At 45.8% G+C, this 144179-nt stretch overlaps 1 protein-coding gene across 1 annotated transcript; it reads left to right on the top strand.

Annotated features, from left to right (window-relative positions):
- The first annotated feature begins 47298 nt into the window (after nt 1–47298).
- ABHD17A (abhydrolase domain containing 17A, depalmitoylase) lies at nt 47299–102154 on the top strand. Its single transcript, XM_069218047.1, has 4 exons — nt 47299–49100; nt 86329–86523; nt 97231–97410; nt 100667–102154. The coding sequence occupies exons 1-4, from the start codon at nt 48772–48774 to the stop codon at nt 100881–100883; spliced, it is 921 nt and encodes a 306-aa protein (XP_069074148.1). The 5' UTR covers nt 47299–48771; the 3' UTR covers nt 100884–102154.
- The last annotated feature ends 42025 nt before the right edge of the window (nt 102155–144179 follow it).

Below are 144179 nucleotides of genomic sequence, written 5' to 3'. Positions count from 1 at the left end.
ATGACCCCCTTTATCTTATACATTTTATTTCCTAGGTACTACACCTTTTTATGATCCGTAAACAGGATTTATTACTTGAATAAGGTATATATTTTTAATTTTGCTTCTGGTGAGTCACAGGAAGTTATGACTGATGGAGAGTTCCTAAGATTCAAACACAAGAGCTGTGTGGGATACTTGAGAGATTCGAGCTGGTTTCCTCCCCCTACTTGGACCATTAACAGTGAAGGAAGTGGAGCCTTCCTTCAAAGGTTGCTGAAAACAGGAGATTGGCAAGTCCTGGAGCAGGAAGACTGCTCCATTGAGGTCCAACGAAAACAGGGCTCTCAAAGTAGGCCTGAGGTTCTACAATAGTAGGCACCTTTGCCCTTCCTCTTTGTGGCAGGTTCACGCAGACTTCAGGAGGTCAATGTACACAGTCCTATCTCACAGATAAAAATAACACATTGGGAAATGTTTCACTGGCATTAATAATCCTGAATCCATTTCTCAGTGACAATTTCCTCCCTAATGACGCACCCGATGCTCCCAAACTGAAGATGAGGAGTAGTGTGAGAGGATTCATGCAGTTATACCTCATGTTTTACTGGCAGAGTTCCCTTGTAGCCTGCATGTGTAATGTGCTGCCCACCCGAGACTAATGCCATTGGTCCCACAACCCTTATTCCACAGATCTCTCCATCCTCAGTGCCTGTGTGAAATCTACACACCAAGACTCAACTAGCCGAGCGCTGCACTGTGTAGTGCTTGGAATCCACTTGGTTTGGACCTTCCTCCAGGTACTGTTCTCAAGGTTACGAAGGGATCTCCTTCAAGGGGTGATGGATGTTTCCGTCCAGGGATGCCAGGCATGGCGGTGTAAAGGCCATGCAGAGGGCATGTTAATGGGCAGCACCACCTGCCCTCAGAAACCAGTTGTCAACTAACAAAGTAACAGTAAGTTTCCACCCAGAATAAGCACGTGCCCACATAAGTGGTCAGTCAGACCAGACTGTCTCTTTCAATCATCCTGGAATCCATGACCTCATCGCTACTAGCACCATCTTTCCTTTCCTGAAGGAGTTAAGTCAGCTTCCTCCCTCATCTCTAAACATGTTTTTTTTACCCTATGTTCAGCCGGGCCTGTTAAAATCACACAGCTCTATGCACGCAGGCTCAACAACTGAGCTGTGTGACTTTAACAGGCGCAGTGTCCACAATAATAGGGGCTTTAAAAAGAAAGAGGGGCAGAGGGGTAACACTTTGATTTCTTACTGGTAATCCCATTGTTAAGGACTGTAACACGAAAGAAGGACTTAGAAGTATGGCTTGGATCATCTACTGGTAATCCCCATTGGTAAAGACTATAACTGGAAAGAGGGACCTAGAAGTACATCTTTAATCGTTTACTGGTAATGACCATTAGTAAGCACTGTAACAGGAAAGAGGGACCTGCTGAGCATCTGTGTTTAACTTTTGATTTTGTAAAGTTTTGCAAAAACAACAAGCGTACAAGGAGAAGCAGAAGGCGAAAGAGACTGACTCATGATGTGTGGTGTTATCATGGCACCGCTTGCCGACTCCTGCGTGCGCGGATCAGTCCCTGCCTGTATCAGCACGCGGGGCCTTTGGCGCCACCTTGTCCTGTTCCATGGTCTCCGCCTTCTCATCCCAGGTCTGGGGCCGCCGAAGTCACAGGAGGCGGCGCCCCTGACTCAACTCCCAGACCATGTTCTTCCCTCAAACCTTCCGCCCTCAGCATAGTCAGGAGAGGCAAGGCAGTGGCGGGGGGATGCTCGAGTCCCTGCAAGCTGCATTGAAAGTGTATTTTTTTCCACCACATACCAGTACGTGGGCAGCAGTGGCTCGTGCTAATAAGTAGAAAATAAACATTTCTAAAACAAAACAGCACTTTATTGAAACAGTTCCTCCTTCTTCCATTTAAGCAGGGCTCAAGTCAGGGGTACACGCGGGTGGACAGTGGCCACCCACTATTTTCACAGGTTGGACGCCGCCCCCAGTGTCGAGGAGTTGGGCCTCAGCATAATATGTAATTGTCATGGTGTGATTTTCCAACTGAGACACACAGCAGTGCCTGCACGTTGTCTGTTTTCCTTTCATAGCAGCAACCTGCAGGGGTGAGGGAGGCTGCTTTCGTGTTCCAGCTGGACCCAAAACAAAGACCGAATTTAATGGGCCATCAGCTCTCCTGTTGTTTCAGAGCGATACTGGCTGGGAGAATTCTGAGTCTCACACATAGGTTCCATCGCAGTGTAGAGAAAACAAAAGCAAAGGCTATCTTTTCACAAGTACTTAAAAGAAGCTACAATTTGGAGGCAAGGTTTTGACTTTCTTCAATTGCTGTGCGTATGCATTCACATAAAGAATGTCAGATGTGTTGGTCTGGACAAGGATTTACACATACACACAGATTTAAATACTACTATTTTTTTTTATTAATTCTTTTATAGTGCTGCTCATTCCAAGTATGGTGTCTGAGTGCTTTACATCACACACACGTTTAAAATTGACAATAAATCGTATAAGCGTGTAAATCAATGTACAGGATTGTAATTGTATTTATATAGTGCTTACTACCCTGACAAGGCATCAAAGTGCTTTTCAGCGGGTAGCACGCTACTCCGGAACCCAAAAAGGATTAGAGGTGGAGTAGTACAGGAAAATATGAGGGTCTGTTACAGATAGCGATGATTACAAATTGTAGGAGTCACATGCCCTTCATAGATCACTGTGCTATATTAGATGAGTTGCAATTTATGAACTGCAAGTAACAAAAGGATCGGTGTTAAAAGCAGTAATCCACTTACCTTTCTACAAAAATAAAAATCAGCCACCTGCATTTACAAGGTGTGCTTTGCAGAAAACACATTAATCCTCTATGCCACTTTGAGTCAAAACTGGAACTAGACTAAACTGTGATCTCTCCAGCAAGTGCATTAACCACCAGAGTTATCTTAATATTACTATTTTTCCATGAGATCTACTGGACAGACAGAGATCTCTGCAGCAGGTGCCTTAACCCCAATAACTCATTTTAAAATGTAGTGTTTGCAACCAATTAAACTAGAACAGATTTACTGTCATGTTTGTTCTTGTTGGCATTTATTTGTAGCAGATTTTACTTTTAAAAATGTACAAGTTGACTGTCGGACTGCTTTCTATGACTCCACTGTTTATGAATCTAACCCCTTTCTATTGCCACACCTTGACCTCAAAATTGTGGGCTCCCAAAGTAAAAAATGTCCAACTCCAGCACTGCTACTAGGATTACACACACAGTAGTAGCAAAGCTGTGAAACCATTTCGCTCCTGGGACATAGCTTCAGGAGGTGGGGGAGATGGGGTCGGACATCTCCTTAATCATTTTTAGTCAGGTCTTGGCCTGATAGTGAAAGTCAGATCCACCGTCTGCAGCAACAGTGACAACAATGACATTAATCATTGCAGACTGAGTATTGATGGGTGAGCCACTATATCAACAGGGAGAGCTGAGAAAGGGTCGGGCTTGGCTTTAGGAGCCCTGCAGGAGCAGAGCCATGAAAATATTTGCTATGTAAATAAAGCTACCTAAAATAAGATAAAGTTGCTTCAAAAATTTTAAGAAATTAATTTTTGTAACATGTGGAAGCTTTTCACCTTAGTACTTCAGATTACATCACTGCATTTCTTAAAAAGTAATAGTTTGAAAATATAAACTTAGAAATACTGAGACCCCCTAATGCTGATAATTCCACTTGTGAAATCACATTGAAGTATACGAAAAAGTGATGGTTGGAACGTTTGTGGGTATTCTCGTGGTACTGTTTACAGGGAGAGCTATCAGTTGATTAGACTGGTGAATATGAGGTTGGTTTAGACAAAGTTATGCCAAGAATAAGAACATGTGAGCTATTTGCTGCTAAATGTGGGTGACAACATTTTGGGGGCAGTGTATGTTCTGAGCTTGTAGCACTTAGTGGTTTATCTAATGTAGTTAGTGAGACACCAAACTTCATCAACATTTGGGCAGTTAAGTCCTTTAGACAGTGAACTCAAGTAACAGGCTTAAGTAATGATTAACTTTCATTTGTTACATCTTGTAAAGTGTTCAAATGTACTCATGATAGACCTGCTAAACATATGTGTGAGGTCTGTAGATCTGATGTCACTTCTTATGATGTCACCTCCTGTGACGTCTTTGGGTCTTGAGGCCACCTTCTGTAATGTCATGCGTAATATCACGTGCTGTGATGTGACTTGCACATTGTCTTACTTGGTTAGTCCCCCCACTTCCGTTTTTTAAGACTTGTGCCCAGCATTTAAGTATGGAAAACTCGGGCGCACCCCCTCGGCCTGGAACGACTTGTGGTGGCCCACCGCCCTGGGCCCCCCACCCACCCCAGCCAGCCATGCACGAAATCTCGGCTTCATCCTCGATTCCACCCTCACCATGTCCAAACAGGTCAACGCAGTCTCATCCTCCTGTTTTAACACCCTCCGAATGCTCCGCAGGATCTTCAAGTGGATTCCAACAGGAACCAGAAAGACAGTGACCCAAGCCCTTGTCAGTAGCAGACTCGACTACGGCAACGCACTCTACACAGGCATCCCAACAAAAGACATCAAACGACTCCAACGCATCCAGAACGCATCCGCCCGCCTGATCCTCGACATACCCCGCCGATGTCACATCTCCCCTCACCTGAAGGACCTCCACTGGCTCCCCGTGGACAAGAGGATCACCTTTAAACTCCTCACCCACGCACACAAGGCTCTACACGACACCGGACCCGCCTACCTTAACACCAAACTCAACTTCTACGTTCCCTCACGTCAACTACGCTCTGCCAACCTTGCCCTCGCCATCGTCCCCCGAATCCAGAGCAAGACCTCTGGCGGCAGATACTTCTCCTACCTCGCCGCCAAAACCTGGAACTCACTCCCGACCTCACTGCGCCAGACCCAGCAGGACCTCCTCACCTTCAGGAGACTCCTCAAGACATGGCTCTTCGAACGATAGCAGCACCCCCCCCCCCCCAGCGCCTCGAAACCCTAATGGGTACATAGCGCGCTTTATAAATTATTGATTGATTGATTGATTGAAAGCTCCCCTCTTTAATATGGGAGTCTTTCATCACGCTTTAATTCTTACATCAATTGGGAATAAGGGACTAGAATTTGTGATACTGCGCTGTGTCTCTGAGACAATGGGGATTGTAAATTGTTTTCTCAGAAAGGGGATCCAAATGCAAGACCGGTAATTCCAGGTCCAATTCTGCCTGTGTTGCGCCCTCCAGGGTAAATTATGGGCCTTAATTCACAAACATTCACCACCACCATCGAGCTGGTAGTAATTACAGCAGGGTCTTCTTCTCCTGCCAGTGGGTGGGCAAAAGCGGTTCAGCAGGGATGGTATCATTTTACTTCAGCTGGGGGGGCTACTTCTTGTCACCCCATGCTGAAATTTGCTGACAGGAGTAAAGTGGATACAGACCGTGCCTGGTGCACCCACAACTGTGCAAACACCTCTGGATGCGGTTCCCCCGAGCCCAGTGGCATAACACAACATGATGAGGCCTCTATGCAGAATGTGATGAATGGCCCTGGAGTCTCTCATATCCAGGGCCACTAGAATTATGTGATTTTGCGGCGATTTTTGCATAGTTATAGATTTGCCGCATTTGCCACATAATCCATCATCTGCTGCATAATCTGCAGATTTTAACAAAAACATTGTTTCTAGCTCAAATGGTTCAAAAGTTACTAAATATGCAATAACACTTACTGCCGCACAGTGGGAGGGCCTTTGCAAGCTGGACTGGTCAACTTTCTGTTGCTTACTGCTAATTTTTTAAGCATTAAATTGGTACGGAAGTGCAATCAGTCCACAGATGGTGTTATCAAGTTTTAAAAAAACGACAAAATAAAAAAGTAATATTATTACAAAATGTGCGGCATAGTTTGCCTTTTCCTACCGCATAATTTACTCAACCCTGCTGCATAATTTGGACCTCTCCTGCTGCAAAATTCCAGTGGCCCTGCTCATATCTCACAAATAGTCAGTCATTGGCCTTGGGCTGAATGGGAAGGCTCCAAAAAGGTTTGAGGCCCCTAAAGGTTAAAGGTGCCCCCTACGACCCTGGGGCTGCAGAGGCCTTTATGGGCCCCAAAACTTCACTATGCCCCTGCCCTGGTCTGTAATTTTGTAATTCTCTAATTTTGAGAACTCAATAATTAATGGCCTGGAGATCCCAGAAATCTTGTAGTTGCCAGCAGAGGTATCTGTTTGTGGATACCGCTCCAGGCAACTCACACCAGGCTATAAGACTCCGGCCCCCTGTACCGATTCTCGCTTACATCTATGACCTGGGGCCTGCTCCCGTCTGTCATTTCTTTCGGATACATCAGGCACACAGCAGTCCACGTCAGCTGCTGAGCCTGGACACGAATGTCTGCGCCTGCGCAACACTCTCCCGAAGCGGAAGGATTCCAGGAACTCCCTGTGGCAAACACAATCTGGTCAAATTGTAGCCTGCGCTGTTGGCTACGAGGACGACCCTGTCTGATCTATTTCTGGCACTTGTTTAGTTTTTATAGCAAGCGGGAAGTGGGTAAATGCTGATCCTGTGGGAGAAGAAAGCTCTGCTTCTTGTTCTGTTTCCGGTCTAGGGGTGACTTTCTGTTTTGTGCTTGCATCTGACACTTCCGGCTGAGGTCTATTAATTTATTTATAAGAGAGACTGCAGATCTCTCCCAGGTGTGATGTGTAGAGCTCCTTCCATAGCTGGAAGGCGGGCTAGTCTCATAGGTGATACCTTCAGCTAGTTGAGGCTTCATTCATCTGTTAATCTCATACCACACATCACCTTCCAAGAGCACACATGGAGCCAGCACTCTGAGCATAGCGCCCCCTGAATATGCAACTACCCGGCTATTAAGGCATCCCACAAAATATTTACTACTGTCAGCTACACACTGTACTTTGAAAGAGCACTCGATCCCTTCCCCCAAAATAGTCTCAAGATTACTAATATAGAACATAAAGAGGAAAGGTCACATCTCCTTGCCTCAAAATCTTTGCAACACTTGCTCCGCCTACTGAGCTAGCTTCCGAAGCTTGCAATCAGAAATGCGCTTTGTGTGGACGAAGCCTGGTTTGCGAGGATGTCCAGCTCCTTTTAAAGAGCAGGGGCTTACACGTGCCACGAGCTGTGTCTCAGGTACTTCCGGTTTATTAGCATGTTCAGGATTGTAGAAACGTACATATAATGGGAAAGGTGGAACTACAAGTCCCAGCATCCCACTTGTTGACTGGGAAACCTGGGCTACAGCTATAATAACAGAAGAGGCGGCTCCTCCGCAATGGCTTAGGAGCGTTCGCCACCTGGCCAAGAGCCAGGAGATGAAAAATAAAACAATAGTTGACTATCGTTTCATTTTTCATCTGCTGGCTCAGCAAGCAGTGCAGAGAGGGGTGGAGCTGGGTCACAGGAGGTGGGAGGAGAAGAGACTGCACCTAAGTGCACATGTGTGTTTGGCCAACAGTCTCAGGCCGGCCAAACACACATGCACACTTAGGTTTCTCCAGCCCGGCTGTGTTGAACTGCCAGGCTGGAGAAACTGCACGTACCCCAGGGTTGTGTCTGATCGGCAGTCCGAGCTGCTCAGACCAATCCTGATGCTGCTTTCACGCTATGTTTAGCATGAAAGCAGACCCAGGATGGCTGGGGAGCCTGTTCTGGTGTCCCAGCAAATGCTGGGACACCAAACATCAGGAGCAGAGGAATAAGACAGTAGAAGTCCGCGGGAACGGTGGAAAAGGCACGTTTTATTTATTAATCTTTTTTTTAAATTGTTTCTCCCGTCCACGTCGTGCCTCCCCACCCCGCCTCGACATTTGTGGCCACCGCTGCTTCTGAAGGCAGAACCAGTTTACAAAGCATGAAATGCTATGGTAGCTGAAATCAGCTGCCCGGACTTCCTGGATGCAGACAGAATGGTACCCATTCCTAGAGGTGGGTGAGCCAACAAATTAACATGGAGAGCTCAGCCAGAGCCGAGCCAAGCGTCTGGCTCGGCTCTTAGAGCCCATGCAGGAGTCAAGCTCTGAAAACATGCGCTATGTTAATCACACAACAAACAACATAAAATACTATAAAGCCTCTTCAGAACATTTTTTAAAAATGTATTTTTTTAGCATGTGGAAGCTTTGACAATAATACGTCACATTTTAGCATTGTGCTGAGAAGCGCTTATTAAAAATGTTAGTTTTTAAACATGACCCATTAGTGAACTAAGAGGCAAGACAGTTGTCTTATAAATCCAGTGAGTTGCCTAAATTATTATTCTTGATCAACATTATTATCCCTCGAATCAAACATAATAGGTTTTTGTACACCTTATAGCCTGAACTCACATATTTCAAAGTGCTTGCATGCGCAATAATGAAGAAAATGGACTTTGGTGAAATAAAATATTTGCCTAAGATTATGTGGGTTTTCTGATTTCACGTGTAATAATCAGCTGCTAAATGGGTACATATTTGCCTTTCCTCTTACGTATTTGTGCATTTTTCTACAGCTTTTATATAGGGCACACTCGACCCGAAGGTAATGGAGCGCTTTAAATTAGTTGCATTACCCAAGGTCATATTCATTGTTTATAAGCATGGGGAGATTAAGGCCCTCATTACAACCCTGGCGGTCGGTGTTAAAGTGGCGTTAATACCGCCAACAGGCTGGTGGTAAAAAAAATGGGAATATGACCCTGGCGGTAACCGCCATCCAAGACCGCCACTTTAACACACCGACCGCCAGGGTGGTAACGGCCGCTGGGCTGGAGACTTCGGTCTCCAGCCCGGCAGCCGCCACAATCCCACCCTCAGGATTATGACCCGGCCTACCGCCATGGTTTTCGTGCCAAACTTAGCGCCACGAAAACCATGGCGGTAGGCACTATCAGTGCCAGGGAATCCCTTCCCTGGCACTGATAGGGGTTTCCCCTGCCCGCTCTCCAGAGTTCTCCCCCACCCTCCCCCTCCCCCTCCCTCTCCTGCCCCGCACATATACACACCCAGATGCGCTCCCATATACCCACATGCACACATACATACCCACACACCGCAACACACACCAACATACCTTGTCACACACATGCATTCACAACACAAAACACTCACAATCATTCATTCACGCATGCATCCAAAGTGACTCACACCCGCATGCATGCATACCAAAACATACACACATACCCCCCATACACACAACACCACCCACCCCCCTCTCCTGTCGGAGAACCCGACTTACCCACTTGCAGGAGGTCCTCCGGCTGGAGACGGTCCGCGGCGCTGCTTTCAGCAGCAGCCTTCACCAGCAAAATACCGCCAGGCCGTATCATTGGTCATGATACGGTCAGCGGTGTTTTGCTGGCGTGGCGGTGCTGCTGTCAGCAGCGCCGCCTTACCCCACCCGCCGGCATGACCGTTGGCGGTGTTCCGCCAGCATTCCGGCGGTATACCGTCGGCGGTCATGATACACGTAGACGGCTGGTAGCCACGGCGGCAGTATGTTGGCAGCCGTCGCCATGGCAGTAGGCCGTAGTTACCACCAATGTTTTAATGAGGGCCTAAGTGATTTGCCCAAAATCACAGGATGTTGAGCTGACCCAAGAATTAGACATGTTTCACCAGTTCTAAAGTTGGTAGCTTTGACCAAAACACCACATCCTGGGTAGAGTGAGGGTGGCAGCTAGAAAACACGTAAAATATCATCTCATTATGGGTTGCAAGAGGACCTTGAGCTGAGCCAAAGCCAAGCGTCAGACTCCAGCCTGGCTCCAGCTTTCAGTGGCTCGGTCACCTCTAACCATACCTCGGGAAATGTTAAACTCAGCAGCTCAAGGACTTGGGTGTGGTTGACAGCTCCAAGGAGAGTGAAATTAAGGCTTTTACTGTTCTTAAAACCACAAGGGCTTGGCTGAGGAGACAACTACTGCCTTCGACAGGCTGGCGTGCTTTCTACAGACAACAGTAAAGCTCAAGAGATTGACTTCCTGCTGCGAAGCTTAGTGTGTGGATCTTGCACGTCTCAGGTCCTATTCATGGCAGAAGCCTCTTACCCGTTCAACATTCAGAGGACGATAACAGAAACATCATTTATTTATTTGGGAGTTTTTTGTAGCGCCAATAAGTGCTGCCTCCAATCACTGTCAACCAACTCTATACCACATGCATGGATGTCAGCCAGTCCTTGTTATTCAGCTACCTGTAGGAAGCATGCTGGGACTAGTAGTTTCACTTTTCCTTTTAGAAGGTTGGGTCTACAAGTCCCAGCATGCTTAGCGTTATTGTCTGAGAAACCAGTACAGGCTGCAAGGTACTCGCAGGATGCTGCTGGATGACTGCTGTGTGGTTGGATAAGCCTTCTACAATGGTTGTTTGATGATGATGTCAACTGGGGCTTTGAGACCTACTGTGACATCATTCATTGGATGCCCCCTTTAACGCTGCAAATGCAGGGGGGCTAATACAGTGCATGGAATGTTAAACACCTTTGTATTTTTTCTAGTTTGGCATGGACAGTGCTCTAGCTTACCCCAGACCTAGGCCCTCATTACAAGTCTAGTGGTCCTGGGACCGCCAGACTTGCGGTGGAGGTCGCACCGCTGCCAAAGCAGCGGTCTGGCCTCCACATTAAGACCCTGGCGAAGCCGCCACGGTCCGACCACCAGGTTGCCGCCAGTCGACAGCCTGGTGGTGCCGGCTGTCTTACCTGCCAGGGCAGTGCTGCAAGCAGTCCTCTCTCCGCCAGCTTTTGCATGGTGGTCCCACCGCCATGCAAAGGCTGGCAGAGACAAGGTGTCAGCAGACCCATGGAGTTCCCTGTACTGCCCATGCACTTGGCATGGGCAGTGCTGGGGCCCCTATGGACAGGTCCATCGTGCTTTTCACTGCCCGAATTACGGGCAGTGAAAAGTGCGACAGGTGCACCACAACATTGCCGCCAGCTCGATTACAAGCTAGCGTCAATGTTGTGTTGAGTTTTCTGCTTGGCCAGCAGCCGTAAACGCTGTTTCCGTCCGCTAGCGTAGCAGAAAACTGATAATAGGGCCGGAGGGTGGAAAACCAAAGTGGCGTTTTTCCATCCTAAAGAGTTTGGCTGATGACATCTGCCGCCCACCAAACTCAAAATAAGGCCCTTAATGTTTTTGCTGGAAAATTGCGGAAGTCTTAGCTCCTTTTCTAGCTCAGTATGTGGATGGCAGATGGATTCATTCAGTACTTAAGAAGGCTACAAGAAAAATCGAGGTCCAAAGCAGGCAGTTTCAGTGCTTAGTTGGTGTAGTAGATGCATTTGCAAGAAATATCACCTCTCCCCCTAAAAACAGAGAAGTGATGTCCCGTCAACAAAAAATAAGTTACTTGTGCAGGGTGACCAAGAACCTGATATCATGGCAACTTCTTTCAAGTTCCAGACAACTCCCATCTGACAGAGAGAACAGAGCAGGTTTTAACTTGGAAATTCTGCGACTAGCACAAATCCTACTCTGCTCACACACCTGCCCCACTAACACACACAACACTCCATCATTCAATCACACAAACACAAGCAACAACACAAACCCATACATCTACCCAGAGTTTTCATAGCCTGCGTTGCATAGTTTACGTGGCATATTGTGTTTGCAGGCCTGTGGTTGTCGCTTAAAATAAACCACCCCCAACCACCCCCCATTCTGAATGAAGGTATATTTGTCTAATGAGCTTTTCTAGCTGGGCAGGGATAGTATTACACCTGATCCTGTGCTTGCAGTTTCCTGCTTTATTGTTCATAATTAGTGAATACCAGTGGGTATTTTTCAGTGTTTTCTCAGCTGCTGAAACACTAAAATGTGCAGAGGACCAGAGGACGGTGTTCTTCCAGTTTTTCACATTGTACGTACGTATGTATGTTATGGTTGTATAGTGCCAAACTAGCCAAAAGGCAGTAAAGCATCCTAAGTGTTGGACGGTTATCTGTATTCTAAGAGTGGTGGTGGACTGTAACCTCCTACTTTAAAGAGGGGGGTCTTCAGCTCTTCTCCAACGTGGAGCGGGAAATCATGATCAGTACAGGGAACTTGTTCTACATGATGATCCGGATTCTGATGCATAAATGGAGGAGGGATGTAGCATTGTTTTGGGGTTTTTTTGGCACATTTTCATCTGCTGTGTGATAATGTCCTGGCTATGGATATGCTGAGAGCCACTAGTGGTTGGGAGTTTTGCAGCCAGATAGGCGGGGTTGCTGATAGTGATGGCTTTGAAAATTATATAGCTGACTCTGAAGATAGTGAGGGCCAGCAAGGGGCTCCGATGGACTTCAATCAGGACAGAGGTGATATGATTATATTTCTTCAGGTCCTGGATGAGATGTGCTTTGGTTTGGCAAATGATTGTCACATAGTTGCACATTCACTAGGGTCTAGTAGGAGTTTATATAGGATTGTGGTGACCTTGCCTGCCTTGATCTGGGAAGCGGTCGAGTGATGCAGTGGTAAGTAGGGGAGAGAGAGCTTCTTAGTAGAGGTCTTTGATGAGGGTAAAGCATCATCATCCTAGGAGATGACTTGGAAGAAGTTGAGGATGTCTACAAGGTCTGTGCGAGGCATGGGCTTCAAAGTTGACCTTTGTGTGAGGCAGCATGAAGCGGTGGTTCTAAGAGGAGAAGCGGGCTTGGTGAGGTTGATGAGCTGATTCTCCTGAGTATTTTATCACTGAAGAGGGAGTTGATGGCAATGCACATGTCTATAGAGGGTGGTAGTGGAAGGTTTGACGGGTTGGTGCAGTGCTTGAGTGTCTTGAAGAGTGTTATGTTTCTATTGGCAGATTCATTTATGGTGTTGGTATAGTATTTTTCTTTGCCTATGTAATGAATTGTCTGTATGTTATGGGAAGTCAGTAGTGTGCGGTCATCGATGTTACAATTTTCTTTTTTGTTTTTCTGTCTGTGGATGGAGCGTTGGTTTTTGGAGAAGAGTATCGTGGTGCCAAAGGATTTAGCTTGCATATTGCAGTTGGTCCATGGGTGTTCACATGATTTTCCAAAAAATGCACTGAGGTAATGTAGAAGGTTAGTGACATTTGATGGGATGATAGAAGGACAAGAGAAGAGTGTAAGACTTAGATTGTTGCTGGAGAGCCTTTGTATCTGACTCTTACAATTTCAGTTGAACTGTGAGTAATATATGCAATGGCAGATAGAAAACGCCCATTTTAAAATCTTTAGGTCGAGTCTAGGCAGTGCGCATGTGCTGTCTCTTGACATGCAGTAATCCACCTCTGTGGGCTTTCACCACGCCCAACACTTTCATTCATTCCTTGGCCTGCCTTCCAAAATTCCTTTGGTTTCTTTGGTAAATGCTTTACCTTTGTCCCGCCTTTTATCTGTCTTGTGCCCACCCTGGAGACTGACCCTTTTACATGGATAATTGCATTTTTGAGACGGACAAGCCCGTTTTATTAACAATAGTGCAAGTGGCACCTCACCAATATAGAATGTACCACACTATGCTGCATAATTTGCCTTTTCTTACTGCATTAATTAGTCAAACCAAGCTCATAATTTGATCCTCCCCGATGCATATTTTCAGTGGCCCTGCTCATACATACGCGCCAATGTAAATGCCGCAGTCCTGTCACCGCACCACCTGTTATGCACTCCTGAGCTGCATCACAACCCATTACACTTTTTTATTTACATTTATCAACATGCTTCACAGCAGACACAATACTGTACAACATAGCTTACAAACATTGGCAAGAGTATAGCTAACATTTATAAGGTCCCAAAGGCGACAGCACTCAAAGCCCAGGAGGCGAGACAACTCCAGGAGTGGTAAGACGAGAAGGTGGCATGTCCCACCCCGATTCAACATACAATGGAGATGCAAGAGGCGGCATGCGCCCCTACCCCCACTTTTGAGGACCCCAAGCAATGGAGACGTGGCACCCTTGGAGGTGGGAAACATACAGGCTGTATGCCCCACACCCCCACCATCATGCAGACCTGCTGTTACCCCCAACCTGGAAGGTATGACACACCTGGGGTTGTAAAGACAAGAGAGTGACATGCCCTCACACTACACTTAACAGTTAGACCTGCCAGGACCCAAGGCTCAGCAGGCATGACAGCCATGTTATCTTTCTGCAGTGGAGATTTTATTCCTTACTAATATAGGGTCAAACATTTAATCTTTGCCAGTTCTGTACTAAATCCTTGATCGCTTGTTCCATCTGATAAAATCCGTCTTTTGGTTGCAACATGTTGAATAAATGTGGAATCTCTATTGTAAAAATAAACTCACCAAGAAGCAGCTTGTAATTTGTGTAAACATTGTGATATATGTCGTTATCAGTAACAACTTTGTGACTCAGAATGTGTGGTAGGTAAGCAGCAGACTGAGGGCCTCACTACGAGTTCGGCAGATGGGATAACCCATCCGCCGAACTTCCGACGGGCAGGTTGCCGCCATGCTGGCTAACTCCCCGCTGGGCCCATTACGATTTTCCTGCTGGGCAATGGGAGGAAACCAAGATTTCTGCCTGTCAGCCCAGCGGGAAAGTGGCAGCAGAATTGTCGCCGGCTTGTAATCGAGCCAGCCGCAATGCTACTGCCGCAGGGTGCACCAGCACCCTCGCAATGCTCACTGTCTGCAAAGCAGACAGTGAGCGTTGCAAGAGTGTTGGGCAGGGGGACCCGAGCACATGGGCAGTGCAGGGGCCCACCTGTGCCCCCCTGCACCTGTTCTCTACCAGCCTTTTCATAGCGATGATACTGACATGAAAAGGCCGGTGGAGAACCAAGTCATAATCAGCTGGGCGGCACTGCATGAAACGCCGCCCTGCCTGATTCCGACCTCCGCCACCGCCAGCCCGTCCGGATCACAGATTCCGGTAGGGACGGCAGTACCCTGGTGGGCTGACCGCCAGGGTTATAGTGTGGCAGTTGGACTGCCACAGCACCGGCGGTCCTGACCGCCACCGCAAGGCTAGAAGTCTCAAGACCGCCAGCCTCGTAATCAGGCCCGAGTCTGGTACTACGCAACAGGTGTGGTGCAATAAATAAACTTACTATCATAAATACCTCCTAACAAGCAAGGGATGCATTTTTGAGGAAAAAAAGTAATAAAACAAAAAGCAGCTCTAGCTTTTAAAAGTTTAACTACAAGTTCTGTGGGAAGCTGCATTTCACGCTGTCTGCTGGCAGCAGACATTGTGAAGTCACAACTAGGGACGTGCAGTCATACTTTTGTTGGATAAGTCTTGGAAGTTTCTATACTTACCCACTTCTTGAAGCGTGCAAACCGCCCCGGCTTACCTTTATCCGTGATTTGACTTTATGACCAAAGCAGGATAATTTTCGCTTAGTAAATAGACTACTTGCATCTCAGCAAGCTCAGATGAGCTGGGGAGCATATGCAGATTTTTTTTTCTCTGCATTTTTTTGTCTTTGCGGATCTCTTCTCTGCACAATCGCACTGCAGAGCAGCACTAATGCCTCCATTACAAGATTCCCGTTAATTCCATGTTGCCTGGTATTGGGCATTGCAGGAAAGTAATAAGAGCGAAGAGATATCACAATCAGATTAAATTAGAAATTTGGAGACTGTGTTTTATACATGGATAGGCTCCTGGTCGTGTTTCCAGATCCCTTATCTGGACTTTTCAGACGACTCCAAGTGCAGCAGGCGCTGTGTCACAGTGAACATGCTGTCAAATATTCTGCGTTCTTTCCACGGAGGCGGCCTCGCAGGGACATGCTCGCATATTTTCTTTAACGAGTCTTCCGTCCAGACACTTTGGAGATCTGACAGCCGCCTAACGCCTGAAATAAAGCCTCACATCAGCTGCTTGAGCAAGTCCCCCATTCCACCCGCACACTACTGCTGCCAGACCCTAATCACTGCAGATCAAGATAACTTTTATCAGTGGCTCAGGGACATTAATGGCTAGGTTAGGCCTTCTTCGCCAACATTCCAATGTTTGTCTTTCTGTTTCTCCTTTCTCAATTTAAAACACTCTGGGGGTCATTCTAATTCTGGCGGGAGGCGGAGGCCGCCCGCCAGAGTTCCCCCCTCCGAAATACCGCACCGCGGTCAGTAGACCGCGGAGGGTATTCTAAGTTTTTCCCTGGGCTGTCGGGCGGTCGCCAAAAGACCGCCCGCCAGCCCAGGGAAAAACTCCCTTCCCACGAGGATGCCGGCTCGTAATCGAGCCGGCGGAGTGGGAAGGTGCGACGGGTGCTGTTGCACCCGTCGCGTATTTCACTGTCTGCCATGTCGGACCGCCGGGAACTGGATGGCGGTAGGGGGGGTCGGAATCCCCTCGGCGGCGCAGCTAGCTGCGCCGCCTTGGAGGATTCCAAAGGGCGGCGGTACACTGGCGGGAGACCGCCAGTGTTGCCGGTCCGACCGCGGCTTTACCGCCGCGGTCAGAATGCCCTGCGGGGCACCGCCGGCCTGTCGGCGGTGCTCCCGCCGACCCTGGCCCCGGCGGTCTTAGACCGCCGGGGTCAGAATGACCCCCTCTGTGTTGCAATAGAATTATAGCTATTCGGCCGCAGGCTGTCCTACAGCCCGCTGTCGAGGGCTATACTAGTTGTTAAAGGCCCTGAACCCGAATTATGGGTCCAAGCTCCAGCCAAGGGCCTATAACGAGTATGAGGGCCTCTAACAACGGTATGGCCGCGGGCTATTAGAGCATACGCCCACTGAGGGTGGAATGCTGTAAATTAGAAAGACAAACACTGGAATGCTGGAGCACACAGCTTTTACCAGTCATATTTAGCCCTGAGCCACTTCACTATGGTCAGTGGAGCTCTCACCATTCCAATGTTCTAATAGATGTTCAAAGCCCACACCCTGGTCATAGGCCGTCGCCTGCGGCTCAGTGTGTAATTCGGGTTTAGGGCCTTTAAAAACTGGCATAACCCTCAGCAGGCAGCTATAGTGATATAGTAAAGTAAACTTAAGTGCCTGAAGGGAATTCTTTTCACAGTGCTCTAATATCAACGTGAATCAACGTATGAGCAGTAATATAATGTTATGTAAAATGTATTAGTAGAATGCGCTGTTACCAAAAAGGTGTCCTGCACAAATGCTAAGAATAATATGAGTAAACAACCAAGCACACAGTTGGAAAATGGCCAAGGGTTTAATGCATTAGTAACGGACAACAGATTGTTGATATGATGAAGGCGGGTGCAAGAGAATTCCAGGACCTGGGCGCCATGACTGAGAAAGCTCTGTCGTGTATCCGAGACCCGCGTATCCTATGGGAGGCCAAATGAGGTGATTGCGAAGATCATAAGTTTATATCAGGAATGATGATGGAATTTTTTTCTGCAAATCAATAGAACCAAAATGATGATAAGCTCTAAAAACCGTACACACTGCTTTGAAAAACCACTAAGAGACCATGTTTACATCTATGCCTAGGAAAGGCATGTCAAATGGAAGTGTAAAGTTCTTATGATGTCCGTTCCAAAGTATCTATTCTCAAATAGACAGTAGTATGATAGCTACCTAGCACACTTTGGAACAATGGATCAGGTTTTGAATACTGGCTTTGCACTTGACCCATCTGTGTGCCCCTGAGTATGACTGCGTTTTCCTAGCAACCTACATATCCAGAATACATATCATACATAGCATGGCTAAAGACTGAAATATTTTTAAAAAAAATATTTTGGAGCAACAATATTGTGTCAAAAATATTGTCAAGTATCAAGGAACACGACGAAGAATGTAAGAATTTTGGGGGTGATTTTGAGTCTGGCGGGCGGCGGAGGCCGCCCGCCAGACTTCCCCCACCAAAATACCGCTCTGCGGTCGAAAGACCGCTGAGGGTATTTTGGGATTTGCCCTGGGCTGGCGGGCGACCGCCAAAAGGCCGCCCGCCAGCCCAGGGCAAATCATCCTTCCCACGAGGACGCCGGCTCAGAATTGAGCCGGCGGAGTGGGAAGGTGCGACGGGTGCAGTGGCACCCGTCGCGTATTTCAGTGTCTGCATAGCAGACACTGAAATACAAAGTGGGGCCCTCTTACGGGGGCCCCTGCAGTGCCCATGCCATTGGCATGGGCACTGCAGGGGACCCCAGGGGCCCCGCGGCACCCCCTACCGCCATCCTGTTCCTGGCGGGAGACCCGCCAGGAACAGGATGGCGGTAGGGGGTGTCAGAATCCCCATGGCGGCGGAGCGCGCTCCGCCGCCATGGAGGATTCACAAGGGCAGCGGAAAACCGGCGGGAGACCGCCGGTTTTCCGCATCTGACCGCGGCCGAACCGCCGCGGTCAGAATGCCCTGCGGGGCACCGCCGGCCTGTCGGCGGTGCTCCCGCCGACCCTGGCCCCGGCGGTCAGAATGACCCCCTTTGTCTTTTATGTATATATCAGTTTTTAGGTTGTTGTAATCTCTCTATGGGCTTTTAGCCATGCCCATCACTATCACTTGTTAGTGGGCTTTGCCTTTAAAAAGTCCTTTGTTATCATTGATAAATGCTTTACATTTGTCCCTCTTTGGGGCGGTTTAGTTACGCCTTGAACACCGACCCTGTTACATGGATAATTGCACAATTGCCGATATGTTTGACTGCGAGCTAACTTCTTTTTCCTTCTGTGTCTCTCCTTCACGCTCATGCTCATATGCGTCTGTGTCTCTTTGAATTGGCTCGCTTATGTCAACCTTTTTACTTTTCATTTTCAATGTATGTGGCAAGATTAGTCCAGTTAGAAATTTACAGCGCTAATAGCTCTAACTCGAGCAAACGTGAGACCCACTGGATTGCAAATGCCTGTTTAAATATTGTCATTTATAATATTGTTTACTTTAATATAATTGCAATAAATGTTGTTTTTAAATTAGTTTAATATATGTCAGTTATATTATTTTTAGGTCTGAATTTTATCACAATAACTGTTACTTAGTATAGTTTTCAAGTTTTAATATGTAATGAAATGGTTTTACTTATAATCAATAATTTATAATTCAGTAGTAGGTTGTTGGGATTGTAGAGGAATATGGTGGGAAGTTATTTAAGTGATATATATATATATATATATGTATATTTTAAATGTTTATGTTAATTAAATATGTAATTGGTAATTAATGTGTTATTTGAAATGTGTTGTATTTTAAATAATAGCACACAAACTCATTGACAAATGTATTAAATATACACTTTAAAAAAAAAAATATTCATTATGTTATATTTGTATTATTTTATTACTATTGTAAAGTTATGTTCTTATGTATATTTTATTTAATTTTTTGTTCTTTTTGATAGTAGGGAGGGTATTTATTTTACTTTACATTTGTTACACTATTTTTGTTTATTTAAATTTAACCTTTTCAATTAAATTAAATTTTGTTTATTTATAATGCATATATTTCTTATTTTATATATGTTTTCGTATTTTTATTTTATTAGGTATTTCATGGTTTTCTGAAAAAAACATTACAGAAAGGAATAATATATTTAACCCTTCCAAAGTCTAACACTTTCCCTGCTTTTGCTTTTGTCTGAGTAGGAATACTAAATTTACCCCCTCTGTAAGTTAATAAGATAGGTGAGTCGGTTAAGTGGTGTAAGTGCCCATTCCTTCATGGCTCTTTTTTCTTCTCATCCTTGGGATAGTAAAAGGAGTACCTCTCAGATGGCTATTAATCACTCCTGTTATTAATCTTTACAGGGTATTTAACTTTGTGGCCTGCTATGTATATACTAATTAGAGCCATTTGCTCAGTTCTGCTGAATCAAATACATCTGGCTGTTACATTGCTTGGCAATCATTTTTAGAGTATCCAAAGTCATGGTGGGTATCCAAGGTCATGGTGAGTCAACATGAATGCCAACATATTTGTGTGGGTCACTGTTCACATCATCAACGCATGGGTTTGTAATCACCTTCTTTGCCCAGCAACTTCGCATTACCTGTCTCTAACTTCCCTCTCCTCATGCCTTAATTGTTCATTCTGATTTTGGAACCACCAATTACCTGAAAAGCAGAGTTCAGCTGGTAGCAGGAGGGCAAATACAGAACTGAAGGCCATGTTGCAAAAGACAACTAAAATGACAGTTTTGATGGGCCTTATAGGTCTTGCGTTGGCTAAGACCTTTCGATTTTAATAAAATTTGATAATTACTTTCAGCCAGCTCTCTTCAACCATTGGTTTATTAGTGTGTCATTAACACGTTTGTTCCGCCCACCACAACATACACCATGAGCTGGATAGTCAGCTATTCAGCCATTGCTTACCCCTCTGAGTGTAATGGCATTCTGACCCTGCATAATGTGCACTTGCACATAACAAGCAGTCCACCTGTATAGTTTTACAAAAGACATTCACAAACTTCAGTGAAGCCAAAAGTAGACAGCCAACACCAGACCTATTGGCTTCGTCAATTATGATGATTTTTACTTGCCATTACTGGGTACTTTCTTTGTCTGTGTTTCCATTCTTTTGCCCTGCTTTCCTGCTTTCTCTACTTTATTTTTGCCATGCCAGTGCGAAATTACCTCTCACCAGCTAACTTCTCACAAAGGAATAGTTGTGTAGCAAGCCGGGGAACCCTGGAAATCAGACTCTCTGACTCCTGAGAGAAGACAGGTTCACAATGTCCTATAGATGCATTAATGCATTCATTTCTTAATGTGCTGCTGCTCTTCATCTAGCAAAGAAACAAGTGAGTAAAGTATGTGGCCACCAAATACCCGCTTTTCCTTCTTCCGCTTCCTTTTCCTAATCGTTCCCCTTCCCCGCAAGTTGCTCAGGCTTACCCGATAAAGAGCCAGCATTTCACAGTATGAACCTTTCTATTTCCTGCTGCTTGGGGTGTTGAGGGCATAGAGCGATGGGAGATGTACTGCTCCCAAAAAGCACAACTGATGGTTAATTTAGAGTCCGATAAAAAACTGTGGGCAGTACTTCTAAGTACTGTCACTCCTGTACGATGGCTGATGGGCATTTGGATCTGGAATCAGAACCATTGCTTTTGCCTTCATCACCATATTAAACAAAGAGAAAATGTACCCCTGCACCCTTTCTCCAGCCTGCATGTATAAACTTATAGGCTTTGGTAATAGAAAGTAACCAAACCCTTGCTGCCAGCGCGAAAAACACACTTTATTTACACCACACATCTCATTGGAGCTAATATGTTTTTTATTACAATCCATTATGGCATATGGCATTAATTTTTGCAACACGATACACTTCTAGAGATAGATACATTCAGCAATACACAATACGATTTCATCCAATATGCATGTAACATGGCCCTCAGTTTTGAATGAGTAGATCTTCAGCTACCTGTAAGTAGTTCTGATGCAGGGGAGTTCCTTTATAGAGGCGTGGGGGTGTTGACCCCCTTCTGGAAGTCCCCACACTTGAGAAACACTCATTATTTCCTCCTAATTCCCTTCTATCGTACTGCCGTTCATTTTTGCCCTTTAGGGGCGGGGCTACTGCGCTCTTTCTGCCGGATTGATTGTGACAACCAGGAGCAGTTAACTGAACTGTGCATGTCAGTTTGGCCGGTGTTTCTGCTCTGGCCTGCCTAACATGCGCAGTTCAGGCTTCTGAAATAATGTTATCAGGGAGTTTGAATGGGGCATCGGTCTCCGATGGAGCGCTGTGTTTGCCTGACCTAGCCAATCCTGTCCTGCTCCTATGCTGTTTACCATTGTGAGCAGCGTTTAAGCAGTGCTTGGATTGGCTGGTATGCCTTGGAGCTTTCTGTACGACCAGCATGATCATGTCTAGAGCCAGACAGCGTTATGCAGGAGAATGTGACCTCGGCTTCACTGGTTTGCAGTTGCAAGCTGAAGGTGTGGTGATTCTAGATGTCCAGGTAAGATCATGCTTATTTTTGCCAGTATATCAGATGGTAAATGCCTTATAAAGTGAATGTGCCCTGGTCACCTCTGCATTGCAGAATTCAATTCGTAACGCAGAGGCGATCGAGCACATTCTATTTATAAAACATTTACTATCCATTATAAGCATTTTTAAAATTTATGTGTGTGCCCCACCACTTTAAAAAATCACAAGTCACCACTGGCTCTCATGTTTGCAGCCCAACACAGCTTCAAAATTAGAAGCTTGTGCTTGTTGAATATATGTATACCAAAACTGAAAAGTGTGTATTTGAGACAACAATGTGTGAATTTTCAGAACTCGTAAGCTGATGTTTGGAGAAAAATGGGTGAATTTCGAAATATGTTTAAAATAGATGTTTGAGGGATAAATCACACACCACTGGGAGAACTATTAATAATATTAACTTGGTGCCAGGAGCATTGCGGCTAGGGCCGTTTTGTATTGCCCATATAAAGGCTTTCCACATTGAAAAGGCATTTTTGCATTGCTGCTTGCAACCATGCCCGATGCACTGAGGTGATCACTGCTGGTAATCTTGCACACAGTAGCCACTAATGTAATGTTGCCTTATGTGGTCAATGTTACAAATCTAAAAATAATATGATGGTTTTCACTGAAAATAAGCAGCTCTTATTACAGAAATGGTTGGAGACCCCTGCCTTAGAAACTCGTGCTTTCAGTTTGTTTTCTCCAACTTCATGTAGATAAAACATCCCTCGTAAGCATGAGTCGAGATGTAGCAACATACATGGCATTCCTGAATGTATGTACAAGTAGTCATGTACTACACAATCCTAGGCTATGGAATATTTCTCATTAAATAATAAAGTTATGTTTATAAGCTCTAAATGTTTACCCTAAGTAGGTCAGTCAAAAAAACATGTTTTAATACTTTTCTCAAATGTCAGATGGTCTCATTCAGTGCAGATGATTAGTGGTAGGCTATTTCAGGCTTCAATACCACAGATACACAAGGACCTGCCTCCTATTCTGATCTTCTGGAACTTGGGTGGCACCAGTAAGAATTTTGAGGCAGACTTAAGAGTGCGAGAAGGTTGCTAAACTCTAAAACAAGATTTGATTTGAGATGAACCCTTATTTAATAAACCTCTATGACAAATGCACAGAACCTTAAATAGAGATCTCTTTCGAACTGGTAACCAATGTAACTCTTTCAAATGTCTATATATGGTTTGCTGAGGAAGGACATTCAGTAGCACTGTGGCGGCCAGGTTTTGTATTAATTGTAATCTTTTGCTAAGACTAAAGTGTAGTACAACATAGAGAGCATTACAGTAGTCCAGCTTCGAAAAAACATTGCCTGCAGTTTTCCAATGATCCAGAGGTAGAAAAGGGAAGATCTTTCACCAAAGATGAGACTTAAATAATCAAGTAAAGCTAACCTTATATATCTGTCTGTAGAAAAAAATAGCTTGAAGTCTAACATTGTTGAACCTGGCCCTGTTTGCACGGTTATCCCCAAACGTTTTGCCTTCCTCCTCCTATTTTTTCTGACCCTCTTTTTGTTGGCTTTAGGACTCTGAGCACTTTAATCATTGCTGATCAGTGCTAAAGTGCATGTGCTCTCCCTTCTAAACTTGGTATGATTGACTTACACCTGATTGGCACATTTAATTTACTTGTAAGTCCCTTGTAATGTGTTATCCCCTATACCCAGGGCCTGTAAATTAAATGCAACTAGTGGGCCTGCAGCGCAGATTGCGCTACCCACAGAAGTAGCCTTTCAAGCTTGTCTCAGGCCTGCTACTGCAGAGCCCGAGTGCGCAGTTTACTGCCACACTGACTTGGGAAGTCAAACTACTTGCCAAAGCCTAAGCTCCCTTTTTGCTCACCTAAGTCACCCTTAAGGTTGGACCTGGATAACCCTATGGGCAGTGTGCTGTGTTTGTAAAAGGTAGAACATATATCTTTATGTCTCACATGTCCTAGTAGTGACAAACAGACTAGATTCTCACTAATGTGAGTGCTGCTCCTGTCATAGGACAGGAGCGGAAATGCCCTGACATGTCTGAGTGGTATCGCCTGATCTATGAGGAATGGCATGGGCATGTTTAGTATGTTTGGAATGGTAGTGAAAAATTCTGCTTATTGGCGTAGGTGGAGTTTTTATTACTGTGGTAGAAATGCCACTTTTAGAAAGCGAGCATTAATCTGTGCTTATAACTGTAGGGCTTTCTTTCTCCAATCCACGTCTGAGGCAAAGTGACAGCTCCACTTGGTGCATACTTTCCAGACAGCCATAACACAGGAGGGGCTGGGTGCAACAGAAGAGGCATCTGCATACTGATACTTGTCCTGGACTGGGGAGAGGGAGGGTTGTTCACACCTTACATGTGAATAGCCTGTGTCCTGCCCTCACACAATGGACTGATTACCCACTACTGATGTCTGGTAACAAGGCTGGGTTGAAAGGGTGTTGTGCACTTCTAAAGGTCCTTTGAAGTACCCCCAGAGATCAAAGACAAAATGAGTACAAGGATAGGGGTTGTTCCCCATGTTTGGACACACTGCATGGACCTGAAACCAGATGCTGCTGCAAGTAATCAAGTAAAGCTAACCTTATATATCTGTTTGTTAAAAAAAAAACTGGTTGATTGTGTTGACCTATGTGCTGAGCCACCAGGAGGATAACCACTTCACCTGCAGGGACCCTGATGTGCTGCCTGCTGCTTGCCCCTGCCTGGCATTCCACCATTGTCTCCAGGGACTGGGTGGTGTACCCTCTTTCCCCTTGTTTTTATTTGGAAAAGCGGGAGGGAAGCACTGTATTCTTGGCTTCAGCGCACAGTGAGCGCTCTCTGTAAACTTTCATTTCCTGAGGTGGTGATCGCCACTAGGAGGAGGTAACTGCATGTACGGGTTCCCCCCTGCGTGCGGAGAGAAGTCCCAGGGCAAGAAAACTGTAGCAGCGGCCGCTGGCAGCCCCCAAGGCGAGTGGATGAGCCGCGCTCTGTGAGGTGCCCCCGGGGCATAAGCAGGCACTTATTCCTGCTGCTGGAGACCAAAATATGAGGTGCTCAAAGCAGCTGTTGTGGCCTGTGTTGTGTTGTGGGAGACTGACACCGCTAGGCCCAGGAGTGACCAAGAAACGCTGCCAGCCGTGACCGACCGGGCCGCACTGCAGTTGCCCCCATCTGGGGGGGCATGAGTCCGGCAGCTATTCCACCTGGACGTGGACGGCTGCCTGGGAGGATTGCCGGAGTGAGCTTGTGGGCCTCCCTGGATGCAGGCGAACCCAGGCGCAGTGTTGGGCCGGCCCGGCAGAGACCAGGCGAATTCCGGTCTTTGTGCTCAGCGGCCCGTAGAGATGCGGATCCGCAGCAGCTGTGCCCAGGAGCCACGGGGGCAATCCGGCTTGCCAGTGGCTGCGTGCCTCTTCTTGGGTGGCCAACCGAACTCGAAGGAGGCACAGGAGAAGACCCCATGAGGTCTCCCTGCAGATTTCTGTATAGGGTGGCCTCCCCCCCTCAGATTAGTGGCATACCTTGAGGGGGAGCTTTTCTTAGGGATTCACTGGCAGGATGGGGAGGAATCCTCATCGGAGGCTCCGATCCTGCCAGTTCAATGTGAGCATTACCGTAGTGGCTGTGGGAGGCACTCAGATGTCTCAGTGCCCCGCAGTCACCCTGAAGTGACATAAATCATTATAGAAGGCATGCAGGGAACCCTGCATCCTCTGGCTAATGGACATTACCACACCTTATATACCAGAGGTGCAGGAGCACTGGATCGGTGGGTTTATGCAGAGAACCTGCACCTCTGAGAAAACTGATGGTGTGTAATGATCACAGTAATGAGTTGTGCACAACAGGAATGATAATCTATGTGCTTTTCTAACTATCTGTATTTTTGCTGCATCTCCTGGCCTGATTTTATGTTATATGTTGTTCTTGCCCTTTTGGGGCAACGTGTATGTTTTCGGGGTCTGCCTCACATGCAGAGGGAGGGTGTGTTTATTATGATCTGCACAGCGTAGGAACATTTTCTGCTATGTGCACTCATGATCATGATCTGTCAACTGCTTGCTTAGCAGATTATTACTGATTTATGTCGTTTTGGTCCAATGTTTTATGCAGTACGTTTATTTTTATATAACTTGTTGTGGAGTTTTCTTTGTGGTGTATTTATTGTGTCACTGTGTTGTGCAAACGATTTACACATTGCCTCTGGGATAAGCCAGACTGCTTGTGCCAAGCTAACAAGGGGGTGAGCAGGGGTTATCTTAGGCGTGTAGCTCCCTTGCCCTGACTAGAGTAGGGGTTACTGCCTGGTTTAGGTGCCTACCCCAGCCAACCAGGAACCCCATTTCTAACAACCATGACTCGGCTTACCTTAAACAAGCACAGGGCCTCAGTCATGTCAATGCTTCAGACGTAAGTCCAATTGTCTATCCCTCTAGGTGAGGACTCTAAAAAGGAATGAAGAGAATCAACATGAAATGTCACATAAACAAAAGCCAGGCTATCCAAATTACGAAAGGTCCTGCTATTACTGTATAGCAGTTTGTAAAAGGAAATAGCTAAATAAACATAAGAACATTTACAATTATAGAGTAATCAAAAACCTGGAAGGTGTCCACATTAGCAGGAAATGGGTCTGTCATTCATGAATGAGATCTGAGATCCCGAGTGCAGTGGTGGTGAGGCCAACGAGTATAGAGGCAAAGCCGCAGCACAGCTAAAAGCAACAAAATGTTCTGCAACTATTTTGTAGGACTTTCACCTTCAGGTAGATGCATATAAAATACAACACACACACCTTAAAGGAAAATCGAATACCAGTTAAAGTAATCAGTGGGAAATGCACTCTTTTAGGTTATGAAAATTGAACTGGGTAATGTGATCTCTGCAGATGCCTGTTCTGTGTGTGACTAGACAGTCATAGTATGACTCCCTGTTGGGGTAATGGGAGACAGTGACATATACTTGTGTAGTGCCACAAGGTCCCAAACAAACTGAAGCTGAAAACACTGTCAGTGTGCAAGTTACCATTTTAAATCGTTTCACACACAAAATGCATAGGTTGCCGCAAGGTTTGGTGTTCAAAATAAAACAAGGCCATTCAAAATGTACGTTTTTAGTGTTCATAGGGCTATTTGCGCATGCAAGTTTGACTGATGTGAAAACAGTCAGAAATAACTTTTGAAATTCACTAAGGTCGTTTTGTATCCATAAATGGATTTACTCACATGGAGGCTTCTGAATAAGTTATTTTCCTTTGGGCCGGTAGCGGAGGTTCTAGGGCAGGAGTACCCTGGGACCTTGTGGGTATCCACGAGAATGCACATTTGTAGTTATTCACAAGCTCCTCCAAGCAGTATCCAACCTGGAAACGGTGAGAGATGTAATCCTGAACATGGCGGGAGGGATTGCCTTTCCAAGGTGAGATAGGGGAGGGAAAACTGTACAAATTGGAGGGGGTTTAGAGGAAGAGATTTTTCCATTCTCAAACACATTTTTAACAAAAAGATGGAAAAAAACAAAAATGTTAGCAATTTAATTTGCACTTAGCCTGTTCTTTTCCTCGTAGCAGAAAATACACCTGTTAATTTTCACTTTGGAAGACTGAAGACACGACACCTTTCTAGGATTACGCCTGGGAAGCTGAAATAGCTTTAGGTTCCTCAAGGAACCTGGAGGTAGGATGGTAATTCCAAAAAGTCACAAATCTGCACCTAGGGGAGGTAGTAAACTTGAGGGTGAGGATATAAAACTTTGTCTGTGAACCAGACCCAGTATATTTATCAATTCCGTGTCGGTTTCCTGTGTGGTGTTCATTGTCCAGGGACTGCACACGGAATCTCTACCACCCTCCTCTCCCTGATAAGGAGGATCCTTCCCTTTTTATTGTCTTAGAGGCCTCGGCCTTACTTCCTGGCAGGCTGTCTGTGGTTTGAGTTTCCTCTTTCCTGCCTTAGTTTCCTGTTTGCTCCTAATAATTCCAGTCTGCTTGCTGCCATTACTGTTCGATTAATTCTCCTATTTGGGGACAATTACCTTGTGATTTACTTCCCAATGCTAAGAAGGATCCCTTCTGCCGTTTCATCTTCAGTCTCTGTTACTAAACAACAGCTGCGCTTTAGTGCTTTCGAGAGTAACTGTTTTACGTGCACTTTCTACCTATTGGTACACAGACAGACGCCCATTTTTAGACACAAAAGCGGGGGACCAAATCCAAAAAAGTATTTAAATGAAGACTTATTAAAGGCATTTATTCTTCATAGCAAAAGCTGCATGTGCAGCACAAAACAGAAAACACAGCCAATCAGAAATTGTCTTGCATGCAAATTCATTAAACCCTCCTCAAATAAATCATGTATGAAGGAGTGAGGCAAAGCAGTCAAAGCATGTATCCATTCACGATACAAAGAAAAAAACAAGCATTTTCAATGCAACGGGTCTCACATTTGTTCGAGTTAGAGCTATTAGCATTGTAATGCAAAAAAAAAACGCAGCACGATCACGCTATGTAAAATGCAGCGCGATCGCGGTGCGTGTAAAATAAACAGATAAAGTAGTCCGGACTCCAGGCTGAAAACATCAAGCTTTGTATGTTTTTGGTACTTTACTGGTGCTGTGTAGGTGGGCTAAACACCGGAAAAGGCATGACATATGCATGCTTTTCACAAATGAAAGCAAGCACATTTTAAAAGGCAAGCCCACGAACCAATGTAAGTGACTGACGTGGCATGGGCGTTGTTTAAAGCCCAAAGAGAGATTACAGAATGGACGGAGCGCTTTGTGCTCGCCCATAATGATGCAAGGAGTACGCAGGCAGAGATGGTGTGACGTACTCCTGGAAATTAGGGAGAAGGTCTGTGTTAGAAATGGTTTTTTTGGTTGGCAGTCAGGTTGCCCTCTGTCCAAGCAAGAACCCTCACTCTAGTCAGGGTAAGTCACACACAATCCAAAATCAGCCTGTGCCCACCCTCTGGTAGCTTGGCACGAGCAGTCAGGCTTAACTTAGAAGGCAATGTGTAAAGCATTTGTGCAATAAATCATACAACACCATAGCATAACACCACAAAAATACACCACACAGTGTTTAGAAAAATATATAATATTTATCTGGGTATCTTCAGGTCAATACGATCAAAGTTGCAATATGAATTTGTAAAGATATCACTGAAAAGTGATATAAAGTGTCTTAAGTCTTTAGAAAGTAAACAAAGTCTCTTTCAAACATAAAGTACCTGGTTTCTGGTGGAAAATCTCCTCAGAGGGCCACAGGAGAAGAGGTACGTGGAAAACTGGTGTGTGTGTCGATTTCTCCTCAGCACACACGCGTCGTTATTTTGCCACATGGGGAGTCGTGCGTCGTTTTCCGGCACGCGGACAGTCTCTTTCTGTGATTCGCGGGGAGTACCAGATGTCCCGCATCTGTGCGTGGATTTTCCTGCTTGTTTTCCGGCTGCGCGTCGTTCTGCGGGGCTGCGCGTCGAAGTTTCGATCTCACGGCAGGCGTCGCATCGATTTCTCCTGGGGAGTCGGGCGGCGTTGTCCTTGCGAGGCCGTGCATCAAAGTTTCGATCTCACGGCAGGCGTCGCGTCGATTTCTCCCGGGAAGTCGGGCGGCGTTGTCCTTGCGAGGCCGTGCGTCAAAGTTTCGGTCGTCCCGAAGGCGTCGCGTCGATCAGCGTCAGTGTGCGGCGTTTTTCTTGCCGCGGAACAAGCTGTGCGTCGAAAATTTCGGCACACGGAGCGTCCAAGAGGAAGAGACAAGTCTTTTTGGTTCTGAGACTTCAGGGAACAGGAGGCAAGCTCTATCCAAGCCCTTGGAGAGCACTTTTACAGCCAGACAAGAGTTCAGCAAGGCAGCAGGCCAACAGCAAGGCAGCAGTCCTTTGTAGAAAAGCAGACAGGTGAGTCCTTTGAGCAGCCAGGCAGTTCTTCTTGGCAGGATGTAGTTCCTGGTTCAGGTTTCTTCTCCAGCAAGTGTCTGATGAGGTAGGGCGGAGGCCCTGTTTTATACTAAGTTGTGCCTTTGAAGTGGGGGTGACTTCAAAGACTGTCTAAGAAATGCACCAAGCCCCCTTTCAGTTCAATCCTGTCTGCCAGAGTCCCAGTAGGGGGTGTGGCAGTCCTTTGTGTGAGGGCAGGCCCTCCACCCTCCCTGCCCAGGAAGACCCATTCAAAATGCAGATGTATGCAAGTGAGGCTGAGTACCCTGTGTTTGGGGTGTGTCTGAGTGAATGCACAAGGAGCTGTCAACTAAACCTAGCCAGACGTGGATTGAAGGGCACAACAAGATTTTAGTGCAAAGAAATGCTCACTTTCTAAAAGTGGCATTTCTAGAATAGTAATATTAAATCTGACTTCACCAGTCAGCAGGACTTTATATTACCATTCTGGCCATACTAAATATGACCTTCCTGCTCCTTTCAGATCAGCAGCTGCCACTTCAACAGTGTATGAGGGCAGCCCCAATGTTAGCCTATGAAGGGAGCATGCCTCACAGTAGTGTAAAAACGAATTTAGGAGTTTTACACTACCAGGACATATAACTACACAGGTACATGTCCTGCCTTTTACCTACACAGCACCCTGCTCTAGGGGATACCTAGGGCACACATTAAGGATGACTTATATGTAGAAAAAGGGGAGTTCTAGGCTTGGCAAGTACTTTTAAATGCCAAGTCGAAGTGGCAGTGGGACTGCACACACAGGCCTTGCAATGGCAGGCCTGAGACAAGGTTAAGGGGCTACTGAAGTGGGTGGCACAACCAGTGCTGCAGGCCCACTAGCAGCATTTAATCTACAGGCCCTAGGCACATATAGTGCACTCTACTAGGGACTTATAAGTAAATTAAATAGCCAATCATGGATAAACCAATCAATAGTATTATTTACACAGAGAGCATATGCACTTTAGCACTGGTTAGCAGTGGTAAGGTGCCCAGAGGTTAAAAGCCAACAACAACAGGTCAGAAAAAATAGGAGGAAGGAGGCAAAAAGTTTGGGGATGACCCTGTCAAAAAGCCAGGTCCAACAGTCTGGCTTAAGTCGATCATAACACAGATCCACTCACAAAAGAGCTTTGCCAATTGGGCCCAAGGTTTTTTTTTTATGCCTTATGTACTGTTAATTGTTTGTACACACTTTATGCATCAATACTCCACTGCAGAGTCCAATGATGTATTGAGATGAGTTGGAGACACTTATATGCAACACAGAAAACAAGCAAAACTCAGATGTGCAAAACAACAAATATGTCAGCAGTGGTGATCCATTAGCAGAACTAAATCTCAAATGTAATTCATAATTAACATGCATTCGCAAACACATAAGCCTGACATTTCGCTTTGGTTGTTGCAAAATGTTATTGTTGGGGAAGCTGAAAAACACACTGACTAAAACAAAAAATATCTTGTATCAAAAAGAGCACATTTCCATAGCAGTCCCTGTCGCTGAAGGGAACTACTATGTGTGTGTATTTGTTCATTGTGAAAGAGCGGAACACTGTCACTCTCAGTAAAGTAAGGCAATGAATTAAGTGGGCCCACCCATCTCCCTTTGCTGTACTGGAGTGGGCGGAAGAAAAATGTGCATGATACACTAACAGACCAATGGATGGAGGAGGCAGGCTGAAAGCCCACATAACTAAATAAGTTACACATAAAAGTTTAGTAAAATCACAAGGACTTGGCTAATACCAGATGTACAAAATCAGGAAAACATATAACACTGCTTGTTAATTAGAGGCAAGATGGAAGGCAGAAAGATGCAGAATTCTGTAAGTAAAAATTTGAGTAAGGCGTGAAATACACTGAATATATTTAAGGTTATGTGTTAAATAGAAGTGATACAATATGAGTCAAGCTAAAATAGAACTATATAGTACTATGCAGCATTTACAGTAGGCAGAATCAGCTTCTGAATAGGAGGGTACGACAAGCAAACATCAGTTAGTTTGACCTTGGTAGGGGTGGTTGTACTTCAGGAAACTACCTTGTTGTCCACAAATGTTTGAGTTTATGTTTCAAACTATTAATATTAAGTTGTTTTTTTTCGTGGCAGAGTACTAAAGAGTTCTAGCACTTTGGAGCCACTCCGAAAAATTACTTTTTCCATGTTTCAGAGTTTTAGGAACCCTCACTGGACACCAGTGTGCATCCTGAATATCGACCCCAGAGTATCGATGGTACACAATATCAAGGTTAAAATTTAAGGAAAAAAATCACAGGTGTAGGAAGCTGGCTCCTTATATACCATACCAAAATGAGGTATAGTGTGCACAGAGTCCAGTGGGCCCCCAGAGGCTTAACAGAGGCTAAGGTAGATAACACCAATGCTCTCTTTTGTGGTAGTGTGGTCGAGCAGTTAGGCTTATCAGAGAGTAGTGCAAAGCATTTGTTGTACACACACAGTCAAGAAATCAGGCACACACTCAATGACTAACTACAGGCCAATGTTTCATATAGAAAAATATACTTTGTTACTTTATTTCTAGAAGGATCTTTGTTGCAGGTAAGTACAGTTGTAAGTTTGTATCAATCTTATATATCAAATATACTCTGTTTAAGTTTTGCAGATAAAACAATTTACAAGTAACACTTTTAAATTCAAAAAGTACACACAGTGCAATTTCTCATAGGAAGCAATGTAGTCCTAGGAGAGGAAAAGTGTTAAAACAGTTTACAGGTAAGTACTAGACTTACGATCCCAGTCTTCGGGGGTTAGGATGTCCACAGGTCAAGGTTCAAGTTGACCCCAAAAGTGCACCACCAGCAATAAAGGGTCAGCTGGGTGCAGACATCAAAGTTGGTGTCGGATTTTAATGGACTCCTATGGAGACTGGGGTTACTCGGAAAGAAACAGGTTGCACGTAAGTACCCACAACTTCAGGGCTCAGACCCGGGGTTTTAGATGAGCACCGGGGAGGGGGCGCAGGTCACCACCAAACACACACTCTCAGTGGCAAAGGGGCAGCCGGGTGCAGGGTGCAAAAACAGCATCAGGCACCCAATGCTTTTCAATTGGGGGAAACCCAGGGGTCATAAAGATGCTGCAGGCTGGGTCCAGGGAGTCGGTTGCGAAAAAAACAAAGGTTGGACAGGTAAGAGAGGAGCCCACTGGACGTTGTTGGACCATTGGTCGGATTCTCCCAAGGCCAGGGGGCTCCGGATGCAGGGTTACCTTTGGGCATTGGGAATCTTAGTCAGATTCTGTCGCGGTCAGGGGGGTCCTCTGGATTTAGGCTGCAGGCATTGTTGTGTTAGTCAGGAGGGCTCAGCCCCGGGTGGACTCGAGGTCGGAATCTCCTGGGGACCGCTTCAGGTCTGGTGGGCCACCTGGACATGGCCCGTGGGTGTCGGTGCAGAGTGGGCAGGACTCGCGGATCCGGGGTGGCTCCGGAGTCCTTTTGGAAGGTTTCTGGGGCCAAGTCAGTTGTCATATAGAGTCTTCACTGCTAGAGTTGGCTCTTCAGTCTTTCTTCTTCCTCTTCTTGAGGTCACCAGGAATCTGAAGAGCAAGGTTCAGGGGTGCCCTTTAATACTAGATTTAGGGGTGTTACAAGGGTCCGAGAACAGTAGCCACTGGCAAATGTCCCAGAGTGTGACTACACCCTTCATGTACCCACTCCCTTTGGGGAGGGGTACACATCCTTATCCCTATTGGCTACTCTCCTCCAAAGCAAGATGGAGGATTCTGCAAAGAGGGGGGTCACTTCAGCTGTAGACACCCTAGGGGTGGTCCATCTGAAGCGGTCACTCCTCCTTGTTTTACCTAATTTTCCTGCTGGACCTGCCACAAAAAGTGGGACTTGGTCCTGGAGGCGGGCATCTCCACTAGCAGCTGGAGTGCCCTGGGGTAGTGTAGCAACTGGCAGGAACCCTTTGAGGCTCACCGCCAAGTGTTGCCGTTCCTGGAGGGGGGAGGTGTGAAGCACCTCTATCTACCCAGAGCAGGCTTTGTTTCTGTCCGAAAGAGCACAAAGACTCTTAACCCATGGGTCAGAAAGTTGTCTGTTTGTGGCAGGCTCTCACAGACCGGTCAGCCACACACTAGATAGGTAGGTAAAATACAGGGGGCAACTCTAAGATGCCCTCCGTGTGCATTGTTTAATAAATCTAACACTGGAATCAGTGTGGGTATATTGAGCTGAGAAGTTTGATACCAAACTTCCCAGTCTTCAGTGAAGCCATCATGGAGCTGTGGAGTTCATAATCACAAACTCCCAGCCCATGTACTTAATATGGCCACATTGCACCTAAAATGTCTAAGAATGGACTTAGACACCTTGGAGGCATATTGTTCATGCAGCTATGCCCCCACCTGGGGTATAGTGCACCCTGCCTTAGGGCTGTAAGGCCTGATATAGGGGTGACTTACCTATGCCACAGGCAGTGGGTTGTGGGCATTGCACCCAGAGATGCCATGTCGACTTTACCCTTTTCTCCCCACCAGCACACACAAGCTGCAATGGCAGTCTGCATGTGTTTGGTGAGGGGTCCCTTACGGTGGCACAATACAGGTTGAAGCCCTTAGGGACCGTCCCTGGCCACAGGGCCCCTGGTACCTTTTATAGGGAACTTAGCTGTGTGTCAGGGGTGTGCCAATTGGGAAAGCAATGGTACAGTTTAGGGAAGAAACACAGGTGTTGGGGACTGGTTAGCACACACTCAGTCAAGTTAGCATCAGATATCAGGCAAAAAATGTGTGCGAGGGTGTTGGGGGGGTAACCATGCCAGAAGGGGCACTTTTCTACAACAGGTAAGTAAATCTAGATTTTGTGTAGCTCGCTCCACATCTGTTTACATAGCGGTGCATATATCTTCAAGGTACAAATGTGGAGTTAGGAATAGTAAATTTATAGTTCCCAATATGTGCTTACCTTTTGATATTTTGTTCCCTCAAAATCCTCGCACGATATTCTGGGAATTGCTATTCCGTACTACAATCCTGGACACAAAGGTTTGACCAACCACCGGTGCAGTTAAAAGTCCTGCATAATCTAGTTGAGACAAAGCCATACCAGTTACACATGCTTGTAAACACCCCCTATTCCTACTCATTTTGTCCCTCTACTGGCAGCACAGTACTTCATCTTTGTATCTTATTGTACCACCGGTCTCTCTGAAGCACGCCACTTGCCCATGGGTTTGTTGTTCAGGCTACAAACTTCTCATGAATACACAAATGATCACTCTGACGGAGGGATGGACAAGTTATTAGCATATGAACCAGAGCTGTTAAAAGTAAGGAGTGCCTTTTTAGCACAGATGATGAATCAGTGACTGCTAGTCAGGGCATGTAGAGCAAGGAATGCTGTGAAGCAGAGGCAGCAGCACCTGCGAAGAGTCTCACAACTACACCTTGGAATGCACTATCACTTGAAGAGCATCCTATTGCCAAATGTTAGGTGGGGGTTTACAATGGGTGTTGATTAGGAGGAGCCAGGTGTAGAGACTGCTACCCTGGCTTCCCGCTGCGTATCCATGGCCCTGGCCTTGCTTCTCTGGGCCTTGGGAGTCACAAAAAGGGGAGCCTGCCATGCTTACTGTACCTTCCACTCACTCCTCTAGGATATCAGAAGTAAATACGGAAGTGCTGAGGGTCAAGGACATAGAAAGCATGATGTCTCATCCTCAACCGCTGGCATTTTGATGAATCAATGTCTGCGCCATTTTAAGTCTTGCATCCATTAGGTGGTACCGCATCCAGGCCCTCCATAGCAGGCTTTCCTTCCCACTGACTATACCCTTGCTGTTACTCATCTACAGTTCACATACTCAGCACGCCATTTCAGCTGGGCCGTAAACGCATCCATTTTGTTTCATGCCACTGTTTTGCCTTCCTTGGAACATTGTTTTTGTTTTTTGCACCCTTTTCGTCTCCGAGTCTCGCCACACAACCTTCTCTGTAGCAACTTCAGTGAGTCCCCGGCGGCTGTGACCTCAAATAGAACCTCTGAGGAGCAGAGCCAGCGTGCTAATGAAATAAGTTCTATAATAAGATAACTTCCAGGGGCAAAGGTGCAGACTTCCTTTTTAAGTGTGTGTTATGATGAGGGGAGTCACTGCACCGGGTCTGCTTTCCTAAGAAACAAGGGCCATATGTACCAACACATTTTCCCATAGACACAGAATAGGTAAAACCCTTTGCTACATCTGGCCCCAAGAGTGCTGGAAGGATAAGTGGAGCGCCTGGTGAAATAACATTTTGCTACACCACTTCCTAACCCAAAGGCCATATTTCGGCTTTCAGTTCCAATCAGGTGCTCCCTTTAGGCGGTATCCTAAGATAGGAGCATACTACTGCCTTAATTTAACACTGGCTCTGCTAGTACCAGTGACAGTCGGTTCTAGTACCTGGGAGAGGGCCCAAGGGATTGGATTAGGGCCTAGGAGTCTTTAAAATGGGATCGCAGGGTAAAGCCCATCTCTCACCCCTACATATAAATGAATCACACATTCACTAACACAGAAACAGGAAGAACAAAATGACTTTATAGGCACAGGCAAAAATTATATCAGACGTTTGGGTGAAATAAGTACGCAACTTTATTTCTTGGTAAATGCAAAAAACACCTAACCAGTGACCTCTGCCATCACTGGAGTGATGTGGTATCCCAGACGCCACACCCTTCTTGTGCTGACTGCACCCGTCCAGATCTCCAGACTAATCTCCGGATTTATCAGATCTGCTGGCAAAATCTGTGTCCCATCTCTACCCGCTGGACCTGTACTATCCCTGGTCTTCGGGCAGGCCTGGTTGGACCAGGTAAGATGGTGTCACCAGGTGACAAATATGGCCCTGCCCTACCTACCCTGTCCTGTGTTACGTTGAGAGCATTTGTGCAAATCATTTATGACATCTGTGAGGTCCTGTAGTGCTTTCCAAGGCTGGGACCCCATTACTGTTCATGGATTATCACTGACTGGGGTCAGGGGCGTCTGTGGACCTGTGCTTGGTTGTGATTAGTAATAATTCATACATCAGAGTGGCCAGCTGGGTCCTGTCAGTGAAGCATGTGCGACTACGCTGGTTATTACAAAACAACACAAGTACCCCCTCCACTTAAATAAGTCTTACCCAGCACAAACCCCCTTAACCCGAATTCAGCTGGCAAAAATCTAGTACCACTTCTTCTTTCTCTAGGTGGTGGAAAACAAGGAGGGAAGCAGGGCCATGTTTCAGAGACACTGGAGTCAACTCTCAGAAACACAGGGGCCATGTTTGGGAAAAGCAGGAGTCGTGTATGGGAAACAGAGGAGCCATGTCACAGAAGCACGTTAGACATGTGCCTGCAACACGGGAGCAATGTCTGGGAAACACAAGAGCCATGTCTCAGTGACACAGTGCCCTGTCCCTCAGACACAGCTGCCAAGTCTCTGGAAACACAGGAGCCATGCCTGAAAGAAACAGAGGCCATATCTCAGAGACGCACTAGCCACGCCTGAGACACAAGAGCCATGTTTCACAAATACAGAAGCCATGAAACACAGTGATGCAAGAGCCATGCCTCAGAGTCAAAGGAGCAATGTTCAAGAGACACAGGAGCTATGTCTCAAACACACGGAAGTCAAGTTTCAGAGACAGTTGTGTAAAGTTTGGGCTCCACACTGCTTCCGGACAGAAGGAAACTCTCTAGGGTGGTATATTTTACATTTTTTCACAGTATTGTTCTAGTAATCGGGCTGGAACTACGTACAAGGTGATATAACTGTGTAAACATTATTTACAATGAGTAATCCAACACTGAATGTCATGCATGACTTCTAATGAGGGCAGATAAATATGTCACACGTTGTCGCAGTGGTATTATAAGCGCACCAGCCGAGGAATGCATCTCATGCCAACCTACGGGTGTGGGCTAATTAGAATGAAATGCACACCTGCCTGTGCCTAAACGGTTAATTAATACTGATGGTATGACTGAGTAATCTGATATTATGACGGGCGCCTGCCGGCTTGCTTTCGCCGGCGCTGCTGAGGCCGAGACTAGCCCTATCTTGCAGGAACTTTCACCCAGTCTCTGCGGTGCTGTTTGCACCGTTGGGTAACCTTTGCTGCAGGGTGCAGAGGGCTGACGTGGGCACCTGCCCGCCACTCCCTTTGCACCTAGGAAGGCTTCAGGCCCAGTGATGTGGCAACGGGTGCGCGCGGGCGCCGCGAGGCCTTCGACCAGTTTTACGACAGCGTTGAACTTTGGGAGTTCTGCCAAATGTCAGTGAAGCGAGAAAGAGGTCACGGCGTGGGTGTATTGACGTTGAATACTGAACTAAGGTGCCAGCGGCTTGAAATAAGATGGCGGCCCTTGTGACTTGACTATTAATATGTGTAACCCTGTGTAGAAAAACTTCACCCCAACGACTCTGCAGAATATCATTTTTTTTGGAGCAAGAGTACAGGCACATATTGTCTGGGTCTTAGATGGAGACAGGGCCGGCCTTCAGCATGGGTGAGCTGGGCCCCGGCCCAGGGCGCAATATCCTGAGGGGCGCATGGAGCTGCGTGCATTAAGGTTATGACTACAGCAGCGGTCTTCTCATCTTGCTCCGGCCTTGTCCTGTCCCTGTCTGTTCGTTTCTGCTTGATTTGCCAGTTTTAAGTGGTGTTAGTCCTTCATTATCATAATGCGGGCAATGTTTTTAACACTCCTTGCCCTCCCCTCACGCTCCTGCTGACGCACATCAACAAAACCATCATCTGCGTGAGGCAGCTAAGCTATCTGTGATTTAGATGAGCGGGGGGGGCAGGTACCTGCCTCATTTAATTCACTACCATCAGCAAGGGCACCAAATTTCTCTCCGTCCATGCCGCCATCTTAGCAAGGGCCGGCTCTGGATGTAGACATTCAATTTATGAATGAAAAGTTCATATGTGGGGGGGGGGGATGGTGGCGCTAGGGTGACCACCTTGCTCCAGATCATTAAGCAGCGTTGTCTTTGGGATTTTAGGGGCCCTGGGTGAGACGTATTTTGAGGGCCTCTGTTCGAAACAACTTTGCATTTTGTTACTCATTTTCTCTTAACTGAAGAACTGAATGAGGCCAAACAAACTCGTAAATGGGGCCACACAAAAGCTATCTCTATGGGGCCCCCAACATTGTTAAGACGACACTGGACCGCGAGAAACAGGGTCAAAGTTAGAGATAAGCAAAGAAGAGAGAGGCTGAAGTATAGAAATAGAAGTGAAATAGAAAAAGTTCACTTTCTCAGGGGTCCTTTGGGCAATTGCCCACTCTGCCCACACCTTAAAAAGTCTCTGTCATTATGGACAGTTTCTCCAATCCTGGACTTTTGTGTGATATTCTAATGAATTCTGTCTAACTGTAGTTTCTTGCGTCCATCGAACTATTTACACTAGCACTCCTGAAGTCAGTGATTTTTAGGTGGAAAGTTCAGGGCAGGCAATGGTGTTCTTATGGACTATGGAGCTAGGTCACCTCACCATGGTGCCAAATATTTTTTTTTAATGAAATTCATACGTATACATCTGTGACACATCTGGTATGATGGTATAGCAATCTAGATTCACTTGGTAGTGGAGATTCATACACTGCTGGAGGAGTGCCATATTTTGTCTTGATTTAATACAACAATTAAATCAACAGCACACGGGGCAATCTCTTGGCATCTCACTGGTTCACATTTGGTAATTAATGCCAGTTTATATACACTAATCAACTATGCCTTCCGCATAGCTGAAACATATAAATTATTAAGGAAAAGACTCACTCTTAGTCACACATTTGAGCCCTGACTGGACCATCTATGTGGCAGTGTAGTGTACCTCCACTTCCTCAAAGTTTCAGTAGGGTGCAAACAGCCATTGAGAGCTAGTTTGAAGAAACACCCCTTCTGCGTTCCATAGAAATCCACTGATCTAGTTGGCAAAGCCCGAATTCCTGGCAGGGACATACTTCATACACTTACTCTTCTTACATTTGATAAGGTTGCCGCTATACAAACTTTTAACTGGTTAAGCTGATTGGTGATATGATGTTTTTAAAACCACATCTCAAAAGATATTGCCATAGTATACGTGATTATACTGCACTCTTCTTTGTTTCTTTATAGTATCGCCTGAATTATTATACTGTGCCATGGACCACAGTTGAAGTAGGAACCATCACCGGGAACCCTGGGTTAGGGCTTCATTTAAGCCCTGCTTCATCTATTGGGAAAACTGGAATCGGTGTGGCTCACCACCATGCCTCAGTGCAGGAGTTGAAAGGTCTGCGTTGTCATCTAAGGCTGATGTGGGGATATGAACTTAGGAAAACTTCCAGGCATCAACTAGCAACTGGATCGAACCAACCCAGTGCTAGTCCGCCCAGACCTTGGGATCCCTGGGAAGGTTGTTCTCCCCGGAGGAGTCTATTCTCAGGCTAAGGTAGCTTCTCTGGTTGTGCACTTGGCCTGTCTTGGTGGCTTTTCTGCCTTTTACATGCTACATGCTGTCCTGATTCCTGTGATGGCCATGCTTGTTTTTCTGGGGATGTCCACGTTCATCGAAGACTGATTTCTACAGCTGTGTTAGTGAAAACTGCTGTTCTAGTCATGTAAAGGTCGATGTTCCAAGTCCTCTTGTGTGCTGGTTCCAGGTTCCTGTGAGTACTGTCCAGCCGAAGGTGAGCCTATGAACTTCTTACCATTCCCGTACCTTCAAGGACTAGAGGAGGTCTCCGTTATGTTTTGTCTATTTATTTCCTTAAAATACCCTGTGGCGTTTCTCTTTTGCTACTGAGCAAGTGGTCCTCGGTTTGCAGTGACAATCTTGGAATTCAGACGCTTTCCCAAGACTTAACACAATGATGCTGTTTAGAAAGCATGAGCACAAGTCTTGCCCAGTGCCTGCTAAGCACTTTCATCCCCAGTAATTCCGGCAGGCAAAGGATTCTCAAATCCAAAGCACGTCTCAGGTGATGTGCTATGAATTTGAGGGGGCTACGTTGCCATAACAAAGCATAAATAGTGAACGGCATGTGTTTGAATCATAATTGTAATGTACTTTCACAGTGTTTGTAAAAGCCATTATTTCCCACCCATTCTATTCTTTGGAACCGGAAGCCTTGTGGGTCATCCACTTCAAGGGAATTGTTTCCCCTGAGATTATTTAGCATGGAGAGACAGCAGGGAAACACAACATAGTTATTCTTTGCCCACTGTTTTAAGTCCTGCACAAGAATGTCAGAATTGGGGACAAGGGAGAGAAAACAAATAAAAAAAATTCAAGATGTATTCATAGTGTGGCTGCACTTTTACACACCTAAGTCAGTGATGAGGACAATGCACCTGAAGTGATTAAGCAGAGTTTGAGGGCACACAGACGCCCCTGCATGCCTGACACAATTAAAGAAAAACAAAAAAATCAAATGGACACGGTCCTACTTGTGAATTGGTCTTGGGCTGGCTAACGGACGCCCCATTCCCCTTCTGATAGTTGTAGCAGACCTTCTGCACTCATAGCCCTATACTTCTCTAGCTTTTGCTCCGGTCTTGTCATATTGTTTGCCCATTTTCAGCACGTCTGATATAAGTGCTTCAAAAAGCTGGAACACAAAGCAAGCCTGCTGTGGACGTTGCCTGTGATATAACTGTTCTGTGTCGGTGAAGGAAGCTTGCACCCTAACAGACAGTTCTGTGCTTGTAATGGAAACTATAAGATCCTGCTGCGTCTAATGTGACTGTTGGAAATTGCGTTACTGGTTGACTGGAGTGTGAGCCCTGGTCAAGCAGCAACCACAATCCTAGTCAGGGTAAGGCATAAGCAAACCCCAAATTAACCTGTGCGCAACCCCCTGGTAGCTTGGCATAGGGCAGCCAGACTTAACTTACAGGCAATGTGTGAAAGTATTTGTGCAACAGTTCAAACAGTAAAACAGTCCTAACACCACACAAAAATATCCCACACCAAGTTAGAAAAGCTTATTTAATAAATACAATAAACCAAAACAACACAAATCCAATCAGTAGAACCGAAGTTTTGAATTTTTAAAGAATAAACTCCAATATAACACCTTAAAGCATAGGGCGCCAACTTTAGCTATCTGGTTGCCTTGGACCAGATGAAAGTCAAAAGTTCAGGCTGACCACAATGGAAAACGGGACAGATGCAGTCCCAAATTAGTACCGCTGAAGTTTTTTCCTTCTCAAGTTTTGTGCCAAGAGTTCCATTCTGGTTGAAGAGGGTCACAAAGAAGAAGGAGAGCACAGCAGGTGGCAGTTAGCATGTTGCAAAGAGCAGGCCGAGCGTTGTGGATGCACAGGTTGGAGCTTTGGGATGGCAGTTCTCGGCGGGCTGTCAATGCCGCTGTGTGAAGAGATGGGCTGTAGGAGGCCTGTGTTGCTTTTCAGTGCAAGTATTGCAGTTCCCATGCAAATGGGACCGTTCGCACTTGTGAAGAGCCCAAAGCTTGATTTAAAGAGCCCATGAGCCACACTAAGGGTCCAGGACCTGAGAGGCACCACTTGGGCATCAGGAACTCATTGAAGATGGGTCCAGGGGCTGCTGGGGAGCCTTTCCTGTCCCTGAGGCTCAGATCAGGAGGCCAGCAGACTAGCCCTTTAAATCACTCTGGGGTCCTGGGATCAAGATGAGGTTGCAGGTCCAGTATTCTTCCCCAGGCAAGAGGACAGCAGGGCAGCAGTTCCTTTAGAGGAGCAGTACAGCAAAGTGGCAGCCCTTGTAGCAGCACAGCAGTCCTTCTTTCTAACAGAGTATCCACAGGTCCAGAAGTGTACTGAAGTGGTGGTGTCTGAGGTCCTTCTTTTATGCACAGTTGTGCCTTTAAAGTGAGAAGAAACATCTAAAGGCATGCCTTTGAAGTGCGCAGATGACCCGCCTTCCCTGCCTTGGCTCCAGCCTTAATACAGGGGGCAGGCAGCTCTTTGTGCAGAGACGGGACACTGTCTATTCAGGTTTATGTGAGGATTGCCCCAACCCATCCCTCCCATCCTATCAGTGATGGCCCATCCAGTCACACCTATGCTCCCATTGTGTGTAGCTACCTAGGAGGAATACACATGGCCCAACTGTCAACGACACCCTGTCATGTGACCAGAGATAAGGAGCAGGCACCAAATGGCAACTTTCTAAAAGTGTAATTTTCAGAATTGTAATGCAAAATCCGACTTCACCATAAATTGGGATTTTAAATTAGGACTCCAGAGACACCAAACCTGAACCAGGCATATCTTCCTATTTGAAAATTAAACGTATATAAAATGTAGTAAGGCAACTCCAATGTTATCCTATGGGAGAAATAGGCCATGCTGTAGTGAAAAACGAATTTAAGAGTTGTTCACTACCTGAACATGCAAAACTTAAAAGTATATGTCCAACTTTTTAAACACATTGTATCCTGCTCTCCTGGATGTCCAGGGTCTGCCCTAGGGATGACGTAAATTTATTAAAAATGAAGGTTTGGACCTGGCAATAGGTTTATTTTGCCAGGTTGAAATGGCAGTTTAAAACTGCACTCACATGTTCTGCAATGGCAGGCTTGATACATGTTTAAAGGGCTACTTAAGTGGGTTGCACAATCAGTGCTGCAGGCCTGCTAGTAGCATTTGCAGGCCCTGGACAGATCTAGTGCACTTTACTAGGGATTTATAAACATATTAAATCTGCCAATTGGGTATAAGCCAGTGTTACTGTGTCTTGAGCTGAGAGCACAAGCACTTTAACACTGGTTAGCAGTGCTAAAGTGCACAGAGTCCTAAGGCCAACAAAAACGAATTCAGCAAAAAGTAAGAAGAGGAAGGCAAAAAGTTTGGGTATAATCCCACAGAAAGGGCCAGATCCAACATTGGCTTTTCTACATTTGTGAGGAATGCTTGAACTGTTGTGGGTTCATTGCAACTTGTGTATATCTTTGCTATGTGTGTTCCATGTGCTTACATGATGGACAGAGTGCTGAACAATGCAAACACTCACCCCAAGTCACAGATCTGGGTTTAATCCATTGTTCTTCTGCTCACCATGCCACCCCAGTTTGGACCCAGCCATATGAAAATCAGTCTTGACCCTGTTCCTCATGGGAACAGTCCAGCCTAAACTGCCAAGCCAGGTCCTCACTGGACCAGAAATAAGCATCATGGGACCGGTTTCAGGGTTTCACCCTTCATCAGCCAGGCTAGCTTGAATCCAGTGGCATAGTGAGCAAGGGGCCTACGTCTGGGCATACCCTTCCCACTTAGGGCCACTTTAGCAACACAAAAGAATGATGGCCGGAGTGCTGAACAATGCAAACACTCACCCCCAGTCACAGATCTGGGTTTAATCCATCGTTGCAAATCAGTCTTGACCCTGTTCCTCATGGGAACAATCCAGCCTGAACTGCCAAGCCAGGTCCTCACTGGACCAGAAACAATCATCATGAGACCGGTGTCAGGGTTTCACCCTTCATCAGCCAGGCTAGCTTGAATCCAGTGGCATAGTGAGCAAGCAAAAAAACTGATGGATTAAACCCAGGTCTGTGACTGGGGTGAATGTTTGATTTGTTCTGCATTCCATCCATCATCTGTTGTTTTTCCATGTGCTTACAGAAGCATGCACTACTGCTGCCCCTGCTGATAACGTCAGATACTCTGTAAAACCATTTCAGTATACAAAAATCCCAAACTATTAGCTTTGCTATTGTTTTCTACAGCCCTGTGATCTTGCATTAAGTAGGATGCTCTGACATATGCCATTCCGATGCTGCGTTTCATGTTTGCCTCTAAGAATCAGATGGGTGTCAGGTAGGTTCTAGGTGTGTGACTGTCACTGTTATCACCTCTGCATAAGGAATTCTGTACAAGGCCTGGCAGCAGTATAATTAGTGTTGTGGTGCCATGGATGCTGGATGGGTTATATTCTGGGCCACTGGAATTATGCAATTCCTTGGTTGCTGCATTATCTGTATTAATTATGGAGTTGTAGCATTTGCGGTCACCTGCTGCATTTTTTGCAGATTGTACAAACAAAAATGGCTTCTAGCTTCAACAGATGAAAGGTTATAAAAAACATGGCTACAAGTGTACCTGTGCATTGGAAGGATCTTCGTGAAGGTTAACTTGTAATCTTTCAGTTGTTTATTGGTGTATTTAGTTGTTAAACTGGTACAAATGAGATGAAATATTTGCCAGACAGTGTTACAATGTGAATAATGACAAAATAAGTAAGTAATTCCATCACAAAAACTTGCTGCAAAATGTGACTTTTTTGCCACTTAGTTTAGTCAACACTTCCACTTAATTTGGATTTATATAGCGCATGATTCCAGTGACCCGGATTATATTGGAAGACTGGAATGTCACATGATTAGAATGGGTTCTCGACAGTTAAATGACACATGCTTTTAACGTCCCCTCTCTCCTGGGCATCACTGAACCACTCAAGGATTCATTTTCCTCCATTTTGAAATGGGATCTCACCGGTAGTCACCACAGCTTCACATAAAAGTTGACTATCGCTCCACCCACACTAGACTATGCTCTCAATCGCCACCCCTCCCCGCCTGATGTGTATGCCCCCCTTACACCTATGCCCTTGTTATAGTACTCTGAGGCTTTCACCGGATGATGTTCAATGCTTATCAAATGTCCCATATCAAATAAATACTATTATAAAGATAAGTATCAGACATCAAACCCTGTCGTGCGCACTTAGTTGATTCTCAGCCTCCAGAGGCAGGCCTCTTTCCTCAAGGGGCTCAGTGCGGTGTACTCCTCCTGAGTTCCTTCTCTGCTCCCAGTGACAGGTCCTTAAAGGGAATATAGGCTCCCCCCACAGGCCACTTGTGCGTCCTCAGCTACTTCTCTGTCCTTTACCTGACTGGCCGGGGGGGGGGAAGGGGGAGAGAGACCCAGTTTGGCTCCAGTGGTATGTACTCATCTTTTACTCGCCCTTGGTGGTAGGTCGCCTCAGAGGGACAACGTATTCCTTCCTGACCTCTCTTATCACACGGCTCCAGTCCAGCGACTTCCAAACTTTACTCAGGCCTCCAGGCCTCGGAGTCTAAGTAGGCTTTGCACACTCACTGATCTTATACAATGCTGCCCTGGCTTTGATGCCTCCCTGCTCTCTGTGGCAGTCTCAGGGGGGATTACGTGTTAAGCCTACTGACCCGGGGTCATCGTGCTTTCTCAGCTGCTTCCCAGCCTCCAGTGAAAGGCCTGGTCAGGGCACTCTTCCTCTGCTCCCTCCCTGGACTGATGGCAGCTCTCAGCTTCTTTGGTGACTGGCCCTGCAGAGGCCCTATCCCCTCACAGAGCTTCAGCGCACTGGCCTCAGAGGAGACCCTGCCCCCTCACAGAGCTTCAGCGCACTGGCCTCCCATGAACGACTGTTCCCTCACAGAGATCCAGGAGAGTGGCCTTCTAGAAGTCCCTGCCTCCTCTCTCAGGGCCCCAGTGCAGTAGATTAAAGTTCATGCCCGTCGCCTGGATGCAATTTCACAGCATCCTAGGAGTCCATCTCCGCTTTTGGAGCCCCAGCGCAGTATAGTATTCATCTGCTCATTCTGGACGACTGGCATCGGGGAGGCCCTGTCCCGTCGCACAGCTTCAGTGCACTAACCCCAGAGGACATCCTGTCCCCTCATACAGCTTCAGTACAGTGACCCCTGAGGAACCTGACCCATCACATAGCTTCAGTGCACTGACCCCAGAGGACACCCTGTTCCCTCACACTGCTTCAGTACAGTGACCCCAGAGGAACCTTCCCTTCACACAGTTTCAGTGCACTAACCCCAGAGGACACCCTGTTCCTTTACACTGCTTCAGTACAGTGACCCCAGAGGAACCCTCCCTTCAAACAGCTTCAGTGAACTGACCCCAGAGGACATTCTGCTCCCTTACACAGCTTCATTGCACTAACCCCAGAGGACAACTGTCCCCTTTCACAGGTTCAGTGTACGAACCCCAGAGTATACTCTGTCCCCTTACACAGCTTCAGCGGCCCCTGGGGATACTCTGTCCCCTCACACGGATTCAGCAACCCCTGGGGAGACGGTCCCCTCACACAGCTTCAGTGCAGGGGTCTCATAAGTCCCCTCGCAGGCCTCCAGTTCAACGGCCTGAGAGAGGAGACCGTGTCCGCTCTCTAGTGCGGCGGCTCCCTGCGGTCCGTGCCCCTCTCATGCCCCCGGTGGGTGTCTGCTCGCGGGGCTTCGGAGGAGGCCCCCCCGGTGTCACCGCCCCCCAGGGGCTCCCTCGCCGTGCCTCCGTGCCGTGTCCAGGCCTCAGAGTCCGCTCCCTCCCCCGGGTATTCCCAGCGCTTCCTCGGCTCTCCTTCCTTCCTCCGCAGGTGCCCTCCTCCCGTGGAGGGGGCGGTGTCCTGGCGGGGGAGGGAGGGGGATGTGGCCGCGCTCGGGAGCTCGCGCTCCTGGGAGGGGGGGAAGGCGGGAGCGTCATTTCCAGGCCGGGCTCTGCGGTCACATCCGGCGCTCGGAGGCTCCAGGAGAGCGGAGGGGAGAGGAGGAGGAGGGAGCGCGGGGCCGACACGCAGCCAGGGCCGGAGAGCGAGAGAGACGGGCTGCCCCGGAGCCCCTGCCCTGACCGGGATCGCCGCGGCCTGCTCCCCTCCCCGGTACGAGCCCCCTGCCCCGCGGCTCCGGGCTGGACCCGGGGCTCGCCTGCCCCCCCCGGAGCAGTGTTTTAGCTGATACGGTTCGTCCCAGGACTCGGTTCGGGGCCCTCAGCCGGGCCTGGGCTGCCTGCTACCCCGGTTCCGGGGACCTGGTCCTCGCACCCGCCTGGCTCCTCTCTGAATCTCCCAGTCCTGCCCTCTCTACTGTAGTGATGTTAGTATGTATGTATATTAATCATATACATCTACTCCCTAATTCATTTCGGTGTCCCCTGCTTTTAATTTTGCTCTGCCCTTTCCACCTGCTTCCAATTTCTGGTTCTTGGTTCTGATCCGTCTGTTTTCTAGTTCGGCCTTTGCTTTGTTATTTTCATTTCCTGGTCCACCCGATTCGATTCTTTCCATTTCTGTTTGCTGGTTTACTTTCCTCTCCTTTCGTTGTCTCTGTGTTACCTGCTCCTGACATCTCCACTTTCTTTTCCTTACCTATTCCCTTATCCTGTCGCCGCCTCAAATTCCCTGCCTCTCTGATACCTTCTGCCTGTTTCAGGGAATTTTGAAAGGATTATCACCTGCGCTTGGAAAAAGGCTGAAGGTGTCTCCCTGCAGGCCTTGAATTCGCCTTTTTTGCGTGTACTACATTTTGACAGCCCAACCCCAGACCTGCTTGCCTCACCTATATATATTCTGTGAAGTGAACCACCAAAACCAGACTGGCACCAGCAAATCAGATTTTTGAAGATCTTGTCCTCTCCCTCTTAATCTGCTAGCATCTTCTTCAGGAGCAAGCACGGCTTACCTTTATGAAGAGAAATTTCCTCATTTTGTATGTTTACATTTCAAGGTAGCATTTAACTGATTAGTTTCAATAGGTCGCAGTTCGGGGACAGATCACATTAACTTAAATTAAGTTTAAATATATTGTCCATGTCTGCTACACCCATTTTAAACTTTTGAAACAGAACTTTGTTTTTTTCTGCCTCAATTAAAACAGTCCAAATTTGCAGAACTAGTTAATTTTTCTTCTTGAGTAAATGCCTTTTTGCTATTGTTTGAGTCTAAATCTAATTGTCTGGGGATCTGAACTTTGTTAAATTTTCATCTACCCCAATGACCACTTTTGATTAGCCGATCTAAAGCAAAAATGGCAGTTTTAAATTTTGCAAACCTTCCAGTTAAATGGAGACGTTTAGTTGCTCCTTGTTGAAGATCAGAAGCTATCGAATTTGATTTTTTCAGATCTATTTCCTTATTGTTTTGCACTTGTCCCCTTTTGGCAACTGCAATTTATTTGTTTTTTGTTGTTGTTGTTAAATCTAAAAATTCGTCATGAACGGGCTATCGCTCAACGAGTGGTGCTGTATCTTCTGCTGTCCACCGTGCCCTGGAAGTGTGGCAGCCAAGCTGGCCTTCCTCCCTCCGGCGGCCACCTACTCCATCGTCCCTGAGCCAGAGCCTGCCGGGGCACCCACCAGTGTCAGCACGGGCTCCTTACGAGGTGGCAGTGGTGTCATGGCCCGCTGGAAGCTACACCTGACAGACCGGGCAGACTTCCAATACACGCAGCGGGAGCTGGACACCATGGAAGTCTTCATGACCAAGAGCAGCCGAGGGAACCGCATCGGCTGCATGTACATTCGCTGTGTCCCCGGGGCCAGGTAAGGAGAGCAGCTGATCTGAATGTTGTACCCTGCAGTGTATTTAGTGTTGATCTGCCTACGTTGCATGGTGTTGCCCTTTGGGGCATATTTCAGGGTTGATTGATGGACATAAGGGAGGCATAAGGTGCACGCTAAAACACCTTGGGAGACTTTACAAGATTAAACTTCAGAGCCTTCTTGAAAGCTTGCAAAACAAGTTATAGGTGATCAGGAGTGGCATTCAAAGGAGCGGGCTAAGATTACGGAACCTGCAGTTTTGTCACCATTTATCTCTGACAACCTGTGCCTCCCTAGGGCATGGTCTGCCACATTATTGTCGCCACACTCCCTTCAGTTCTGTTTAGTAGCAGGCTCCTGTACCTAAGATCAATCTTGTCAACCCTGCCATCCTGGGCTGAGACCCCCTCACCACTCTTGGTGCACCTCAGCCCTCACCTGCAGCCTCATGGTCCTTTCCAGCACCATGCACCCACACAGCCTTGTCCACTGTCAATGCCTTACTTAGTGCATATCCCACCGAGTGTCAAAGTTAGGCATTTGTAGCGGCCACTGCCATGCCCACTGCAACACCTCCAGTTGCTTTAACCCCTTACATCACCCTAATTTGCACCCCTGCACTCTCATGCCCTTATGTCATGACTTTCAACCCCTTATTCAAACCCATTTCAAGACTCTGCCATCTCTCTTCCATGCCACTCTGTTTTAGCATTTGTGAGATCACTAAATCCAATGCCACCCACCTTTTAACACTGCCTAGGCAATTCTACTCCCATGCCACCAGAATTGAGCTTCTCTGCAATTCCTTATCTGCATTCTGCCCATTTTGCCTGTGCTCCATTCCACCTCGTTGGTTGACAAATGTCTCCACCCATGACCTTTTGCTTACTGTGACAAGTCCAGATCTGTCACCGTTAAACCAGTTGGAGTAGCAAGGCCTGGACACACCTACCCTTCTACTCAGTGTGAAATGCTGTTTCCTCGTTAGTTCTATGGAGTTCAGTCTCCCCAGGTATTTGCTGGCGGAAGTGGCCATCCAGCTCAGAGATCGAGTCACTTTTCTGTCTAAAACTTGTGGTCGACTTAGAACTGCACCAACAACAAAATATCAAGCTTTGTGTATCAGACGCGTGTTTTGCCTCAAATAAATATCTATGGTAACCGTAAGTTCCACCCACTTACATTTTTTGACATCTCTAATTTGTTCAAAGTACAGTTGATAGTGATAACTGAACAGCAAGAAACTGCAGATTTGTTCTGGAAGCATTGATGTGACACCCATGGCAGAAATGGCAATCAGCTGAAAATGCAAGCACTACCTGTTAACCTGGCACAAATGCAGCCTGTGACTGCACGGTCGCAGGCCTGACACAAATGCTGCATTGTTGCAGCAGCCTCTGGCTGCACTGTGGCAGGCCTGACACTCGCACAGCCTCTGGCTGCACTGTGGCAGGCCTGACACTCGCACAGCCTCTGGCTGCACTGTGGCAGGCCTGACGCTCGCACAGCCTCTGGCTGCACTGTGGCAGGCCTGACACTTGTGCAGACCTCATACAAATGCAGCTTCTGGCTGCACTGTGGCAACCCTGACACAAATGCAGTCTCTGGGTGTATCGTTGCAGCAGCCTCTGGCTGCACCGTGGCAGGCCTGACACTCGCACAGCCTCTGGCTGCACTGTGGCAGGCCTCACACTCGCGCGGCCCTCATACAAATGCAGCTTCTGGCTGCACTGTGGGAACCCTGACACAAATACAGCCTCTGGCTGTATAGTTGGAACCCTGACGCAAATGCAGCCTCTGGCAGCACCGTGGCACATGTATCTTCTGGCTGCACCATCACAGGCCTGACACAATCAGAGCTTTCAGCACAAAATCGGCCTCTGGTTGCACCATTCCAGACCTGTCACAGATCCAGCCTGTCACAGCAGTGTCGCATGCCTGCTACCAGACTAGCCTGTGGCTGCACAGTCAAGGCCTCCCCACAAATGTAGCATGTGACTGCACCATTGCAGGCATGCTACAAGTCTGGACTCTCACAGCAGCATCACACCCCTGCAACAAGGCCACCCTGTTGCTGCAGCATCGCAGGTCTGTCTCCAGATCAACCTGTCCAAGGAGCCTCCAAGGCTGGCAACAGGTTCAGCATGAATAAGTGTCACTGCAGGCCACACACAAGCCCAGACTGCTGCAGCATCGTCTCAAGCTGGCGACAAGTCCAACCTTTCACAGCAGCACCGCAGGCCGGTCACAAGTCCAGCTTGTCGTAGTAGCTTTGCAGGCCGACCAGAAGTTCAGCATGACACAGTAGTGTCACAGGTGAGCCATACAGCATGTCTGTCGCAGTCCTGCCATTCGTCAAACCTGTGCTCCGACATTGCATGCTTGCCTCTAGTCCAACCTATCAAACAAGTGTAGCCTCTGTATCCAGACGCCACTTCACAGCCATCTTAAATAGCCTGTCTTAAGTAATCTAATACACATGAGTAATACAGTCCATACAGAATATTAATACTTCTTCGGTAGGGGAGCTGGGATGAAAAGCAGAGCGATGGTGCAAGCACGAAGACAAATGAATATCTTCTTATTGAATGAATTCACCAAATTGGGCTCTCTATCTCAGCAGGGCCCAGTGTATATGGAGAGCTGAATCCCACCCTTTCAGGATAGCACACAATAGAAGTTTACATTCAATTATTGTAAATGGAACTGATTGACAGCGGTTACTCCGAAGATCTGCACGAATCCGACCATTCTGAAACTACATTGGACTCTCTGCTATAGATAGTTTTTAGATGTATTTTCTGTCTCCTTGTTCTTCCTTCAAATGAAGGATTTAAACCCAAGCACAAGAGTGCGCATTTTTAAGGATCCACTTTCACAGGAACTTATCACCTCGAAGTTCCAGCCTTGCAGATGTATACCGGGTGACGCTACTAAGGCATCAGGCTCTTAAGGCCACCTGTTGCTTCTGTCAACCAAGCTACACCCTGATACAGAGCGAGTCGGTGTGCAAAAACGACCACTTCATGGATCAGCAGTTGATTAATGGAGAAGTAGTGGGAGTTGTAGAACTTTCTATGTTCCTCGCATACAGGAAGATTATCCTTGTTGCACCTATTTTTGTAAACGAATGGCTGCAGAGTTCTCTTTGAAGCCTAAAGCAATGGTAACATTCAGAGGCAGAGTGGTGGGGAGTAGGGTTCCTGGGTCTGAGAAGGGAGATTCATTATTTGCTGTGCTGCTCCGCAAAGAAGTGGGCCTTCCACTTGCCTACATTGCAGAAGAGCAAGAGCAAATCTGCTGGATACAGGGATGCCGGGCCTAGGAACATCATAGTGTTCTCTTGTGTCTAAGACGGACGCACTCAGTGCTTTTGTTTTTTGTTTTTTAGATTTTAGATTTCATCATATTATGGAGGATGATTTATGTTTCCCCAAATTGTCTGTGCTGCTTTGGTTGTCGCAGAATAATCCTCTGCAGTTTTGTTGCCTCAAGTGCTGCAAGACTTCCCTCGTTGACCCAGATGCTGTATATGATCCACAGGGTTAAGGACCAACAGTTTATAAGGCAAGGCAGAAACCTGAAGCCACTTTATTGAAATAAAGCCACAATATGGCTTTTTATTTAAGTGTAAAGGAAGGGCATTGTTCCTGCCGGTGTTGCTCCAGATAGAGTTCCCTGCCATTTTGCCCCAGCAACCATTCAACCGATTTTGACCCCAATTGTAATTCACTTCTGGTTGGCCTCAGGAGACACAGGATTTTGCAAGCTATCTATGGTGCACCTCTCCGAAGTGTTGCCCCATGAGCTGCTGGTTCATCCGTGTTGTCATGGGTGCTGCATGGCTGTCCATCTTGCCTTAGTTATCACGGGGCTGTTGATTTTCCACCTGGTGTCTTAGGATCGCACAGGTTGTTAGCCTGTTTGGGGTCAAATGACTCCTGCGGTTTCATGTGCTCTGAAAAAAAATAATATATATATATATATCTTTTTTTGTTGTTGTCTCGGGTGCAACCCGTACCTCTAGGGCTGTATTATCCCAAGACCCCTTTCGTGCCCTCAGATTGTACAGGTTACCCTAGGACTGTCTTGTCTCATCTCATGAGGAACAGGAGCATCAGGTGCAAAACAGTAGTCCTTGTGTTATGGTCTGGTTTGACAGTGCACCTGTTCCTAGACAATTATTTGAGAAGACCAGGAGAGGGGCTTTGACTCTGTCCATATGGTGATAGCCAGTAGTACATGCTTTGATTGGGCAGAAGTTGTGTGCTTCCACAAAAAAGTGCTTTTCTCCACACAGCTGTGATCATTTTATTTATTCAGTTGACTGAGGGTGAAAGTTCAGGGGTATAATAACATTGTAATGCTATTAAATTGTGGTAGATAACCAGATAATTTATGGTGTTTTTTTCTGGCAGTAGCACAGATTAAAGGAGGGCAGCCATTAACCTACATAGATTTTTAGGTATGGCTTGCCAGTGCCACTGTCACCTGACCTTTTTACCCTACACCAATATTACTCTGCAGTTCTTTGCTTCCACACAGATACAAATCCACTCCCATGATAGCTCTTTGCAATGCTTTTAATTACCATAAAGCATTATTTTAAGCCAAACCTAGTGGCATTGCCAGTGCTTGTTTTGCTTCAGATGCAGCTGTGTCCCACTTTGCCCCATGTGCTCCAGATTTGTAAATGTTCTGCAAAGCAGCTTTCCGCTGTGCTGCCCTTGGTACTAAGGGTTCTTATGTATTGTTCCAGGGCAAGACTTTGCGCTGTGCTGCCCAAGGTATTGTAAACTTTTGCCTGATGTTCCAGAAATCTGCTCTTAGTCGTGCTGCACCAGATGTTGTGGGAATGCCTGAATTGTTGCATAGTGCAGAATCCCATCAGCCATGTGTGTTGTCACATGCTACAGCTCTTTTTCTATGCTGTAGGACAGTACATGTTGTTCCGGTGTGCGGCTCCGCCTTGCTGCCCAGGTGAAGCAAGGGACCAGTGGTGTCCATGGACATAGCTCTATCATGTTGGCAAGAGTTTCTAAAGGATGATTCAAATCACCCTGGTGCAGCTCTGTGATTGTAGACCTGGGGTGCCGTTAGGTTGCCTGTGGAGTCACAAGTCGCTCAAGAATGTCGACAGATTTGCTGATGCAGCTATCTGGGGGTTGCCATAAAACCTGTAGGATTCTCCATGATTACTGACCATGAGATTATAACACAGGAGGTACTATCTGCGTTTTTTTGCCCTGGGTGTTGTAAAATCACCTCCTTGTTGCTCCAGTTGGCATAGAATGTTGGTGTCGCCCCAGTTGTAGCTCTATGCAGTGTTGGCTTGGATGCCATAAGACAGTGGTCCCCAAACTTTTTTTGACCCATGGCTCCCTTGACCTATTGGCTGTTCGCTGCGCCTCCTCATTATGTCACTTTTTGTGATGGGTGGAGGGATGTAAGCCATGCCTCGGAAGCATTTCAATTTTTCTCCCTGAAAATAATTGGGAGGAAGCTGATGAAGGTATTATAATCCTATTTTTAACAAAATACGAATATAACAGTTGTTTAATAAAAAACTTTTATTGGTAGGACATCACGCGCTGGCCCAAGCCCTTAGACGCTGACTGGCGCAGCTTCCATAACTCTTCCACATGGCCTCGCCTCATGAGTTACTCGGGGCCCACAAATGCACATTACAAAAACGTAACATGTTTGATTGTTTGCACTACGATTCCTTCTTTTTCATACCACCGTACAGTTCTGTTCTAAAGACATGTTACAGATGTAACGTGTTTAGAGTTCTAAGAACTCTAAGCCACTACCCTGCTATGAGGGATATTCTTACACAAAGGCTATCCCCCCCAAATGGGCCTCAGCTGTCTACAGATATTCCGGATGTGGGTGGGAGTTCAGCGAGACCCCAGCAGATTTGCTATTTTAGTTTAGATTTTTCTTTCAAGAGTCAAACTGCCTAAGTCTTCAGATCAGCCATAACTTATTTCACCATGTCTGAGGTGGCTACATAGCTCAATGGACTAATAAGCCAGCTGCAGATATATGTGCCTCTTGAAGGTGGCATGTATGACAAGTTTACAAAACCTACTCGGCCATTTATCCTCCTTAGGCCCACGAAATAATTGTGCAATGGTAGTCCTTGCTGTATAAACAATTATGTATGGTATGCAGCATATCTAACAGTGTATCCGTTAAGCCGAGCATGGACGAGTGTGTCCTATTTGACTTGCACATAGCAAATCTAGCTGCAAAGTGCTGCAGATATCGCAACCTAACCCAAGACTGCCATTGCATAAAAATGAACCACTTTAATTGAGCGCACAATCCTTTTTTTTAGACACGGGCCCCTGGGGAGATCAAATGATTTGCTGTGAATTGCAGGACTGAGCGATGCCAGGATTCAAACCCAATTCTCGCCTAGTTCCAAAGTCTGCAGCTCTGGCCACTATAATACATGCAAATAAAGCTTTCCCTTCAGCTTAGCGTGCAGGCAGGGATTTAAACCTGTGACCTGCTGATTACACACCGATAGCATTGGTTAGAACCAACCATAAACCGCCAGGCAAAATGGCAACATAAATAAACTACAAACGCTCAAATTCCTGAGCTAGTGTGTATGAAAAAAAAATAAAAAAATGTTGTGGGTCCATTCTGGGTACGCAGTGCATCCCTTACAGAAGAATTCTAAACTCATGTTAAGTTGTAATATTACAAAAATGTCACGTTTTTGGATTTGTTTGTACTGCGATTCTTTTCTTTTCTCATGCTACCATACAGCTCCGTTCTAAAGACGTTATGTGTGACGTGTCTTGCGAACGGAGCTGTAACTATGAAAAGGAAAGAATCGCAGTACAAACAAATGAAAGATGATGGATTTCAGGAGCTACCATGCTCAGCTACAGCTTCTGAAATGAAGGGCAGTTGGCATCACCAATGGAAGGAAAGCATCGGTTTAGTTACAGTTGTAGAACCTCTTCAGTGGACTGCGCCCCTGGTGAGTTCTTGCAGCGCCCTGGGGCGCCGCACCACACAGTTTGGGAGCTACTGCCATAAGATTTTGTAAGTTCCCCTGGTTTCCACAGGACTGTCTGTGTTGCACGGGGTAAGTCCATGCTGCTTTGTATGGCGCACCCATCTATATTGTCCACAGTTCAGCATGGTCACACCTGTTGTCCTTTTTGAAATGGGATTGCTGGTGTTGCCCTGGATGCAGCTCGGCATATTGCTCCAGGTGTTGTCAGAACACCTGTGTTGTCTCTTGTAGGATCTTCTCCATTGACTTGGGTCCTGTAAGATTACTGCTGTTGCCCCTGCTTTTGATTGTTAGTTTTGCGATGGCTGTAGCCATTTTTGATGCTGCCCTGATTTACCACCTTGCTCCAGTTCCCTCACAGTTGTCTGTTTTGCTTCAGGTTTGTCCATGTTATCCTGGATACAGCTCCCCTAGTTGTCACAGGGGCCATACCATCATACATTTTCTCTCAGTTGCCATAAAATGAGCGTTGATGCATATTTCTGCCCGTTTGTCCCAGATGCTGAAGGATCACAGTTGTGGTCTTTGGTGCCGCAGAAATTGTGTATTCTCATGGATGCAGCACGATCACCAGGATTGCTCCAGTTGACATTGCCTCTTTTTGCTGTGGACAAACTGCCCACATTATTGACACGAGAGCCTTAGGATCACCAGTGTTGCTCCAGCTGTCTTTTAGTGTCAGTGTTGCTGGATCTGTAGCTCTCTGCAGTGTAGTCTTGGGTGTAATAGTAACATCCAAGTAACTTCAGTTGCCACAGAGTTTTCAGTTGTGGCTTGGGTTTGTACGCAATTTTCCTCGATGCTGTTCACTGTGGTGTTCTGGGTTATGCTTGATCACTTTGTCCAAGTTGATATTGTCTATCTTGCCTGTGGTTGGTTCATGTTACCCTGATTCTTCTCTCCTAACAGTTCTTCAGGATTCGGTAAGTGGTCACAGTTTCAGTGGGACTGTGCGGGTTGCCTCACTTGCAGCGCTACGCAGTGATGTCCCATGTGTAGCACTCCGCTGGAGGGAATCTTCGCCTCACGAGTCACTGAGTTTCCTGTTTTGTGCCAATGCTCACACGCCGGGCTCCATGGCACAAAGCACAGCAGTTGGCGGCAGATGAAGCCGCGGCTCAGCTGGAATGGCATACTCCCTGCCTTCTGTATCTCCGCAACACCTACTTACTTTCCTATCCATTCCTAGAACACTGCAACTCCACAAACTCCTACTGCTGACTCCTGAACTTTCAAACCTTCTTAAGGTTATATCAAATAAATGAGAAAAGCATCATTTGTGCTGTAACAAAGATTCTCTTTGACCACCTTTGGTGCTTCTACTTGATATTCTAGTAGCTACGTCGATAGTTCATGCGGGTTGTCCCTGTGCTAGTCCTCTCCAGTGCCATATATGACTTCACTTCTATTGATTATGTGGAATCTTCTAATAACCCCTCACTTTGTAGTCTGCCTTACCTTGGATCTGAAAGGGGTGGGCAACATTACTCCTGCGTTGAAGTTACTCGAGCACACAACTGAAAAAATGCTGAAGTTCAAAACCCCTTGCTTGGTGCACACAGTTCTGCCTGTCCATGCCCTTGATAACATAGCTAAACTTATGCGTCTGTATCTTACGATCAGGTGCTCGGGTCAGCCCCCCAAAACATACACCACCCTGTCTGGCATATTCTAAAAAATTGAGCTGTCAAAACCTAACAAAACACACTGTATTCCTAGTTTTGATAGTGGAGCAAGGGACATATTATGGTATTAACAGAGATTTAGTAAATACATATAACGCGTAGTTCAGCTGCTGCCCCGCTAGCAGAGTGATGTTCGCTCAATTTGGAAGCAGCTTCTTTCCCACCTGAAATCTTCAAGAATCTCGAGCTGAACCTTATAACCTCACTTTCAACATGATGACTGGACATAGCATGTAGTCAAGAAAAGCACTAGAGTGCCCCCAAGATAAGCACCAGTCACTACATCTCCCTTCTTTCAAACCGCAAAGAGCCATCTCCTTAGAGCCAACTTGGCATGACCCAAAACCACTTTTTAAGCCTAGCCACCGCCACACTCGAACACAACCCAAAACCTGAGAAAGGCAGCTGCACCTTGTTTTAACAGGATAGAAAATGCCAGTGTCTAGAACGGCCTAGACCCTGTAGAGAAATGCTCCCTTTCGGTTTCTCCAAATGTTCGAAAATAATCACACCTCCTTCCTTTCTTGGCTAATTAGAATCAGCCTGCAAGTCATTCCATGGAAGGGTGGAGACTGCATCCAAGTGCAAAGCCCTCATGCACACCATAGTCCAGCTCTAGCACTGCAGAACATCCACACACTGTGGAAACACCCACATGACCAGGCAATAAACGGAAAGAAATGACCATCACATCAAAACTGACCTTCAATCAAACAAAGATCAACCAAAACAGACTCGACAGGATTGTCCAAAAGTAGCATAGAAAAGTGTACACACCTCAATCATCTAAACACATGAAACCCTCGCCATGCACCCACCCAAGTAGCTTCCAAGTAGGGATGAGAGTTATGAGCTCTATAGAATGCCCCTCCACAACTGTGTAACATACATCCCAACCACAAGACTATTTATAACCAACAGCAGAAACGAGCACATTTAAGCTCTGGTGCAAGTTTTTGGGTCTGGCCTTTGATGGATGGCCGCTGAGCTATTGGCTTTTCCAACAGGGGTGGTAACCTTGGTATGTTTTTATCATTGCTTTATCATTCCAAAACTGTACAAAACCTCCAAAGCAAAGTCTGCCTTCTTGACCATTTTGAATGCTAAACGAATGAATGGGTAAACATATTCTAAGATGACCGTCCATAAAAGCAATGCTAGTGCACCGCAAGCGACTGCCAGTGGCCTGAAGCAGCGCACCTAGAGCTGTGGGATTATGTAAAAAAAAAAAGTGTAACGAAAAAAAAAAAAAACAGGGAGGACGACACACTAGCCCACCATCCCCGGCTCTGAAAGGCTGAAGTGCACTTTGTGTACAAGCAAGACGCTGTCCCACACATCGATGGAGAATCTGAATTGGGCTCCATGGTGTATGCTGTGGTGGGCGTCGCTAAATGGGAATGCCAATTTTAAAGGCCAATTGCTTAATCTTTTTTTAAATAATTTTTGAGAAAACATGAGTCTGAAAAGGTCAGACCTGAAAAATCTCACACACCTTCAGAGCACAATTACCAGGACTCCATGCTATTACCCAAAACCCAGAACAGAAACCATGTAAACAACAAAGGTGCGAGAAGACAGGTACTGCAGTTTCACAGTGGAAGACCGACGGAGGCGGAAGCCAAGGTCACAAAGGAATATGTGCACAGAAAAATGTACAAACACCCACAAGGACCTGACAACCCCCAGCTCAGAATAATACTGTAAACATGGGCCCAGTACACTGCAGAAAATAAACAAGGCACACCCATCTTATCTATTGTGCAGCAAAGACACAACACGAAGAGGTATTCACCAGCCGAGAAGAACACTTGGTTTCTGGATAACCAACCTGAAGATATTTTGAAAAGCTCGGAAAACAAGATAATGTGTTCTGCACATATGTCGAAACACATTCGATAAAGTTGCTTTCAGATTACATTTTCGTTACTACAAAACATTAAAATAAATTATCACGTCTGATTGTGTTGGGTTGTCAAGTTATTTTGGAAGGGTAATAAAACATTATTTCTACCTCCTATTCACTGGACTCTAATATATTGTCATTAGTGTAATTCAATCACTTCCTAGACTGAAATGAGTGTCCTTTGGGCACCATGGAGAAATAAAATTGAAAATGTTAGGAAAACATCTAACGGCTGCATTATATGAACTACTCTAATTTCCATTAAAACTGCGCATTGTTCTCTATGCCCATGATATATTGGAATAGTCCTTCTAAAGTGTTTTTCCTTGAAATGAGATGCCAGACAACACCCTGAAGAATCCCCGATGGAACCGAATGAGGTCAACAGGCTGTACGTGCATCATTACACGCGAAGGACAACCCTCAATCAGGCAGAAGACACAACACACATCTACATTCGCCACTGCCTTCAAGAGAACTTCAGAAAGTTCTGACGTTGCCCTTTACCATCTTCCTTATAGTCCAGTGTCTGTATTACCTGCCCATCAGTCCAAGGGAATTTTCTTAGTTCTGCTTCATGTACGAAAGGCCTTGTAGCAGCCACTGGGCTGTAGAACACCACACAAAAATAATCAATAAGAAATAATTAAATACAATGAATTTCCAGTCCTATTCGTGGGTTCTGTAGGACCATTAAACCACAGAAGCACTGGTTGGGTGATCAAAGGATACGGTTTATGCAGCAGGAGGGCCTGAAAGGCTCAAAACTTAGCCAAGCTACCTCGGTTGCATCTATTATCTCTTTTCAGTCTAATCTCTACCTACGGTTCCATTTAAAAAAAATGTTTTTGTATTTTTTTATTTTTGTTTTTCAAAAGTATGCATTTTGGGAAACTGGGAAGATCAATGTTGGGCATACGCTGCACGGACCTACTTACTAGCTACATGCCCATGTATGGACACTATATAATATAAAACAATCATTTTCAAAATAAATATGCTTTGCTTTTTGAACCTATAGGTTTTCTCAATGCTGTGCATTATTGGCAAAAGAGCTAAATCAAAAGAACTTAGATCTCTAAGTATTAATGGAAGCAAAAGAACAGTAAGGTGGAAGGAGTCATACGAAGGTCCAAGTTTATGAATGCCCTCAATCGCCCACATAAGCCCTCAGGGCCACTGTCAACACCTTGAGCACTCCAGTGGGAGCAAAACTACAAAAAATGTTGCACTCCCACAAAAAAAACACTCAGTTGTTCAAAACGTAGCCAAGCATACTCTTTCTTGTCTTTTCTTGTCTCTCTCTCTCTCGTCTAATTTGTACTCGTAGTTAACTTTTTTCAGATTTTTGTTTCTTAAACGTGTTCATTTTGTCACTCTGAGAAGATGTGTTGAGCATGTGCTGTTGAGAGCTGATTATAAGTTACATGTTCCAAGTACAAATCCCTTGTAATATAAAACTAACTTTGGCAAAGCCAATAGGACTTGCTTGAGAATCTATAGGTTTTGTCAGTGCCTTTGGCCAATGCTATACAGTAGCTGCAAAAAAACAAAATAAAAAGTACTTAGATTGGCAAGCCAAAAAGGCTGGTACCCGAAGTAGGTGCTGGGCCCTCCAAAACTAAATGGTACCAAAATAAAAATGTGAAATGCCCATAAGGGGTGGGAGAGCATCAGACGACTGAGCAGGTGGAAGAAACACAGAAGTGGGGTACTTAAATAGAAATAAAGCCAGATGGGGCAGCACGGGCAAGGCAGCACGTGGGGGGAGAACAACATGAGGGGAAAGGCTCACGACTTTCAGAGCAGCACAGTTGGGGAGAGAGAAACTTGAAATGCTGGGCTTGGCGGAGAAGTATATAAGAGAAAGAGGAACACATGAGGGAGAAAGCAACTTGAAGGACAGCAAGAGTTTGGGGGGAGGGAGCAGCACATGAGGGAGAGAACTAGGAAACATATACTCTCATGGAAGAAAAAAGTAGTTCCCTAAATGTGACTTTGATAGGTTTAGTATCCGTCCAATCAAATATGGTTAAGAGTGTATGCTCCCATGAAGGGGCAAACAAAGGAAGAAGGCAAGCTGTTAGTCAAATGAGTAACAAGAACTTGAGGGTGATAATAAATCCAATCAGTGAAAAGCAGTAGGCAGTCTGAAGGCCACAATAGGCCTCGCACACCCAGACAGCTTTACTGTCCAGAAGATGAGACCTAGAAATTAATAAAAGGTAATGTGTGTTATGGTCCTATGAAGTCACCTGGGTTCTGTTGAGAACCACTTAACTCTTAGCTTCGCAGCTTTTGGTCATGTCCCTAGAGCTCATAACTAGCGATGTTGGACTGTATTACACATTATCCCCTGTACCCATTCCTACTGTTATATAGATTTGTCTCAACAAAAAATTTCCTTTCAGCAGAGAGCTTGACAGCTTTCTATGAGCTATAGTTTGTCTATTGTATATGGTTTAGGAAGAGTAAACAAATGGCATAAAATGACTACAGACATGCAGATTCATATAGATGTGCAGCATTTACACACTCTTACACTACCTATTTTGGTGTGGGTGCTTTGCGTGCAAAGAGCAGAATGACCATTCTCTGTAGGCTGAGCTACCCCAGTTTTGGTTTATTTGTCCTATCCCAGTAGACAAGTATACTCTGGGTCTATCGGACAAGTTACTTGCCTTTGGTAGCACCTTATCTGATAGAGACTATATCTAGCTGCAGATTCCTTCCTTACCTTTACATTCTCTCCAGGCGTCAGTCTGGAACTAGAAGATTGTTTATGAGCAGTACCCCTGCAAGCCGGTAGGTGGCACTGTTCAGCCCCCGGTGTGTTGTCTGCATCGCCCGTGCCAGAAGTGATGTCTGCTGCAACTATATAGGTGCCACCCAGGCACGCTGACGTCAGTTTCTTTTCACAACTGTTGATCATTTAGGCAATGTAAGGAATCCGCAGCTAGAAATCTCTTATCAGAAAGGAGGTAGTTTTAACTGTTTGCACAAAAACAAACACCCACTTCCATAGGGGACACTCCAGCGACATTCCTCTCCAAGAGCTCCCCTCCTCTTGAGGGTTGTAGCCCAGGAGTATCAGTGTGAAATAGATCCCTACCCTTTGGATGCGTGAGGCTTTCGTCCTAGGAAAAGGATTTCCCTACCATTGAAGAAACAAAAAGACAACCATTTTTACACCCAGAGTATCTTTGGCGAAGTTCAGTATGGTGTAGTGACTGGGTCATTGGTGATTTTGTTAGTTTATATTCCTAAGCCCCTTAGTGGGCTGTGGTTATTTCAAGTGAGCTCACGCACCTGAAGCCTTAGTGTCTGTACATGTGTCTGTTAGAGATCCAGTCACAGGAAAATAATTTCACTGTTTCAGTGTTGCAACAAAGATAATATAGATTTGTAGTTGAAGTAAGTTTCCTTTGTTGTGTTGGAAAAAAAGAGTATTATTGTGCCTCAGTGTTCTTTTAGGTCAAAGCCAACCAGACAGCACAGCTGTCTGATTGTGAAAAGGTTATTTGTGGGCATTCTGAAAGCTTCCCTGGGAATGCATTCCACCCATTGCTCACCACTGTCTTTGTGGTTTGTAACTCACACTTTTTGGCTTTCTGTTTGCTGGCTTTGTTTTAGGCTGTCCAGCATATCTTTGTCCCTCCCTTGGAGCAAAACTTGTTCTGCAGTGTTTCTTGTATTCTTCCACGAGCCCTTACTTTCTGTAAACAGGCCTTTCAAATTTTATTCTTATTCTGTCACATTTGCTGTGTGTTCCAAGAGAGAAAGAGGTCAGCTGCCAGGCTCTGTCTTCCGAAGGAGCCTGGTGTTTATTTTTCTTTCTCTGACTTCAAAGTGAAGTGGATTTGTGTTACAATCTTTCTGGGTACTGATAAAGAAAATGTTTTCTTATAGTACACAACAAAATTTAAATTTCTGTAAATGAATTGTGCAAATATTTCAGAATATATCAGAATTAGTAAAGCACAAATGAAAGACTTTTTTTTTTTTTTTTTGTGCAATTCGCAAGTGTGATGGGAAAAATATTTTAATACAATCAAAACCAATCAGTATACTGGGTGATGCCATTTCCACACGTTCTCGTTTGTGCTCTGTATTGTTTGTCCGTTGATAGTTTTATCAGTAAAACTGTATGTGCAACTGCAATGGTTACACCACTTCCACACAGTGCCTCTCCATTCCACAACACCCCACACCTCTTGATGCCACTCTACTCTGCTCTTTGCCACTCCACTCCAATCTCTGCACTCTGCTCTGATACTCCACTCCAAGCTACTCTCGTCTACGCCACTAACTTTTAGCAGCGCTGAACAGCAGCCATGCTGGTGTACAACATGGGAAAGCTAACAGCACTTGAGTAGGCGAGAACTATTGACTCTGCCAATGCTTGTTGCAGTATGGATCCTGGTATGTGGTGTTGTGAAAGTCAGGAAAGCTGTGCTTGGAATTGTAATGCATTGTTTTAAACATCCCTTGTGATGGTGTTTGGATGTGGTACAAGCAGAAAGTAGTGTGTGGCTTGTGGTTAAATATGAACCTATGAAGAAGGTCATCTGTGCAGAGCCAGTTTTTGAATTCATCTGTTTTGTTGTTGTATAGCTAAAATTTTAACATCCGCAGCTGTAAGATCACGTAACTACTGCCCCATAATGAAATATATCTGTCTCTCTCGTATATTCCGTCTTCACCAATGACATCCGTTCTGGTGGCAGTCAATTCCCAGCAGGCCACCGTTGGTCGTTGTGAGCCTTATCACACTGTTCCAAGTACTGCCACTGTTTCTTTTGCTCAAATGTTGAGGATGCTAAGTCGATGTCTCTTTAAAGTGCTAGATATAGGATTCAACTCTCTAGTAAACAGCGCGTGCTCTCTTACATCATGCCCTGTGAATGGCGGGCAGATGTTTCCATTTAGGCACGTGTTGTGCTTTGTACTGGCTGTTCTTTGGAAAGTGTTCTTTGGTAAGTGAAGGAAACTGTTTACATTCTGTACTCCTCCAAAAACAGTTTTGTTTCCAACTGCATATTCTCAAGAAACATGTTTTCTTGAGCACGATTTTTGAAGGGTGCATTAGTTTACAACAATAATGGTTATTGTCAAATCTGGTGGAAACTGTCCAGAAATGTATGAGGAATCCATCCCTGTGCTGACCGGGTAGCTACTAGAAGGGAATAGGGCACACCACCACCGTACTCCGGACACAGCCGTTGACAGGGAAGAGGAAATTAAATTCAGGGAAAATAAATTGTTGACAGCGATAATCGGTGGGACAAGGTGCCCTATTGCTACAGTTAATAGAGGAACTAAAACAATATAACTCCTTGCCACACAGAAGTGATATAAAAAGCAAAAACACTGTGTCCCTCATCCGCTGAGGATGTAACCAGAGTGCATGTCTACCATGTAGTCAATAAACTCTCATAATCCACCAGCATCGCTCGAGTTGGTATTTGTGGACCTCCTTGGCAGTGTCTAGGAGTTGTGTGAAGCTTTAAAGTTTATTTTTTCCACCCTCGGGAAATACATATGGATAACTTTGCAACTTAAATTACCTTTCCAATTTGTAACATCCACCAGTGAAAACTGGACAGTTCGCACCAGTTCATGGTGCGAGATAACACAATGGTTGTGTATAAGACATACTTCTCAGAAAGCAGTTACTGTCCCAGACCACCAAAGACCATCTTTCCGGGAAAACAAAATCTGTTCATAATTTGCAGTTTAGCGGGACATTCTCTTCTGGCGGAAGAGTAGAGACTAGAGGAGTGTAACGTTTCCTTTGTGCCTCACAACAAACTTTTCCAAAGTTCGTGATTTCCCCCCTCTGCAGAACATGCGTAGGTTTGCAGTTTACCTTTGCTGATATTGTTTCTGCACTTGGAGCTTATTTTCAGTTAAGTCAACCCCAGTGAAGCTAAAATGTGTGCAGGACGTCTCTTTGCAACTTTGTCTAAGCACAGCTGCAAAGACTTGCAGACTTTGTTTTCAGCATGTTTTCTATGCACAGTAGCATGGCCCTGAAAAAGAACAATAACCGCCTGATTTCGAGTGACTTGTAAAATAAATCGGTACAGTGAAAATCCCCGTATTTCTCGCTACGTGGTTTTCACGCAAAATTAGCAGTTTTCTCTGTGCACTTGGGAATGTGTGATTACTGTTCATTTCGAAGTATATATGTCCGATGCACAGACGCTTCTTGATGCTTAATTCGGATAGATACCTCATTCATTTTATACTGTTGCGAAGTTTTCGACAGAACTTCGCGAAGGCTGCGCGAAAATAAACTTCGTAACCACTCTCTTCGCTGACTGCCACCAAATCTGCCATCGTAAGACCTCGTGCCCTCCCTCTCTCCTCTGGCACCCAGTCTGTCGCGCCTTACCCTCCCTCCGATGGGGCACGGCCAGGCCAGCGAAGGATTGACTGGGATTATATGGTCTTTTGAGATTAAGGAAAATATGAATGGCATTTTTCAGAGACTGAGCCGGTGGAGAGGGAGGTCCTGTGACCGCTTTCAGGGGGTAAGTGGTACGTGCCCGTGGCTCTGTAGGCAGTGGATATCTCTGGGCTTTTTAAAATTCAGCTCAGGTATTCGTCGGATTTAATTAATGTGTTTATCGTGAGCTCTTTTCTTCCTTGAGCAAAGTTTGGGACGATTAGTGTGTGGTCTGCACTTTCCAAACGGAAACGTTATCATAATTGGTTTACTACCAACATCTTTTCGCAGTAATTGCAATATTCAAAATTCAAGCTTGAAACGTGGTTTTATCTGGTATGAGGGTGTGGTGTTCATACTGCTTTTAACCGGTTCCATGTGAAAATATAGGCTGCAAGAACATATTTAGCAAATACATAGGACTGAAGGTAAAGCCTGCCTAAATGTGAAATTTACAAAAATACTTATTGTATTTGGCATATGTGTAGCACAGAACCGTATGTTCGTGTGACCTTGCAGCATTTTTCAAACAACTGGGGGTGATATCCAAAAAGGTTCAGGCATTCTCATCACAGGCCAGAGTTTGGTTCACTTTGTGGAGATGTGTGGTCAGTGAGACTGTGGCTGTATGTGGAAGGTGTGTCAGAAATTATGTTTTTTAATTTGTCAAAACTATATTTTTACTTTCATTTTATTGCTGAATCAAGAAAAACTCAGTTTCCACTTATTTAAGATTGGAACTATTTTTTTTAATCTTTCACATCCCGAATACATCTGGGCCCTAGTTGTAGGCATTGGGGGAAGGTTCGAGTCGATATTTTGTGTGTAGAAATGTTTTTACAGGGTCAATATTTTTTAAGTCTATCGTTTCAGATTTTTGGGGCAAGTAGTGTTTTGCTGTTTTTGCATTTTTCTCTTTTAAAAAATCTTTATACAAGTCTCCACCCATCGAGTTTCTTAGGGGTCTTTAGTTTTTGTTTCATTCCATTGCATAAAATATTAAGACTGCTCTGCATGTCTGAGAACGTCTGGACAGGTAGTGAGGCTGCCAGAGGGCCTGTATTAAAGGACGATGGAAGATGGTAAAATGAGAGACACCAGTGCCATGGCAGGCAGTTGCCGTAGGGATATCTGTTGCAGATTCTGAAGCCAATACTGTGTGAACAGAATGCGAAAACAAACGCTTTGTGACCATCTTCCACCTGCCTTTTCAGCTTTGCACCACTGTTGCATTAAAAGCCAAAAAAACAGAAATGTTCTGGTCTAGAGGCCATTAAATGTTCCCGCTTTGCACTATCTTGCACCAAGTATAATTCCATCACATACTTTTGGGATCATTTATACATTTATGACTTAATTCTGCTAACCCGTATACCAACTTCGTTGCTTCCAACGAGTATAGAAGGTATCAGGTTGTCTGTTCTACAGCCGATATAAGTGCATTCTGTAGGATCTTTGCTTACCTTGTAGAGCCATGTTTTTATTAAATGTCTTACCCCATCCCTTCAGGTAACGTAAGTAGCAAATTAATGTGTGGTACTTTTAATCATGATGTTGCTTCCATTTTCACTTACTGGCACATGATCTACAGACCAACATTATTCAAAATCATTTACATGCGACTATTATCGAAAGGATATGGTCCTGTCAGGTTTTTACAGTGTCATCCACAGAACCACAATCCACCACAAAATACATCATATTTCAGCATTAGTGTAGTGTCAACTATGTTTAAATCCAGAATTGGAATGGTCGAAAATCAGCCAAATCCAAAATAAGTGCAGTGCGGTTACAAGAAAGCCTAACCAAGCCACGCATTTCTCAAAATAATATGTGACTCATACTGGTCGTGGAATTTCACTCGACCCCGATAACCTTTCGAGCAAGCACTGATATTTATTGTGTGCATATGTGAAACCTGCTGCTAACGCTGCCAATTGTGTCTTTCAGGGAAACTGGCACTCTACCCATATTGGTTTACATTGGGAGCCATCATTAAATTAAATTGTAGTGCTTTAGTAATCCAGTGGCGTTATGAACCAGAATAGCACAAACAAGGTACCGATGCAGCTGGGGGTGGGGTACACATTTCATGACATGCTCCCGCCAGCTTGGATCTCTTTTGGGCTTTTTAAAGCTTTGGTTTTGTGATGGATGATGCACTGGAAGACCAAAGAGTCAAAAGCCTCCCCTGGCCGTGCCAGCTCATCATACAAGCTGTTCTTGCATTATGAGCTCTTCACCTAGCCTGTCCATCAGGTCTGCTCACAAGGGTAACGAGCAGTGCAGTCCGCAGAAAACGAGAGCCACTTTACTCTACTCCGAACAGGAGACCAGTTTGGAAGCAATTCCAATCTCCCTCACCAGGAGAGAGAGAGGGGGCGCCTTTCTGGCTGTGTCCCGCAAGCCTTTGTCTGTACACATGTCATTTTCAAACAATAGTTGGGATCCACCAGTGGGAAAAGAAGCGCTTGTAAAAACACCCAGAAAAATGAATTATTTAGGCAGCAGCATTTTATACGCTTAATATAGGCTCCTAGAGTGGCCGAGTGATGGCCCTAAGTGAGGGCGTGTCCGCTGAGAAAACAGATAGCATAACATTGGCGTTATCTGTCGGGTGTAGTTTGCAGGGCAACTGAAAAAACTTCACCCCATTAGCTGCGAGTTAGTACGCCTCGTGGAAATGGCGTGGACCGGTGTATGGGGCAGACAAATATCACTTTTCAGTTGAACGATTGTGTAGGCAAGATTTGTCACCCTCTATGTAACAGAGGAAGACTGGCAGAGACTGCAGAATTTCATTGACTTTTTAATAGCTAATAATGCTGAGTGAAGATACAATGAATGAAGGTAGTCAAAGTTCACCAGATGTTGACTAAGAATATCTAAAGTACATTTTCCTGTAGCCTCTGCAACTATGCCCCTCAAATTCTGATTTATATGATTTGAAAGTCTACTTTCAGGTTTTTCATAGAAGGAAGGAAAGTCCTAGTAACCGAATGTGCCCTAGATTCTTCACTGTTTCCCCGTCACTTGCACTACTTATTAACTATCACTGCTCTTGTCTCCGTGTTTTTTAAGACCGGGAAAGAACCTTGAAAACAGCTGAAGACATAGTTGGACTTCCCAGAACTGCTTGTAGAGCTGTTGTGTTTTAAGAAATCCATGGAACTGCAACAGTGTGTTGCAAATGCACTCAGTTTTCTGATATGCCAAACATAAACCTCAGTAAATGACTAGTGGGCTTACAAGTTTCTATCATCGCCTCAAATATAGTGCTTTTAGTGGAGCTGCTCCAGTCCTCTTTCCCACAAAACCTGGACAAGAGTACAGTAGCTGATGAAGTGCGAAAGGAGTTCCTCAGACTTTGCTCTCTTGTAAACCGATTTGAAAGTCACATGGTGTTGAGACAGACACTCTCATAAATTAGGTTGTGTGTAACTTTCCACTGAGGACAGCATTTCTACATGCAAAGTGTGGATTCGTTTGGCAATGTAGATCCCAAAGAATCTGTCTTATTTCAGCCCACACAGCTGAAAAAGCCAGGAAGATGGCTTTGTATGTTGATGCTCACTGCTGATAACTGCCGTGACCCGAAGATTTCAAGCTCAAACCCAGAATTGCAAACTCAGGTGGTCATTCTGACTTCGGTGGTCTTTTATGCAGACCACAGAAGCCACGGGTGCCAGAAGTCCGCAAGTGCTGGTGGTCTGCTAACCGCCATATTACGAGTACTGAAGGATTTCTGCCATGATTTGGGCAGAAATCCTTCAGCAGTCTTGATGACGGTCGGAGACGCAGAGGCAGTTCCACAGCCATCACCGCCACGCCACAAGGACTCTGCCTGCCGTATTACGAGCAGTATTAGGGCGTGGCGGTGTCCTGATGGCGGGATGCTGCCGGCAGTGGACGACCTCAACGCCGGACAAAGTAAGTTGATCGTCCGACAGGGCAGGAGGGTGGGGGGGTGTTGTGTGTGTGAGTGCGTGTGTGTGTGTGATTGTTGAAGTGAGTGCATGTTGGTATGTTTGTGTGAATGCATGTCTGTTGGTGCGAGTGAATGCGTGTATGTATGCATGCTGGTGAATGCGTCTGTTGGTGCGAGTGAATGTATGCGTGTTGGTGAATGTGTGTATGTGGGGGTGAGTGTATGCAGGGAGGGTGGGGTGGTGCTTTGTTGGAAGGGGGGGTTGGTGGGAATCGTCTGCCGGCGTCAGGAAAGGAATTTCCTGTCGCCTGCAGCCTTTCCGCCAAGGTTTTTGTGGAGGTGCTACTGCCCTGTTGGACAGGTAACCACTAATACCGCTGGCGGTCTTAAGTGGACCATCGGGTCGGAGATGCTGATCTCCGGCCCGGCTGTCCTACCGGCCTGGCGCTACCAGTGGGGGTAATGTGGTCTTCACTGTCGGTGGTGAGACCGCCAGGGTCGGAATGACCACCTCAGTCTTACATCCTTCGGAAGGCGATAAATTAAACACTATTAAATTTGGTACCAGGCTTTATTAGGAGGAGCTGTAAGGTACCAGGAGATACATTGAAAACAAATTGTTAATTACTGGTATCCTGCCTGCTCACCACTGAGAACCATGTGTAAAGTGCACTTATCTGGTTTGGTAATAGCAGGAAGTTATCCACCTTCCATCTGTCTGATATCTCTAAAATCGGTATTGACTGATCATTTTTGTATTTGTATAGCACCCCGTACCCTTGATAGATTTAAATGTCAAAGGCGAGGGCGCCCTCATTGTGCCACATGGAACTTTAGCTGTGCCTAAGCATAGTGTTAAGACAAAATGAGGAAGATGGGAGGCATTTATATTTTGGGCATGTCGGACACATTTTTGTTTGGGGCTAATCCACCAATTTCTTGGATTACAAGACCACAACCCACTTTTGGGTGAATAATTTAGAGGTTAGGCCGTTCATTGTGCTTGGCTAGTATTGTGTGGATTTATGATGTGACCTGTATGGGAAGAGCTTTGGTGTCGCGGGTCCGAGCTACCTGCACAGAGTGTAGGGAAGAGTGTGGAATAGTTGCATTTGTGTTCGCTTACAGATGTAAATGTATATGTGTAAACGTATTTGTGTATAGCTACTCAGCCTAGCAGTAACTTTATGCTCCTTGGTGCAGATTTACATCTTTTTATCCCTTGGAATAATGTTCTAGCACAGGATTTAAAGGTATAAAGTCACTTCTGGTAACTTTTTCACACAGGCTGTGATTTCCCCAAGTTAAAGTATAGGAAAATAAATGACAGTTTACTAAACGTATAAAAATATAAACATTTTAATGTAGAATAATTGTATGTATTTATTTCAAACCTAAAACTAATAACCTAAAATTACAGCATATTAAACTGTGTATTAAATATTTATATAAAGTACATAACATTTTAAAATATTCTTATAGAATACATTTAAAGAATCTCATCTACATTGTATTTAGTTTATTAAGTTATGTAGACAAGTATTTTAAAATACTAATACATATTTAACATACGTTTTAAAGTTTATTATAATTTTACTAGTAAAGTAAATCAATTTAGTATATATTTTTTTAAGTTACCACAATTTAGATATATTTTTTAAGTTGTAATTATTTTATTTAACATTGTTTCCCATGGCAAGTTATTTCAAGGAGCTGCTCCATTATTCTCTATTTGAGTGTGTATCAGTACCAGTGAGGGGCCATTTGTCGTAGTAGACTTTCTCCAAGGTGGCCTGGAGTACATTCACAATTATTGTGGATCCTTTTTTGCTATAGTAACATTAGAAGTGTAGTTTGTAAATAGCAAAGGGCTTACCTTTGTGTCGTAGGTATTTTGATTTTGCATGTCCCTCCCTAAACCTCTCTTACCCCTTTTTAAGTACTTCCCATTTAGGTGCAAGTATTACCCATTTTCCAGACTCTCCCCACCCACCTATATTTACTGCTAAAATATAGACATATGTAGGAAGTGATCTCTGTACAAATGGCAGAGACCATCCCGCAGGAAGGAAAGGCAAGCAGGAGGACTCCGCACATAGGTTTGTGGATAACATTTTGCCATATGTGAGTAGTGCTAGTAAACATACTACAAAATTTGGTTTGTGAATCCACTCCAAGTCTATGTGCACAGGTACTGTTTTCGTTATAGTGGTTGAATTGATGTGTGTGCACCTTGCTCACTCTGTAGGAATAGTTGGGTGTTGAAAGGCCTTGATAGGTGAACAAATGTATTGCAGCAAAGATTTTGCTGCCCTTGGGCACGGTAGACCGTAGGTTTCACAGCACTGCTCTCGAAGAGTGTGGTCGCAGTCTTGTCTTTGATTGGATGGGTTGAGAGATATATTGATTATTCAAGCTACAAGAGATCTGTGAGTTTGTGAGACGCTCTCAGTTGTATACTATCACTGTTATAGGTGCATGAAATGCCATTGAGAGGCACCAGAAAGAATGGGCGCAACATGTTCTGTTTCACTCGTTAGGTTGGAGTCTATCAGCTAAAGACATCTTGGGGACATTCAGAAGGCTGACCTAGGAATGCATTCTGCCCATTGCTTGCCATTGGTTTTGTGGTTTTGTAACTCATATTGTATTTCTTTCAATTTACTGGCTTTATTTGTTTTAAGCTGTCCAGCTTGAGTTTGTACCTTCCTTTGCCCAAAACTTATTTACAGTATCCTTTTGAGTGCTTCCTTTCTGTAAACAGGCCTGTAATGTGACAATCATTCCGGATACTGGGGGTAGGAAAAAGTGTATTTCTAGCACACAACAATATTTAAATGAACTTTGTAAGTATTTCAAAATATATCAGTATTAGGAGTACAAATGAAGCACATTTATGGTTATTTTTTAATTGTTTTAGAAACAAATACTATACTCTCCACTGCTGCATTCTATACCTCTTTACTCTGTGCCATTATATTTAGCCACTCTATGCAACTGCACTCTTCCCTGCACATCCTCACTCTACGCCACTTCACTCTGAAATAATCTTCTCTGCACCACTCCACTCTGTGCCACTGCATGCCAATGCACTATACACAAATGCACTCTGTCACTGCATTATATACACTGCACTCTGCATCACTGTACTCTCACGGCTTACATCACCTCTCTACTCCAATCTACACCACTGCACTATGACACTCTACTCTGCAACACTGCACACTCCCTCACTGAACTCTACGCCACTCTACTCTGCACTACTCTAGCCTATGCCACTGCACTCTATTGCACTATACTCTGCCCTGCACCACTATGTTACTTTACTCTGGTATAGAGTGCAGTGGCGTAGAGAGGTGCAGAGTAGCATAGCAGACACTCTCTTGTACAACGTGGCTAAAACACATTGGCAAAACCAACAGCTCTTGCATAGGCAAGACCTATTGACTTTGCCAATGCTTATTTTTCTAATTTGGTTTGGATGTGCACCAGCTGGAGCACCCTGTATTGGAGCACGGAGCAGACAAATTAGCGGTGGCAGAGGAGGAGTGGCCTATAAGAAGACGGTGCCCATGGCAACGGTAAACAGAAACTGGCACTTTGAATGAGTCACAGCTGTCTTTCATATGCCCAGTATCCTCTTAAGGATTTTGGGACCATGGGCAAGATTTATTAGGGGAGGGGGGCCTGTTGGGAAAACATTTGAATTGTATTACGCATGTCTTGCTAATTCAAGCCTACAAGATGCCAAACATTGCAAAATTATATGTTTTATTTTAACAGGATGACTAAAAAAACAATTGAATAGGTTTAGGAACCCCTAAAATCATTAGATGACCTGGATAAAGACAAAAATCAAATATAAAGAAAGTTAACTTTCTGGGGGTCATTTAGAAGGTTGGGGGGCCTGGGCAATAGCCCAATTTGCCTATGCCAAATGCCTCTGCTTTTTCCAGTCTTTAATTGCTGGTGAAACAGCACAATGGGTTAATGCGCCCGCTGTGTATGTGTTTACACACTTTGCAAAGCTCCCAGACACTGCATGCGCACTTTTGTTGGTGTATTACAGGTCATATTTCTACATATCTAAAGTAACTTTTCACATACTACTGCTGTTGCTTGAGGCTTGCTACAGGCTTGTAAAGCGGGACGCTTCCCTTTCGTGGTCCATAGCAGCCCCCTGGTACTCCTTGGAGACATTCACGTTTAAAGCAGAAGAGGTTGTCCTGCATTGTTTGTACCGTGTGGTGCCTGTGCACCAGAGTAACGTGTGCTATTGTCTTTAGCCTCTAGCCTCAATCTACTGACATCCCAGACTGAGGCAAGGATGAAGTCCGAATTGGAGGTGCACAACTTTGGAATGTACCATGTGAGCTTACCAGTAGGGTGATCCGGTGCCTGGGCACGCGGATAAAGAAAGCCAGTCCAGCGTGTGGGTACCTGATGCATGACTTCACCTCTGCAGCATGCTTCTAAACTTGCTTCAAGATTAAAGACATCTAGTGGGACCACCCTCTCAATTCATCCCTCCTCTCCCTGTACTGACGCAGGTACTTTGGTATTGTAATGTTGAGAATTTTCTGATGGTGGGAGGTAGTGGGCTCATAGCTCAATGGTCCACCAGGGTGTGTCATGTCTGATGGGCTAAAAGATGGGGCAGCCGTGGCATTTGACTGTCTCTGCGGCGTAGCGTGGGGGGTGCCGGCCGCACTGGGCGCAACATCTTGGAAGAGACTAAATCCACGGGTTAGGGGGCGCAAATTACTTGCCTTGCCCCGGGTGCTGACAACCCACGCTACGCCACTGGCTCCTACCATATTTGCTCCTCGTAAGGCACCGGCTCTTCCAGAAACCCACTTGGTTGTTTGAACTCTTGTTCTGTGACATGAAGGGCACTGCATGGTCATTTGGCACAGGGGCAACAGTTACTTGTCTTGTCCTTCCATGCCCATTTTGCCACCGAAAGATTGAGTATATTCGGGGAAGCTTCTGGTCTGAACCTCCTGAAGTATAAATATCATCTCAAGCTTGCATTAGCATCCTAACTGGAGCATGGGAGAGTCCTGGTGGGAAGAGAAAGCTGGATTCAGAGATTTCCCCACAGTCCCTACCCGTGGAGGTCGCAGTGATGCGAGGTTGGTGATTTGTAAACCTCAGATTCCGGTTGAGAGTAGGGCGTACATTTGTTTCGGTTGAATGTGCAAGGTTCTGTGTTGTCAGTTCCTTTGTGTTGTCATATAATTGTAAGCTCTGATGCAAATTCATAGGCATTCAACTATGTGGTACTCTGCTCTGTTTGCTTCTATAGAGTTTTGTGTGGTAGTTCCTGTAGGTTTTGTTCATTTTGATTGCTGTTGAGCCGAGTGACAGCAGTTTAAGGCATGTCGATGTGTGTGGTTGTATGTGTGTGCTAATAAGAGGACTATGAGAATGTTTTTCGCCCAGGTACACGGATGTTTTTTTTTTTGGTTTGTTCTTTTTTTTTTTTTTTTTTTTTAAACCACGCTCTAGTTTTAGCAAACTCTGCTTGGAGCCTGCAATTGTGTTTCAGTTACTTAACTAGGCTGCTTGATAATTGGTCGATATCTTCAGGTCTGTGTGTTGTGGTAGCTTATTTTGCTGTTACTAGGCAGTGCGTACATAAGGGAATTGCGCACACTGAGCACTAGAAAGGGACTGATGTGTAGAGAAGTGGGCGGCATGGCTACACCGACTACCAGGTTACCTGTTAGTGTTGGCAGCAGGTGGTCACCGATCCACCATGCAAGGACTTTATGGGTTATGTAACCATAACTTTCCTCTGTAGAAAACATGGCCACTTCACTGTGCTTTGGTCTGGAAACTATACATAAAAGTCTCTCTTTCCCGATCCCAGCCACCACCTCATATTAGTTGGGCGCACCCAAACGTTGTGTAAACCTGCTGTTTTCAGATGCAGTGTGAGCCGCCCCTCACCTGTGCTAACTCAACAAGGGCCCAGTGGTGATAATGGTGGCAAGATCCTGCCCTTGAGTAAAGAATGAGGTTTGTGTGACTAGGCCTGGCAGTGAGGCGTTTTCTGGGACAGGAGGCCTTGCTGTGTTCACCCCCTGCGCTTAGCACTCTGGTTCAGCTGTAGGAAGAAGGGTAAGTGACCTGGAAGTGCGGCTTGAGGCTTCTCTCCAGCCGGGGCATAGCTATCATTAGTGCTTCAGTGGCACCTTCCCCCTGAGGTGTGCTGATGGACCCGCAGCACCACAATTCTGACTTTACCTTACAACCAATTTTAGGGAAGTAGGTCAATTTTCCTCGATTGCGTTAGTGCACCTTGTCTTTTCTATCCCCAGCTCTCGCGACACGCTTAATCTTTTGATGCCTCTCTTCATTTGGCTTCCTCACCAGGGAAGGGTTCTGTTATTGAACTTTTTGTCTTTTGTGTGCCAACAGCTTGCCAATTTTTCCTGATGTTAGGTGTTGGATATTGTGTTTTAGTGGTATGGCTGTTGCCAGTTTGACAACTTTTGAGTATGTGTCAGTAGTGAGAGAGAAACAATTATTTCTCTCTTAATCGTCTTCTACCATAGCAGCTGCTCCAGAAGAACGAACCCCTTTTTGGGCGCCACTGGGCACGTGGGTCATCAGTAATTCTTCTCCCTTTCAGACTCTGAAGACGTGAACATGTCTGGCCACCGTTAAGGCTTTCCTAAGACCAGTCCAGATTTTGATTTAACTTATTCTTCTTCTGTTCTGCTGCTTTAAATGTATCGGTAGCTGTGAGGAAGAACCAGCCGTGTTACTCTCTAAAATCAGGCCAGGCGTCTCAGCACAATGAACATCAGCTACAAACCTCTGCCCTTGTGCTTCCTCGCCCTGCCTTCTTTGCAGAGATCTGCAGGGCTGTGGTATCAGTAGTGCCACCCATGCCCATGCCACAGGGAGGCGCTCTTTATTGTTGTATCTCATCTGAAGAGGGCGTTTGAAGTAAAAATCCTCATCTATTCAGTGACATGAATTACTAGCAACAGTGGAACTCTTGGTTACCACACACATTTGTAACTTAGTCAAATCTTAAAGCTTTGAAATAAGGAAAAATACATCCACGGTGAACACAATTATGAGCTATTATTTTTACCATCCGATGTATGCATTATAACATTTAGGTCCGCTTCCATTCCCACCAGAAGTAAAACTGCTGCAACTCCTAAGCGGTGCTTCGCGATCACTGAGGCGCCTTGAGGAGGAGGGCTCTGCCCAGACATGGAACCCACTGCAGGGGAAATGAAAGTGCTGGGGAGCTTTAAATAGAAGGAAAGCAGGTCTACTTGCGCCACCCTGTTTCGCCCGTGTTTCATGTGCAGCTGGCGCAGACCCTCCTTAGAGACAGAATTACTGATTCTTTGTTGGACAGGTCTGCCTCGCCCCTGGACTGCGCGGTAACCTAAGCCTTTCCAGGTACCCGCGCCCACATCTCTCCGAAGCCTCTGTTGTCTTTAAAGGTTACTGCCTTGCGGCAGGGATTAAATGTCCTCCAAGCCCAGCAGCTTGCAATGCAAAAATCGCATGGACAAAGGGGGTGTGATCACCCCATCATTTGCAAACAGGTATATAAAAGCCCACTACTGTTTGTAGAAGGCTTAGAAACAGGACTGCATGCCCTGCTGAATTCCGAGGCTGCCTCATTCCCAAGTTAAGTAAAATGCGATTGAGTGACAGACCTTTTTCCGTAGAACCGTTTTCATCAAACAGAAGCTGAATCAAGGTCAAGTGACTAAAGCTAGCCCATCTGGAATATCAAATGCATCTTTTGGCAAATGTGGTGTGTTGGGGCTGTTTGTCCCCTTAATGCTCAAAGAAAAACGTATGAATAATGAACGTGTTGACGAGTATTTACATGGAGTAAACAGGGGTGTCTGCAGCAGATGCTGCTGAGACAGAGATTGTGCTTGCAGTGCGCGGAGTGAAGTGTGTACTCAGAGTATCGCGTGAGGGCAGCAGATGAGCTCGAGGCTGTTCTTTACTCACTTTCACTCTCCTTTGAATGGGGGGTGTAAACCCAACACCTTTCAAAACCAGAAAAAACTAGCTCTGCCTCTGGAGGACACCGCCCGCGCCTTCGGGCCTCAGCTGATCAGGCGAGGGAGTGCCCAGTGTGCAGCGGTGGGAGGGCGGTGCTCTGGTGCCTTCGCCGTGCCACTGTCACCTGGGAGACGTGTCACGCACCGGTTCACTCGGGGACGGTATATCACGGCGCTGTACACTCCCGGCTGAGGTGTCACGCACCGGTTCACTCAGCGACGGTATATCACGGCGCTGTACACACCCGGCAGAGGTGTCACGCGCCGGTTCACTCAGCGACGGTATATCACGGCGCTGTACACTCCCGGCAGAGGTGTCACGCGCCGGTTCACTCAGCGACGGTATATCACGGCGCTGTACACTCCCGGCTGAGGTGTCACGCACCGGTTCACTCAGCGACGGTATATCACGGCGCTGTACACACCCGGCAGAGGTGTCACGCCCCGGTTCACTCAGCGACGGTTTATCACGGCGCTGTACACTCCCGGCTGAGGTGTCACGCTCCGGTTCACTCAGGATATATCACGGCGCTGTATACACCTGGGAGACGTGTCACGCACCGGTTCACGCATGAAGGGTATATCATAGTGCTGTACACACCTGACAGAGGTGTCACGCACCGGTTCACTTAGGGACAGTATATCACGGCCCTGTACACATCCAGCAGAGGTGTCACTCACCGTTTCACACGTGGACGGTATATCGTGGTGCTGTACACACCTGGCAAGGGTGTCACGCACCGGTTCACGCATGGAGGGTACATCATGGTCCTGTACACACCTGATAGAGGTGTCGCGTACCAGTTCACTTATGGAGGGTATATCATGGTGCTGTACACACCCAGCACTTAGGGATAGTATATCACGGCGCTGTACACACCCAGCAGAGGTGTCACGTACCAGTTCATGCATGGAGGGTATATTGTGGTGCTGCACACACCTGACAGAGGTGTCACACACCGGTTCCTTAGGGACAGTATATCTAGGTGCTGTACACACCCAGCAGAGGTGTCACGCACTGGTTTACGCGTGGAGAGTATATTGTGGAGCTGTACACACCTGACAGGTGTCACGCACCGGTTCACGCATGGAGGGTATATCGTGGTGCTGTACACACCTGGCAGAGGTGTCACGCACTGGTTCACTTAGGGACAGTATATCGTGGTGCTGTACACACATGGGGAGAGGTGTCACGCACCGGTTCACGTATGGAGGGTATAACATGGTTCTGTACACACCTGGGTGAGGTGTTACGCACTGGTTCACTCAGGGGCGGTATGTCACGGCGCTGTACACACCTGGGAGGTGTCATTCACCGGTTCACTCATGGAGGGTATATCACAGTGCTGTACATACCTGGCAGAGGTGTCATGCACCGGTTCACTCATGGAGGGTATATTATGTTGCTGTAACCATGGGAGAGGTGTCACTGCACTGCACACATCTGGGAGAGGTGTCACACCACTGTTTACTCTGTCACAATGCTATACACACCTGGGGGAGGTATTGTGCCACTGGTCACTCATGGAGGGTATATAACTGCACCGGTTCACTCGGGGACAGTATATCACGGCGCTGAACACACGCCAGATAGTTGTTGCTCCACTGTTTACTCGTGGAGGGTGTATCACGGCGCTGTACACACCTGGGAGAGGTATCGTGCTACTGGTCACCCCTGGAGGTTACATTACGGTACTATGCACACCTTAAAGAGGTGTCACGCCACTGTTCACTCGAGGGTACATCAAAGTGCTGTACACCTCGGAGAGGTGTCAACGCAGCTGTTTACTCGTGGAGGGTGAAAGATGCGCTGTACACACCTGGGGGAGCTATTGTGCCACTGCTCACTCAGAGGGTACATCACGGCGCTGTACTCACTTGGGGAGGTGTCGCACCACCGTTCGCTCATGGAGGGTACATCACGGCGCTGTACTCACTTGGGGGAGGTGTCGCACCACAGGTCACTCGTGGAGGGTACATCGCGGCGCTGTACTCACTTGGGGGAGGTGTTGCACCACAGGTCACTCGTGGAGGGTACATCACGGCGCTGTACTCACTTGGGGAGGTGTCGCACCACAGTTCGCTCATGGAGGGTATATCACGGTGCTACAGACATCTCCCAGAGGAGAGGTGTCACACATCTGTCCACTCATTAAGGGTACTTCACTGCTGTACACACCTGGGAGAGATGTCTCAAATCTGTGGGCATCAAGGTGCTACATACACTGGAGAAAGGAGTTTTGGGTATACTGTGCACACTTGTAAAAGGCAAAAAAACTACTGCTTGTGATAGTGACGGTCCAGTACTCCTGCACACAGAAGAGGTTTTAAACACTAAAAAGAAGATTAATGACCCCATCTTCCACTGGTGGATGTTTTGGGGTGCTGCCTGCGCTTCGGATGGTGTTGGTGCTGGCCACACAAAGACTAAATTGTATTAATGCACATGGAACCCCCAAGACAGAACCACTGAAGAGTATAAGTTTGCCACACAAATCTCTCTCTTTAAGCCTCAGCAACACCTGGCTTTCCATTAATAGCATTGTGGCTGCTCTTATGAAAGCAGGCAAATAAGTAAGCGAACAAAATTAAACTAAAAATCAATATTTCAATTGGAACTAATAAATTATGTTCAGAGTCGAAAATAATTTAGTAAGAAAATCGGACACCTGGCAATAGAAGAAAATACAAGCTTTGTTGTCATCAAATGTTGGTAGGCAGTCCTTCAAAGAGAGCTTTGTTCTAAAAATTCACGCTCTTGCAATGAAAGGTATAACATTTATGAGTTCTGTGGTTTCTTAGCTGGGCAGGGAGTGAGGACAATATGTTGCAAAAACCAAAATATTTATGTTGAATTAGTCAGTGAAGAACCATCTTTAAAACAACAGAATTAACTTGAAAATATTTTGCTCCAAATGCCTATTGCCTGGATTGTCGCTGAACCGATGCACCGACTTATAGCGTAAATATTTAATTGTCCTATGTTCTTGTTTGAATTGGTGCCACTCCTGTGGTCAAGGTGGGTGGCTGGAATTTTAGAATCTATTTACTTCCTGGCAGTCCAAAGAAAAGAAAGAGCTTGTGGGCAATTATACCAGACCCCAGTGCAACTGCTCCAATTATCAGGACAATAGCACTTCACATTAATGAGGTTCCACCGGCATCCTCATTGCCTCAGCCTTGGAGTTGGGAAACAATACTTGTTCCAGGATTTAACTTTGGGAAACATAGATGTCATCTTCCGACAGTGAATGCCAATCCTTGTCAGCAAGGATTATCCACAGCTGGGTAATTGAAAAAGGCAAAGAATGGGCAGTAGGTTCTAGTCTGGAGTCCCTCAAGACTTAAGTATTTCAAAGGCACAGTAGAGTCCATGGATCACCTGCTCCTCTTGTTAATCACACTAATTCTCAAGCACAGTTGCTGATCCAGACCGATCCCCAGAGTGGCAGTAGCAGACACAAACCAGTTGCACAGATAGACCGCAGGCCGCTGGACATGGATTACCTTGCAGTGGGGTGGACATGACTTAGCCTGGGAATAAGTAACAGGTATACTACATCCCATCCGATGACCCAGACTGCACTGTGTTAGGGCAGAACTCATTAGAGGGAAGAGAGCAGCTTCCCTCCCCACAGTACCCTCAGTGGAAGACAACTGCCCATATCAAATTCCAAAATAAGCTTTGTTTTAGGAAAAAAAACAATGAAAATCTGGAATGTTCTTAAGAATTACGTAAATTGTGAACCATTTTGCCTTGGAGTTTCAAAAAGGGTCTATTCTGAGTTCTGGGAGGGATCACAGAGACTTTTGTGACTCTTGTGGGCTTTGTGAAAGTTTACGGATAGGTTAGTGATTGTCTTTTGTGGACGTTGTGATGCTTATTGGTAGACCTTTGTGAGCGCCTTGTGAGGCATGTGATGGTCTATTGAGATCCTTCACAGATCAGTTAGAGCTTCGTGAGGGCGTAAGGCAGGGTTTGTTTACTGGGTTCGATTGGGACCTTCTGGATGTCTGTTGAAATGCATGTACACAGATCTCTTCTGGTGAAATTAGAACAGGACATTTTGACTCAGTGCCGTCATGGCGAATGCGATCCTAGAGCATTTTGACTAGAGAAATGCAGTTAATGCCAACTCTCTGCACCACTCTCCCCCCGTGTATCTAAAACTGTACTAGACTAGGACATTACAGACCTGATTTATTTCACTGCAAATCTATACCTTCTTGGAAGCCAGCTAAGTCAAAGTGGAGTTGGAGACAAATCTATTTTTACTTTCTTTGCTTCCTTACCTTATGATGTTTACCAGTTTTTACTGATTAGCAGCATTAGCTTCTTTTCCTTGCTTCATTTGGACCCACTCGCTTGTTGTTATTCTCAGTTTTGGCAGCCCAGCTGCTGCTGTGTCCAAGCCTTGTACACAGTGTTCTCTCTGTACAAACATAGTTCATTCCCCTTTCAGTCCCACCCCGATGCGCTGTTTTCACTTTCTACACAACCCACCACCTTTCAAATTCTCCTTTTCAAACTTATCTTATCTTCTGATTCGATTCAAAAGCACTGGCTGCTTTCGAAGTTTCTTTGAAAAGCTCGGAGTGGGTATCTGCAAGGCCCAGGGGGTTGTAATCTTAAAATGGCCGAAACCGGCTTTCTTGTTGCAAATGTTAGTGGTGGCGGGCGACTAGTGTCTTTGAAAACATAGATATTCGGTGGTTTTGGATACACCTGCCTCAGTACTGGAACACTGAGGGCATGATCCAGGCCCATATGATGGGATATATCAAGGCAGTATTTTGAACGTTGGCAGCATATTCTAATCGGCTAGAAGCTGTACATTTAGTGCCTGATAACGGTTTGCAGTAAAGCTGTTTTTTCTTTTCTTAAATGACCATATAGAATCGAAGGAAGACCTGGTCTTTTTAAGCTACGGAAACTAAGGACAATATGTCGTCAAAAATGGGTGTGGGTGCGATGCACATTTGCCTCTGAAACCACCTTACTCGTGCGCCCTTCTCAGAACTTTTTTTTTTTAAAGCATCTTTAACTATCCTTCACTCTTTCAAGCTAAGGGCTACTTCCTGTATAACCCAATTGAGTCACGTGAGTGGCATCATACCTCGTCTGCATATCCATATAAAATGAGAGCATAGTGCTTATGCCACTCGGGACAGGAAGTCCTGGTTACAACCTGGAGGGGCCTAGGAAGAAGTATGAGGGTTTTCACTACAGAGAGTCATGTGATCAGGGCTATTCCAGGCCATTGCAAGTAAGAAACTTGGGGATGGGGACACAAGAAGTTCATCTAATTGGCCACATGTCACAAATTTCAAAGGCCTTACCTACTGGTTGTTATTGAGGCAGCATCCTCTGTGGATGTGCACAGACCTTTAACTGTGCCACGGAAGGGTGTCATTAATCTGTCTGCTGCATTAACTGCATTACACAGTACTTTGGCATCCTACAGGTTTGGTGCTAGGTGTATTTTCATTTGAAGTCTGAAGGGCTGAGTTGCTTTGCTGACGTTCATTCTGTGACGTGCAGGTGGCACATTAAGCCACTGTGTAAGTGTCTAGTTTCGATCATGCTTAATTTATGTTTTGTCTCCTGAGCCGCCATCTTTAACCAAAGACATGGCGTTTTCAAGGATTTGGTTACTCATTGACGAGACTTCTTGGTGGAAACAGGTCACCGGAGTCAACAAGTTACATTAATGACCCTCTGACATACTAATCGACAGCCACAATAAAAATTTTTTTAGCTTATGCGTCAAGAATTTTCAATTCTATTAAGGACACGGAGGCGAGGATTATGCTTCTCTTTCTCTTTACTGCAAAAAACAGCAGCCAATTAAATCACTTTAACCACAAAAAACTACACTTCCCATGAACCCCCATAGCCCATAATGTCCACCAATCACAGGTCTGCACCCTGTATATCTATCTCTGCCAACACTGTCCTTCCTCTTTCTTTGCTGCTTGCAGCCTAAAGATAAGTGATCCTTTTCATTATAACGTGATTTTAACATTTATTCAATTTTAGCAGCGTGGAGTGGGAACGGGGCTTTAAAGCGTGTCGTGTTGCTTAACAATCATTTTCAGCGCTACGCTCGCTCGATCGCTTCCAATGCAATCGGTTCACACGTCAGCCGGGATCAAAGAAACTCACTTTATTCTTGCGGTGGACGCCCTGTTGGGCGCGCTAATTGATTGGGCTTTGCCCGTGTTTGGGAAGCTTTGGAGTCCTTTGGACTCCTAGACCACAACTGCTGCATGAGAGGACTAGTCCTCTTTCTGTTTCCTTTACGCGCATGCGCTCTTCCCGATTTCCTCTGCAGTGTTCTGAGGGATCGGAGGAGACGCTGCACGACTGAATGTGTGATCTGAATTTAAGTATTTCTACGATTTAAGCCCCTAAGATATCGGATTTGTGGTTAGTGTTTTAATTGGCTGCTGTTTTTTGCAGTAAGGAGAGAGAGAGAAGCATAATACGAAGCCTCCGGTCCTGACATAGAATAAAATACTCGCTCAGATCTGCAAGATGCGGCCAAGGCCTGCAAGTACTTGTGATATAGAAGTTATGTGCTCGTCATGGGGACCCGATTATCACTTCCTCTCCACTGCCCTATACATTTGTAGCAAACTAAAACTGCAAAAATGAAACAGGGCCCAAGACACTGGCGAGAGCCAAATACCCCTCTGACATGAGAACTGCGGAGCACAGACACTCAATCATGTGAAGATTAAAACTGAGGACCCATGGCACTGGCGGCAGGCCAGACCCTGCTGTCATCAGAGCTGATGTCCACGACACTGGGAGCAGGCCAGACCCTGCTGCCATCAGAGGTGATGTCCATAGACACTGGGGGCAGGCCAGACCCTGCTGTCCTCCGAAGAGATGTCAATGGACATTAGGAGCAGGCCAGATCCTGCTGCCCTTTGAAGAGATGTCCACAGATACTGGGAGCAGACTAGACCCTGCTGTCCTCAGAAGAGATGTCAATGGACATTAGGAGCTGGCCAGACCAGGCAGTTATCATACGTGATGTCCACAGACACTGGCAGTAGGCCATTTCAATGGCTGATAATCACAGTAAAGGCCACTGAAATTATGTGATTGCGCAGCAGCATTTTCCAGATAAATATGCTTTTACCACATACGCCACATATTGCATCTGCTGCATCATTTGCAGATCCCAGCAAAAGAAAATCTTTGCTCAAAAGTTACAAAAAAAATACACCACGCCCGGTGCTGCGCAGTAGAAGGCCATTTGCAAACATTGACTGCTCTCCTTACAGTTGGTCATGCTGTATTTCTGGTACAACTGCGGTAAAACTTATGTAAAGACAGTATTAAGAAGTGTTAAAATTATATAATTGTGAAATAATATGGCCACAAAATGCACTGAATTATGCCGTTTTAATTGCCTTTCCTTACTGCGTCATTTGATCCTCTATTACCACATAATTTCAGTGGCTCCTGGCATACTACATTACAGATGTTGTAGAGTAGCTCTTAAGTGCTCAAGGAATTCCTACACCACTCACCATCCCATAATGTGTTCAGTCACGCTGTTCAGAAACACCGCCCTCTTTTATACTGACCAAAAATGTTACAATTATGCAATTAATGAATTACCAAATGTTTACTGCATTCAAATGTTTTGGGTACCATGCGGCAATTCAACAATACGGCATGGGTTTAAATAATAACCACAAATGAAAGCTGAAAAAACTTGCATATATATTTTGAAAGATAATCCTACATTTGTGAGCTAAGTGTTACATGACCAGCAATATCGCACAGTATAAGCACAGTATTACAAGTAACGCATCCATGGACCTGGATTTAAGAGGACACTCCAAATATGCGCCAAGTTGCAGCAGTGAATGTTTAGTTCTGGTGCTAGGGCGCTGCACTCATGACACGAGGTCCATTATGTCCACCTTTGTTCACTTCTTCATGTTGTGCCAATCTTCCACGAGAACATAAAAAAAACCCTTTCATACCAGACAGGAAAAAAGGGGCAACAAGGAGCTATACCTTTTATTAGTGGCACCGTTTATTGCACCTCCACACACACTGCCCTGCCTGTTACTGCCTTAGTCTTGTATGTAAGTGTCTGTGAAGTCTGCTCTCCATCGGTCACCTCTCTGTCCTCTCTCAGGTTCACCGTCCTCTTCTCACATGGCAATGCAGTAGACCTTGGACAGATGAGCAGCTTCTACATCGGCCTGGGCACACGGATCAATTGCAACATTTTCTCCTACGACTACTCCGGCTATGGGGTCAGCACGGGAAGGGCTTCAGAGAAGAACATTTACGCTGATATTGACGCAGCATGGCAGGCCTTGAGGACAAGGTGAGTGTTTGGACAGGCAGATCTTGAGGACAAAGTGAGTGTTTGGACAGGTGGTCTTGGTGATGCGGCAAGTGTCTACACAGTCAGGGAATAAGAATGAAGTGAGTGAGTTCATAGGGTGACCATCTGTATAGGCAGGCCTTGCCAACGTGGCGAGTGTGGCGGGCCTGAAGACGAGCAGGTGCTGAGAAGAATGCGAGTGTGAGTGCACAGGGCAGCCTTTAAGACGAATTGAGTGTCTGCATAGAGAGCAAATAGAAGGAGGTAGGTCAATGCACAGAGAATGCCTTGAGAATAAAGTGAGTATTCACACAGGATGGTCTTGAGATGAAGTGAGTGTCAGCAATAGTAGGCTTCAAGGCGGAGGCGTGTGCCTATACAAGCTATTTCTGTGAGTGTCTGCACTCGCAAGCTGTGAGAATGTATTGAGTTATGCGCAGAGGAGTCCTTAAAGGGACCATCCTGCAATGAAAGATTCAAAACCCCAGCAGACATCATCCAAAAAAGGAAGATTCTGGAATGACTGGGTAAAGAGAACATGTTTTCCTCTACACTGGATGCCCCTTCAAGAATGAAGAGAATTTCAGAACATGAAGCTTTGGAAATGAAGCGAGCAACTGCACAGGAGAGCTTGTGAATGAAATGTGAGCAAAAGTAGGCTTTGACGATGAGCTGAGGCTGTGCAGGTAGGTCTTGAATTATTTTGGGGTCTTATATAATACTAACTCAGTGGAGGTAGGCCGCAAAGCTCAGTACAAGCTGTATGTAAATATATTTTAATTACAGTAATAGTAAACAAAGTGAAGGTAATTGAAGGACGCAACATTAGAATAAAATGGAACAAATGGTGAGGGAGCAGTTCCAGGAAAAAAGTTCATATGCAAATAGTACAATATTTACAAAATGACAGTAACTTAGTAATAAGGTGTGCTGAGGGGTGCTCGCTGAATATCATTAACCATGTATGTACAAGGGCAACTGTGGGGATGGGTTTTATAGAAATGATGAGATGGCAGTCCAAAAATGTTATGTATGTATATAATATACACACACACACGTGTGTATATATTTTTTATTTATTTATTTTTGCACAGATTGTGATCGTGCCATTCTAATTCCCATAGGATTCTCTGCTTTCCAAGAAAGATAAAAAAGGCTGTTTGAATTACTTCAAATTGGACATGAAGGTAGAACTTCACTCAAGGAAATGCCTTTCAGTCAATCAAACATTTATAGAGCGCAGGCAAATCACCCGTGAGGGTCTCAAGGTGCTGGATCTGTTTGCTTCTGCGTGGAGGAATGATCATTCAAGCATCAGGTCTTTAGTTCTCCTCTGAATAACTGGAGTGACGGTATGGTCCTGAGGTGTAGGGGGGAGGTTGTTCCAAGCCTTGGCTGCCAGGTGCGAGAAGGAGCGCCCTCTGCTGTTGGCATGACAGATCTGTGGGGTGTCTGCAAGGGAGAGGAAAGCTGATCGGAGGTGTCTAGTCGGTTGGTGGAAGGTCAGGTGTTTGTTGATGTATGCTGGTCCTTCGTTGTGCAGGGCCTTGTAGGCGTGGGTCAGCATCTTTAACTGGCAACTTTTCAGAATCTGGAGCCAGTGTAGGTTTTTGAGATGGGGTGTGATGTGGGTCCTTCTGGGGAGGTTGAGTACAAGTCTTGTCAGTGAGTTCTGTATTGTCTGGAATCTCTTCAGGAGGCGTGCTGCGAGTCCTACATAGAGCATGTTTCTGTAGTTCAGTCTTCTGGTGATGAGGGCCTGCATAACGGTCCTTCTGGTGTCTGCTGGGAGCCACCTGAAGATCTTGCGGTGTGCAAGCAGGCAGATGAGACCGTCAACTTGTTTCTTCTTGAATAGCTTGCTATCCAGGGTGATGCCGAGGTTGCAGGCATAGTCTGTTGCGGCGGTGGGGTGCCGAGCTCTGCAGGGCACTGTCTGTCATGATGTTCAGTTCATAGTGAGGTTTTGTTCCCAAAGTTGAGGACTTCTGTTTTTTTTTGGTATTTAGTTTGAGACAGTTATTTATCCAGTCCGCCACGTTCATCAAGCATCTGTGGAAGTTTGCTTTTGTGGTGGATGGATCTTCAGACAGTGAGAGGACAGGCTTGTGTTATCGGCATAGATGATGATGTTCAGCTGTGTGAGCTGAAGGTGACGGCCGGGGGTGGGGTGATGTAGGTGTTGAAGAAGGTCAGGATGATGGACGATCCTGGGGGACTCCACAGATGATCTTCTTGGGGTCTGAGGTACACGGTGGGAGACTGATCCTTTGGGTTCCACCAGTGAGGCGATCCATTTGAGGGTGTTTCCTTGAATCCCGATGTGGTGGAGTATGATGATCAGGATGTGGTGGTAGATGGTGTCAAATGCGGCAGACAGGCCCAGGGGGATGAGGGCTGCTGTTTCCCCCACGGTCCAGGAGGACTCTGATGTGATCTGTGGCTGCAATCAAGTCCGTCTCTGTGCTGTGGTTAGCTTTAAGTCCATATTGGGAGGGATCCAGGAGAATGTGGTCCTCTAGGTGTTGGGTGAGTTCCTGGTTGATCACTTTCTCGAGGACTTATGCTGGATAGGGGAGCAGAGAGATGAGACAGTAGTTCTTCAATTTCAGCTGGGTCGGCAGATGTTTTTTTTCAGGAGGGGCCTCACTTCAGCGTGCTTCCAGGCCTTTGGGAACGAGGCCACGGTGATTGAGGTATTCAGGACCTTCCTGAGCTTGACGCCGATTTTCTTGCTTCCGAGGTTGAAGACATGGTGGGGGCAAGGTTCTGATGGAGCTCCCAAGTGTACGGTGTTCATGGTTGAGATAGTGTCTTGCGTGATGAATAGGTTTTGTTTAAATCAATTCAGCAGTTAATAAAGCAGCATTTAAAAAGGTACTTGGACTGGACATGAAGCGGTTAAAATTCAGAGACAGCAGGACTGTTCATTTGGAAATGTGTAAATTCACAAATCCACTTTATAAAAAATAAAAAAAAGGCAGATCATTGGATCATTCCGTCCTGCATTGCAGATTCACAAATCTATTGTGTTCTGATTAGCAGACTGTCACAGAAACATTATTGTTGCAGCTGCCATTACCAAACACATTGCACGGAGCACCAGGTTGGAAACCATCAAACGATAAAGGGCATAAGGAGGACAATGCTGACAACCAGGCCCATGTGTGGTGAGGACCCCAACAATAAATTATATATATTTAAAAAATACATAGGAATCGCACATCCAGTTATGATTTCGGATTCATGGATCCTTCCTGAGACCCTCAGATTCAGGGCAGGCCAGGATTTGCAGATCCATCACAGAAGCCACAAATGCAGTAAACCAAAAAGAAAAATATAATTTCGTGCTCTACTGCTACTCTTGGGCTATGGCCACAGGTGGGGACTGGCCACATGCAGCAGATTTGGAGAAAGGCCTAGTGACAGTCAAGTCCCTGCAGGCGTTCCAGACTGCAGTTGGCCTTTGGCCATCTGCAGCCTGTTTTGGGTGACCAAACCCTGTTGTGCCAGGGCTGAGGCTGTGCACTGTGGTTAGCTGTGCACTACGGGTGGCCACCCATGGTGGGTTGGGAGACCAAGCCTCATAGCCAATCTGCACTACACACAACCGAAGGCTGTGCGTAGTGGAGCTTGGCCACTGGGGTGGGTTGAATCCCAGAGAACAGACCCTGCAGCTAACACCCTGCTGTGGAAGGTCAGGCCCTGCAGCTAACCTGCTACTGTGAGAGGTCAGTCCCTGCAGCAAACCCTGGCTGTTTGGGGCCATAGTGCATATGGAGTGGGAGGTTGTCCAATGGGTGGTAGGCATAGGTCCAGGCCAGAGGCTAGACTATGCGGCCAAAGTCCACTTATGCAGTGGGGATTGACCACCTGCGTTGAGATGGGCGCAGGACCTGGGGGTGCAGGATGACAAAGCCCTGCAGGCAATCCCCATTGCACACGGACTAAGAATGTGCACAGCAAGGGGTGGGACGGAGGCCATGCCCTGCAACCTACTCCAGCTACACACGGCTACACACTGAGCATGACAGAAGGCTGTGCGTAGCCTTACGAAGGCGTTTGTGCCTGCGGAATTTTTGGATGATACGATCCCCAAAAAATAATAAATAAATAATTGAAAAAAAGAGTTTTAAGTGAAGTTTGAAGGGAGTTAAAAGTGAAAAACTGCTGAAATTTGCAAGTTATGGTTAGGACCACAATCCGTAACTCGCACAACCGCCATGTAAACTATAACCCTGAGACAAAATGCAATCCTTATGATCTCACAATATTTATACCAATAGGTACACAGTAGTAACGTGTAATTTGACAGGAAGATGTAAATAAACCAATAAATGATAGTAAATTTACAATCTTCTCTGTCAATGTTGTATGGGTAATGTGACATGTAATTTCATGTGTCAGATGATTTACAACATTTATAATTGCATCCTTTTTATTAATGGTGAACTCACGGACATTGCTTCTGGTGTGCATGTGAGAGTTATGCTTCGCACAGTTGTTGCAGCCCTACCAACTTGCAATCTTTGCAAATTTCAGTGTTTTTTTTTTTTTTTTGTTTAGTTCATCACAAGATCTCCACTGTAACTATAGTTTATATATATATATATATATATATATATATATATATATATATATATATATATATAGCCCAACAACATGTTATTTAGAGCAATTGTATTAATAAATGCAATGTCAGACATTTTTTAATAAAGTGCAAAGGTCAAATGCTCCATTATCACTGTAGTGAAAACATTGACATTTCAAGAACAATTCTTACCACAAAGCCTCTTTATTGTGATTTTAACCTCACCACACAAATTTAACCCCTTGCCTCCAGGTACTGCTTAAATACATGTTTACTGTGGCAAACAATATAATCTGCCATTGATTACCACTATTAAGGGGGGTAGGACATTGTGACTCAGCTGGTGCTTCACCTCTTGTGAGTCATGTCTCCTCTCTACATTTAGCAATGGTATATACAGCATAGTGCACCCTGCACATCTTCATGTGTACTTTATATATAAGGCAATATTCATGAATTACATTTTAGGAAAGTAGGTATAAGCAAAAAAAGCAGTACCACACACATGATTCAAGGTTTGTTAACCCCAGTCTCCTGAGAGCCCTATGCAGGGCTCCAAAAATCTAGACTACTCGCTATGGTGAGTTTTATTTTATGAAGTTGCTCTATTTTTATATTCCACTTGACCCTTCTGGTGAGTGGACAAAGAAAAGGTGTTCTGTTCAGTCAGAAACAGAATTAGCAATTAAGATGCCTTTAAATCGTATTCTTGTCACATTTGCTCTGTGTTCAGAGACCGATGTCAAAAATAAGTTTGTCTTCTTGCAATGCAAATACTTTACCTTGTGACTTTGCAGAGTTCCAGGATTTTGTAAGATGAACTGTCTGATCTATGTGAATTGAAAGACTTATGGTATCAGGTTTTTCCTAACACACAATATTTATATAACTAAGTCAACTTTACAAACATTTCAAAATATAGTTCAGTAGCCGTGAAAGACTATTTGTTGTACTTCTATGTGATGAAAAAAAATATTTTAATAGGATGAAGAAAAGTCAGAACACTTTATTTGGTGATGTGCAAATGATAAATGTTTTCTGAAACCCAATTTTCACAGGTTATTGTTAATACACTAAATAGTTTTATCAGTAACGCTGCAAGTTAGTGGGAAGGTTTTTGGACATTTCTTGGAAATTTACTGTCTGTAAATGACAGTGCACTACCACATCATGCTTTAGTTATATATTTATTAAAAGTGAGTGTTTAAACATAAACTGAGAAACACTCCTGCCCTGATGGCAAAGCTATTAGTAAACTAAGAGGCAAGTCATGCATGGATCATGTGTACCCTATATGTGGGCTACATTTATTATACATGGAGCAACCATTTCGTGCATATAATCAAACAAAAGAGGATTTTTTTTACAGCAGAAATGCTAAACTCACATATTTGAAGGTGCAATCATGTGAGAATGAAGAAAAAAGGCGACTGTAAAATACAATATTTGCCTAGGGTCACACAGTTTGAGACCCGTTTCCGGGTCAAGTACATTACAGTTAGGTCGAGTAGATTATTCAAGCTACTCGACCGGCAGGTCAAGTAACATTTTTATGATTTTTTCAAGGCCTGGACCTATGCAAAAGAACTTTGGGGAAAGCAAGGCAAGTTGGTGTACAAAATGTAGATGAGGAAGACACATGTAATGTCAGGGTTAAAGAAACACTAAAAAGAGAGCGCAGAGTAAACATTTAAAGCATACATTGTGAAGTAATACTGTTTCAAGGCAAGTTAGCAGAAGTTCACCAGACTGGTATTTGATATTTGAGGTGTTCTCTCAATGACTGTTTTCCAGGCATCTCATTAAGCCGGGGAGGGAGGGTGCTTTGAATGTCTGCTCAGGGGTTTGAGAATGATGACGTATCTGCATAGGTACTTTGAGAATCAAGTCTGCCTCACCTTATGAACTCTCAGAATGAATTCAGTGTCTACAAAAAACCTGAGGAATCAAGTGAAAGTCCTTATACAGAGGCTTTTAGAATGAGTTGAGTAGCTCGAGAGGAAGGCCTTGAGGAACAGGTGAATGACTACACAGATGCATGGAAAATAAAGTGAGTGATCAGGGATCCTTTATTAACGAAATTGGTGTCTACACAGGTATACCTTGAGAATTAAAGGAGTGTCTGCACAGGGAGGCTTTGCAAATTATTATCTTCATAGTTTTACCCTTGTAAAAGTCAAATCAATCAATCATGGATTCGTAAAGCACGGCTAATCACCCATAGGGTCTCTAGGCACTGAATGTAGGTGTGCTGCTCAGTCGAAGAGCCAGGTCTTGAGGTCCTTCCTGATCGTCAGCACAGGGAGACTCTGAGAAGGAAGTGAGCGTCTCTTCTAGACGGCCCGAAGAATGGAGTTAATGTCCATAGAGGATGTCACTGAGAATGATGTGGGTGAAGGTGGTGCTTGGCTTAAAGCCATGCCTTTAATATTTGCTTGGGAAGGTCTTAAAAACCAATTCAGTGTGTTCCAAGATTGGCCCTTAAGAATAAGGTGTCCGTCTGTCCTGGCAGGCCTTGGGAGTGAGGGAAGTGCATGCTTGTGTACTGCATCTCAGGAGAAAGGTGGTGAGTGTTTGCCAGAAGCCCTAAGAATGAGCTGTGCATTGAGATGGGTCTTAGGAATGGAGAGCTCAACGCCCTCTTAAAGAAACCCACAGCAGACCCCACCGAACTCAAAAACTTCCGGCCCATCTCTCTCCTGCCGTTCCCCGCCAAAGTGATTGAGAAAATTGTCAACACTCAACTCACCAACGCCCTGGAAACCAACGACTCCCTCGACCCCACACAGTTCGGTTTCAGGACCAACCACAGCACCGAAACCGCCCTCATCGCAGCCACGGACAACATTAGAGCCCTGACCGACAAGGGTGAGACCGTGGCCCTCGTACTCCTGGACCTCTCCGCAGCCTTCGACACGGTCTGCCACCGCACCCTGATACGACGCCTCAGCAACACCAGCATCAGAGGCAAGGCCCTCGAATGGATCATCTCCTTCCTCTCCGGAAGGACTCAGAGAGCCCGCCTGCCCCCCTTCAGATCCACAGCCACGGAGATCATCTGCGGCGTACCTCAAGGATCCTCCCTCAGCCCCACTCTCTTCAACATCTACATGACCCCCCTGGCGAACATCGCACGCAAACACGGACTCGACCTAATATCATACGCCGACGACACCCAGCTCATCTTATCCCTCACAAACAACCCCACCTCAGCTAGGACCAGATTTCATGAAGGAATGAAGGAAGTGGCGAACTGGATGACAGACAGCCGCCTGAAACTGAACGCCGACAAGACGGAGGTCCTCATCCTCGGCCCCACCCCCACCGCATGGGACGACTCCTGGTGGCCCCCGCCCTAGGCAGCACTCCCCAACCCACCGACCACGCACGCAACCTCGGCTTCATCATGGACTCATCCCTCACCATGACCAGACAGGTGAACTCGGTGACCTCAGCATGCTTCAACACCCTACGCATGCTCCGCAAGATCTTCCGCTGGATCCCCACCGACACCAGGAAGACTGTCACCCACGCCCTCGTCACCAGTCGCTTGGACTACGGGAACACCCTGTACGCGGGCATCACCACCAAGCTGCTGAGGAAACTCCAACGGATCCAGAACGCTGCCGCAAGACTCATCCTGGACATCCCTCGCCACCACCACATCTCAGGACACTTGAAAAAACTCCATTGGCTCCCCGTCAACAAGAGGATCACCTTCCGACTCCTCACCCACGCACACAAAGCCCTTCACAACCTTGGACCCAAACTCATCAACAACCGCGTCTCCTTCTACACTCCTCCGCGCACTCTACGATCCGCCGGACAGGCCCTGGCAGCCGTACCCCGCATCCGCAAAGCCACCGCCGGAGGAAGATCCTTCTCTTTCCTGGCAGCGAAGACCTGGAACTCTGCCCAGCCACCTTCGCGCCATACCTGAACACCTCTCCTTCAGAAGGCAGCTCAAGACCTGGCTCTTCAAGCACTGACCCCCCCGCCCCCCAGCGCCTTGAGACCCTTTATGGGTGAGTAGCGCGCTTTATAAATGCGAATGATTGATTGATTGAGTGAGTGTCTGAACAGATGAAGCCTGGAAAAAAACAGTCTAGTTCCTTTCCAGGTAGGCTTTAAAAACATGGCATGTTGTCTCCCCAAGAGGGCCTTGAAAATTAGGTTTGCTGAGGAAGGCCTCAAAACAAGACAAGCGAGTACGTGCCCATGCAGGAGCCTAGAGCGTGGCGCGCATGCGCCAAAGCATGCCTTAAAACAGCTGCAAGGGCTGGCTTAGGCGAGCCGGAGCACGGATGTGTCTTCACCAGAAAATGGGGCGATCCTGTTCCCAGACAGACTTTATAATGAGGGTCTGTTTGCCCCGGCAGACTGGTGGAACAAGACACGGGGGAAAGCGAGGACGCCTGTCCAGCCGAGCCCGAAGGATGAGTCTATCCAGGCGGACCCCAATCCTAAAACCAAGGTTCAGCGTCTGCCCGCTGTCTAGTGGGCAGACCCTGGAAATGAGGTGCGCACAAGCTGGCCCTGGCAGCGATGGCAGTAAACGCAGCTCCTGAGAATGGGGCGTCTGACTGTCTACCCGGGCAAACCTGGTTCTATACTCGAGCCGGTCTTCTCGGACAGATCATGCAGTCTCTTACAACACAGGTGGTTCTAACCGGACCTTGAGGCGAGGTGTGTGCACGCAGGCCTTTTGCTGGGGAGAGTCCCTGCCAACGCTGATCATGTACATGCAGGGGCTGCAGCATATAAATCTGTCATGTGGTCACTGCCTTCATGGATTGTCCTGATAGTGTGCCCAGGCCGGTGCCCGTATCTGTCGTAGGCACTCCCAAGGTACCGTCTAAGCGCTCTGCAGCTCACTGTCACTTGTACACAGCTCATCCACCCCACTTAACAGCCAGGCAGCTCTCCCCACTCCAGTCAGTGCGGAGCCCCCATTTCTCCCCAAACTATCAGAGCTCCCTTTCTCCCACCCAAACCTGTCTCAGATCCCACTAATCTCACTCTCTGAGCTGCGCTCTCTCGTCTCCACTGCCTGTCCCAGTTTCTCTCATTTCACTGCCAGGCAGCTCTTATTACTAGACACTCGCTACAGCTCACTGCAGAAAAAACTCTTCTGCTTGTGATGTGCAGTCAAACCAGTCTGCTGCTGCCACACTGTGTCCAAATGAGGTACTGCAGTCCCTCGGATGAGGTCGCTAAGGCTGGGAGAAATCGGTATTTTTAATGCGAGTTTCATTTAAACGAAATTACGATTTCAGAGCGAAATGTCAAGTGCGTGTAGCTTGCGAGATACTGGCAGGCGATAGGTTCGAGGAGAAAATGTCTCCTGGCTAGACATTTTTGTTGTATGGTGAGTCCCACCGTTTCTCGTGATATTTTTTTTATGCGAGACACGCTCACGTTAAAAAATATATATATAGATACCTGAAATTGCATACAGCTTCATTTCAAGACATTTCCCACACTTCATGTAGTGCGTATTTAACATTTGGCACAGCGCTGACCACAACTGCCAGGACTGTGACACACTTTGTCCCTGCTATGTGTACTGCACGTGGGCGACACTGTAAGAGTGGACGGTTCTTTGGATGACAGGTGTCCCAAATTTTTCTGAATAATCCTGGTTTTCACTGTCTGCCCCCAGTATATTCAGGCCCGGTTTTTAGATAGGGTTGCCTGAAGACTGAGGGAGAGTTTTCATGTGTTTTGATACAGGATTATTTGTCAGCCTTTATCAGAAGGCAATGAAAATAACACTGATATCGTGTGTAAAAGGCGATTTCCCCGCTCGTGCCCAATCGTGTATTCTATGTAGATTCTCTGCCCCTCGGTCGATGGAAAACTGTAGCCCCCCCCCCCCCCCCCCCCCCCCTGCTGTGCTCATGAGATATAATGGTTCATCTTTCAAAATCTGGCCATCCGGGTGGCGCTTCTCGGACACGCTCTGGGGATGTGCGTGTGACCCTCTGCTTGCCCCTGTGTGCCCGGTGCATGTGTCCTAGCTGTGGCCTTGAACACACATTCTGTTAGAAATATTTATGAATCACTTTCTCCATCACCATGGCGACACAGAACTAATCCCACGAATTTCTTTCCAGATACGGCATCTCCCCAGAGAACATCATCCTTTACGGACAGAGCATCGGGACCGTGCCGACGGTGGACCTGGCATCGCGGTACGAGTGCGCCGCCGTTGTGCTACACTCGGCGCTCACCTCCGGGATACGGGTGGCCTTCCCCGACATGAAGAAGACCTACTGCTTCGACGCCTTCCGCAAGTAAGTGACGCCGGGGAAGGAGCAGAGCTCGGAAGCTGCCACTTCATTAAAACCCTCTACTTGATACTGCCCAGAGACCTTCATTTCATGATGCCAATTCTATTTGAGGCATCCTAGACACTCTCCACGGTGACAGAACCGTGTCATCTTTCCTTCTTTAAAGACATCCCTTTCACGCGCCTTCACTTGAAGTCAGGGGCTGGGTTACCTGATAATCCTTTCCATTTTATTTTGGGAGTTTTGTATAGTGCACCACTGAGTGGACTAATGAATGAGATTTGTGTATAAAACTACCAAGCCAGCTGGTTCTCCTGAAAGTGCTTTCAGGCTGGAGGTGGGCTGTGGAATTAAGTCAGTATTTGTTTCCTGAAAGGGAGGGGGTTACCTCGGTCTGTAGAAGCGCGTGTGCAATAGTGGAGGCCCTTGGGCCCCAGCATCAGACACGCTTTGAGCTGTAGCATCACCGCAGGACCCAGGGTAGGCATTGCTTAGGTGACTGCAGAAAGCGCACAAGTCTTTAGTTCAGAATTTTTCTCCTGAGCGATGTAGGGACACCTCCCTGTAGCATTTGTTGGAGATACATAAAGTCTTGAAAGGCATCCAGTGTAGAGATGTCAGGGTCCAGTCCGGGCTCTTTAAACACAGTCCGCCTGTGGCCAGGGCTGAACGTCGCTCTTTCCTGAGATATTTTTTGAGGCATGCTAAAGATATGGGTGGCTTCCTCATGTAGCCATTATGTAGCTTAGCACTCAAAAGATGTACATGGAAGTGACCTTTGTTTCCTGAGAGTTCACAAAGTTGGGAAGAAAAAAAAACATAACAAAGGCAGCCAGAGCCTCCGAGGCAAGATGCAGGTGAACAAGAGTTTTTGGGGGGATACGATGCAAAATGACCAGGCACTAAACCGCATTGAAGAACAGTGCCGAGGAGGATTAAAGTGGAACACTTCGTCGAAGTCTAAAAAAGGAGAACACAAATCAAATGTTGAGGACAACAACCTGGTTGAAAAATATATTTGGATGGATGTGATTTAATGTGTCTTGGTTTCATCTCCTTTTACAATGCGAAACAGGAAGTGTCTCCCAAATGGTTTGGGGAGCAGCCATTGTATATAATAAGGAAGTCACATCTTGGCTTGGTCACAGAAATTCCCACCTTCGGGAAGGGTGCGTATGGCAGGAAAAAACGTGATGCCCAGTTCATGGCGCCACAAGCCCATTCGCCTGCTCCGGCTGCTTATAAAATACCTTTTCATAGGCCACCACGGTGCGAAAGCTAGATGGCAAATGCAGAGGATTAGGGGGTGTACAGCAGCAGACCAGAAACCCGAGCGCTCATCGCCAGGCAGGCTGAATACAGCTTGGGAAGTCCATGCACAGTCCAGTGGCGCTCGCCCCAGGAGGTGCTGCACACCACCAGAGGCAGCACGACCCTCTGCTTTCATTGTTCTGGCCCATTTGGGTTCTGGAGATGGCGTTTCTGTCTGGCCAATGTAGAATGAAATTCAATGATAACAATGATTTGATGGTGTCTCCGACAATACTGTAGATTCTTTTTGTGGAAGAAGTGGACAGTACAGAGTTGGCCCTAGGTCGGATGTCCCACACAGGATTGCAGTCCTGCCATGTTATTTTTGAGCCAGGTATGGCCTAATTTATCAGTGGTGTTGGGGGTTACGGCCCCAAAGTGCAAGATTTACAGTAATAGCACTAGCAACCAATATTGGCACAGCCAATAGGTCTGGGGCTGGCTACCAACGTTTTGGCTTTGCCAGTCATTGTTTTGTTTTTACAGAACATTATTTTTGGGAAAGTTGCTAAATCCTTGTCAAGATTTGTTTGTTTTTTTAGAGGAAAAAAATGATTAAAAGCAAAACATTATTTTGGTCTCAAAAATCCCACATTGCCATAGTAGCTCATGCCACCGAGTGAAATACTTTGCGTATGCACGTGCTCCTACTGAAAGGGCAGAAAACAGTCTCTCATGGAGAAGCCAGTTTATGACTCGGGTGGGTTTGACCCACTGCCCCCTGCTGTGTGCTGAGTGGGGCCAATTCAAATGTGAGTGACACAATTATAGCTAAATGGATGAAGAGGGATCGCAGAAAGCCTTTATAAGTAAGTATATTATATATACATTTTATTAAAGTCAAAAGGTCTTGGCTAATTCCTGACCTAGAAGTAAAATAACTAAGATCCTGGGCTTTTGTATCACGGGCCATTCAATGCATTAAAACAGTTTGGATAGAATTATTTAAATGCCAGGGGCAAAGATCTTTTTCCACTGTTCAGTCACCACCACATTAGAGGAGTGCAACATACTGCTTTACAGTCTATGCACAGCCTGTGCATCTACAACAGGCTGAAGCTGTAAAAGGATAAATTATATCTACTGTCGCCTTTTCAGCTTGATTCCTGCACGCACCTTTTCCACGTCACTGCTGAGTGGGCAATGAGATGATTTAATACATTAGGGGACACACATGGCTCAAGATAGGGAAAACCTAAATCTGAGGTAAATTCTGGAACCAGCTGTATTGTGGGTTTCAGCAGGGAGTAGTACAATATATTTCTACACATGTCTACAATCAGAACCTGAAACTGACTTGACAAAAACAAGTTGGAGTATATACGCCAACAATAAATGTCTGAATTATTCACAGCATGTGAATCTAAAACCGACAATAGCCACAATATGATGGTTGCAAGTTGGTGAGTGGGAAAAGGAATCGAATAAAGGTGTCTTAGGAACCTAGCTTCTGCCCAGGTACCAGATGTTTAGGCTAGAGGTGCCGCTGCACCACCAGTGCCTCACCTGGGACTGCTCAGCACTGGTGGTATTTCAGTGCGGCTCAGTCTCTGGCTTCATACACCGAATTTAAAGAAGGTCCTTGTTTTGTTTCCAACAAGTTTTTGAGTTTCAAAGCACAAAATTAACAGCCTGCATTCGTAGTCCATGTACAACACAGTTATGTCAGTAGTGTTTATTTTCTGCTGCGGTGCTGATTAGTCAAAGACCTGTAATTATCAGGTGTGACCTGAAGGAATGAATGGTCTGATTGCAGTATAAACTAGTTTGGTGAGTGGTGTGTCCAAGGTGTAACCTGCAAGTCCATGTGTATACATCCCCGTGGCCTTTGTCAGGTCAAGTGTGGGCTTAATTGCATGCCATTTTAAGTTAACATCGCCCTAAAGAGAGAACGTAATAAAATGTTAGCAATCACGGCTTAATTGACTTCTTTCCTGTACTCTCCTAGCGTTGACAAGGTGTCGAAGATCACCTCCCCTGTCCTGATCATCCATGGCACAGAAGATGAGGTGATTGATTTCTCGCATGGCCTCGCGCTGTACGAGCGCTGCCCGAAAGCAGTGGAGCCCCTCTGGGTTGAGGGGGCTGGTCACAATGATATTGAACTATATACGCAGTACCTGGATCGCCTACGCCGGTTCATCTCACAGGAACTGCCGAGCTAGCGCACCAGCTGACATCTGGATGGGATCCATGGGCACACCTTCCACCGGGAAGGCAAGATCCTGCCCTGCTGCTGATCTCACCTGAACTCCACTGTGAATGAGTGGCTGCAGGAGAACACTTGAGGCACAGGAAGACACAGAAGAAGCCTGAGGAACGGGTAATGAACTGCATATTTTGTTTCCGGACACCCGTGGTTTCTTCGCCAAGCACAAGTCCCAGTTCCGAAAGTCAAAACACTACAGCCTGTAAAATCTTCTAATCCACTGTGTTCAGGATTAGCCTACATTCTGAAAACTAGAGGAATGAGTGGAGAAGATTGGAAAAGCTAAATCTCTGGCAACTCGACTCGAGAAAGATTCCTCAAACACCTTTGTTCGGTTTCCCCACTCACTCGCCTACCACGAACACTAGTCCATCCACCCACTCACTTTTTAAATGGCTCTATTCGGACATTCAGCCCCATACCCAGGCCCTCTTCTGGGTAACTGGTAAATGTCTTGGTTTTAGCTGCAGTGAAATTCACAATTGAATAACTTGGCATGCGCCAAACGACCTGCCAAACTTCTAAATGCAAACCTGGAAAATGTATGCCCGAGTCTTTGATCCTGTAAATGATTAATACCAGCAATAAAATATGTCCAAGGGTGGGTAGGCCAAGACTGTGTCTAAGCATGGCGGAGAAATTAATCCCACAAGCTCTTTGGCCCTCTTGGGTTTGTCGATTGCATGATGGCAACAAAGACGGATGAGCATATCCTGCTATGCCTTACACCTTGTTTGTTTGAGAAAAAAAAAATTACCTTTCCCAAAGGAATATAGCATTTAAAGAACAGAAGATAAAGATACAGTTGGTTATGGAACATTTACTCCTCGCATTTAACAACCCCCAGAATGTTATGAGTGCGGGGGAACAAAGCAGGAACCCTAAACACTACAGAAGAAATTGTGTCCCGAGTGTGGGCTAAGTCCTAGGCTTGAGCCTTAGAAAAAGATCAGCTCCTTTCATTCTCACCCCTTCTTCCCCCAGCATCTGTAGCTCATCATAAGAGATTCCTTCATCAGCAGCTTGGGTCCTGAAGGTGTTTCCAGGTTACTGATTTTCACTACGAAAGTACTGTACAATAAAAACAAAAAAACTTGTAAAGTACTCAGCTTCACTATGGAAGTAAGCGAACATTACAGAGTTCAAGATTTTTAACTTTTTATTTGGTGTCGTTTGGTTGAACCATAACCTCATCGGTTCCAGCGTATTAAAAAATTTAAAGCATTATATATTCTTTATAATGTTGTGGTTTCTATCTGCACTCTTTGCAGTGTGCGTGAGCAACACATATTTTGCCTTTTTTACTTTTTCCTTAATCTTGATTCCAATTGTTGGGCTGAGGGGGCACCCAGCGTCTGTCAGTTTTTACTAGGCGCTACCCTTCACCTACTGTCACTCAGCACTGGCGCCATAGGCCACCAATGCTACTGCACTCCAAATTGGAAAACCACGTTACTCCCTTTGGATACTTAACTGAGCAGGTGTAGTCAAGGCGAGCAAGGCAGAGGTGATAGAGGTTAAAATATCGTGAATAGTGTGCCACGGTGATTAAGACCTAGTAAGCTCAAGGTTCGTCTTGTGTTATCATTTCAAAGAAGAAAATGACTTATCAGCAGGTATGTTTAATAAAGGGCAGCTAATATTAGAATACAAGGAGAAATACAGATAAGGCTGTCACTTCTGTGGCTCCGACAAAAACCAAAATGTTTTATAGTATAACCCCAACTAAATCTTCTAGCAAACGTTATCCTACAGACAGTATTTAAGTGCTCTCTGTAACCTTAGGAACTCATAAACGCAATTGAGTGAAAAGGACGGAAGTCCCAATACAATGCTGCTTTGTCAAGTCTGGCAGCAAACTGATCAAGTCAGCAGTGTTGAGCCCAAGTGGCTAACCTGATATGCTTTGAAATGGAAGACATTTAGTCAGTACAGACTGGCCTTGCTATTTAAGTATAAAAGACACAACATTATAACAACTGGGACTGTAGCACATAGACGATTGATAAGAGGACGTCAGACAATGACAATAGAACAACATGCATAAGTACATTAAGTGGGACACAGAAAGGAGAGAGAGACTGTGCGGGATTCAGTATGAGGGTCCTAGAAGGATTCTGGTGTTGATGCCCCATATTCCCTGCAAATACATTTCCATTGTTGAGTGGTCTGTTCGAAGATAAATGGGAGTAAGGGTAAAAAAGAGAGACATGCACTGGATTCTTTCAGTCTGGCAGCGATGAGGAACCCCATGAGAACCAGGAGACTCCGCGACTCTGAAGGAACCAGGTAGGAGAATGCTATTAAACAGAACAAAATATTCAGACATTCAAGACTGGTTGCACTGAAAGAGGGGTACATTAATAAACCTAACAAGGAGAGAGAGAGAGAGAGAGAGGAGAAAAGAAAGTAAGAGGCTGTGATGGGCTGCATAGAAAGCGGGAAGCCAATATAGCACAAAAGTTGCCAGGCACAAACTTCCAAGTCCTGTCTCTACTTGTAGAGACCAGCAAGTAAGCACATGTGCTCCTGCTTCCTATCTTAACCCAGAAGTGACTTGTATTGCGGCCTGTGATAGGTGTGCCCCAGCCACTAAGAGCTGTCCTTCCATAGTCTTCAGCCTGTTCCATAAACCCAGCATCCACGTTATCTTCAAAGCTTTATAAAATGTCGAACCTGTTGTTTTCCTGTATTTGTGATCCTGACAAGACACAGAAAGCATCACGTGAAAATACAAAAGTAGATAGAAGTAGAGTAGATGGAACATCAGAGTTGGCATATGGATGAATGCTATAGGGCTGTCCTATTTTGGGAAGCTTGTCCATCTGTAAGAAGTCATTTAGCTTTCTTCATGAATAGGGTGAGGCTTATATATATATATTCTGATATAACTGCTTTATTGGTGGCATAAAAGGGGCTACCCACTGTAGAGAAAAAAAACAGTTCTCGTTACCTGGTCGTGTGCTGCTAACGATCAGTATCATAAATCGTTCACCAGGACAAGTAGGAGAAGGTTGGGTTTGTGTAGAGCAAGCATCTTTTACATTTTTAGATGATATGTGATGAGATTTTTCTTAAAACCTAATGCAAATCAGGCATGTCAACACGGCCTAACTTGGAGAGAATGACTTTTAAGCCTTTATAATCTGTAAAAGTCGATATTTGAAACTTCAATTTGTAGCTCAGTGTGACAGAGCGAAGAAAATGTTGGTACTAAGTCAAAGAGTCTAAAAAACCTTGTTTTGCCCAGTCAACCAAAAAGAGGGCTGCGCTGCCCGATATTATATTTTGGTGCTATTATGTATTTTATCCAGTAAAGAGACATGTCTAAAAGAAGTAAACTAGAATGTTCGATTTAAAAAAATGTAAAAATAACGAGGATGTGATGAGAAAACTTTATATCTTTTTCAAATATAAACCACGACACGGAAGTAGGATTGACTTCAGGGAACGAATGTGCCTATAGATAAATATCAACTAGACTTAGACCAACTTGCTGTTTCAATAGTCTTATTTTTTCAGGGAAATTATAGCCGTCTTCGATCTCCATCAGAAGTCTTACATAGCATTACCTAATTACCCAAAAAGCCTGCAAGAGTGTAAAGGGGAGCATGGCCACTAAGTAATTAACAATTGGGGTCATCATCATTTTCAGTGATTCAAATCCCATGCACCATGAAATAAATTTTGGCTGCCAAGATTCTAACTTAATTTTGGTTGGCGTAACCTTCTCACTATATCTTACCGAATCCTGCAAGTCGAAAGAAAACCAAACTCCTAATTGTTTTAAATTTGAGGCTTGCCATCGGAGACTAGCATTGTTTGGTATATTTCAATGGCACAATCAGGTTTTCTGCAGTTAACAGTATATAGCCTGAGACCGCAGAATACTGTTTGATAGTTTGCAATAACACCGCTATGGATGTATGGGCGTACAAGTTAAAAACCAAAATGTCAGCTGTGTAAGCTTCAGCTTTTTGAATACCAGAGCCAAACAGGAGCTAATAATATCATAATTAATTATAGTCACATTTAGTAATGCCTCAATAGTTAAAAGGAACAGCATAGGGGACAGTGATCCAAAACAAGCATTTGCATTGCCAATCTGTCTCACCTTTGTGTAAAGGTAGATCGATTGTCATTGCCAGTGTTTGTTTACAGTAGTCAGTGTCTGTCAAAATAGATTTTATAGCTTCCACGTGTCTAGTGCAGGTTTTCTAGTGACCACTAGATGGCACTGAAATACAGCAAAGTCAAAAGTAAATTAAACATAGCTTTGTTTTCTTAGATTCAATGCTATGTTTATAACAAGACAAAATGACAAATTTACCAGCAGCAAAACTAAAAAAGCTCCTGTGGGCAGACAGAAATGGCGGAAAGCCACAAATAAGGGCAAGGCAACGGAGACTGACACGAAAAACATTAAATCTTGAACAAGGATTGTCTCTGTGGAGTATTGTATGTAAAGCAGTCTGTAGCAAGACCACAAAAATGCGGAGAACAAATAAAATATTTGAAACTTTAGGACAGCAACAAAGGTAGTGCTATCAAGAAATTGAGGTAAAAAGCATTCATACCAATTATAAATGGCTAATAAAAGGCACATTCTCGTATAGACGCATTGTGAACCTTGGGTTGCATTTTTGTACTATGTTTAAGTCAGGAAAGTGGTGTACAATATATTCTGTCACAAGACATCACTACACCGGTATCCATATAAAACTAGAAGCAAAGCAACGGGTGGTATTTTTTTGAACCTGTTGGCTACTAATAGATTTTTACACTCGTCTGCATGCCAGGAGTATGAAAACTCATTTAAGTTTATGTACACTATCTGATGTTTCATATTGTATAAGAAAAACTTTACTTACATCTTATCTGGCAGTCTTTTAGAGATCTATCTGTGGTTCATGGGATATGACCTCAAGCATGCTGGTTGATTATCAACCACACCTCTTTGGTTAAGGGTGACATTTAACTTTATAGCAAATTCTATTTTTACACCCACACTTGGGGAAACAGGCTCATCGTTCACTCCTTTCGGATTATACCTATGATGACGACTGATCCAAAGGGTTAAAAGTTACAAGGAGACTTCAAAACCGGAGCCTTTTATTTTTTTTATTTTTGTTAATTTAAATGGCAATCATTATAGGGAAATACTTTTGTAAAGGACTCCGAAAATAGAAAACAAAAGTTTACCGGATTTTGCAGGCACGTAGAGTTCGGCTCCTTTTGGGGCCATATGTATGAACACATTTTCCCATAGACACAGAATGGTAACCCTTTGATACATCTGGCCCTTGGTGCCTTGTCTTGGTCTGGTGAATGTTCACACTATCACTTTTGAGTTATAAAGCAAAAGGTCCTTTGTAAAATAGGTGGTGCTGTTTATTCGTAAATGTTTGAAATAATTGGATAATCCTTTATAAACAGCAGAAGTGGCGGTCATTGTGCAACATTTTAGCTAATGTCCAACATCACTGGTTGTGCACATCACAATCCAAAACGTGCTGCAAATTAGAACCCTGCAAGCTCATCTAATACATTTACAAACACCCAGAAACTGACCTAAAGTTATGTTGGGTTCTAAATTCTGTTTGCGAACATTAAACAAATCAACAAAATCAGTGTGGGTGAAGCTCTTGCCCAGAAGGTTCCAAACGTCACACTCATCTAGAGTAATAAATCCCCTACTCAGTGGTTAAAAAAAAAAATCCTACTTCTCCACTGATGATCCCAAGGGAGCCCAATTGAGCCAACATGCTGATTTTAGCAAGGAGGTTCTCAGTGAAGAATGATGCCACTGGAAGCGGGGAACTTAATTGTGCTAGTTAAGAACTCCATGTGGTGAGCAGAGATAATTTAGCCAGAGATATTTTGTTACTGGCTTTTCTTTGCCTCAGAGTGGCACTTAATGTAATACCCTGCTCCTGGTTTTCCAGGTTTTTATTGACCTCTTGCATTTTTGTGCCATTAGTTAATCAATATACACTGAGCATTCTATTAGCAACAGTGTTAATGTATCAACCTTGCATTACTGTTCCCTCTGTTGGCCTCTATTACTGTGTCCTCACTTGCACATGTAGTTGTGTCCAGATTGAACTTCCAACCATTTACATCCATAACAGCCTAGTTACAATGGACGCCAGCCTAGTTACAATGGACGCCTATTGCACACTAATTGTTCTGCTCCATGACAGCACCCCATGGCACCCTTCTTACTGAGCTGTTGCATGACCCACACTCTTGTGCTTACCCTCAGCCTCTCCATTCTGGACTTCCCACAACACCATCTTTATTGCACTCTCCAACCGCGACTGTCATTGCCCTTCACCCGGACTCCGTGCAGCACCATTTTTTCCATACTTCACTGGTGTTCCCTCCATCCAAGACTTTGGCATCCCCTTCCTGCACCTTGACTCTCTGTAGCGCATTCCTAACTGTTCTGCCTGCAGCATCTACCATGCTGGTCTCCTCCATGGCGACCTCCTTGCCGTGTGCCTTAAAGAACCCCTGCTGCTGTCACCGAGCTCCCTGATAGTTGTACCTCTGCAAACACCATCTTTCTGCATCCTCCCCTTGCATTACTCCTCACTGCCACTCTATCCACCTCAGTACCTTGATAAGTGTCCATTCAACATCACTCAAAGAAGCGCGCCCATAACTCTGATTCTTCCCCGTGTTAGATTCTGTGATGTCCTCTGGTAGCGTTATCACCGTGCACCCAAAATGATTTGCAAGCTTGATGAGGTTCCACAGGCTGCCCCACACTTTACTGTAATCCCATGTCACCCTCACTATTCTATGCCCCTTACACAGCCTTCATATCGTATCTCTGATACATCATGCTTCACTAAACAGCAAAACGATTGTTAAGGATGCAAAGTGGGGTGTGAAACCTAAAACAAAGTAGTCTTCCCCTGGGATCACCCTCATTTATAAACCCCCCAACCTATACCTACAACCACCCTCTTGCTGCGCCATCGCAGTAGAAGCTTCAATGTTGTCCTATCAGTAATATAATATGACCCATGGGCCTTATTCAAAATCAGGCAATGAACTACTGGTTATCTGCCAGAGTTGACTACCAATAACTACTGCACTCTTCATTACTGTGCTTCGCTCACAGAAAACATGTCTACTATTGGGAATTATTTTATATGAGACATAAAATTGTATTTTCTATTTGTAAGCAGTAGGGGAACTACCAAATTTAGCAACCTATATTCATGGTAAACACTAGTATAACTAGTAACTTACTGAAATATTTCATCAGCACTAATATATAAAACGGAGACATGTAGAGATATCATAAAATAACTAATTCCTATGGGATTTTATTCTATTTTCAAGCACATGGATTCTGATAGGCTATTAATCGGGACAGAAGCTCTGATGTGGATCGTATCCTGTTCCAAAATATATAGAAAAACGAGTCGCTTCTACTGGCATACGATTTATAAATGTCACTTTACTATCGCAAGTTAGTTGTTCACAGTATCCGGCTTTCAGCAATGTGGAACTGCTGCTTACATATTATGAATCTTATTTTTTTTTTCTATCTGACATTTTTTGGTGGGCAATGCGTAATTTGCCCGTGCTGAGATATAACCTCAGGGCACACTGATGTAGATTCTGATGTATTGCAATATTTTGTGATTTCAACCTTCTGAAATAACTCCCTTTTAAAGTGTGGCTTTGTGGTAAATGCATTTGGGAAATGTGCTGTGCATGGACAGTTTGCACTGTGTTTTTAGCAGTTCAAACTATCAAAAAAGACCTTGGGCTCACTGGACACAACTGAATTTGCCCTGTGAGTACTAAAGTTTTAAGAGACTTGGGAAGGAGTTTGCAAGTAACACTACAGTGTGATTCTTGTGACCTGGAAACAAACAGCTAGCCCAGATGCGTCAACGCCAAGGGCAGAAGCTGAATACACAAGAAAACACTTACAAGCACAGAGGAGGGATGGTGAAAGTTGCTTCAAAAGATGTCTCCATTACTGCGCCCTGCCACCCACCTGTGACTCCCCAGGTACTGTGGAACCATAGTTACTCTGCATGAGTGAAGAGTATAGCCTGAAGTGGGGAGACCGCGTGACTGAGGCTGCACGTAGAGGCATGGAAGTGGTGAATGAAGAGCAGATTTGTTGTCCCATATGTCACAGACCGTGTGTGACTGTAGGCAGCTGGTGACTGTGAGTAATCTGCCTCCTCAACCACATGCACGATGGCACCACCCAGCCAAGCTGTTCCATTACTTCCTTCCTCTCTGCTCTTACTGCCTTCTCCCCCGTCCCTTCCGCTGGCAGTTCCCACTAGTCGCCAGTGGTGTTACAGCGGTGGCGGGGTCCCTGGTGCAAGACGTGAACATGGGCCCTTCTGCTCCCCAGTTAGGAGTCAATAACAGCCTTAAATGTAGTGGAAAAGGGCCCAAATAACCTTGGAGTCTGAAGTCACAGCACTTGCTGCACCCTTGATTAATAGACCGCCCCTGCCATTAACACTCTTAGAACCTTTTTTTATTTCTTACCTGAGGCATCTTGCCAATGCAAGATCTATAGGCTTGGTCAATGTTTGTTTAGACTTGTTGGCTTACAGCTTTAAAAATAATTTTTAAAAAAAGCTCTATGACGTGGCCAGTTCTGATTGTATCATAGCCCTGCTTCTGTGCAACATATTATGGAAAAAAACATGGGGGCAGAAGCAACACGGAGGCGCAGGGGAGGAGGAAGGGAGCAGCAATGATGGGTGGGGAGAGGCAACATGAGGGAGGGGTTAAAGGGAGCAGCAATAACAGAAAGCAGGAGGGGAGGCGGGGATCTGGGATAATGGAGCGGAGGTGAGAAGAAATAGTATCTGAATCACAACACAAGCAGCAGACGGGCACTAATTAAGTTGAATCAATCTGTGCTTGGACCATACTCCACCGAAAGGAACGGAAGTGATGCTTGGCTTGTGCTGGAGAATGAGGAGGCAGCAAAGAAGAGTGACAACAAAACCAACGAATGGTAAGAAATCTGCAGCTTCCAAGCTATTTATTCTACACAATATTTTTTGCAATTGAGAGTGCAGGGTCAACCTAACAAACTTGAAAGAGGGCTTAGAACCCACCTATTGCTTACCACTGGATGGTGTCTTTGTCACACTCACCTCTTTTGTCTTTGTTGGCCAGTAGCAGCTGGGCTGGTTTCATTCTGCTGGCCAGTTTCACTCAAGAAAGCTTTGGATGTCACTTGTTTAGATATCAGACCCTCTCTCACACTCTTTGGTTTCATCTTTTTAGATTGGCACAAATACAGCAGCTTTGAGCCAGCGCATACCACAATGCCAATCTACGACATGTCACTCCACACTAAGACGCACTACTCTACTCCAAACCACTTTACTCCCCTCTGTAACAATCTATTGTATAACACTCCATACCTCTCCAAGAGACTACACCAGTCCACAACACTCTTTTCTACGCCACTAACTCTTAGCCATTCAGAACAGCCCCCACGGTGGTGCACAGCATGGCTAAAACACATTAGCAAAGCCAATAGCTCTCACATAGGCGAGTCCTACTGGCTTTGTCAATGCTCGTTCTCCATTCTTCCCTCTCTTTTATTCCCCTAGGCCAGGGTTCTCCAATGCGGTCCTGATCCATGCCAGATTTTTAGGATAACTACACTTATCTAAATGCGGATATGGGCCCTTGTCTTTTAGACCCCCTTTTCGCAATATCCTGCCCAAACCATTCACCCTCCTTGCAGTGTCACCCTAGTTTAAAGCTCTTCTACATGCCTGCTGCTTTCCATTCCCTACTCCCACCAAACTCCCTTTTCACACCTGTCAAGCTGTTTATTCACTTTCAATTGAAGATGTGTTATCTGTAGGGGCAGTGCACTACCACACCAGGCCTACTCCACTTTAGCCCATTCAACTCGACTTTGCACCACTCCACAATATTGCACTCTACTCTTGACCACTCCACTCTGTGCCACTTCACTCAATGCTGCTCTAATCTTCATGCACTCTACCCAACACTACTATGCACTGCTGCACTCTTCATCACTGCACTATACACCAATCCATTCTAAGCCCCCTAATATACTCTGCACTTTACAACACTCTATGCCACTGCACTCTACGCCACTTCACTCTACTCTGAAACAATATACGCCACTCTATTCCACACTCTGCCACCCCTGTGCAGTCTACCCTGTGCCATTCCACTCTGTGCCACCTTACTCAAAACCAGTAAACTCTACGCCACTGGACTCTACACCAATCAACACTGCACTGTACGCATCTATATTTTACACCACTGCACTCTAGGCTACTCTTTATGCCATTGTACTTTGACACTTTACTCTGCACCACTCTAAGCCAGTGTACTCTACACCACTGCACTCTAGGACACTTTACCAAACCAGCCTCAAACCTGACGCAGTGCCCAGGATCCCTGCTTTATTCCCTTCTCTACATCTTCTCTTCCCTTAATCTTGCTTCTGCAAGGAATCCACCAGAACCTTCCTCCTTTCTCTTTCATTCCCATGGCCCTTGTATCACCGCCTCCTCCCTCGGGGCACCTCTGCGCGTTTCGTCTTGTCCCTGCCCATCACATTACACTGTCCTCTACTTAACTCGTGTTTTTTTCTTCTAAATATCCCTCCTGTCCCTCCACTTCACTTCCCCTTTGCCTTCTGTCACTCACAAACAAGAACACTGAACTCTTAACATCCACTCACCCTTTCCTCTACCTAGTCTACCCCCTCCCTTTCCATATATTCCTCCGGCCCCTCCAGTCCTGTTTTCTCTTTCACCACCCTTGCCACGCCAAGACCCACCGGCTCCCTCTGACATCCTTGGTGTTCATTCACATCCATTTTCGACCCCTCCCTTTCGTAGGCGCACACACCAGTTCCCTTTACTTCATCCTGCCTCGCCCTTACATACCTCTTCCTGCCCTCATTTATCATTTCCCTTATCGCCCCCTTCCCCTGCACCTAGCAGACTCCGACCCCTCCCTCTGTCTTTGTACTGTGGATTAGTGAGTCGTGAAGCTGCCCAGACTGACAGCTGTTGCAGTCTCTGAGCTCCAACTAACCCAGTTCAGCGTCTACTTAATTTGCAGTTTCAAGAACAATTCCAGTTCTCAGCACCTGATGGAGCGGACCCTCCCCCAAGAGAACAGGGACAATAATACGACGTTACAGGCAAAACGCTCTTCCTGAGAGCACTGCATCACCTGGGCCTTGGTGGGCAGGAAATTATCAGGCAGCAAGCACAGGCGGACCTGAGAGAGCAAACGAAACGGTAACAGCTTACAGGCACACTGTCACAAGCTGTAGGTTCTATGAATAGTTGGCTGCAGGCAAAGCTGAAGTAGGGTTACTAGAGTTTCAAAAGCAACAAGCTTTGGTAAAGCCAATAGGTCTCGCCTGTGCAAGAGCTATTGGCTTAGCCAATATGTTTTAGCCGTATTGTGCAACCAGCACGGCTGCTGTGCAGCATGGCCTTAAGTTAGTGGGGTGAAGGAGAGTGGAGTGTTAAGGAGTGTCATAAAGAGTTGTGGAATGACTTAGAGTTGAGTGGCATGAAGTAGACTGTCATGGAGTGGCAAGAGTGAAGTGGTGTAGAGTGTTGTGGAGGGAGCAGAGTGTCAGAGTGGAATAGGTTTAGAGTTGAGGGACAGTGTCTCACAGTGAAGTAGTGTTCTAAAGTGTTGAAGAGCAGAGTGGAGAGGCGTAGCGGGTGTCACACAGAGTAGAATAGTGTTATAGAGCGGAGTGACCGAATGGAGTATATTTTTGTAGAATGGAGTGGTTGACTGGAGTAGTGTAGCAGAGTGGAATGGCACAGAGTACAGTGGCATAAAGAGGAGTGGCATAGAGTGTCACAGTAGTCGCGTACAGTGGAGGATTGTGTCGTAGAATGCAGTCCAGTATAGTGGCGTGGAGTGTCGTAGAGGGAGTTGCATAGAGAGTCGTAGGGTAGGGTAGATTTGTAGAGTGAAGCAGTGTTTCAGATTGGAGTAGAATTTAATGGAGTAGAGAGCCAGAGTGGAGTATTGTGAAGTGAAGTGTTGTAGAGTAGACTATAGGGAACTGACAGTACACTAGTGCTGAATAGATTCCATAAAGTGCATTGGCTTTGAGTAAAGGGGTGTAGAGTCCACTGGCACACACTGCAGAGACTTAGAGTGGTGCAGAGTAGATTGCAGTGGCATAGAAAGCAGTGAAGAAGAGTAGATTGTTTGAAATAGTGCGAGTGGTGCATAGATGTGATGCAAGGTAGAGTGCATTGGCGTAGAATAGTGCAGTGGTGCATAGTACAGTGCACAGGATAGAGAGGCGTAGAGTGCAGTGGTACACAGTAAATTAGAGTGGCAGAGTGGACTGGCATAGAGTGTAGTGGAGTGCATTGGCGTAGACTGCACTGGAGTATGGTGCATTGCGTAAAGTGCACTGGCATAGAGTGACGCAAAGTAAAGTGGTGTAGAGTTCTGTAGCATAGAGTGCACTGTTGCTGAGTGGCGTGGAGTCCAGTGGTGAGGAGTATGTAGAGTACACTGCTGTAGAGTGTATTGGCTTATAGTGGTGCAGAGTAAAGGGACAAAGTACAATGGCGTAAAGAGTAGCCTAGAGCGCAGTAGTGTAAAATGAAGATGCATACAGTGCAGTCTTGATTGGTGTAGAGTGCAGTGGTGTAGAGTGTACTGGTTTTGAATAAGGTTGGTGTAGTGTGCATTGGCATAGAGTGGAGTGGCACAGGGTAGACTGCAGTGGCATAGAGTGGAATGGCATAAAGTGGAACAGAGTGGTGTAGATTGTTTCAGAGTAGTGTGAAGTGGCAGAGTGCAGTGGGATAGCGTTGTAAAGTGCAGAGTAGATCAGGGGGCTTAGAATGGATTGGTGTATAGTGGAGTGGCAAAGAATGCAGCAGTGTATAGTAGTATTGGGTAGAGTGCACATAGAGTAGAGAGGCACTGAGTGAAGTGGTGCCGAATAGAGTGCAGTGGAGTGGCATGTGCAGTGGAGTGGCATAGTACAGAGCAGAGTGCAATATCGTGGATTGGTGCAAGGTTGAGTGGAATGGGCTAAAGTGAAGTATGCCAGGTGTGGTAGTGCACTGCCATTACAAATAACACATCTTCATTGAAATGACCATTACATTTGCACACGACACACAGATTTACTGATAAAAGCATACAGTACACAAACGATAATGTGTGGAAATGTCATGACCTAGTGAAGTGATTTATTTTGGTCTATTAAAATATTTGTTTCCACCAGACTTCAGAATTATCAAGAAATGTGCTTCATTTGTGTTTTCCATATTCTGAAATATCTGCCGAGTTAATTTATAGACATTTAATTTTTGCTTTGTGCTTGGAAAAAATATATATCGTACAGCACACCCAGAGTAGCCAGCTAGGAAAAATAACAACCTACAGTCTTTCTGTCTCACATGGGTACCCAGCAGGATTGTCACATAAATCTCTCTTTGAAGTCAGAGAAAGAAAAGTAAACACCAAGCTTCCTGGCAGACAAAGCCTCACATTTGACCTCTGTATTTAAATACAGCAAAGGTGACAAGATCAGAACAAGATTTACAAGCCAGTTAATAGGAAGGAGCACTCCTGGAAGAATGCAAGGGGAGTTGGTGTGAAAAGGCATTGCTCATTGGGAGGGACAAACTCACCCTGGACAGCCTAAAACAAATAAAGCTAGCAAATAGAAAGCTGGAACACATGAGCTACAAACCACAAAGGCTATGAGAAGAAACAATGGGCGGAATGTCCTGAATATGTTGTTAGTAAACCAGACAGATGGGCTGTCTAGTAGGCTTTGACCTAAAAACCGTGACATGCAACACACAGAAGTAAGACTAAAGGGTGACAACGAAAACAAAATGGGCATATAAGAAAGTGTGTGCATGCGTACCCACACAGTGTGGTAGCAGTGACATTTCAAACACTAAAAACTGTTCTGAAGGTTGCAGCTCCAAAAAAGGTTTTAATTCTAAAACTGTGCTACTTTCACAGATGCACCAGAACAGCTATATTGAAGCTATTTTTTACTTATTGGGTACCTTAATAAGTATTGCAAACCTGGTGTATCCAGCCTAGCATACCGATGGCTAGCACAGACTCGTTCTGAAGGTTTTAAGCTCTTGTTCACTTGAAGTCTTAATTTACAGCAAGACTTCGTTTTGAAAGCATTAGCTAGGGCAATGTGGCATGGCCTCCTCCATGCCTTCATCCCCCTTCTTCTCTCTGCTGGGAGCAAGAACTGAGGCTCCAGCCGACCTCCTGTGACCTTGTGTAATGTAACTTGCGCTTCTGCAAAGCGCTCCAACACCACTGGTCGATTTCGAGCTATAAATCTGCAAAAAAGAGATGAATTACTTAAATTGTTTTTGGACTTAAAAGACGTCTGCGTAAGTGGAGGCGTACTCAATATCTGAATTATGCTACTCGCTCAGCCGGCTTCTCAAAAACCAGGACTGTATTTAAAGATTTGAAAAACGTCAGACAGAACTCCAAACGCCGGCCCATGAGTCGAGGTCAATTAGGTCAGACAAAGTGTGGGTCGTATGCTGCGGATGGGCAATGTGTGACACCGGCTACAAGTAGGTGGTTGGTACAGTGTGTCTTACAGGATGCAGACAGCAGGAAAAGTGCTTGTCATAAGCTTTGAAAAACAGACAAAAGAATGGGTTACAAACTGCAGGGACATTGTGAATCGCAGAACAGTTGGGTCTCCAGCTATGAGCTCTAGGCAAAGACGGTGCAAGGAATGTACTGCCACATGCTGAAGGCACAATCCGAGACAGACTGTTTAAACAATAGGCAAAGTATGGACCACAGGATTCAGGTACTCGAGGGCCATAGGATGCCGTTCAGATTAAGGGGTCAGTCTGTATATAAACAAAGGAGGAGTCACAGGCCGTAGACAGCAAACACTGTGTGGGCTCACAAGCCATGGACACCAAGGAATATGATGTATACAGGCTGCTGGTAATGTGTGGGTCATGGACTGCAGAGAGCAAGCATTGTGTGGGTGTGCAGTTGCACACCAGCTAACAGGGTAAAGGCTGCAGACAGCAGGCAAGGTTTGAGTAACGGGCTGCAAACAAAGGGTACAATCTTTTGTAAAAGGTATTCCACTGTGCGGTAATGAAATTTCATTTACAAAATACTGTACTGATACTCATGAAATTCATTATGTATTGATTACACCTCCTCCCCAACAAAAGATCGTTTTTCTGCTGAAATGGATTAGGATTGTGGCACTGGATACTCGCTTAAAACAGATCCGTGTTGTTGGGATTTGAGCAAAATAAGTGTGGACTTCATGAATAAAAGCAAGAAAACCAATCTTGCCACAGATTAAAGGGTGTTTCAGAAACAAAGAAAAATAAATAGGATGTAGAAATATAACATATGCTGCTATTCAACGCCTATGCTCAGGTGGACTCCACCTGCCATTCCAAAAGTTCCCTACAAATTGTATTCTGAATAAAAGGCTGTATTCTATATCAACAGTGAACACCCAATTTATTTGATTAGCTCTACTATTTAGGAAACTTTCAGTGTACATTAAAAGAGCAGGACTTGCCGGGAGCAGAAAATCATGTGCGCCTACATGAATGTAGAATGAATCAATCAATCAAATGGGAGTTGTAAAACACAACTTCTCACCCTCAAGGGTATCCTGGCGCTTGCAGATCTCAGCGGCCTCATATGAATACTCAGGTCTTCAGGGCTCTACGCAATTCCAGGTGAGGTGATGGTCCGGAGATGTGTGTGGTGGCTGTTCCAGGTTTTTGCTGCTATATGGGAAAAGGCACGTCCTCCACTTCTGCAGATGTGTGGAGTGTGGGTAAGAAATAGGGAGGAGGAGCTTAGTCGTCTTGACAGTTGTTGGAAATTCAGGTAGTGGTTAATATAGGCGGGCCCTTGGTTGTGCAGAACTTTGTGTGTGGGGGTCAGCAGCTTGAATACGCACCTCTTCTGCACAGATAACCAGTGGCGGTGTGGTATGTGGGATTGTTGGAAAGTCTGGCTGCAGCATTCTGTATAGTCTGAAGTCTTTGTAGAAGTTGCAAGGCGATTCCTACGTAGAGGGTGTTGCTGTAGTCAAGCCGACTGGTGAGTAGGGCCAGTGTGACGATGCATCTTGTGTGCTTGGGTAACCAATTGAAAATCTCATGCTGCATGCGCAGAGTAGAGAAATAGGCGGCGGAGACAGTCTTTGATTCCATGGTGAGCCTGTTGTCAACAATGATTCTGAGGTTTCTGGTATGTTCGGAGGGAATGGGTGCAGGTCCCAGTTGTGAAGGCCACCCGGAGTCGTTCCATGTGTTGCTGCTCTTGCCCAAGATTAGAACTTTAGTCTTGTCTGTGTTTAGCTGCGGGCAGTTTCCTTTCAACCAGTCAGCAACACTTGTCAGGCAGCAGTGGAAGTTGGTTTTAGTGGTGGGGGAGTGAGGGTCGTGGGTGAGTGACAGGATATGTTAGGTGTCTTCTGCGTAGATTATGTTGAGGCCGTGGGATCCGATGTTGGCTAGTGAGGTCATTTATGTGCTAAAAAGTGTGGGTCTGAGGGCTGATCCTTAGGTGAATTCCACAGGTGATGTCTTTTGGTTTGGAGGTGAAAGGTGGTAGGTGAATCCTCTGGGTTCTTCTGGTGAGGAAGGAGGTGATCCATCTGAGTGTGTCCCCTTGGATGCTGATGTGGTGGAGTCTTTTGATCAGCCTTTGATGGGATACGGTACTGAAGGCTGCCAAGAGGTCGAGGAGGATCAGGGCTGCTGTTTCTTGATCGAGGAGGGTACAGTCTGTGGCTGCAATCAGTACGGTGTTGGTTCTGTGATTGCTGTGGAAGACGGCAGGATTTGGGAGACATTGAGTAGCTGGTTCTGCTCCAGGTAGATCATGAGTTGCTTGTTGCCCAGAAAATGCAATTATTTGTGCCACTGAAGATAGAGGACTTATTGGATAGTGTATGCCCACTGGCTAAAAGCTCCTACAAAACCTCAATCCAAGAGGAATGCCATCAGTTCCACATTCTGTGACAGGCTATAATGCACAGTTAAGAGCATTTCTGGGCATGTGATGCTGTGTCATGGTAGCTTAACTACCACCAGAGGCTTCTTCCATCCTTTGGGGGTAGCCCAGTGCTACTTGAAGCAGACAACTAGAAAGGTTGAGGGGAAAAGTAAACTTGATGGCTTGGACATGATACTAGTCACAATAGCATCACCGGAATGGAGGTGGACATGTTCAGAGGCTAGTGTTTTCAGTGGCGGATTTTGAAAATGAGTGGCTTACGGTGTGAATTCAGAAATTATGTGATTCTGCAGTGGTGTTCTTGGAATCCCATGTAGAGTTCCTGGGACATGCAGTATGAGCGGTTAATATTCACCGTCCCGGTCTTCATAAGAACGTGAACTTGACAGAATAGCGGATTAGACTCCTCCAAATGAAGGTGTGTGTGTGAGTTTTGGATGTTAACAATTAAGTCACTTTAATGGACGAATTTTTTAAAGGAATTTGCATGCAGGCCACTTGGGGATGTGAGTAGAGAACCATAACTTCTCTAACAGTTTTTTCAATTAATGAATATATGTATTTATTACAAAGATGCAACTCAAATCTATAATCAAGATTGAGTCAGTATTCACAGAGGAAATACTTTTTTTTTCTTTTGCTAATAGTTTTTGACCTGTTTGACAAATCTGCTCCAAATCTGGTTGATGGTTGGTCCCTCTGACTCTTACTCTCCCTTGGAACAGAATGGTCCTGTGGGTCAAAAGTTATTTTATTCATATCAGACTCCCAAGATAATTGTTCCTCTCCAGCACAGCCCAAACTACACTGGATTCGTTTACAAGACCCTTTTACATGAATAAAGAGAACAGGGAAGAATTGGACGTTTTTGTGGCTTGATGTGAATCTGAATATTATTCTGTCAGTTACTATACATTAATTAATCTAGCGAACCACAATGCAAACTCTCCAGACAAGATCAGATAAAATAAAGATTCATGAAGTGTGATCTGTCACACACTTTAGAAACATGAGCACACATACCAACAATGCCACGCTTATTGCGACACGCCCAACCCACATGCACCCAGAGTTGCCTTTCTCAGAAAAAATATACCTGCCATTTGTTTACATTTTGCTACTTTGGAAGGGCCAATTACAAGTTAGGTGAATAATAATTTTCTTCAAAATTGTCAGTGTTCTTGTGTAGCATGATAATTATACCCATTTGCTTTAATAATTTAAAAAAATGCCCTCCCATTCTTTTTGCTTGTTTTACGATTATATTTCTAAAGCGAAAAATTACACTTTTGTTACGTTTTTCCATGTTTTTTAAGGGCGTGGACCTAAAAATACAGGCCAGAGTCAACTTGAATACACCTCACCCAAACACCTTCCACATAAATCATGTTAAACACACACACACACTTGTGAATCCAAACGGGCTAGTCTTCCTGCAATGCCTCCAGACTGTTACACGTGCTACGATTCCACACTAGCGGCAGTTGAGCGCTATACAAATAGCGGATAACACACCTGCTCATTTTCCCCACCTGCTCAGGATAAGATACGAGTCATTTATTTACCTAGCATGAAACCCCTCTTTGCCAGTATGTGTGATCCTGCCAGGCAGGCCAAGTTGCCTTATTCACCTGCACCGTCCACAAGTTGAGAGTGATTAGAAGGGAGCTTGAACGCAATTATAGCTTTACAATGACGACTCATCGCACGGAAGCTCGCGCGCTCCGTTGCTGTGGCATCTTGTGTGTTTGTTTGCCAAGTGTTGTTGCCCCTCCTTCGCGGCATGAATGCCGATGATTTCTCAGTCAGAGGGATAATAACAAGTCTGGGCACTTACCGGACGTCACACTGGGAGCGTTCAGGCGCCAAACTCGCCACACCCCCTCCCGGCCCTGAGCCTGTAATCCTCCCACGTGGCGGGGTTATCTTTCTCGGAATACCGGCGCCTGGCGGGAGGAGAGGCCTCCCCGCCTCGGCACAGCCCAGAGTGGGCCAAGAGCAACCGGAAACGGCGTCTGACCAACAACACGGCGAAGGGCGCCCGTCCATGCGGAATTCGGGGAACTTGCAGGCACGGGTCTTCCTCCTTTCAGAAACTATTTTAAAGACAAGTCTAAAACAAAGGGCTAAATGCCTTTTCCCGCGACTCCTTGGGAGTAAATCCCAGATTTTTTTTTTTATTGAATTCAGTGGTGTAGCCAGTGTGTCACGGGATCTAGTGTAAGAAAGGCAACTGCCTCTCTGGCTGCTGTTGAACGGCGAAAAACAGCCATAACCCGTGTTCATGGGGCCCCGGTGCCACTGCACAGGTTGCACCAATGGAAACTACACCCCAGGGCAAATCGCATCTTGCAAAGTAGGACTTGTAGTTTTGCTTTTAATCTTATGTATATGATAATAATGTCGGCATGCAAAAGTGCTGTTTAGAAAAACGCCTGAAATGGCTCAAAGCGGCACTAAGGATAAGGTGCAGGAGTCGTCAAACTAGGGGCAGGCCCCACTAGTGGGCCTCAAGGGATCCCAGGAGGGGCGCCATGCTCTGGCTAAAAGAAGCATATTCAGATAACAGTGCTTTTTTTAAGCAGAAAAACTATTTCATTTTTAAAAAGTTAACAGACCTGCAATGTTTAATTAAGTCTAGACAAATGTAAACAATGCAAACTTAATATAATAATTGTGAAAAATTCTGAGGGGGGGCAATGATTTTTTTTCCACTGGGGGGGGACATCGCATTAAAAGTTTGAAAACCGCTGATATGGTGTCACATAGCAGCTACACCAAATAAGCATTTGAACTGAACTGCATGTGGCGTATGAAAAAAGTGTACCGAACATGCTAAAAAATATATTCTCATCACAAAAGTTTGAGGCTGTACTTCACAAAGCACAATTGTAACCAACCTAACACATTTTTGAAAACATGCGTTCAGTCCTGGTACTACAGATTTCCTAGATTCACCATAAACAGCTATCAACATGGCAAACATTATTAGGTTTTGGCTTTGACAGTACAGCTGTCAAGCAGACCTATGACATAAAATATACATAAAAGTGAGCTTTGGGTCAGCCACGTTCAACCATTGGCTGTCTTTGACCTTTCTCTTTCAACCGCTGGCTTGACACTTTGTCAAGCATGAATCTGCGTCAAAAGAAACACTAAGACTGCAAGTCCCAAAGTACACACCCATGAGAAGGAACATGGTGTTCTTGATTAACTGAAGACAATTTCAATTTTTACAACAGTTTCAGCCAACATCCTTTAATGATTTAGTTAAAAAAATCCAAATATTACTTGGTAATAGAGCATCTCCAAATAAACTTATCTCAATTAGTTTAGTCACTGTTTTTTTCAGTTATGCGTGTCTCTGGGAAACAACCAACAAAAATACAATATATAGTTCAGCTTCAAGGAAGAAATGGCCACTGTCTACTGCTCCCTTGAATATACACAGCTATAACTGCCTCAATGTCACGAGGGTGACCTCCAGCCAGTCTCTGTACTCTAGCAGCGCTAGCAGGCCCTCTGGAATTGTTTGGCAGGGAGAGCCAAATTAATAATTATGAAAACACAACAGTAATACAAAATTCCACTGCCACTGAGCATGCTGGAATTTATGGTACTATATTCTCCATTTTAGGTATGGTGCTGCTGAAAAACCTAGATTGACTGAAAGTCACACAGATGAGACAGGTTTGGTTGGCAGCTATGGTGGCTCCCTGGTGTATCACTGTAAAAAAAAAAAAATCATATAAGTTTTCAATCTAACAGTTTTAGAATTCCACAGGCATGCATGAGGCTTTATTAAATGGGCTTATCTTCCAATCCTTCCTAAGCAGATGAGGTTCTGCATGTATAGCAGGCTTTAGAAGTATGCCCCTGCTCCTCCATGGCGCTTTATGGTTGCCAGATGGCTTAAACTTACTGGGATCACCATGTTTGACTTCAGCTTTTGTTTCACAGTCTGTTGTGTTCAGTGGGTTATAGCCGTGATCTGCTGCAACTGAACAAATCATACTAAACCTACTGCAATGGTTTGAAAAACACGTCTGGCACTAGGGCACAGTGTTTTCAGTGCCATTTTTTATGGTCTGGCTTGACAGCACAACTGTCACCAGACAATTATGTGAGAATCAGCAGGAGAGGGGCTTTGGTTCCGTCCACGTGTTGGGAACCAGGAGCACATGTTTTGATCATGTACTTACCTTACCTCATAGACCTTCCAAACTATCTTAGGGCCTGATTTAGAACTCAGCTGATAGGTTACTCCATCACAACAGTGACAAATACTCTGTCCGCCGAAATCTAAATCCCATGGGACATAATGGGATTTAGATTTTGGCAGATGGAGTCTCTGTCACCGTTGTGTGCGAGTAACCCGTCCACCAAGTTCCTAAATCAAGCCCTTAATCAGGAATACAGGATGCTTCAAAAATATCAACACCAAAAGAACTGTTATCATTGAAGCTATTGATGGACAGTGAAGACCTCCACATCTTTTACAAGAAGATCTGTATGACCAAAGAGGATATCCTGTTGCCAAGTGGCCCAATACCATTATGCATCTGATGGACTTGGCCCTCTCTGCAGGGCCACCTCAAACATTTTGCATTCACAACCTTCCTTTACTGAAATCGTTTTTGTTGACTTTTAGGACTCTGTGCGCTTTATCACTGCTAACCAGTGCTAAACTGCTTGTGCTCTCTCCCTAAAACATACACCTGATTGGTATATTTAATTTATTTGTAAGTCCTAGTAAATCGTACTACACATACCATGGCCTGTAAATTAAATGCTCCTAGTGGGCAGCACTCTCACTGCAGCACCTACTAAAGTAACCTTTTAAACGTCTCAGACCATCCACTGCAGCCTGTAGTGTAGTTTTAAATTACTACTGCAACCTGGCAAAATAAAGTTTTTGTCAGGCCTAAACCTTCCTTTTTGATTCTCCCTTAAGGTAGACCTTAAAACCCCATAGGGCAGGGAACGCTATATTTAAAAAGTAGGACATGTGGGTTCAGGCTTTACCTGTCCTCGTAGAGAAGAAATCCTGAGGTCATTTTTCACTACTGTAAGGCCCATCTTTCATATTTAATAACATTGGATTACCTTATTACATTTAATAAGTGCTAATTTATGACTGGCAGCAGGTAGGGTTCTCACTTTCCTCCCACACATGTCCAGACTCATACCGGACTAAAACAGGTTTATCCCAGGGCAGAAAACAGCGTTGAATACACATAGAATGTTCTTCATCATGGATACTGTACACCCAGAGGAGAATAAGGCAGTGATAGTCTCGATCAACATAGAAAAGGCGTTTGATAGCCTACGATGGGACGCCCTGTACCAGGTGAAGGAGGGGCTGGGATTGGGAGAGGAATTTATTAAATGGACCAAGCTCCTCTGCACGGGTGTGAACTGGCAGTGTAGTTTCTAATTTCTATGTGGTTGGGAGGGGAACCAGACAGGGCTGTCCCTCTACTGCTTGCCATTGCTGTTGAACCCCTGGCCATCAGAGTACAAATGGGGGCATCATACCAGGGACTGTACCGTTGGGGCACCTCCAGCTGAATTGCACTCTATGTGGACAATATGCTCCTATTCCTAGCCAACGCAGAGAGGGACCTACCTGGGGTAATTTCACTTTTAGAACAGTTTGGGAGTATCTCCAGCCTTTGTATAAACTGGCGAGAATCGCTTGTGTTTCCCCTGTGTTGACATGCCAAAACCCCGGGATTTGCACGGGGTCATATGGGAGGGATCCTGCATGAAATATTTAGGAGTCAGGGTATATCGCAATCCCAGAGACGACCTGGAGGGTAACATCGGAGCAATTATTAGGGCACTTCGCACTAGTGTGAGGTTCCCGAAAACTCTCCGCCTGTCTGTGGCAGGACGAATAGCGGTTGCAAAGATGATAGTGCTCCCCGTCCATTTTACTTCTTTGCCACACTACCAATAGGGATCCCCGCCAACTGTTTACAGAATTAAACTCACTGACGGTGGAGCTCACCTGAGGAGCGAGCAGACGCAGAGGGGCATACTCCAAACTGCTCAGACCCACCATTGATAGAGGGTTGGCAGCACCTGATCTCCAGCTGTACTACTGGGTGACCCAAATTCAACGGTTTAACCAGTGGTTACACTCACAGCTGAGCCCCGAGGGGGAGGTCCTGAGAGGAACCCTGGGCTTCAGTGCACTGCTCGAGATCATCTTGACACCCAAAAGGCCTGTTATTTGGGGCTCTATGGAACAACAATTTTTCTTTGCTGCCAGCGTTGCCTGCAGCGTGATGAAATCCTCCTACCATACTCTCCGGACTTGCCACTGCAGGCCCTGGTGGCTATAAACGGAACAACTACGGGGAGTACTAGAATGGGCAACATATAGCATAACATGAGTGGGCAACGTCTGTAGAGATGGCAAGTTGTTGTCCTTTCAGCATCTAGTGGAGACATTCAATCAATCAATCAAAAAATGTATAGAGCGCGCAACTCACCCGTGGGGGTCACAAGGCGCTTGTGGGGGGGGGGGGATTGAGGGAGGCTTACTGTTCGAACAACCAGGTCTTGAAGTTTTTTCTGAAGAGTAGGAGGTCTTTGGTTTTGCAGAGGTTGGTAGGGAGGGAGTTCCAGGTTGTGGGGCCGAGGTAATAGAATGCCCTGCCTCCTGTGGTGGTTCGTTGGATGCGGGGGACTGTAGCTAGTGCGAGGTCGGCTGATCGGAGGTTGCGGGTGGGAGTGTGGAAGTTCACTCTTTCGTTGAGGTAGGTCGGGCCGGTGTTGTGGAGGGATTTGTGTGCTTGGATGAGGATCTTGAAAGTGATTCTCTCGTCTCTGGGGAGCCAGTGAAGGGATTTCAGGTGTGATGAGATTTGTTCGTGGCGGGGAGGCCAAGGACAAGGCGTGCAGCTGTGTTCTGGATTCTCTGGAGTTTGCGTTTGAGTGTGGTGCCAGCGTAGAGGGCGTTACCGTAGTCTAGTCTGCTGCTGATGAGTGCATGGGTGACTGTCTTCCTGGTCTCTGGGGGAATCCATTTTAAGGATTTTTTTTAGAGTGCGGAGTGTGTGGAAGCAGGAGGAGGTTAGTGCATTGATTTGCTGTGTCATGGAGAGGGAGGGGTCCAGGATGATGCTGAGGTTGCGTGCGTGGTTTGCGGGGGTATGGTTTTGTTGGGGCCGATGATGATGATCTCGGTTTTGTTGGAGTTAAGCTTGAGGTGGTTAGTTGTCATCCAGTTGGTGGTGTCGAGGAGAGCAGCGTGTAGGTTGGTTTTGGTGGTGGTGGGGTTGCGGGTGAGGGAGAGGATGAGTTGGGTGTTGTCTGCGTAGGAGAGGATAGTGATTCCGTGTGGTCGGAGGATGTTGGCTAGGGGGATCATGTAAATGTTGAAGAGTGTTGAGCTGAAGGAGGATCCTTGGGGGACTCCGCAGATGATCTTGGTAGCGGTGGAGTGGAAAAGTGGAAGGCGGACTCTTCGGGTCCGGTCGGTGAGGAAGGAGGCGAGCCAGTCTAAGGCTTTGTGGAGAATTCCTGTGTTGTGGAGGCGTGTGCGAAGTGTGTGGTGGCAGACAGTGTCAAAGGCTGCGGAGAGGTCTAGGAGGATGAGTGCGACGGTCTCGCCTTTGTCGACTTTGGTCCTGATGTCAGTGCATGCACTGAGGGCGGTTTCCGTGCTGTGGTTCTTGCGGAACCCGGATTGTGAGGGGTCAAGAGTGTTGTTTTCTTCGAGAAAGTGGGATAGGCGGGCGTTTACTAGTTTCTCAGCAACCTTGGCGGGGAAAGTGAGGAGGGAGATGGGGCGATAGTTGGAGAGGACCTCCGGGTTGGCTTTGGGATTTTTTAGGAGAGCAGTGATTTCTGCGTGCTTCCAGGGGTCTGGGTAAGTGGCGGAGTCGAAAGAGGAGTTGATTATGTCGCGGAGTATGGGGGCGATGGTTGGGCTGGCTTTGTTGTAGATGCAATGAGGACAGGGGTCGGAGTGGGATCCAGAGTGGATGGAGTTCATGTTTTTTTCGGTTTCTTCGTGTGTGGTGGGGGCCCAGGCGGTGAGTGTGGTGGGAGGGGTCATGAGAGGGGGTTGAGTTGGGTGAGTGAGGGGTGTGTGTGGTGGGTGTGTGTGGTATGAAGCTGTTGTGGATGTCCAGGATTTTGTGGCGGAAGTGGTTGGAGAGGGTGTCACATAGGGGCTGTGTGTGTGGGGTCTATGTTGCTGGCTTTGGGTTTGGCTAGCTCTTTAATGATGGTGAAGAGTTTTTTGCTGTTTTGGGAGTTGTTGTCAAGGCGTGTCTTGTAGTGATCTCTTTTGGTGGTGCGTATGAGTTGGTGATGGGTGCGAATGGTAGTTTTGAGGGTGGAGAAGTTGGTTGTGGAGGGTTCTTGTTGCCATATTTTCTCCGCTTGGCGGCATTTGCGCTTGGAGTTCGGGGGTGAACCATGGGGCATTCTTGATGTTGCTGGTGGCGATGTGTTTTCTGAGGGGGCTAGTGTGTCTGCGCAGGTAGTGATCCATTTGGAAAGGTTGTGTGCTCCTGCGTTGGGGTCGTTGGTGTGGGGTGGAGGTTGTGAGCCAGTTGGGAGTTCAGGCATTCTGTGGGGATCTTGTCCCACATGCGGTAGGGTGTGGTGTGTTGATGGTGGTGTGGGGGGGGGGGGGGGGTTTGTTGAAGGAGAAGTGGACGCAGTGGTGGTCAGTCCAGTGGAGTTCGGTGCTGTGGGTGTAGGCTATGTGTTGGCTTGAGGTGAAAATTGCGTAGAGCGTGTGTCCTGCTGAGTGGGTGGGTGCGGTGACCAGTTGTTTGAGTCCGAGGTTGGTGAGGTTGTCTATGAGAGAGGTTGAGTTCAGGTCTTGAAGGTTCTCCAAGTGAAAGTTGAAATCACCGAGGAGGATGTAGTCTGTGGAGGTGAGGGCGTCCGAGCTGATGGTGTCGGCGATGGTGTCGCAGAAGGCCGGGTGTGGTCCTGATGGTCTGTAGATTAGTGTACCTCTGAGGGTGGAGTTGTTGTTAATGTGGATTAGGAAGTGCATGTGTTCTGTGTTGTCGATAGTGTCTTGGGAGCTGGTGGTGACTTTGATGGTGTCCCTGTGTAGGATGGCGATGCACCACCTGGCCTGTTGAGGCGGTCTTTGCGTTGGAGTTTGTATCCCTTGGGGGTGGCGACGGCTATGTCGGGTTCCGAGGAGGGGTTGGTCCAGGTTTCCGTGAGGAAGGCGATGTCAGGTGAGTGTGATGAGGTCCCAGACTTCTATGGCATGTTTGTGAAGGGAGCGGGTGTTGAGGAGCAGGCAGTTGAGGGGGTTGTGGTGGGTGGTGTTGGTGTGGTGCATGAGGGTGTTGTTGCGGGTGTGTTCTGGTTGTGGGGTGGTGTGCGGTGGGGACAGAGCAGGTGAGTATTGCGTTGGGGGTGTTGTGTTTGTTGTTGGGGGGGTCGCTATGGTTGGTGTGTGAGGGATGAGGAGCAGGAGAAATGACAGGTGTAGATGGTGAATGGGCCATGAGTGTGTGTGGGGCTGGAACGGGTGCAAGTGGGACGAGGGCCTGGGTTGAGTGAGTGGAGAGTGAGGGGGGAGTAGATTTGTCTGAGGGGGCCAGGGGGACAGGCGCTGGGAACGGTCTTGGCGCGGACGGGCGCAGGCGGGCTTGCCTTTGACGTGTCTGCGCTGCGGCTGCCGTGAATGAGGAGGAGGAGGGAGGGAGTGGCAGCTGGGAGGAGGGAGGGCTGGGCGAATGGGAAGGCTGGGGGGGTGGGGCCACAGGGATTAGCAGCAGAGGGAAAACCGGACAGAGAGGGGGAGGGGCCGCGGGGACGCTGCGGCAGAGGTTTTTAAACAAAAAGAAACCGGACAGAGAGGAGGAGGGGCCACGGGGACGCAGCGGTTTTTAAACAAAAAGAAACCGGACAGAGAGGAGGTGGGGGTGGGGCAAGGGGCCGCAGGGCCGCAGAGGCAGGGGTTTTTAAACAAAAAGAAACCGGACAGAGAGGGGGAGGGGTGAGGGGCCGCGGGGACGCAGCGACAGGAGTTTTTAAACAAAAGAAAGAAAAAGATGCAACCGGCAAGGTGGAGGCGGTGCGGGGAGCGACCTCCCATTCGAGTTACCTCTGGGACAATTCTTACTGCATCGAGGAGTGGCGATGGCTGTGCGAAATCATTGGTGGGCCAGGATGGCAGAACCTCCGGCTCACCAGTGTAGCCGCATACTAGGTACCACAACAGGTAAAATACGAGCAATAACAGTCCTATAACAAGCACTCAATACTGTGCCAGAAGTGGGAGGAAGATGTGGGATTCCCAGTTACAGATATGCACTGGACCACAGCCCTCACCAACAATTACACTGTAGCCTGCAATGCCAGATTTAAGTTAAGTATTACTTCTTACACAGGGCATACCTTATGCCGGGGAAAATCATGCAAACCTATGGAACACAAGCTGTGGGATGCCCCAGTGGGGAACAAGGGGCTGAAATGCTCCATATGGTGTGGAACTGCCCTCTTCTGCAAGGTTCCTGGGAGGGAGTGGTGCATGCATTAACGAGGTAATGGACAGAACACCTTCCTGCACTTCACTGGTTTGTGTACTCGGAGATTCCCTCGACCTGCCAAGCACAAGGTAACAACTAAATTTGCAAATCTAGCCTTAATTCTAGCAAAACATTAGATTGCAATGAAATGGGAGGCCGCCACGAGTCCCCAAGTACACAAATTGAAAGAGACCATCATTCTATGGGCAAGGTACAAAGAAGCAGTGCTGTTCCAAGAGGTGAGGAGGGGCCGAGCAGCACAGACAAAGCTAGGGCCTGGGGCACCTTAGTAGAATGCTTAAAAGAGCCCGATGCTGATACCTCAGACAGTTCCCAACTTCCTAATCAAGACGCAAATGTAACATAAATGTTGCAGGGGTGAGAATAAGAGGCTCTGAATGTAAGACTACATATCATCAGTGTTGGAGGCAGCTCACCACTGAGCGGACAGGATCCATAGCATTATGTTCCTGTGAATGATTTGGGGAGGGACAGGATAGGGTTTAGTAAGCCTGTTCAATATGCACGAATCAAGTGGACCACTAATCAAATGAAATTGTGAATTTCCCACTGCCTAGCAAGACCAGCTGACCGTGAGTGGTGATTTGTGCTTTTAGGCACTATACCTACCTAAAACTTTGAAATGCAGTGTCTTCAGTACCAGTGATTGGATTTTTTTGTTTTGGTCTCACTTTATTTACTAAAATGTATCCTATTTTTCTAAATGAGTTTGGGACTTTTCTTGTGTTATGTTTTTACTTTATTACTGTTTCTGTGCTGCATAAATACTTTATATGGAGCCTCTAAGTTAAACATGACTGCTTGTGTGCCAAGCTACCAGAGGGTTAAGCCCAGGTAAACTTAGTGACCTTTGTGGGTCCTCCTGACAGAGACTGTGGTTGTTGCCTTAGTGGGGCTTTCACCCCTTCAGCCAATAACCCAGTTTTGTACAGAATTCAAAAAGCTTTTGGCACGAGAAGTTGCTTCTTGACCTCACCACCGAAGAGGCTGTATCAGCACAACCTAGACATGGCAACATTTTTGCTTCAATCACAGTAGGAACAAGTCATTCATGGTGAATAACGTCTACCATAAGACCACTCTAGGGTATGGAGTGTGTTTACTCCATCTTCACTGAGCGAACTGCACGAATTTCTCCACAAAGCCTTTGGATTTCCAACTCTGCCCTATTCTTCGTCTTCTGGTTGACTTTTCTCCAACACTTTTCTTTCAACCCCAACTCCTTCCAGGTTCTAAAGAGACAGGTTTTGGTTATTTTCATATTGCTTTAATCTGAACTCCTGTTCTATCCTGATTACCTACAGGGACTTGTGCTGTAGTTGTTTCATTACTGACAGCACTGGCTCCTTTAGAACTGGCGTGTGGACCAAGGAGAGTGCTTTACAGCTTGCTTTGTGAACCAAAGTTGCTGCTTTGTTCCTTCTTCACTGTCTTTATCTCCTGGATCATATTTCTTCATAACTAAATCCTCCTTAGAATGTCTTTAATGGAAGATCCAATTGCAGAGAGCCTAAACCTTTCATTTATTTTACCAATTGTTTGCTGTTTTTACTCACAATACAGAATGAGTTTGTCTTATACACTGTGACCTTCTTTAAACATCTCTGTGTGGATCACCGATCACTGCAGGTCTGCTGTTTTCAATATTGTCACTAAGATTAAAATGGTGAAAAAAAATCCTTTCTTTTCTCATTTTGGAATGTAGAGTTTGGAGCTATAAATTTTGCAGTTTATCTAGTACATTATTATAGCATTTCATCCTTAGGTTAATAGCCAATAACCTCAAGTCCCACTGCTTCATACCCCCATTTATTCACATACATTTAAATAAAGTAGCCTATTCACAAGCTGGCCCCATTAGAACTGTTATCAGTCAATACATAGAGACTGAATCTGTCACTATAATTGAGAAGCATATGTGAGGTCACCACTAAAAACACCGATCACTGATCTGCATACACTAACCACTGTGCAATGTTGCTCCTCCCATCTCATGCTATAATAACGGGAAACCATATTGCAGAATGGGCAAACCTACTTTTTAGAGTACTATGCCACAGTGGAACCTTCTCAAGCAGGCTTTCCACTTTTAGAAGTGGTCCTGATGTCAGAATCAGAAATCAAATACTCTAGGGGTGGGTGAAACTCGTGGTGTTACATAAAAACTCTATGAGATTCCATGGAGTTCTGCCAACAAGTGGAAATATGCATGTTGCACTACAATTAAGAGTAGGCTATCTACTCGAGAAGCAGCCTTCTGTCTGTGACTACCCGTGTTACATAATGGCGCTAGGGGATGCCAAAACTTTTCCTTCGGGCATTCCAGTAGGGGCTACTTGTCAATAACTTTACAACTGTTACACCCCAGCGTTATATTTGAATTCAATCTATCCAAAGCTCAGCAAGTAAACCCAAAAAGCAGGTCTCTCCTTTCGCTCATTGTGCCTAATTAGGAAGTCATCTTTGTATGCTCTAAAATTCAGGCAAGAAAGACAGTGCTCAACACCATGTTCTCTTTATATCTGAGTATGTAAAGCATCTTTATCTGGGACTTGACAAATAGCTTAACCAGCATTACCAGGTATCTTTAAATGATTAAATGAATGATCCAACATTTGCAAATTGCAGACGTACACCATAGCAGGCATCATGGCGCTGTCGCGAAACTCAGCCGCAGAATTCTATTACCCGTGTCTGCTTCCTCCCGATACATACTAAGGCCCACCCCTATGCCTTCAATTTCAGTCCTTTTGGAAAAAAAGCCATGTTTTTTAAATTCTTCCTGAATCTGACCAGGTTTCTATTGACTCCGAGATCAGCATGTGAGTTGTTCCATAACTAAGCTGTTTTAGTCTTGAACAAAACAGCGTTCACTGGGCAACATCTGTCATTTATGGAATCAATTTAAAACCATCTACTTAAGAAACATCGGCAACTGCTTCTGAAGTACATTGTGTTCAAACTCCTTTTGAATTCAAATTGTGCCATATAACACAAAGGCCCTTACTTTAGAACTACCTGTCCCATTACTTGAGGCCTAATTCACTTAACCTGAAATACCCAAAATTGAAAAGGTGGGAATAAAAAGAAGAAGATATTTTTTCCTGATCTAATGCCCAATTTATGCAACAGTCTCGCATCATTTATAAACGCTTCCGTTCACGTTTTTCTGAAAAAATCTACATTATTCAACCACTAGCACCTTCTTCCGTAGTTGCCACGGGTTGGTAGCTACTTCATGTATGTCAGGTCTTCCAAATTAGACTGAAACGGCTTTATTTTTAAATAGAGGAAATTCTGATGATTATGCGTTTTCCTTTTTAGTACTTACTCTATTTCACTATTGGTAAAGGCGAAATTAGATTATCTCAATTTCCTCTGTTACATCTCCATCTTAGTTATTCACAAATGTTGGTATGATTTGGGGTTGCCAACTGGACGTTTTTTTGGCATAACCAGTACTTTAATGCTCCAGCTGGCACAAAAATTTGAAAAATCACCCATAGGAGCTATTTACTTTTTCCTTATCACTACATACTTTGAACAGTATGCAATTTAAAATATCTCCTACAGCTATCTCAATTACCAGAGTGATTCATAATCAAAAGTTTCATAGCCATGCTAATACAAACGATTTTATATTAAGTTATAGTTAGGTGTCATGTTCTGGCCTTTAAAGAATATTTAAACGTGGATAAAAAGGCCGGTGTCTTTCTCCTTGGAAAGATGGTAAACCGGTCTTCTATAACTACCTACTGGGCGGCTTGCAGCACGCTCTACGAAAGGAGCACATTCAAATTTCAGGTAGAAAAACGAACGTTCCCTCACCTTTTGCTACTATGCAAATCTTCACTATCGACTTAATTAAAGGTGCTGCTGTTTAAATTGACGACTTCATCTTTTGGCCTCTCTTCTGGTGTTCAATACTTTTTCAATTGGTAGGCAGACATCTGCGCCGGAAGTTGTCCCCTTTGCTTCCGGCATGCACGTGCGCGAGATCACCGTCGTCCGGTGACGCACCTTCTTCGGCGACCCTCGCGCTGCGTGCTTTTCTTGCCCCGTTCCGTTCGATTCATCAGTTCTCCCGGAATGCTTTGGGAGGCGATAGTTGGCGTGTGCGACGTTGTGGCGTCGATGTCGATATTTCCACCGCTTCCAGTGTCAGTTGCATGTTGTCGGCGTTTGCGGGCTGTCTTTTTTCCCCAGTGGTAACCGTGTCGGATGTCGTGTCCGGTCTCATTTGTGGAAACCGGTTACGGATTCTCCCCAACGGAGGCCTGCTGCATCTGAGCGGGCTGAGCAGTTAGCGGGTTAACGTCGACGGTCCGTTTTGTCGTTGTGTAAGTCCGTGGAATGCGCCACTGGGATGTGCACCGTCCGTCACCGAAGTAGCTACAGTACTTTTTTTTCTCTCAGATGGGAGTCGCCATTTGCTTCCCTTAGTAACCTCATTCCGGAGGGAGGAAAATGCGCATTAGGTTTTTGAAAGAGGCTGTACTATTCTTGTCACGGAAACACCGGCCATTAGTTATGTTTTAAGATTCTGGAAGCTGTTGGCGCTTGTGCTGTAGTGAGGACTTATGTGAAGCCATATATATATATATTTTTTTTTTTTTAAATGATAATTATGACCTTTTGAAGCGATTTCTCCTTGTATATACCGTTTTGAGTTTATATTTCAAAGTGAAACGATGCAAGTTTGTGCTGATGTGATGTTTTATTGGCCTCCTCCTAGAAGTATAAGCAATTACCCCAAAATGTTGACAAAGCAGTAAGTCACCTCGCAAAAAATTTAATTATTTTCATTCGAAAAATGAAATGTATCCATTCAGTTTCCAGTGTACTACCTTTGTGGGAAAATGTGTGCAATGGTTTTTTTTTTTTCTTTGCTTCACCGCTAGGTTTTCTTTCAGCCAGAGGTTGGTTCAGGCACCTTTGAACTTTGCCTCTTTTGGGGGTTCTTGCTCTCTATTCAATTGAGTTCACCCTCTTAAAAAGCAGTAGGGTTCCCCCACAAGTGTTTTTTTTCCATTCACTTTAAGGAAATTACCTTCCTTAAATTTCCGTATTCTCTTCTACTCTGAAGTCAACAGACTGACAGATATAGGTTTTGCCAGTGTACTTGCTGTCACAGGGACACCAATCAAGTTTCTATTCCAGAGTGTTTCTTTTGATGGCGCAGGGTGAATTGCAGTATGAAAGGAGCGCATGTAAGAACTAAATTAAAGTCCCACTGGGGCGTAATAAAGGGTGCTGGTTGAATTCTATGTTGGAGAACTTTTAAGAACCTATCTACAATAAGGGATTAAAGAGGGATGGCTGGTCTGGCAACCACAAAAAATTGCTGAGATGGCTGAAAGCTAACCTTCCAACATGCCCAGAACAGAGCTGTGCTGGGCCAATGAAAGAATAAACAGGAGAACCTGGAAAAAAGGTGCAGGCCAACATTTTGGTCTGTACACCATGCCATGAACTGGCTGTAATGGCATATACAGTTTTGGTGGAAGGACACTTGGCTGCCAGAATAACTTTGCAGAATTCAGGCAGATGGTCGAAAGCTGCCAACTGTCGCTGCTTAATCTCCACGCATGAAGGCAAAATGTTTTCAGATTCGGGTGCAGGACCCTGCCCTGTTGTGGCAATGGAAGATCCCCCTGAAGAGGCAGCCTGATTGCTGCTTATTCTCAGTAACTGGGGGCACCAGACTTTCTTTGCCCAATTGAGAGCCACAAGAATGACATGGGCCTAGTTGTTCCTCATCTTCTTGAGAATTCTGGGCAGGAGTGGTAATGGCGAAAAAAGTGCACATGAGGCCAGAGCTCCACTCGAGACGAAAGGCATCTGTGTGGGGGCTGCGTTTGAAATTCCACAGTGCAAAACTGCTGACATTGTGCATTTTCAGTGGAGGCTAACAGATCTAACCAAGATTCTCCTCACTTTTGAAAGAGACCTTTTGTCACCTCCAGATGGAGATGCCTTTTGTGATCCTCTAGCCATCAACAGCTGAGTCTGACTACTCTGGCCTTCAGAGAGCTCACTGAGTTTCGAACTACTAGGGATATGCCCTGGTGTTTCAGGCATATCCACAGTCCCACCCTACCTTGTTTGCTGCAAAACCACATGGCAGTAGTGTTGTCCATGAACACCTGTACCAGCCTTACTCTGAAGGAAGAACGATATTCACTGCCAACCGGATCACCCAAAGCTCCAACAAGTTGGCATGGAGCCTGGCTTCCACCGGAGACCATAGTCCCCTGATCTCCACCTTTCCCAAATGGCCACCCCAACTCAGAAGTGGCACATCTGTCCCTGCAGTCAGCTCTGGTTGGGGAAGGGAGAGAAGCCTGTCGCGGACTCAGTCGCTGTTCATCAGCCACCACTGGAGGTCTTTTTCATTTCCCTCCGAGATCTGGACCATTTTGTAGAGATTCCTCTGATGTTGCGCCCACTGGAACTTCAGGTCCCAGAGCAGAACCTGCATGTGTCAGAAGCAGGATGCAGAAGGCCATGGGGCCCAACAGCCTCAGTCTCGCTGAAATCCAGGCTAGAGACTAAGACATCGGTATCATAGCCTGAATATCCTGGACTCGTAACTCCGGTGGATAACCCCGAAAATGCCCCCTGTCCAGAATGGTTCAGATGAAGGGGTATCTGAGAAGGAGTCGCATGTGACCCCATTGAATGCCAAAGGTTTGCTGTATTTTGAAGGTGGGAGAAAACTGCTTGGGGTGAGCCCACCTTCAACAGCCAATTATCGAGGCACGGGAAGACTAAAACCCCTAAACTTCGCTGATGAGCTTTAACCAATGCCATCACTTTCATGAACATTTGAAGGGCGCTGGTGAGGCCGACAAGGAGTACAGCAAACTCAAAGTGCTGTTGGCACACTGTGAATCACAGGTAACGTTTGTGGGCGAACAGGACGGAGATGTGGCAATTTGCGTCTTGTGAGTCCAATACTACCATCCAGTCTTCTGGGTCCACGGCAGACAGGACTTGCACAAGCATTCTGAATTTCTTGTTCAAAGAGAGCTTGAGAAGGCGCAGGTCCTATAATAGGACAAAGGCATCAGCCCATGAGCAGTAGAAAGCAATAGCAAATGCGACCTACTTCTGATGGCAGCACCCTCTCTATGGCTCCCTTGGTTGACTAAAAGAACCAACACTGAATGACAGAGCAAGGAGAGGTGGTTCTCCATCAGTCTGTCGTACGTGGGTGGCATGTGTGGTCACAAAGGGGAGGGAGTTGGATGAGCTACAAAACCCAACGGTCAGATGTTATTCACCTCCAGTGGCGCAAGTGATGACATATCTTGCCCCCCACTTGATGCCCATGATGATCGAAGGGCAAACTAAAAGGGTTTAACGACTGCGGCTGTTGTGGGGCGTGGGCTGACCTCACTTCTGGTTACCTGTCCCATGTGGTCTGTGAGCATTGCGTCCTTGGCCACAAAAAGATTAAGAAACTTGCTGGCTCTGGTGGATGGGAGGGTAGAGACGCAGTTGAAAGCTCTTTCCGTGACCACGAAAGGGGAGGAAGGCGTACTGGGGTTGGTGAGGGGCCATAGAAAGGTCGAACGACTTGGCCATTGCCCTGCTGTCATTTTAAGTGCTCCAGCGCGGAGTCCACCTCCTCTACTGAACAGAAGGGAGGCACCAAACGGCATGCTCATGAGCGAGGCCTAGACATCTGCTGAAAAGCCAGAGGTTCTCAACTAGACGTGGTACCTAAGGGCCACCGACAATTAAATCACGTTCTCCAGCGAGTCTGTTTTGTCCAGCCCACATTTTATGAAGAGCTTGGTTGCATCTCTTCCATCAGCATCACTTGAGAACATATTAATTGGGTCTCCTCTGAGAAAATGGGCAGCACTTAAGCAACAGAGTCCCACATTGTGTGGGAATTGCAGCCCAAGAGGCATGTGGTGTTCTCACACCACAATGTCAGGCTGGCAGAAGAGAACATCCTCTTCTCGATGGGACCCAGCCCTTTGATTTCCTTATCCATTGGGGTGGTATGTAATGGGCAGGGTTGATTTTGGAGGTGGAGGCCTGGAGCACCAAGCTCTTGGTGGTGGAATGCTGAGTGAGGAAACTGGTCCCCTGAAGCGGGACGGTGGCAGTCATCAAAGGAGCCTTTGTGCAGGGCTTGGGACCAGGTTCTCAGTAAGGGTTGCAGTAAATGGAAGTAATGGTTCTGTGGGGGCAATTCCCAGCTGAAACACCTCTGTCATGACGTTTGCCTTGACTTCCACTGAGGGTAATGTAAGGTCCAGGACCTCAGCTACCCTCTGCTCCACCATTGCAGATGAGGCATCCTCTCTGTAACCTCAGTAGGGGGAGTGATCAGGCCAGTGTCTGGGGATCTGACATACCAGGAGTCCTCAGGATCTTCTAATGGCTAGTATCCATTAGGGTCCGCAGACCACTCCCAATCATCACCCAATCCAGGCCTGTTATAGGACTAAGACTCTGGTTCTGACACGGGGAGTCCGCCCCCTTTCAGCGCTGGAACCGGCATCGGCCCCATGTCTGAGTTCGGAGTGGTAATGGTGGTGGTGTTGGCACTGGAGCAGGCACCGGGAAAGGTCAAGGTTGCTTGACTGGCACCATTCCATATATGTCACGGGATCCTTGGGTCCCAACTGGTGCTTAGAACAAGCCTGGCGGCAAACAACCAGCAGGGTCCTCTCTGGGGCCTGAGGGCACTCCAAAGGGGTTGGGTTTCCCAAAGATGAGATGCATAAAATTATTTTAGTTGGGCATGAGTCACTCTGGCTCTTGGAACTCAGGGAGGCACGGAGACAGCCCAGGCGCAGGCTCCACCAGATAGCTAGGCCTCGAGTGCCATCAGCTCTGACTCATCTGAAGGCTTCAGAGGCAAAGTCAAATACCTCTTTGACTTCTTCCTTTTTTTTTTTTTTTTTTTTTTAAAAATAAATTTGGGACTTTCCTGTTGACTTGGAGTGGGTCAATGATCACTGGGTACGACTCAGCAAACGATGTTGGAAGCTTCTCTGCAAACGCGATCTGGAGTGTCGCGGGGTCCATCGACATCAGATGGTGGGGATCTTGAAGGTCCATTCCCTGAATGCTTTAGGATGCAACAATGCTCGTTTATCTCAACGACGTCAACGTGTTACAGACACGCAAAACCAAATGCAGGTCAGTCACTGACATCTGGCAGTAACAGGGGACACGTGGCCTAAAACCTGCTTTTTTTTTTTGGTGCATATCTTTGACGCCATGAGACAGTCTTAAAAAATACCTGATGAACGATTGAGTAAAGGTCAGTCAAAACGTGGCTGGGTGTTGCTGTCTGGATCTGCACTGACATGGAAAGGAAAGAACTGACTTGAGTGCGTTGTGGTGGCGTCTTTATAGGCACCCCACACATCACCGCCAGTGCAGATGATCCCAGTGACGCCACATGGAGCTTAATGATGCCACCTACCGGTGCACAGGCATAATACTAATTGAACATTTCTGGATCCAGTATGATGCCTGGGGAATATTTGATAAAGAATCCTTGACTGGAAGTCAATATCAGATGAAAATATTTAAGGAATATTTATTTGTACTTTTTTAGAACTTTGCCAGGCATTTTTGTTTGGATTCAAGTGCAGTTTATCAGGCTTCCTTCTGAGTTTTATGGTCAATAACTGGACAGTCTCATCTATATCTCCTGTTGTGATGTGGATTTAGGAATTGTTCATAAGGAATTTGCAGAAAGAAACATCCTCCTTCAATTTGCGAAACTTGAATTTCGTCAGGCTGAAGCTTGGCAAAATATATTTCCTATCCTACAGCTAACAAGCAAAGTTGAGGACATTTTACATATGATAAATCACTTATCATGGAATCTAACCAACATTACTGCAGCTTTGCATTTGAATGTTTTCCTCTCTTCCAAACTAATCGCAGTGTTCTAGCAGAAGCTCGGACACTTGTTGGCATGTAGTAGTCTCTAAGTTATCTTTGGAGGACATACAGGGCCCAGTAGACTCGACAATTCTTCTTCAGGCACTGTTAGTTTCTTGCACCAATGGCACTTATTTTTTATCTTTTTTTTTTTTTTTTTTTTTAATCAAATTTTTTATTGCGTTTTGAGGAACAACATACACAACGTCTTGCATCAGTAGCTCAAACACTTGCTCATTTCTTCTACATGCTTTTCACATTAATCAACTTGTTACGTTGACTGCCCCATATCTAGCCATATTTGATTGTGCCTTGGTCAGTCAGGTGCCCCCCTCAGGATTGCATCAGCCTTCACTTTTAACATACCCTGGTAGTCCTTCCCGAACTCGCTTTTAACAGTCCTGCGACAGCCCCTTGTAGTGTATCCAGTTTTCTGTGGGGTGTGTCTGCTCTGTTGGTCCTATCCCATGTACATAGTGCCGCTCCATGATATTACACACTCCCCCTGGGATCTCTGCTCACCCAAATCCCCTTGCATGAGTGTTGTATATCAGCCCCTTGGTGAGTGGTCTCATACCTCTTCCTGCGGTTGTTCCTCTGGGTTTATTTGGGTGTCTACTAATGTCCCCCAAGCCTGTGAAACATCCATCGATTGCCCTTCCCTCATTTCGCCTCTTTGAGTCTTTCCTCTGCCTCCAGACCTGCCCACTTCCTGAACTCTCATTTCCATGCTTGTAAGCATGGCCCTTGTGGGTTTTTCTTGTGCATCTCGCGATCTTCCCCTTAGCAAGGTCCTGGAAGCGGCCAGTGACTTTTGTCTTTGTGTGGGGGAAACTATCCCAATAGGCAGTGTTAGGCCTTGCAGGGGTCTTTGCACTCTTTGCTATCAGTTAGTGTTTCTGTGACACCTCCCTGTACGTAGCAAGGGCATGGCAGCTCTAAAACATATGGTGAAATTCCGCCCCTAGCTCACCACAGCATGGGCTTTTATGTTCTGTCTGTGGAAAATATCTATTGAGTCTCCCGGCGGTACGTTACGCCCTGTGTAATAAATAACAATGTATTAGTTTAAATCTGGCATTTCTGGTCACCTTGGCTGTGTTATAGAGGATGACTTCCCAGTCCCTGTCTTCTATCTCCAGCCCCAGATCCTCCTCCCATTTACCCTTCAAATCCAGCGGTGGGGCTTGGAAATCCCCATGTATCCTTTTTTAGAGACAGGTAACTGCCCTATATTTACACGCAGCTGTCAGTATGTATTGAAGGTGGGCAGTCTTTGGTGGTTCGGCTATCCCTGCTCCCCAGTGTTTGTCAATGGCTGCAGTGATCACACTATATAATAAGAAGTGCCCCTGCGCGGGTCCATATCTGAGCTGTAGCTGATCAAAGGTAATGAGTGTCCCTTCATCGAAGAAGGCACCTATTGTAGTTATTCCAGCATCTTGCCAGGCTAGAAGTCCCTATCATGTCCCTCCTTGCAGTAATTGTAGTGCAGAGGTTTGTCTAGTGAGTAGGGGACACAGACCCATGCTTTTTTTTTCTCTTAAGGCTGTGGGTCCAGCACCACCGTATGACTCGAAACTCAGCAGTGCTAGTGGTGCTCGGCAGGGGGAGGCGAAGCAGAACTCAGGTCTGCATTGGTGCTTCCGGGGTCAGCAGCGGACCTCTCTGTCAGGTCTTTGTCTGCTGGCTACCCAGTCCTCAAGGTCCTACGTCTGCTCGGTCTGTTCACTTCTTGCAGTCTGTTGATCACTCATGCACGTTGGTCCTTGAGGGCTCTCCAATGGTGCCTCCTCAAGCAGTGGTTTCAACACAAAGGGGATCTCGAAGAGTTGATAACGATCTCCAGATATGTTGCAACTGATCTACAATGGTGGACTGTGGACGGCAACCTTTCCCAAGGAAGGCCGTTTTGTCTACCACCTCTATTGGTCACGGTCATAATGGATGCTTCCACTCTAAGGTGGGCAGCTCATCTTTGGGACCTGGAGGTCAAAGGTCATTGGTCTCCAGTGGAACAGATGTTTCATATCAATCTTAGAATTGCGTGCGATACGTCTGGCTCTCAAGGCCTTCCTCCCGTCTCTTCGTGGTCCGTCAGTTCCGGTCTTGACGGACAACACTACCGCAATGTGGTACATCAATAAGCAGGGAGGAGTAGGGTTGTACCTTCTCTGCAGAGCGGCTCTGCGGCTTTGGTCCTGGGCTCAGGACCATTGGATTTGCATAGTAGCAAACCACCTGGCCGGGGTTCTCAATGTACGTGCGGACAGTCTCATTCGGCATTTCTCGGACAATCATGAATGGCGTCTCCATCCAGACCTGGTTCATCACATCTTCCGGGTGTGAGTTTTTTCCTCAGATAGACCTGTTTGCCACTTAGGAGAACGCGTACTGCCTGTTGTCCTGCAGCCTCCAGTATCCGGTGCAAGGAGCATTGGGGGATGCGTTTCAGATGTCTTGGTGCGACCAGCTACTTTGCGCGTTTCCCCCATACCGATAATTCCTCGGGTTCTGAGGAAGATTCGCCAAGATCGGGCTCAAGTCATCTTAATAGCTCCAGATTGGCCAAGAAGAGTGTGGTACACAGACCTTCTCCAACTCTTAACTGTGCCCTCCGCTCTGTCTCCCTCACAGGGCAGACCTCCTCTCGCAGGGGCAGGTTCTACACCCCCCCACCTCCAGAGCCTGCACATACATGCCTGGAGATTGAACAGGGCAATCTTGCCAGAAGTGGTGGATGTTATCTTATCGGCCAGGTGACACTCCACCAAGACTGTATATGCTAACAGATAGGCAAAATTTGTTGCTTGGTGTGGAGAGAAGCAAATTGATCCCTTGAAGGCCCATTTGTCTGTTTTGCTTTTTGCTCTTTCCTTGGCACAGAAGGGATGTGCAGTTGCGACTTTGAAGAATTATTTATCAGCGCTGTCGGCCTTTCTGTACCTTCCTGATCAGCCTTACTTGTTGAAGTCTCCTATAGTTGTTAGGTTTTTGAGAAGCTTGACTGACGTTTCTTCCCACTCCTTTTCTCTTGCCTCAGTGGAATTTGAATTTGGTTCTAACTTTTTTAATGGGTTCACCATTTGAGCCTATGCATTCTTGTCCGTTGAGACTTTTAGTTTTGAAAACAGTTTTCCTCACAGCTATCACGTCTGCTAGGCATGTGAGCGAGCTCCAGGCTCTTAGTGTGAAACCTCCCTTTACATCCTTTCATGCTGACAAGGTGGTGCTGAGAACGAGGGCGGCTTTCCTTCCTAAGGTTGTCACTCCCTTTCATATGGGGAATCTCTAACACTCATCCTTTTACCCTCCTCTCCATCCTTCAAAGGAGGAAAGACTTTGTTGCCTAGATCCAAGAAGGGCTCTGAGCTTTTACATTGAAGGAACAAAAGACTTCGTATTGATGATCAACTCTTCGTTGGATAGGTGGGCAAGATGAAGGGCAAAGCCGTCCACAAGAGAACCATATCCAGGTGGGTAATTCTTTGCATAAAGATTTGTTATTCACTGGCAAAGAAGGTTCCTCCTGAGGGTATTAGGGCCCATTCCACCAGGACTAAGGGTGCCTCTTCAGCCTTGGCTAGAGGTGTACCAGTTGTGGATCTTTGTAAGGCAGCAACTTCGGCTTCCCGCCACACTTTCGTGAATCATTATTGCTTGGATTCTGAAGTTAGGAGGGACAGCCAATGTGCATGATCTTTCTTTGTTGTAGGATTTCTTGGTGTGACTGGCCAGGCACCCACCTCCGAGCATGGGGCTGCTTTGGGATTCTATTCATAAGGTGAGGAATCCACAGGTAGTTATATCCATCAGAAGAACAAGTTACCTTCGGTAACACTTTTTCTGGTGGATACAGTAGCTACCTGTGGATTCCTCACAGTCCCTCCCGCCTCCCCATTGCCTGTCTGGTCATACCAAGACTGTTTGCTATATATGTATGTTTTTGGTGTTTTTATATAAACAAATATTGTGATTTGGATTGGTATAAATATGTTGTTCTTGTGAAGTCGGTGTTCATCTGTTCCCCTTGAAGGCATGTAAAAAATGGTGAAACTGACAACAGCATACCGGCGAGGACTTCTTATTGCCAGGATGACGTCAGACGGAGTCGTGTGCGGAGCCATGCAATTGTGACGTCCTCGTCGACGTGAAGAGCTGGGAAGAAAGTTTCCGTCAAATGTTGGTGCATTGAGAAAATTCATAAAGTGAAGAATCCACAGGTAGCTACTGTATCCACCAGAAAAAGCGTTACCAAAGGTAAGTAACTTGTTTTTCCCTCACGAGCCTTACCTATTTCAAAACCATATTCAAATGGATGAAAACTTTACCTGTGGCTTTTTTCCTTTTCCATCTGATGGGCACTTCGTCCATGGTGGTCCGACCTTCCTGACCCTGAGAAGAAAGATCCCTATCACTCATATTATGTGAAATCCGGTTAAAAAAAAATAAAGGAACCCAATATAAAGGAAAACGTGGTTTCCAGCATGTTACTGTGACTAAGGGCCAGATGTAGGTAAGTCACAAATTGCGACTTGCAATTTGCGAGTCATAGGTGTCTCACACACCTTCTGCGACTCGCTATGGAGTCGCAAAGACCCACCTCATAAATATTTATGAGGTGGGTCGCAGTTTGCGTCCCCATAGCGAGTCTAGGCACTCATGGGGATGGTGGCCTGCTGGAGACAGCAGACCACCATGTCCGTGACTGCTTTTAAACAAAGCAGTTTTTTAATTCTCTTTGCAGCCCATTTTTCTTAAAGGAAAACGAGCTGCAAATAGAAAAAATACCAAAACCTTTTTGTTTCGGTTTTTTTCAGAGTAGGCAGTGGTCCATAGGACCACTGCCTGCTCTGAAAAAATTATTTTGTGAGCATTCACAAAGGGGAAGGGGTCCCATAGGGACCCCTTCCCGTTTGCGAATGAGTTACCATCCACTTCAAGTGGATGGTAACTGCGAGTTGATTTGCGACCGCTTTCGCGGTCACAAATCAACTCTACATCGCGGGGCAAATAGGAAGGGAACACCCCTTCCTATTTGCGAGTCGGAAACACATTTTGCAAGTTGGTACCGACTCGCAAAATGTGTTTCTGCAGCGCGTGAGGCCTTTTGCGCCTCGCAAACGGCGTTTTTCGACGTTTGCGAGGTGCAAAAGGCTACCTACATCTGGCCCTAAAACCTTAAGTCACATACCTTGCATTCATTTGTATATGTGACAGGCACACCGACAAATCACCTAGGATCAAATCCTGACTTGAAACTATCAAAGCAAAAATTCAAACTACAAAGCATCTATTGTATAGGATCAAATAACACACACAACCCAGCAAAGGCTAGTTCCACTTTCAAAAGAAGAGAACAGGTTTGAAACTGACTTACCTGATACTAGAAGTACAATAAATCGTAATCTTTATTCTCTGATAGTCTCTACAGTCAGAAGACTTCACTTCAACACACCTCTGAATAGAGCCCGAAACACCCCCAAAATGTGGAGCTCATTTGCAGAACTACAATTGGAGGCTCTACCTAAAAAATAAAATATAACATGCCCGTCTTAATACTTTGAAGACCTTTTACTTACCAAGATAGTGATCCAGAAAACTTGGACAACTACAGCCAATAGTAGTTCTTCTACCTTGGTTAGGTAAAGCTATGGAGAAATATGTAACAATAGAGCTGTATGAATACCTAGATGACAACTGACTGTTGTGTGTGTCCCAAT

The sequence above is a fragment of the Pleurodeles waltl genome, chromosome 12 (genome assembly GCF_031143425.1).
Source record: "Pleurodeles waltl isolate 20211129_DDA chromosome 12, aPleWal1.hap1.20221129, whole genome shotgun sequence".
Classification (NCBI taxonomy): domain Eukaryota; kingdom Metazoa; phylum Chordata; class Amphibia; order Caudata; family Salamandridae; genus Pleurodeles; species Pleurodeles waltl.
The sequence above is the reverse complement of the archived record's forward strand: the minus strand, read 5'-3'. Positions and strand labels throughout refer to the sequence as shown.

What these genes read in the sequence shown, in the direction of transcription:
- ABHD17A (XM_069218047.1), top strand. Translation starts at nt 48,772, where the DNA reads ATGAACGGGCTATCGCTCAACGAGTGGTGCTGTATCTTCTGCTGTCCA. An exon ending in CGCTGTGTCCCCGGGGCCAG is followed by an intron (nt 49,101 to 86,328) that starts GTAAGGAGAGCA and finishes GTCCTCTCTCAG; the next exon opens with GTTCACCGTCCTCTTCTCAC. An exon ending in TGGCAGGCCTTGAGGACAAG is followed by an intron (nt 86,524 to 97,230) that starts GTGAGTGTTTGG and finishes ATTTCTTTCCAG; the next exon opens with ATACGGCATCTCCCCAGAGA.